This window comes from Parasteatoda tepidariorum, chromosome 7 (assembly GCF_982258835.1).
Source record: "Parasteatoda tepidariorum strain Cologne lab strain chromosome 7, Ptep-v5.0, whole genome shotgun sequence".
Taxonomy (NCBI): domain Eukaryota; kingdom Metazoa; phylum Arthropoda; class Arachnida; order Araneae; family Theridiidae; genus Parasteatoda; species Parasteatoda tepidariorum.
In genome coordinates, this window is record NC_141761.1 from 15,371,089 (window position 1) to 15,515,267 (window position 144,179).

General features: G+C 31.9%; 5 protein-coding genes, 1 long non-coding RNA gene and 1 pseudogene across 7 annotated transcripts; 4 read left to right on the forward strand and 3 right to left on the reverse strand.

Moving 5' to 3' along the window:
- Positions 1–11,579: 11,579 nt before the first annotated feature.
- Positions 11,580–12,215, reverse strand: LOC147806900 (uncharacterized). Its single transcript, XM_087168627.1, has one exon. It carries the CDS (start codon positions 12,213–12,215, stop codon positions 11,580–11,582), a length of 636 nt encoding a protein of 211 aa, XP_087024753.1.
- A 1,294-nt stretch (positions 12,216–13,509) lies between these two features.
- On the forward strand, positions 13,510–17,171 carry LOC147806901 (uncharacterized). Its single transcript, XR_015435364.1, has 2 exons — positions 13,510–13,648; positions 15,588–17,171. It is a non-coding gene; the product is annotated as an uncharacterized LOC147806901 (long non-coding RNA).
- A 1,884-nt stretch (positions 17,172–19,055) lies between these two features.
- Positions 19,056–47,938, forward strand: eIF1A (eukaryotic translation initiation factor 1A). The gene is made up of 6 exons (XM_016049852.4): positions 19,056–19,198; positions 26,287–26,370; positions 33,473–33,576; positions 38,368–38,500; positions 40,257–40,351; positions 46,626–47,938. Exons 1-6 carry the CDS (start codon positions 19,183–19,185, stop codon positions 46,629–46,631), a joined length of 438 nt encoding a protein of 145 aa, XP_015905338.1. The 5' UTR covers positions 19,056–19,182; the 3' UTR covers positions 46,632–47,938.
- On the forward strand, positions 40,869–42,945 carry LOC147806902 (uncharacterized; annotated as a pseudogene).
- A 17,792-nt stretch (positions 47,939–65,730) lies between the features above and the next one.
- On the reverse strand, positions 65,731–68,970 carry Gp93 (heat shock protein 90 Gp93). The gene has a single exon (XM_016049853.5). It carries the CDS (start codon positions 68,476–68,478, stop codon positions 66,136–66,138), a length of 2,343 nt encoding a protein of 780 aa, XP_015905339.1. The 5' UTR covers positions 68,479–68,970; the 3' UTR covers positions 65,731–66,135.
- A 3,132-nt stretch (positions 68,971–72,102) lies between these two features.
- Positions 72,103–72,984, forward strand: LOC147806903 (histone-lysine N-methyltransferase SETMAR-like). The gene has a single exon (XM_087168628.1). The coding sequence runs from the start codon at positions 72,103–72,105 to the stop codon at positions 72,982–72,984; it is 882 nt and encodes a 293-aa protein (XP_087024754.1).
- Positions 72,985–75,503: 2,519 nt separating this feature from the next.
- Positions 75,504–121,206, reverse strand: LOC122272057 (uncharacterized). 2 transcript variants are annotated; one of them, XR_015435365.1, is made up of 2 exons: positions 119,345–121,206; positions 75,504–75,885 (listed from the first exon to the last, which is right to left on the reverse strand). XR_015435365.1 is itself a non-coding variant. In XM_087167390.1 (2 exons), exons 1-2 carry the CDS (start codon positions 121,042–121,044, stop codon positions 75,783–75,785), a joined length of 1,194 nt encoding a protein of 397 aa, XP_087023516.1. In that variant the 5' UTR covers positions 121,045–121,202; the 3' UTR covers positions 75,504–75,782. The 2 variants fall into 2 exon arrangements, 1 of the variants encoding a protein (XP_087023516.1); XM_087167390.1 differs by having other exon boundaries at positions 119,954–121,202.
- Positions 121,207–144,179: the final 22,973 nt, after the last annotated feature.

Consider the following 144,179-nt stretch of genomic DNA (forward strand, 5'->3'; position numbering starts at 1 on the left):
CAATTTCTCTAGCAAATCGTCAATTTGTCTCTTCAACTCTTCTTTCTTAGAAGGAGGTAATCTGTACGGGGGAACAGATACAGGAGGATGATCACCAGTATTGATGTAATGTTTTGCGTATGGAGTAGCACTCCCCCTGGTTCGAAGATTCTTTCATACTGCTTCAACAGGGTGTTGAGCTTGTTTTTTTCTTCACTTGACAGTTGTTGACCTTCCTCCTCTCTCAGTTGACAAGTATTGGATTCAGCACATGGCGTATTCTTGATATCCCACTTATTGGCTTCCTCAGCAAAATTAAATTTTCATCGGGGAAAATCGCTAAAGAACCATCTGCGACTTTTCAAATCAAGGACGATACCAGCATCTTGAAGGAAATCTGTACAAAGGAGAGTACGATTTTCTTTAGCATGGGGTAAAGCAATTAAGTTTGCTTTAAAGACTCTTCCTTCAAGTCCTACATCTACCGAAGTAGTGAAGGCTTCCACTTGTCGTTTTTCTCCTTCAGCAAGTGTTATAGTGAGTTGGGTCTCTTGAAAGTCTGTACCTTCTTGTTTAAGAATTTGATACAACCGTCCTCCAGCAATACAATGGCTTGCTCCACTGTCAGCACATGCAGTACCTAAGAGTCCATATTCAAAATAGCTAATTGTGATGATTCGTCTACACATGACTGGAAAAGGACGTCCCCAACACGGGAAGAAGTGTTTGTGCTAGATGTAGGACATCGAGATTTAATTATGCCAGGTTCTCCACATCCATAGCACCTTCTACCAGTTCTGCTCTCTTAAAATCTCTTGTTGTTTACCTGTTGATATTGATCATCATGCATAAAATCATTTCTTCGCGGAGTTTTTTCATAATTAGAAAAGTCCTGCTTGTTATGACTTTGAAATCCAGTATCACGCTTATTTTCTTGTCTGAAAGGATGCATGTTATATTTCTGGTCATATTGTACCCTGGGACTACGCGAATACTTGTTTTGATTATAAAGTCTTTGTGATTCAGTTTGTTTCAAATTAAGCTTCTTTTCTGTATTTGTTTTCTGCAAATCTTTTTTGCTTAATCGAATATTTTAATACACATCCATTTTCTCAATTAAATTCTCGGGCGTTTTCCATTCACACCAGACATCTAAGAAGTGCTCTTTAGCTTCTGGAGGAATTCTTTTCTTCATTTGATCGACGATCATCAAGTTTTTCAATTCACCAAAAGTTTTAATGTCTAATTCTATTAGGCAATTTTCGAAAAAAGTTTTTAGTTCAAAGTGAAAATCTTTCCAAGTTTTCTCAGCTGTTTTTCTGAGAGTGGCATGCAACTGTCGAAGATTTTCTGCACTTAACTTAAATCTTTTCAGAAGCATTTCTTTAATATAATCAAAATCTTGAGCTTTATCGTCTGCTTCTCTTGCAATGAGTTGCGCAATATCATTTGGCAGGACACCAAGCAAATAAGCTACCCAATTATCCTTGTCTACTTTTAAAAATTTCAATTGGCGTTGAAATAAGTTGAGATATAAAACCATATCGTCCTCTTTCGGATTAAATTCAGGTAGTAATTTCTTTAATTGTAAGTTGACTGGACAAGTACTAGCTAAACCAGAAGATGATTTTATGAATTTTTGGGCTTCAATTTCCAAACGTAATTTTTCCAGCTCAAAATTCTGTTGTTGTTCCCTTTCCTTCAATATTCGATTTTGTTCTTCGGCCTTTTCTCTAGAAATTTGTTCTTGCTCTTCTTCTTTTTCTCTATTTAATTTTTCACTTCTTTCTTTTTCGACTCTGTCATCAATAATATTTTGCAACACATTGAGGCAAAATTCTTCATTTTCTGTGATTAATTTCTTAATTTGTATGACTTTAGCATCGGGAGGAGACCCATTTCTTCAGCTAATATACATTCCCCTTTCCTAAAAATGCCATTGTAGCAGATTGTGTAAAGCTCCACTTAATAGACATTATTTAATACTTATTGCAGATTTGATAATCCCAATAGTCTTAAAATGTCACTGATAATTCCATATGAAATGTTTCTAATAATAGTTACACTATCATACAATATTACTTGAGGTAATTTGAACCAGTTAATATAATCTATTTAAACAACCAATGGGAAATGAAAATATACGATGTATTAATTATAAAGCAAGTAGTGGTAATGTAAATTATAACTATCAGTACATCCACAAAATTCCCACATAAAACACCAATATTGCAAATAAATCAATATTTTGAACAATGAACATTATACTGTATAAACACTATACAGACATTTTACTTTTATTTTTCTGGATAAAAACTTTATTTTTTTAAATAAACAACTATTATTTACCAAAATTATCCACCTTTGTTATAAAAGTGTATTCAATATAGAAACATATATATATATATAAAACACAAAGCAAAAGAAAAAAAATTCTTCCCTTTTTTTTTCTTTTTTTTTAAAGTAGTAACAAATAGAAATTTTAATAATAAAACTATACTATAAGTTACATGGATGAATTAAAAAGAAGCAACATATTCTTAAATTTCTATTCCTCTTTCTTAGTTTCAATTTTTTTTTTAAAAATAACAAGTTTTATTATGGATGGGTGATCGTGTAAAGCTAAGGGTGGTGGTGCTAGTGGTAAAATTGCTCTTTCAAGACTTCCGGGTTACTGCTTCCGATATATTTTTACGCCCCAGATTGAAAAAACGCGCCATCATATTATTGCATCATATCTTTTGCAGTATTTCACATGTACCGAGTTCTTTCTTTCAGCATTATCATATTAATATTATAATCATTAGAATATTTTCTAATTAGGCTATCTTAAAAAGATATTTTTAAAGATATTTTTGGCGACATTTTATTCAAATGTAGCCAAATAAGGGATAAAATACAAAACATGGCAAACCTTAAGAATTATTCACAATGAGATATTAACTTTCCAAAAATTTTTTTTGGCCTTACGACTTCTGAGAATCAATACATTTCTGAAAGCTCTTATGAATGGTACAATTATGTTCAGATTTGAACCCAAATTACAATAACAAAACTGCATGGAATATTAGGCTTGTTCACACATCGCCTCGTAGTCATAACATAAGCGGAGGGATACACCGGAAATTTTCTAAATTTCTTCCGGTTTAAGGACGCTTGATATTGTTTACATTAGACCACCCATCCATAATCTTAGCTAAATTCAAGTTATCTCTGTAATTGAGATCAATGAAAATAAAACAAAATACAATATAACAACAGCTAAGACATAAGTTCTTGATAATCATTAGCATAAGTTTCAGTTTCGATTTACAAACACTCTCATTTTACCATGAAAAGAGATTCGTCTGTGGTTTTGGAGCCACAAAAAGCAATAAAGAAAGAATCTTGTTTGATTCCCAGACGCGCAAGTATTAATTGAAAGTGATATTCATAAAATAATATTCAAATGGATGAATAATTTTAAACACTCTTTTTAAATGAGAAAAAAAATAAATGCTTAAATATTTCAGAATGCTGTTTTTTCAACTTTTGCACAATATACATTCATTTTGAAGCATAAAAAGATAGCTAACTCTCATGATATATTTCTCACCAGCTTCTAAGGTTATAAAAATTATTTTAGAATGAATAATTCAAAATACTTATTATACATTTAAACTTAACACACAGAATTACTAACATAATACTTTTCCCTAAGTTTCAAATCTATGGATAGAAAATATTAATATTTTACTCGATTAAACCTTACTACTATAAAAATTATACTTATCAATGTTGAGCTGGAAAGGGGTTTTCCTCGTCTAGCTGGGGTAAGCTGGAAAAACGGAAATACTAATTCAAGCAATCGAGCAACGATCCAGGCAATCGAAGTGCGGGATGACCTCATTAAATTCCACAAATTGAACTTCATTTACTTTCTGAGAAAAAAAAATTGAGCCAGCAAGGAACCGTTAGTTCGGCGTCATTTTTGTAGGGGAGGTCTGGGTTTATTTGTATTTTTACCAATTCACATAAATAAGGAAAGGCCAGAAATTAACTCTAACTATTTATTGAAAAGACAAAACACACATAAAATAAAACAAGAATAAAAAGGAAATACAAGAATTTGGTAGAGGGGGTTTTGGGCTCGAATTAAACGTCCGTACTTTACGGCGGTTCCTAGCAGACTGTCCTAGTTCACCGCCAGAGGAGCTGTAGTGGGGGAAAGAGGAGAGTTTGTCACACTACCCAATTTTTTCCTATAACTTTTTACACTTGCAAAACTATCTATAGGAAGAATCCGAGTGTTTTAAATGGTGACTGGTGTACATTAAATATGTCGGGTCCCAAAGTCCTCCAAGTTCCCAAAACATATCAATACCTCTGGGGGTACTGATCAAGGAGTTCCCTTGTCTTTAGGATTGGGTTCAAAATTACAAGGCTACGGAATTGAACACTGGTAGCCGTAAACTGAAATTTGCGTCGACTGTTCAACGACCGTTATAAAATGAAAAGACAATTGAGCGATTGTTGCAAGTTGCTATATTTAGTTATTCTATGTAATTATTGGGCAAACAACTGTGATTTTAATAGAAAATTCACATTTTCGTGAATAGCACATACACATTTTATATGGTGTTTTACCTACGCATTAAATATGGATAGGTCGTAGTACAGCTAAACTTAGATTTGCCAATTTCTATGTTTGGATGCATCTGCTTTGATACTTGACATGCTTCCATCATGGTGCACATTTGGCTATGTGGACTTTCTGTCTATTTTCTTTGACAATCATGCACTCAGCTCTACCAGAAGTCTGGTAAGAAAGTTTATCAGATGAGAGGAAATTTATTATAATGTTTTTTTGTTTCATCAGAAACTTTGTTTCTAGGCTATTTCTTTTGTTTTGGTAGTAAGGTAACAGAGTATGCGCATAGAAAAGTACGACGTGGAGATACAGGTAATGCACGGTTTGCTTTTTTAATAGCTTTCCCCAATGCCTAAGGAATATTATAAGGAGAATATCCTTCCTGAATTTCTACTGCTTGTATCAGTGCTTTTTTTATTTTTCCTTTGTCTTCTTTTTTTTTTCAATTCATCTACTTCTCTGCTATTTTTTTTTTTTTTTCGAAATACTTCTCTTATCATAAATTTTTGTGTTATATTCTTTATCTTTCTTCTCACAAATATCTTTTCTTTTTTGGAACATTCTAGTTCTATAATCTCTCTCTCTCTCTCTCTCTCTATATATAATATATATATATATATATATATATATATATATATATATATATATATATATATATATATATATATATATATATATATATATATATATATATATATATATATATATATATATATATATATATATATATATATATATATATATATATATATTAAGGCAAAAAAAAAATTTTTTTTTAAATAATAACACTGATCCGACAATAATGCTACGAAAGTTGATGAAAATGATACCAAATTAATATTAAAATACGTAGAAATAAAGAAGATATGAGAGGACATGCAAAATAATTGATTTCTGTAGTGCAATATATGGCCAGCAAGTAAAAGTGTCCAAACTGAGAGACATTTTATATCAATTCAGCAAAGCGGTCGTGCAATACCACAAATCTCTTTGTATGAAAAAGAATATTGTAGATAATTTGGTAAATTTCTTTTTTAAAAAAATATGTATTTTCTAGCGTATTCCACCATTTTCGCTCACACTCAAAAATCCGGCATCCAAGCTTGTGGCGATAGAATTCGTTTGACCATTTCAGCTGGTCGCCAAAGTTTAGGGTTGGAGAGAGTTGTTATCGACCCTCATCTATGAAAAGGTACCCCCCCAACATAGAATCGAATTAACACATCTTATATATTAGTGAATTGGAGTTTGTGGTGGTAGACACACTACAGTACTCCCCCACCAGAATTAGATCTGTGATAGAATTCAATGAACGAATATCACTAGTTGATTCATTGTTGTTTTTGTGAGAAGACGGGAGAGCTCCATTAAGTTCACGGTCGTCGTGACTCCTGTGTTGCCATTAGCAGTCGAGTGCGTACAGGCCAACGTTGTGTGTGATCGAGACTGAGTATTGGGAATTAAATTAAGCAACACTGATATAAAGGAAGGAAGAAAAAAAAAATACTACAGAAAATGTGTAATCAAGCATAAATAATAGCAAAAAGTACGCTATTTTTAATTTATTTATAAATAAGTATCATTGGTTTCCTTTTTTATTCAATAAATTATATCTATTGGATAAAAGGTGCTAACAATGATGTAACTGTGAAAAATAGATGGGCGCAATGAAAAAAGATATTACCCTAACTTCATACTTAAAATGTTCCTCGTCTATTCGAATCACGTGAATTGGATGAATTTTTCTTCTTAAAACATCGTGATCTGGATACAATCAATCAAGCAGTCATACCTTTTTCATTTACACAAGAGCTCTTTCCCTGCACGCTTCACTCATCAATAGTCACGTGATCATTTCCTTACTACAAACAGATTCTTAATTAAAAATTACTGAATTGAAATTTACCAACATTTCTTATTGTAATAACACATATTTTGCACCAGATTATTTTGGAATAAAGTTTAAAGCTAAGCGATAGAGTAACAAATTTCAACTTTGTAGCTTTATCTACATTTGTTGGTTTGAATATTCCTTTTTAATTTGCATACATATAAATTAAAAAATAATGTACAAAACATACATTTATTATGCACTATAATATATATTGTTATACATAAAGCTAAGCAAAAATAACGTATTTGCAGTTTTACAGTTTAATAATTGTAAAAAGGTTAATAAGTTAGTAGATGCCGTTTTAAAGTTTCAACAAAGATGCAATCAATAAATCAAACGTGAATTTCTTGAATCACGGGTAATAACATAAATGAGGCATCATTCCCTACTCGCTTCTCTCACCAAACTCCATGATTGCTAAGCAACCATTTTCGTTTCTTCACAAATTTTTTCATATGATTAAAAATTTTTGAATTGAAAGATCCCAAATTCTATTGGAATAAAATTAAAACATCTCAGCTCCATCTGCGCTTAGCTTTAGTTTCTCTAAATTAAAAATAATAATAAATATTTTATCGATGTGTGAGTCACATAAAAAGAAAAAATTATTTATGACATTCTTTGAAAGAAAAACGAGATGTCCCATATATCTCACTAAATAGCAGCATTATTAAATGTAGTCCTTTTCATTTATATGCGTATTTAATTCGCGATCGCAACGAAGTATACATAAGCTTCATAATTTTATGTAATTTAATTTTGTTAAAAAAGTTTTTTGACAACAATTTTTATCAAAAAATTTTAAGTCTTAATAAAAATCATTATTTAGAAACTAAAAAACGTAAAATAAAGACTGCTTGCGATACAAAGCAGAAAAGAAAAAACCAATTCTGAAAATTCCTTACATTAAAATAAACAACTTTCATGTTCTTTCTTATTTGATTCATAATCGGAGGTAGAAATCCATTCTATAGAAAACTATCACCAAATAAGAAAAAAAATTTTTGAAAGTAAAATATTTTATTTTATAAAAATTAACATTTACCTGCTTTATAAATCAGAAGAATTCCAAAATGATTTGATCTTCGATTTTTGTTACCATTTTTTAGCGCTACGAAAATGCGTCTATGGGCTTTGCCAAAAATAGAACAAGATGCAATTTTATTTTTTCAGGAGCGAAATATTTTGTCCATTGTTCAACGAAATCCGATAAACTACTTTGATTTTAAATAAAGTGTTTTATTTTATGATTTGTCGCAAAAAGTTTAGGTGTAGATTGGTGGCACTTAGAAACCGCCAAATCTGTAGTTGCGGGGGCGTTAATACGTAAGTACCGAATTTTTATTCCATACTTTTTTTAATCATATTACTTCAAACATTAGACTATGCAAGAAGCACACATAAACACATAATGTTATACCATTTAATTTTTCAAAACAATTATTTTAGCAGCAATTTTTATCAGAAAATTATAAACTAAAAAGGAATAAAATAAGGAACGTAAAATAAGGAATTCTTAGGATAAAAAAACGATTTTAAAAATTCCTCATATTGAAATAAAAAACTTACATATTAGTTCCTAATCAGACGTAAAAAAACCATTCTGTAGAGAACTATCATCAAATGAGAAAAAAAAATTTACAAACAAATTTTTTTTGTAAAAATCATTACACTTACCTGATTTATAAATCCGGAGAATTCCAAAATGATATGTTCTTTATTTGAAAACTTTATTCTCAAATAATAGATACATAGTTTATCCCTTCATTACTTTTAGATAACATACTACAAAGCAAAATTTTATAATTGTAAGATATTGATATGAATTTGAATATGTAGCTAAAAACAGAATAGCTGAATTCTAGTAGAAATTATTCTTTCAAAACTAAAAAATACTTACGAAGAAAACGATAAAAAGTAATTAAGAATCAGCACAAATGGCACTATTTCAATTAATTTGAATAATTTTTTATTATTGTTTTCCGAATTATATACACTGCTGGACAATTGCTAAGGACGGATCACAAATTGCAATGTAACATAACATTAAGCGAGACATGAGGCCTAGTAGGATAAAATATAGTTGCCACACTGTTCAGACATTAGAATAAAGAATATTCATTGTTCTGGAAAGTACAAAAGCTATGAAACATCTGAAAAGAAAAAAATGTTCGTTTGATGCTGCTTACGGAAAAATGGAACAATGCATCTAAATGTCAGCAGGCAACTTGAAGAAAGGTTTCAGTACGGGATATGTCCACCGTGGAGTGTGATGCAACATTCTACACGTCGTATCATACTTTGCACAACATTATCCAGCAGCTATTGAGGCAATTTATCCCATTCCTCTGTCAGTGTACGGATGAGGGTATTCTTGTTTGTCGGAGGATAGTTTCGACCAGCAAGTTGCCTCCCCAAAGCATCCCAAACATTTTCAATGGGGTTTAGATCTGGAAAACGTGATGGCCATACGAGGCGTTGAATACCCTCGCTGTCTAGACAATTCCGAACAGCGAGTGTTCAATGACATGTTGCTTTATCGTCCATAAAAACAAATTGATCACCGACTGCACCACGGAAAAGACGAACATGAGGAAGTAGAACTTCATCAATGTATCGTTGGCCCGCCATAGTCCCATTCGCAACCACATGTAGGCGCTTGCGGCCATTGATCATGATGCCGGCCCACACCAAGACACTGTATGTTGGATATCGGTCCCTTTCCTGGACATTTTCTGGACGATAACCAGTACCACTCTCGCACCAGATCAGTTGGCGTCTACAATCCGATGACAGACTGAACCTACTCTCATCTGAGAATAGTACACATGCCCAGTCCTGTTCAGTCCAATTGTGATGCTCAGGGCCCGATTAACCTCTGAAAAGAGGGGAAGCATAATAGGATTTTGGGGCCCCCCTAACTTGAGCAAAAGAAATTTTTGATATTTTTCGCCCATAAACAATACATTTTAAAGAGACAAGAACCATGTGAAAACTATTAGAACCTTAGAAAGGAATACAGAGATCTTATGCAATCATGTTGGGCCCTTCTTTACGTCCTTTATAGTAACAAAAACATGTTAACAAAATTTAAATATTCCAATAAATTAAATTATAAAATTACTTGTTGTTATGCGAGAGGTTCTTTGCAAGATTATTCTCTTATTTTACGCCAATTCGTTTACTAGCGGCAGAACAACACAAAATTCTAATTCAGCATAAATTATTGTTACTGCACCAGAAAAATCATACCAAATAATTTTCAAACATGAAACAAAAATATTTTTCGTACTGATAGATATTTAAAAGTCTTGTGTGTTTAGTTCAACAATAAAAAGCAGAGTAAAATTAATTTGAGCGCACATGATAGAGAAAAAAGATTTTTAAAAAAAATAAGAAAATTCATAGGTTTATTACCATTACATATGTTTTTTTCTCGCTGTTAAATTCGCAAAATCTTCAATAATATCTGCAAATTATAACTTATTTGTAATATCGCTCTCTTTTGCCCAAAAGGGCTAAACTACTTAATTTATTATTTGAACGAGTTGATCTCCACCGATTTTTTATTCTTTTCAATACAGAAAATGAACGTTCACTAGTGCAGTTATAAGTCACTAGTGCATTTTCAAAAATAAGAAATTGGGCCCTTAATTTCTGTCGTTTGGGGCCCCCCTAGAATTTTACAGGGGAAGCACTTGCTTCCTATGCCTTTTCGGTAATCAGGCCCTGGTGATGCTCACAACACCATTGCAAACGGGCAGTACGGTTCTGTCTGGTCAATGGGACACACACAACAGGTCTGCGAGCGTATAGTCCTCCTCCCCTCAAGCGTCTGGCAACAGTTTTTCGGGAGATCTGCTTTCCTGTGGCAGCAAGAAACTGATTTGCCACCTGCTGAGCTGTGGTGCGCCTGTTCCTTTTAGCTGATAGGACTATGTATCTGTCTTCTGCAGGCGTCGTACTTCTAACACGACCTCCCCCGTGCCGCCTACTACACATTCCAGTAGTTTTAAATGATTTCCACAGCCGTGAAACAACGCTGTGAGCGATGTCGAACTCCCTAGAAACATCTGTTATTTTTCGCCCTTCTTCGATATTTCCAATAATTCGGCCACGCTCAAAATCATCTAAGTGATATCGGAAAGACATGCCGAAAATTTCAAATTCGTAAACTAAATCTTTCCTGTAAAGCTTTGACTTGAAACAACAACTCTCCACACGCGTCAAAACCTTTAAAGCTCTAATCAGCGTTATCACGTGATGAACAGACGTGGAAAAAAAATTTGCGTACGCATACCTCTTCCTACTATATCCCGTACTTATTCTATTTTTCCACATTTTGCTTCCTTTCATTTTGTGGTTGCTATGGATGATAGTGTTATCCGTCCTTAGCAATTGTCCAGCAGTGTATATACTATTCTATAATGAAGAAGACTATTCTATATAACAATTACAGTTTATTCTATATAACTATTACAGTAGTATTATGAAGATAAAATACATAGCGAAATTTAGTTAAATGATCTTTAAAAATTACAAAGTAACGATACTTTTTAAATGATTGATCAAATGGTCCAAAGACATCTGTTGAGATAAGCTCTCCGGGACACTTGGTCTTCTGTCTATTACCAAATTTTAATAGATGTGCTTTACCATAGATGCATGCTTCACAGAGCTGATTGTTTAATTCAACTCTCAGATCCATTTGCTTTTCAAGAACATTCTTTACATGGCGTTTGTCTTGGTGTCCCCAGCGCTCATGATATAATTGCAGAATAGAATCACTTGTGGTAACTAAGTTCACTTCCACTGGATTGTTTGGAATAAGAACTTGCATATGTGCTTTATACAAACCACCTCTTACATTTCTTGTACCATAGAGTACAGTTTTGTTACCAATTTTAAACCAACATTCTTCTGTTGTTGATATGAATTTACTGTTTTTGCTTCTATCCTGTGCTGCTAGTACTGAAAATAGATTTTTCTTAATATCTGGGACTAACCAAACTTCTTTAAGTTCCTTAAATTGTCTCTCACCATTAACTTTTGTCATAATCTTTAAAGTGCCTCTGCCTATACTATAGCCGGTAGTACCTTACCACTTTCAGCAGTAATCCCATGCGGGGATTCAAAAACTTCAAAATCGGTGAAGAATTTACTATTATTGGTGACATGTTTTGAAGCACCATTATCTATAAACCAATCGTAGCTGCTTTCTTCAAATGAAAAAACTTCTTCGTAAAGAGCTAGTAATGAATTATTTGCTATAACATTATCGCTATCTTGAAATTTTTCATTTTGCTTCGGCTTAGCTGGCCTACCATCGGCAATCCACTTTCGACAATTTTTCACCCAGTGACCATTTTGATGACAGTAGTTGCACTTTCCAATTTGACTTTTACTTTTAAAAATAGGCTTGGCTCTAGTTACTTTTGCTTCTAATGCTTCTTGATTTAATGATTCACTTAAACTTGAATCTTTCTTTATCTCTCTTTTATAAGTACACAACTGTGTTGTTAGCTCATCTAGAGTTCTTTTTTCATCACACAAAAGTAGCCAACTTGATTTAAAAGTACGATAATTGAGAGGAAGAGTGTCCAAAATGTTGCAAATTAGCAACATTTCTGGTAGCCGGTTTTCATTTTTACTCTCAAGACCACTATTCAAATCATTCCATAAATTTTTGAGCTTTGATAAATGAGCTGACATATCATCATCAGACCAACTTATTTTAATGAATTGAAGACAAATGTTACAGAGCTGGTTGTCAGAAGAATCTTCAAAAATTTTCTGAAGTTCCAGCCAAACTTCTCTTGCGGGGAAAAATATACTTGAGGGTGCCCCTTGGCGAAATTGGCGACTTATATTTGGCGCCATACTTGTTTGCCCGTAACGCCGTGGTAACCCACAAACAGGACATTTATATCTTTTACTAAGTAAACCTTCATTCATACACCAGTCAATCACTGTTTTTTTTTTCATTGTTATTAAAATCGTACAGAAACTTACTTGGCGATCAATCGCGATCACAACTTGGCTGGGGCACCCTCAAGTATAGTCTACCCCTCTTGCGCTATCAAACCTCATTACCTTTTGTAATGTGTCCTCTGTCATGGAGTTGGTTAACACCATCATAGCACAGTTATTTGCCTTATTAAATTCTCTGAGATCATCCTTATATTTCTTTTTGATAGTTTCAGAAGCTGTTGGCTCAGGCAGTTCTGGCTCGTACATCTTTCCTTCAGCAACTTCCAGAGCATCTGCATGATAATTCAAAACAAACTTAATACTGTATTTCCAAATTGCCCAATCACTTTTACCACTTAATGGCTTCACTTGGATTTTTTCCTTGATCCATTACTTAAACTAACTGCAATTGCTGACTTTCGGAATATGAATTAACTTAGCACTAACACTGCCGCTTAACTATCACCAAACTCAATTTTTTCATTATTTTAACTTCGCATAAATAGCTTGCTGCAGTCCATAACCTGTAGAAATTATTGAGTTATGCAAGTATTGACAGAACATGACATCTTTAAGTTAAACTAACTATTTATTCAGTATACTACGAAAAAGAAACAAAATGGAACGATGATCGTAATATATATAAAAATAATAAAGAGCAAGGGCTTCATAGGAAGTTAAATTAGCAGTGCTGATCTGTTGCCAGATTTCCTATTGATGTAAATGCCAATCTTTTTTTCTTATTAACATATACATCAATATGAAAGATATCCCAATATTCTAGAGATTTTTTTCAAGTTCTTCGGCTTTTCTTAAGGAAATTTTGATTTTTATTTTCTGCTAAGAAAATGGCGTCTGATTCTGCCAATGATTTTAACTGAACTAAATGAAAACGTGATAAATTAATGCCTGATATTTTCAGGCACCCGCTAGAGTGCGTACTCGAGCGTTGCGATCGCGAATAGCAAAGTGCCTGTCTCTTAAGGTGGGTTGACACGATCAAAGTACTTTGATCAAAGTAAGCGCGCGCATTCACCAGTAGGGAAATATTTTTGGGGAAATGTGACGATTTAGAAGAAGTTGTTTTTGTTTACAGGGAATATGTTTATTTTGAATGTTTCTTTCAAGAAATTTGGACGTACTAATAGGATTTGAAAACTTCTCTATATTATCGGGTAAGTGAGAATTTCTTCATTTATAATCAACTATATGTGCTTTTATAATGAATATTACGTTTTCTATTTTAAATACTACTAATTATATCACATACTAATATACGTTATACTCATGTATATATGATATCTTTGTGTAGTTAATAGATTATTCGAAGTTTTTCTGAACTGAATAATCAGAATAAACACAAAATATGTATTCCCTGCCTAATAGTTCATTTATTCCCGATCTGTTTGTGCATTAATAATTTTTATTAAAGTTTATAAAATATTTAGTTGAACATTTTTTCAGCTCTATCATTTTATAGTATAATTGATTGTTTAACTTTTATTACTGTGTAGATATTAATACTGATTATTTTCTGTCAAAATTTATATAAGTAATTGTTGTTTTTTGGTTACTTTCTGTCTATATTTAATTAAAGAAAAAATTGCTTATAGAGAAAATTTTGTGTCATGACAAGTGTGGAATTTAAAAAACATGGAGATCCATATGTCTCATTTAGGAATTAGATTAGTTGTTAATTCTATATTGAAATTCAGTTATTTTAAATTTTTGTGCATGTCTAGCTTAATATTAAGATCTTTTTACATTGGTTTGATCTTTATACAAATTTGCTTGAGAGTTTTAAAATGTCTGTTTGTTTGACTTTATCTTTTTTGCCAAATGTCTTATGTTTTATTTGACCACATACACTCTAACTTACTTGACACTAAAATTGTTTCAGACAGAGAATATCTTATTTCCATGTATAATAATTAAAAGTTATTTTCATGAGTTATCTTGATGAACTATAGAAAGTTTTGTTGTTGAATAAAAATGTTTAATATTTCTTTAGTCAACTTCATTTTGGACTGTTCATGATGCTTTATGCTATGCTATAGTTATTAAATTGAAATCCTATGGACTTGCTTTTAAAATTGTTTTTTTTTTTTAAGACTTGCTAGTATAAAAGTATGGGGAAACCATATGCACTATTGAAATCTGACTATTTACATTTAAAAAATGTAGATGGTATTAACATCAAAACAGGTTCAATTGGGTGTTGAAACTTGAAGATGTGTTTTTTATACAGTCAAATGTGTCTCGTTGTATATTTCTTTTTTCTTCCAGAAAAGTGATTTGTCATTTTTCTGTGTTTATTTTTCCTTCCTTAAATACTAATTTGCTAATACTAATTTTTTGATAAGGTATTTGAAAAGACATATTAAGAGCAATCCTCATGAAATACCACATATATAGCCTATGTCTCATTGTGCTCATCAAATTCAAGTTTTGTCAAAGTAAATTGAAACTTTTAATTTATGCATTTTATAAATATTGTTTTAATATTAATGAAGAGTTGATACTAATTTTGTTACTTGATTGTTCAAAATATACAAATACTTCATTCTCCTCAAAAATATACAAATTGGAAGTAACAGTCAGCACAATTCAAGTGCTCATTAATAGGCAGTTTATTTTTTAGTAGTAGGAAGTTATTTCTTTTCAAATTTAGTAAAGTAGTAACTTTGTGTATTGTGAGTACAGTTTAAATTTATTTATTATTTTTTCTAAATGAATATTCAATAAAGACAGTTTAATTTTATGTGGTGTAGACCATTTTGAAACACTACTACTATAACTTTTAAACAATTTTACTGAAATATATTAAAAAATTCAGAATTTTTTTATGTTTGAAGTTTTGTTAGAATTTTGTGAAAATTTTAAGGGGGAGTAGTCAAAATTGTATTCGGAAAAAATTTGATATTATTAGTTGATTGTATTAGGAGAAGTTGATGGCGTAGCAAATGTTAATCACTAATTCCGTAGAAGACACAAAAAAATCGAATGATAATGTAATGTAGCAGTATAAAAAAATTAAATCAATTGTAAAGAAAAGATTTATGAACCTTTTATTTATTTATTTATTTTGAATAATGTATTTTTTATCTCTTGCAGGTTGACAGAATTTATTCTTCATCTCCTCTTCTGCATTTAAAATAGCCTGTATTATATCACAGCCGGAAATAATTACAAGCTTACATTTTCTAAAACCATAAACAGAAGTAGAAAGAGCAGTAGTGAAAGTGTTCAGAGAAAAATGTTTTGACCTTAGGGAGCTTTCATAATCATTTATAACTTTTTATCTTAATTTACTTAATTACCTTAATTAATCTTAATCTTATCAGGACTTTTATAATCTTAATTATGTATTGCTTATTTTTGTTCTAAAAACTTTTGGGGGTTATTGTGGTAACAATTTAAAAAAAAAAAAAAATTCTTGTACTGGATCTTTTATTGGGTTAATAACATTTTACTATGGCCTATTCAAAACTGTTATACAAAAGTTTTTAAATATATTTTCTAAACATTAAATCTGAGGAAAGTTGCTATTATATATTCTTTGTAGATTAAAATTCAAATTATATTTTTATTATTAAACAGTTCAAGACTCTTTCTTTAAATTTAAACTTCTTCTAATTGTTTTATATTGTAAAATTTTAATGTTGATACTGCATAATGTATATGCATATTACATAAAATATTTATAAATCTTTGTGACAGTTTTCTTCAATCTTTTTGTTCTTATTCTCTTCTTTTTAAGTACAAGAAATTAGTCAAAATAGTTTATGGGTGAGAGCTTATAAATTTCTTCATTCATAGTTTCAGTGTATTCCATTAAAATTATTTCCTTGAACTAATATGTTTAATTTACTATAAAAATTATTTCATTCAATATATTGTTCTTTCCCATTTCAAATGATTTGTAATCCAATGATGTTTTTGCCAATAAAATTTTTTAAACTAAGAACTATTACTTGTATGTTGCAAAAAAATAAAATTGGATTTCAGTGGAGTTGTATAATAAATTTTATAAATAGTATATTTTTCTGTATTAGATGTAAGAGGCTTCAGCATGCAAAATTTATAGAAATCAATACTTTTCTTGATGTAAAAGTTACTCTATAAATAACAATAATAAACGATGTAGGAATCAAATAGCAAATGCCTAAAGTTATTGAATATCAAATAATGTTTCTAGAACTTTCTGGAAGCTTTTTCTCAACTTGCTAAAGTTTCTCATCAAATATCACTGAAATCCAAATTTATTTACATTTATTGAAACAGTCTTTTCGTTTTAACTATTTCAATTCATAATTTAAAATCAACAAGTCCAATGGATTACCAGTAGGACCAGATTTTACTTTTGATATATGACGAGGGATGTCAGAGAAGAATAATGAAAAGTTAAGGTTTATTTATGTATAGTTTATTTTTCTAAAAAAAAAATTTTTTTTTTACCCCTATATCTATTTACAATATCAGTTGTTAAAAAATTTGGCTTTAAAAGAGCATGATATAGCATAAGCTTTTTTATAAGGAGTTTGATAATAATTATTACAAAATAATAGCTTGCATAAGGAATACAAATTGAAAAATTTGTTTGAGTAAATTAACATTCTTTGATGATGGTAACAAGTGGTATATATATATATATAACACAATAAAAAACAAAAAAGATAACGAGAATAATAAAGAAAATTTAGAAAAATAATAGCTTTATTTGCTACACAAAAGTTGCTAGTACAGAGAATTAATAAATTGCATCAAAAATACAGAGAGAAAAATATAATAAAAATTCATGAAAAAAGAAACTTAAATGAGAAAAAAAAATTTAATACGTAAAAAAAAAAAAAAAAAAACATTTTTATTAAAAAGAATAAATTAAAAATCCGGAAAACAAAAACAACGAAAAAATGTGATATATATTTTTGTTTTCCGACTTTTTAAAATTTGTATTAATTAAAAACGATTTTTTAAATATTTAAAACTATTTTAACCCAATTAATTTGAATAATTAATCCAGTAAAGGTATAAGAAGATTAATGGAAACTCCTTTAGTGCTTCAAAAGCAATCAAGCTGGTTTTGACATTCAAATTTTTTCATGCATAGTGATTTAAAAATGTGTATTTGTCATTTTATTTAAGACATATTTCAAAGTAAGGCGAAAGAAGTATAATAGCCACCTAGGTAGACCATTTATTGGAGAAAAAAAGGACATACAGATGGAAAAATACGCATGCTAATACCGACAAAAGATAATTCGACTCCTGTGCCCTTTGCATTCAAAGTGTGAAACCCGCATCAGAAACTAAATAAGAAAGAAATATGGAAAGCTACCATCATTTGGGTGCTTTATTTACATCGCACAACAGCTGCACAATGGGCTACTGGCGACGGTCTGGGAAACATTCCTGAGAATGATCCGTAGACATACCATCGAAATTTTGATCCTCTTCAGAGGGGATGGCTCCTGCAGAGGATCAAAATTTGCCAAAGGATGGCACTTTACAGTGGAACAGTTTAGCGAGGACCAATACCGCTCGCCCTGGGTCCCTACGCAGGTTGCTCAAAGTGGTCACTCCACTCGTTTGATGACCGCAGCCAGTGATGCAGTTCAAAGCGGGACTACTAGCACAAGTATTGTACAGAATGTAATGGAAATGGTTCCTCAGAGATCGCTAGCACAATATTCAAAATTTCGCTTTATGTGACCCTCCAAATTCACCTGCTATTTTTCATACAGTGAGAATGGGCTTGAGAAATAATTATTTTGAATTTTTTCTGTGATTAACTTGATTGTAACCGCGAACGCAAAGTTAGGATCGAGCTTCCTCACCCCACGAAACTGGAAAAATTGCATTTAACGCATCTTTTAAATTGACCCTTATCATTTTTAGAATCCTCTTAAGCAAATACGTCATGGATAACAATCAATTACCGATACCCACAATTGGCACAATTATCGCTGTTTGAATCAAAGTAGAAATTAAAGTTGAACACCCTTCAAAGTAAATTACGTCACATCAAAGTGAGAGACAATTACAAATACAGGGAGCTTTTTATATATTGATTTAATTTCAAAAACAATAATTTTCCTCTTTTCATTAATATAATCACAGGGTTGGTTAAACTACTTATATCAATGTCTAATAAAATATGATTTAATTTTTTAAACCTCATTAAATAATTTTAAATTTCGAATGAATTTTAAAAACACAGAGGCCGAGATTATTCATTTGATATATCATACTCTCAACAACAGTGCGTGACTTTTTTTCCCCTTCGCATTTTCCCTTTTCCCTAAAATTTCGCGGTTCCCATTTTTGTTTTATTTACTTTTATGACTTACTTTGATTGCGCGCGCCTACTTTGATCAAAGTACTTTGATCGTGTCAACCCGCCTTTAATGTATTCTCCTTCCTCTTGGCGATAGAATTTGCTTGGCGATCATTCATTTCCGATGATCACCAAAATTTAGGGTTATTAAAAGTCCGGCATTCGAGACAGTGCGTGAAGTTTATTTGTCACGGCTAAAATTTATTATTTTTGTTTGTTGATTTATAAAACCGTAACTGTGTGCCATATTCGTTCTTTTTGTGTCTGTGGTGCAAAATTCATTAGTTTCATAAGTTTCGTGTCTAATTCTCATGCACTATTAATTGTAGTTTTTTGATCTCATTATTGAAAAAGCAACTTGTTTAATAAGTTATGCCGAAGAATAAAGGTGATTTTTATCTTTATTGCTTAACTACTTTCTTGACTTCAGTATGATGCGTATACATAATGTTTTGTGTGCGCACACTACATATTATCTATTTTATAATAATTAAATAGTTTATTTACTCATTAAATTTAGTTTTTTTGTAGGTCTGACTGGTGTTTAGTATAATGGTGTCGAAATAATTGCTTGATTCAAACATATTGTCTTTGATTGACATGTTTACTATCTCTCTCAAATTATCTCCTTTACTCTACTAATATCTAAATGAAATATGTATCTGACTAACTGAAGGTTTTTGTTCTTTTAATGTTACGAAACTGAAGTTTTGGCCACGTTAGTAAATTGTGAAAAAATGCCTAAAACTACCTAAACCGAAAATACCCAACAAACTAAAATACGGAACACTATAATTGAAAAACGTGTAACTTACAATAAAATTTGTAATTTTTACTTTTCAATTTGAATCTTTTTTTTTTCAACATTGTAATTATTTTGGTCTTGACGATGCCTTATAAGAATTTACAAATTTCTTATTACTGTCACTCAGAAAAAGATATTAATTGGAACTGCAATATGTTTATGGTGACTGTTATCATTGGTCCTTGAATGAATGAACTGCAACCAGGAGAAGGTGGAAATTCCATTTTGCTGAATGGAATTCCTTATTTGATAATTATAATTAATAAGTGATTTGATAAGCCTTATCTTCCATGAACCCTCAATGGGCTGTAGCAAGCAGTGTCCTAATGAATAAATAAATATATAATGAATCATCATTTGATTGAAATAAATTTAAAAAATAATTCAAATTTTATTGAATATTCAGGGAATAGAGCTTTAAAATGAAAAAATGGTTGTATCAATAGTTTTAAAAAAAAAAAAATTAAATGTAACCTTTTCTAAACTATTTTCATTTATTTATAAAATGTAAAGTGAATATGTAAGTGGATGTAATAAACTTTGTTCCCAGTGCACAATGGGCAAGGATCCATGCTTTTGTGGCCAAAATTAGTATTTTGATAAAATTTGGGGTTATTTATGTGCAGGTAAATTTAATTCATAGTTGAAATTTTGAAATTCACTAAAAATACCAAAAACAAAATGGCGGCTGAAATATGGTGAGCAAAAATAAAATATATATATATATATATGTATATTCTGTTTAAATAATTAAATATAGCAATGAAAATATAATAAATTTTGTAATTTTATATTGAAAATGAAAAGCAAATTATATTTCCGAAGTAATATTACAAAATAAGGTGAAAACCTGAAGAAAAAAACAATTTTCAGGGGTCTGTCCAGGCCGAATTTACTACCGTTTAGCGGTTTTGCCGATTGCGTGTTTTGAGGAAAGATGGAGTTAAAATCCGTGTACATGAGAATTAATTTTCATATAATGAATATGATATTTGTTTAGCGTTTTTTTATAAGACTATTTTTGATTTTCAATAATCAAACAATTCAATGGATTTGATAAATTGTAATTTTACAAATTTTTATTTATAATTAATATTTTCTATGCTAGAAAAGAAACTAGTTTAATGTTAAAATCTAGAATATGATTGATTGATCACTAGTAATTTTATATGTATGTTTACTTATAAATACTTCAAAATTATAATAGCTGATCAACACCATGGTGTTGGACATAAAAAATGATCAAAAATTACCTCTCTCATAAAATAAGTTAAGTTTAAAATTATCAAAACAATTTGTTTTGAAAAATTAACTAATGGTAATAGTGTTAGATGTAAATCACACAATAGAAAAAAAATTAGTATTCTTTTGCAAATTGTCTAAACTTTACTGAATTTGGAGGTTGAAATTTTTATGAAACATTCTAGGCAGTTCTTGATGATTAAGATAGGAAGTCTAATTTGTCTGGCTGGCCTTACCATGGAGTTGCCCAGCTTATAATTATACTTGATAAAAATTTTAACAATTGTCAAGAAACTATGAACAAAATGGAATGCTTGACGTGAACTATCAATTGTCAAAAGTTTGCCAACCTTGATCTAATAAAGCAAACAACTGAGTTTTCTAGATTTTAAAAAGTAGTTTCTTTCCATTACATTTTATAGATATTTTAAATCTTGTTTTAAAGTGGGAATAAAGTTTTCAATCAAATTAAAAATGTTTTTATAAGCACTTCAAAAATGTTGACGTTCAGAAATATAAAAACATCATTTTGATATAAGAAAAAATTCAATCTGAAGTTAAACTTCAGTATTATTTACTTTGTTTAAAAGCTGTCTAAAGTTGGGGGGCTTTGGTATTCTTAGGGACAGGTGATTTAATTAGCGAAATAAGGAAAATGGTCCCTAATCTCAGCAACCTTGATCTAATAGAGCAAACAAGAGATCCTATTTTCATATAAGATATACATTATAAAAAAAATTATCTATTTGTGGTGTTTACCACAAAAAGAGAGAAAAAAACAAACCATATCTTTTTGTCACAAAAAAAAAACCATATCTTGCTGTCCTCAGGGATGAGATTCTTTCGCGGATTTCCGCTTTTTCTCAGATTTTTCCATTTTTTCCGCTGAAATTGTTATTTGCACAAGTTAAAATATTTTATGAGGAATTTAATTTTCCGCGGAGCGAAATTATTGAAGTCCTCATTCCTTCATCTGAAGTTTCTCAAAAAATCATTTCCTTGGGATAAAACTGGTTGACCTTTATACAGGGATGAGATTTTTTTCGCTTTTGTCTCTCGAATTTCAGCCTTTTTATCAAAAACTCAGATTATTTAAAAGTTTCTTTTTTTTTTATTTATTTATAAATATCCACTTTTTTCTAAAAAAAATTCAGTCGTTGAAGTCAAATAATTATATTTATTTACGATTTTCAACGAAAAACAGAAAATTCAAACTACGTCCTAGCTGCTAACCCTTCCGCAATGTTTACTTATATTAGCTATTTTCTCCGATTTCACGCACAGAAAATAAGATTTTCCGTATTTTTTATCCGTCAGCGGGATAGCTCGTATTTTCGTAATTTAGACGTCGCTGCTTCTTGTATTCTGGAGTGAAAGCAAACAAAAAAAGTGAAAAAAAAAAATAGAGGTGAAATTGCGGTGAAAATATTTATTTGCTCATTCAATTAATCTTCTAAATTTTTATTTATTGTGTAGACAAAAAATAATTCAAACAAGCTTTTTAGAAATTCCAAGTCCAGACTCTGCAAATATCTCGATTTTTATTCACGCGATTTTAATGTCAATCATCGATTTTCGTATTTGCCTGATTTAAAAGTTTCGCATTGCAATTCTGACTTACGCTTTTTAAATATCGTACATTATGACTCGTATTTACGAGATTTAAAAATCTAATATCGTGTTTTGTATTTTTGAATTTTTAAAATCGCGATTTTATTATCAATCATCGATTTTCATATTTACCTGACTTAAAAGTTGAACGTTGCGATTCTTATTCAGGCCATTTAAATATTGTACATTGCGATTCTTATTTACGAGATTTAAAAAACCAATATCGCGATTTGTATTTACGAGCTTTTAAAACCCTATGTAGCTACGCGAGCTTAAAATCCAATATCGTGATTCGTTTTTGCCGTTGTAATATCTCTCGATTTTAAAATTATGCATCTTGATCTAAAAATTACGCATCATGATTTGTATGTTCGCATTTTTTAAATTCGATGTAGAGTTTCCTATTCACGTGATTTAAAAGCCTCATATTGGGATTTATAATCACATAGTTTACAAGTTTAAAAATCACACTTTTTTTGTCAAATTTTTGTTATATATATATTATATATTCTTGGATTTCCTCTTTTTTACTTTCTGACTACTCTCATCCCTGTGTCCTAAACTGACTAAAAGTGTCCATATCCTTCAATATTGGAAAAGGGCAAAAATTCTATTTGTGTAATCATTTCTATTTGTGTGTGCACATAATTACATAGATTAATTAATATTTGATGCAATTTATAACTTTTGAAGCTCTACAATTCACGGAACAACAAAAGTGAATGCCTTAAATATGAATAAATATGCTTTTAATGCTGATAAATTATGTTTTTGCATAAGGATAAATAATGCAATATTAAAAATAAATTTTAATGAAACAAGAACTTGTCTTCATTTCGTTTCTTGTTCAAAAATTAACCTTTTATTTTCAGCAGTTTTTTTTTTTTTTTTAAATGTGACATAATTTTAAAAAAATTTTGGACAGGACGGTTTAAACCATAGATTATTCTATTTTGTCCTAAACCTTGCAAACTCTGGTTTTGACAGATCATTATTTTAAGTTTTTTTTTTTCTATAAATTTTTTTTCACTCACATTCAGGGTTTGAAAAAACCCAACCCACCTGCGTTTTATTGAAAAAAACCGGGGGAAATTGGGTTTTATTTGAAAAAACCCGGGGAAAATTGGGTTTTTTCATTTAGTGCTCATAAATTTTACTGTGAAAATATTTTCATTTATTAAAAAGAGTTGTATAAGTAAACACTAAAATTTCATCTGACTTTTACCTGTAATAAAATTAAACTGGAATAAATATTTAATGGTCTTCCATGTTTTTATAATACGATTAACAGAAAGTGAAATTAAAATTACGTATAATTATAAAAAGTATCAGTTATTTGCCCCTTTTTTCAAATATTTAGATAAATATATGCATTTTTAGATACATTTTAACTTTATAGTTTCAAAAGACAAATTAATCTTAAAATTATAAAAAAAGCATATATAAAAAGTTATAGCTTATTTTTTTAAAATCAGAAAATAAAACTTTAAATTTGTTTATTGTTGTTTAATGTATCACTTAATAGAAATTTTTTTTTGTTTGCTTTCATTATTTTAAACATGATTAAAAGAAACAAAATAAATTGTATTCAAATGAAATCTTAAAAATAATATTTAAAAGATCTTAAAAGTAATATTTTAATTTTTAACTGTTTTTTAATTGTGATAAACTTTCTCCAAATGGTTAAAAATTGTCAGCAGATGTTAAGAGTTAACTTAAAAAGAAAGGTCCAATTTTTTCCTTTATTATTATTATCATACAACAGATTCAAAGGGTCTACATTTCTCTCTTAGATGGTGATACACTTTTACGAGTTTTGTTGCTTTATCTATTCCTAATCTATTTCGAAGTTTACTCTGTACCAAACCGAAACTTGAAAAGTGTCTTTCAATAGAGACAGAGGATGCTGGTGCTGAGTTCAAATAAAAAAGAATTGACAGAAATTTTGTGCAAGCTATCAATTTTATCTATTTATTTACTTATTTTTTTTTTTTTTTTGCCATAATTTTCCACTATTTTTTGCACTCAAGCATCATTGATTTTGGAAAGTATTCAGGATTGGAAATTTTGAATGCCATAACACGTTGCAGAAATTTTGGATGATGCTTAGAAAGACAGTTTTCTGCTAATTGGTCTTGTTCATCATTTAAAAATTGTCCCCTTGTTTCGGGATCCAGGACGCATATGCTAATAAATGATGTGGCTGAACAGCCTGATTGAATCTTTTTACAAAATGTTTATGGGGTTCTAATTCATCACACGATAGTAAGTTATATTTCAACAGCTTCTGAAATTGAAATGTTTTCTGATTGAAGCTTTTTTAAAGCTTAAGAAACAATTGATATCTGTTTTTCCCAATTGATAGTTTATTGGTAAAGCCCAACATTATTTAATATTTTTGACATATTATTATTAGATTCATTTTGATGTTAAAGAACAATCTCTTCATATTTATGGTAATTATTGGCAAAAGTTTTTACGTGCTCATAATATGAATTCCACCTAGTGTCATTGGGTCATCAAGCAGTTTTTTTTTCATTTGCCCATCCATGTGCTTGATGCACATTTCTAAAATATTTGTTAACTTCAACGATGTGTCCAATGATAGTATTAGGAGCTACTTCTTTTTGAATCAAATTTTAAAAAAAAAACAATTTGTAAAAAAACACCAAGTGGGTTTTTTCAAAGTGGGCCCACTTGGGGAACCCTGGTTATATGTATTTTATATTAAGTTTAAATAACGCATTATCACTACCTATTTGAATCTTCTTTATTGTTAAGTGCATTATGTTTCATAATTTTTTAAATTAGGAATTATAAAATATAAATTTATATTATTACTGCATTTATGCAGTAATATAAAAGGAACAAGTTTATTAATCTTTTTGTTTTCACACACATTTATTTACTATATTTATTAAACATATGGATATTTCCTATTATAAAATTATAATCTGTAAATATTTATAATCAGTAAAAACTAAAATTTCATCTGACTTGAGTTAAATAAAAAACTGAAGTAAATATTTAATGGTCTTACATGTTTTTATAATAAGGTTAATAGAAAGTGAAATTAAAACTATGAATAATTATAAAGAGTATCAGTTACTTGTCCCATTTGTTTTCAAATAATTAACCCTAGGAAAATAATTTCATTTTTAGATAAATAATTTTAAAAAGTTCTCTTATAAAAAGTTTTAGCTTTTTTTTTTCTAAAGCCAGAAAATAAAACTGTTTAAATTTGTTAATGTATCACTTGGTAAAAAAAGAAAAAAAAATTTTCTTTTCAATTTTTTTAAACATATGAATTAATAATAATAACCTGTTTATTAATATATAAAGCATGCAACTATATTTGAAAAATTGATCTTTTCAGAGTATATTATTTAAATTTTTATTTGATTTAATATCATTAAAATATTACTTTTTGAAAAAACCCACTTGAAGTTTTCAAAAGTAGATACCTACTATAAAATTACATGAAGATTCCACTTTCTTTTACTTGACTAATATTAAAAACTTAATCATATAAATCATGACAAATTTATGCTGCACTATAAATTATATAAAAGTAAATGCAAAACAATAAGTTTTAGTAAAAAAAAAAACTTTTTTTTTTTGTTGAAAAAACCCACTTATCGTTCCAAGTGGGTTTTTTCAAGGTGGGCCCGCCCAATAAAACCCGGGCGGGTTTTTTCAAAGTGGGCCCACTTGGCGAACCCTGCCCACATTTCTCTTTAAAGAAATCCTAGGTATATTTATGCTGTGTTTAGTGATAGAAATGGTAGCAAAGAAAGATTAATGTATTTTGTTTATAGGAAAGGGAGGTAAGAACAGGAGACGTGGTAAGAATGAGAATGAAGCAGAAAAGAGAGAACTGGTATTTAAAGAAGATGGTCAAGGTCAGTATTATCTTTCTTTTTTTGAAATATTTGTATGTACAAGTCTGGAAGAAACCTTTTTTCTTCTGAGACACTTGAAGAAACTAAAAATAACCAACTGAATTCTTAGAAGCAAAAGGTATAGTAAAAACATCCTAAATTTGTTATTGTATCAAAGTTTTTTAGGTTTAAAAAAACTGTTATTACTACTAGGGCCCTATAAATTATGCAAAGATACGGAAACCCTCATAATTCACAATTATCCCCATAATTTACAATTTTCCGCGTAATCGCAGCATATCTGTATAATTTTTATTTTTCAGCAAAATGTATTCGTTTACCAGATAAAATTCTTCTTGGGAGACCATTTTTCAGAGGTGGACAAATTCACAGGTCGCCGCTATTTAAAGTTTTTAACAAATGACACTAAGAAAGCTAAACTTTGTCCAGTACCAATAAAGACAGGGTGGAATTCCTGGTTTAAATCAGTGCAATATCATGCTGAATATTGTAATGTTTACATAAAAAATTTTAGCAATGAAATAAACCTTACTCCTGACACTGCTTGTCTCAATCAGTGCAAAGTTTTGGTGGAAAGCAAGTACGTTTGCAAAGACTTTCAGTTCATTGCAGAACACGCTCATATATTAATGGATACTCTTCTCTTTTTCGAAGCATGTGGTGTATCTATTCACAAAGCTTACAATAAGATTTTTGATCTGTGGTCTAAACTTCGATGTAATTCTCAGGCATCATATCACGAAAAGATTCACGCAACGTATTTCTTCAAGAAGTGTTTCACAAAACAATTGCAAAGTTTAATACTTACTGCTCTCCAGAACTAGACGTATTCAAAAAATGCGGGCCCAAGCTTAGTCAACCTGCATTAAACTTCGTGAAAGCTGCTCGAGTTTTCTATCCAGATTAAATAGTCAACCTCAATATTGAAGACGACTATGTATTCAAGAATATTCCAGGAATGAGTGGTCAAGATATAAAACTCGAGTATGTTGCTTACAAAGAATAACTAAAAGAATTTTCAAACCAGGACTTAATAAGATTCTGGAATTCAGAGGTAGTCTCAGAGAGATTTCCAGGACTTACAAAAAAAGTAAGGGAAGTGCTCTCACAAGGGAAACTAGGGAAGTGTGACTCGCCAATTTTAAAATAAACTAGTGGAATGTATGCCTTATGAGGAATAATTTTAGGGGGAAACATTCGTTTCGGCCCATAGAAGGTTCTGTGTGAGATAAAAAATAATTCAATATATAGAAAAATCGGTATTTTATTACTTTAATGCAGACTATTAGTTATTGTAATTGTCTCATACTCCAATTAATTTTGTGGTACTTTCACGTACTATATAATGCATATTTATTGTCAAAATTGATTTCGAAAATTTTATATATCTGTAGTTTTTCAGAAAAACCTGTTAGGTTAATTTAAAAAAAAAAATTTACATCAAATTTTTTAAATTTTTTTTCCAAAAAACTTTCCAAATTAATTGGAGTATGTAATTGCAAGTCAATTAATTAGCAATTAATTAATAATTAATTAACAATTTATTAATAATTAATTAATTTTCTGATTAATTTATCAATTAGCAAATTAATTGGATTATGAGTAGAGCCCTATAAATTATGCGGAAATTTTTTAAAAATTATGCGGCTAGGATGCGGCGATTTTTAATAATTATGCGGCAAGGATGCGGTGTCTTTTAAAAATTATGCATGCAGAAGTTAGTCCAGAAGCTGCGTTTTCTTTCAAACTCTGTCTCTGTTTTGTAAAAATTTGACCGTAGCAGGATACAGCTCTTTCACAATCTACTGAATTAGGAAGCACTGAGAGCACTTGTCTTGCTTTTTTTATAAGTTCTGGAAATCTCTCTGAATTCCAGAATCTAATTAAGTCCTGGTTTGAACATTCTTTTACGGGCCCGCGTTTTTTGAACGCGTCTAGTTCTGGAGAGTAGTAAGTATTCAACTTTGCAATTGTTTTGTGAAACACTTCTTGAAGAAATGCGTTGCGTGAATCTTTTCGTGAGTATGATGCCTGAGAATTACATCGAAGTTTAGACCGCAGATCAAAAATCTTATTGTAAGCTTTGTGAATAGATACACCACATGTTTCGAAAAGAGAAGGGTATCCATTAATATCTGAGCGTGTTCTGCAATGAACTGAAAGTCTTTGCAAACGTACTTGCTTTCCACCAAAACTTTGCACTGATTGAGACAAGCAGTGTCAGGAGTAAGGTTTATTTCACTGCTAAAAAATTCTATGTAAACATTACAATATTCAGTATGATATTGCACTGATTTAAACCAGGAATTCCACCGTGTCTTTATTGGTGCTGGACAAAGTTTAGCCTTCTTATTGTCATCTGTTAAAAACTTTAAATAGCGGCGCTTTCTTGCAGGACAATGCTTGAAAAATTTCTTAAAGTTTCCTGGGAATTTGTCCACCTCTGTCAAATTCTTGGAAAGATCTGACTATCTGACCAAAAAGATTCTTGGAATTGAAAAAGAAGATATATTTCAATTGAAAAAAAAACCCTTAAGGAGAAATTTATCTGGTAAACGAATACATTTTGCTGAAAAATGAAAATTCTACAGATATGCTGCGATTACTCGGAAAATTTTAAATTATGCGGATAATTGTGAATTATGCGGGTTTCCGCATCTTCGCATAATCTATAGGGCCCTAATTATGAGACAATTACAATAACTAATAGTCTGCATTGAAGTGATAAAATACCGATTTTTCTATATATTCAATTATTTTTTATCTCTCACAGGACCTTCTATGGGCCGAAACGAATGTTAATTAATTTATTAATTAGCAAATTAATTAATTATCCAATTAATTGGAATATGAGACAATTACAATAACTAATAGTCTGCATTGAAGTAATAAAATACCGATTTTTCTATATATTGAATTATTTTTTATCTCTCACAGGAGCTTCTATGGGCCGAAACGAATGTTGCACCCTAAAATTATTCCTCATAAGGCATACATCCCACTAATTTATTTAAAAATTGGCGAGTCACACTTCCCTAGGTTCCCTTGTCAGTGATTCCTAATTCAGTAGATTGTGAAAGAGCTGTATCCTGCTACGGCCAAATTTTTACAAAACAAAGACAGTTTGAAAGAAAACGCAGCTTCTGGACTAACTTCTCTCCATTTTAATAAACTTTAATAATTGTTCTGATGTAGAAAATGGATGTACAATACATAAGATAATTTAGTTGAAATCTTTACTGTATTCATTGAAAAAAAAAATTTTTATTAAAACAGGAAAGAAGAGATTTTTTTTTTCAGTTGCAATTGTTTTCTGGGTCATTTGCAGCCTGCATGCATAATTTTTAAAAGGCACCGCATCCTTGTCGCATAATTTTTTAAAATCGCCGCATAATTTTTAAAAAATTTCTGCTTTATTTATAGGGCCCTAATTATTACTATTTTATAGTAATAATAAAAATAGTAGTAAACTATATTTACAGCTATTTTTTATTTTAGTTTTATACAGAATTTTGAAATATATATGTTATTATTTGAGCCATTTTTAATTATGAATTGAATATCTGCTCTTTCAGGGGTAGAAATTTTTTAAAAAAATTACTGGTCCTTAGGACCAGTAACTAAAACATTTTACTAGTCCGCACAAAACTTTACTGGTCCGTCTACGCGTTCCTATTAGCTGCAAATGAAAAAAAAAATTTTTAAATTTTTGATTGAAAAAATCATGATTTTTTTTTTAAAAAATCATAAATTTTTGATTGTGAATAAGCTCTAAAATAGTTTTAAGTAACTCAAAAACGCAAGTTGCATAAATATACTTAGAATTTAAGGACATAAGATTAATTATACTACTTACTAAGATTAATTAGAAAAGAATATTTTAACAGCGCCGATGTAACGCATGTGCAAAACAAGATTTAACTTCGCCTTCCTCACACGCGCTTGCCTCCTTTTTTTACAGAAATCGGCTGCGGCGGACGGTGCACGTCATGAACCCACCCCGCTACCTCCCCTATTTCTCTCCTTCAGCGACTCTCCATGTGACGCATGCGTGAAACAAGATTTAACTTCGCCTTCCTCAGGATTGTGCGCTAGCTTTATTTATTTTTTTAATTTTTATTTTTATTTTTTTTACAGAGATCTCGCACGCTAGCTTTTTTTTAAAAAAAATTTTTTTAACGGAGATCGGCTGCGATGGACCACTGTTTATTATTTTATGCTGGTCCGACTCCGTTTTTAGTGGTCACGGACCACCGTTAATTTCGAGCCCTGTCTTTAATAGTGTGTATGTTTAATGTCAGGGGTCTGTCCATGTCAAATTTACTACCGTTTAGCATAGGGGTGCACAACCTTTTTGAGTGAAGGGCCACTTGCACAGCAGGTTGGCTAACGAAGGGCCGCACATGTTTAGACATGTTAATGACAAATGTAGTAATGTTTATTTAAACACTAGCGTTCTACGAGTATTTGGCCCTTCTGTGAAAAATTCAGTTGGTTGAATGATCAGTCAAATATTCCGCAGAATATTTTCTGGAAATGTATTTTTCTAAGTTTTTATAGATATTACTATAAAAAATATATATATTTAATCAGACACGTCAATTTTGTCATTTTTTCGATATTTTGAGAATTGAAAAGGGATTTTTTTTCCATTTTTTGCTGTTTTTATGACAACCTAGCATTTTAACAGAACGTCTCATACTATTAATTTATTATCACTCTTTCCCTGTACTCTAATATAAATAACAAGTAACATAGAAAAGTGTGGTTTTCAGTGTTAAAGTTTTGTTTCAGAAACTAGAAAAAAAAAAATTTCTGTTTTTCCTTTATTGGACATTTTTATTATGACTCAGCATTTTTTTAGAAAATAAGGTTACTAATAAAATTTATTTTATAGCAATTTTTTTTTCTTCTAAAATTATGGCAATGAGAAAAATTTAAATTGAGATTTTCAGCATAAGATTTTCATTTAAAAAAAATTAAGAACGTTTTTTCTAACTTTTTATTTTCTTTAAATAAAAAAAAACTTTCTTTAGACCTTTTTATTATAATGCAGTAATTTTTAATAGCATTTCTGTTGACTTAATTCTTTTTTCTTGGCTTTTTCTGGTAATTGGAAAACTGAAATGTTCAGCTTTAAAATTTTCATTCAAAAATTAAGATTGATTTTTATGTTTTCTGTTTCGTTTTTCGACCTTTTAAAAAACGTTCCTGATTGCCCTTATTTTTTAGAGTTAATTTACGTATACGTTTCTCCAGGAAATATTATTCTGAGCATTGAAATTTTCGTTTTAGTGTTGCTATGCTGCTAAAAGATTTTGCTATTTGGCAAATTGTGATCCTTTTTTTTTATCCTTTTTTTTTGGCGAATATTTGGTTTTTGATCAAATCACAATTCATTACCACATTCGACCAAATCATATCCGTTGCGGAAAAAAACGAAGAAAAAATAACTAGGATTGACAATAAAACTGTATCGAAATACTGTGTCAAAAAGTGATTATTTATGTTTGCGATTAACAATCACATGTCGTAATAACATCATAGTTAAATAACGGGATCGTTAAAATCATGTGGAAAAGTATAGAAATAATTTGGGGAAAAATTACTTATATTTATGCTGAACTCAGCACGAATAAAGCGTGTCAAATGTACGATTTAAAATGTGCATGTCGTAATAGAATAATTGGAATTTTTTATAATACGTGGTAACGCATAGCAATAGCTGCTGAAAAAAATTGTTGAAATAAAGAATTGCAAAACAAAAAGATAAAAAATCACTTAGATTTAAGATGAAATCATCACAAATAAAGTGCACCAAAAAGTGATTATTTAAATGGGCAATCTGAAACTCGCGTCGTAATAAAAGTTTGGGATTGTCGAAATCATGCAGAAAAGTTGAAACAACTGTTTTTTTTTTTTTTTAATTTTATATTTACGATAAAATTGGTTTAAAGAAAGCTCGTTAAACGTACATTTACTGAAGAATCTGTTAGAATTGATTGTGTAAAACGTCCGATTAAAAATTGCCATTTGAAAAAAAATATATTATTGTGTTTAGAAGCTCTCGCGGGCCGCACTTCAGTAGTCGAGGGGCCGCAGGTTGTGCAGCCCTAGTTTAGCGGTACCTTCACAAATTCAACTTTAGGAAAAACTGTAGTTTGACAAAATAATTTTTCTTAAAATTTTATTTTTTTATCCTGGAAGAGACGATAATCCATATTTTTACCACATTTTTGTGCTGATTTTTTTAAATTTTTAATTTTCACAAATTATGTCTTAAATTTTCACAAAATAGGTACCTCACAGAAAAACCTAGACAGACCCCTGAACGTACGTTTTGTTTTATTTAGTAGAGTAAACGTTTATTTATCGCCCCTTTTACTGTGGAGCAGAGACTGTTGCTGACTGTATTTCTAATTTAGGATAAACTTTCATAAATTTTGGTTACTCTTTGTTTCAAAGAACAATGAGGGATCTGTCGAGGCCGAATTTACTAATGTTTAGCAGTACATTCCCGAATTCAACTTTAGGAAAAACGGTAGTTTCACAAAATACTTTTTCTTAAAATTTTATTTTTGTATCCCTTAAGAAACTATAAATCCATATTTTTGTGTTGATTTTTTAATATAATTTTTAATTTTTCACAAATTATGTCTAAATTTTCACAAAATAGGTATTTCTCAGAAAAACCTAGACAGACCCCTGACAATTAAATTTACCCTTTTTATCACAGTAGTGCGTATTATTTTTTTTAGTATTAGCTGATACTTGCTGCTATTATGGATAATGTTTTAACTAAGCAATCAAAATTACTATATGAATTGGTATTTGAAAATAGGCATTGAAATACATAAATTTTTAGTAAATCTTGACCAGTTGCAAAAAAAAAATTCTTCCAGGTTAAGTTTTTTTTTGTACTTATAGCTAAAAAGTGATATAATAATGATAAAAAATAATTTTTCAATTTTATTTGAAGAAAAATTTTTACCTACCCTGTTTTACTTTTCTTTTTATGGAATTGCCCTGCTGATATATCATTGAAGACTATGACTTACTTTTATGCAGTTAAAAGAATTCTAATCCATGTATTTTTGTTTAGAATATGCCCAAGTTCTAAAAATGCTGGGTAATGGACGTTTGGAAGCAATGTGCTTCGATGGTGTTAAGAGACTCTGTCACATTCGTGGAAAGTTGCGAAAGAAGGTAATTTTTATTGAATGTTGTATTATATTTGTTCGTGCTGCTCCATAAAAGTTAGGGAAAATCTTGCAAAGAAAGTCTGTTAAATGTCTCGTTTTAGGGAATAAGGGAAATCTTAGTAATTGTAATTAGTTAATTAAAATGGTCGCACGATTCCTACAAAGAGCAAAGGGGAAAATGTCTTACTTTTAATGAATGCGTACTTGAACCAAAAATAGATTAAAGGACAGGATGTGAATTTAAAAGTGTGAGAAAATGTTTCGTATTGAATAATAAACTAAATAAGGGATTTACAGAAAAGGAATGACATTAAAAGATTAATTGAAGCTTTTTATGTTATGTATATATGTGTGTGATCAACAGATGGCTACTCGGGATCGTTAGTTCCTGTTTTTGATCGAAGGCTCCTGTATTTTACTCAGGGTTTGAAAAAACCCGGGGGGAAAAGGATTTTTTCATTTAGTGCTCATAAACTTTAAAATTTTACTGAATAAATATTTTTATTTATTAAATAGTGTTGTATAAGCTTAAAAATATAAATAAATCCAAAAAGTTTATTTAAAAAATATATACAATAGGGAACCGATTATGCGGAGCGATCGGGGCCATCGCTATTCCGGATAACTGATTTTTCCAGTTTTCTGAATCGCTGCAAAAAGCAGTTTTTTATTGTTAAACTCAACTAAAAAAATAAAAAAACGATTACGTAATACAGTAATGATTATTTCTAAAATGATGGTATGGTTAATTCTTTCAAAAAAGAAAGAAAGATCCTAAAATCTTATGAGGAAAACAAATTTTTTTTTTTTAAATTGCGGGAGAATTTATTGAATTTCGTTCCCGTTTTCTGATTTCCGGTTAACTGGTTCTGTACTGTATAATAAAATTAAAATAAGTTTAAATAATGCACTATCACTAATATGTGTTTGAATCTTTATTGTTAAATACATGGCGTTTCACAATTTTTATCTGAAGCCCTATAAAATATAAATGCAACAGTAATATTAAAGGAACAAGTTTATTAATCTTTTTGTTTTCCCACACCTCTATTTACTATATTTAAGCATATATATATTACTTATTACAAATTTATAATCAATAAATATTTATAATCAGTAAAAACTAAAATTTCATCTGACTTTTACCTTAAATAAAATTAAACTGCAATAAATATTTAATGGTCTTCCATGTTTTTATAATATGATTAATAGAAAGTGAAATTAAAATTATGTATAATTATAAAGAATATCAGTTACTTGTCCCATTTTTCAAATATTTATCCTTAGAAAAATGACTGCACTTTTAAATAAATATTAACTTTATAATTTCAAAAAACAAATTAATCTTAAAACAATAAAAAACATTTATAAAAAGTTTCAACTTATTTTTTTTAAAACCAGAAAATAAAACTTTAAATTTGTTAATTGTTTAATGTATCACTTAATAGAAAAGAAAATTTGTTTGTTTTCTTTTTTAAACATGATTAAAAGAAACAAAATAAATTATATTCGAAAGAAATCTTAAAAATAATATTTTAGAAATCTTAAGTAATATTTTAATTTAACTTTTTTAATGGTGATAAACTTTCTCCAAATAGTTACAAATTGTCAGCAGATGTTAAGACTTAACTTAAAAAAGGGTCTATTTTTTTTATGTATTATTATCATACAGCAGATTTAGAGTGTGTACATTTCTCTCTTAGATGGTGATACACTTTTACGAGTTTTGTAGCTTTATCTATTCCTAATCTATTTCGTAGTTTACTCCACACCAAACCGAAAGTTGCTGGTGCCGAGTGAAAAGAAAAAAGAAGTGGCAGAAATTTTGTGGAAGCTTGATTTTTTTTTTTTTTTTTTTTGCCATAATTTTCTGCTATTTTTTAATGAAAACTATTGAATAACAGTATCAAGTATCATTGATTTTGGAAAGTATTCAGGATCAGAAATTTTGAATGCCATAACACCTGGCAGAAATTCTGGATGGTGCTTAGAGACAGTTTTCTGCTAATTGCTTTTGTTCATCATTTTTTGTTCTTAAAGCTTCAGAAACAATTGATATCTGTTTTTCCAAATTGATAGTTTATTGGTAAAACCCAACATTATTTATTATTTTTGACATATTGTTATTAGATTCATTTTGCAATATCATTTGGTAATTGGAGCATCAAGCAGTTTTTTTCATTTACCCATTCATGTGCTTGATGCACATTTCTAAAATGTTTGTTAACTTCCACGATGTGTCCAATGATAGTATTAGGATATACTTCTTTTTCAGCCAATTTGTGAAAAAACCCACCAAGTGGGTTTTTTCAAGGGCCCACTTGGCGAACTCTGATTTTACGGCTATCTCCTGTTTACCTGTTTATTCTCAAATTTCACCATATTTGTTGAAGAAATATTTTTTTTTAAAAAATTGGCAATAAAATATTGGCTGGCATAAATATTTCTCTTATTCCTCTACAGATGGGGCTATTGCCAGTACTGCAGTATGATGCATGTTAATAGTTTTAAGTAATTATAAATAATGGTTTAAAAAGATTTCAAACCTGACGTTTTTATGCATCATGAATTTTATTCTGGACTTGATGCCAATCACCCTTGTTTTTTTTTTTTTTTTTTTTTTTTTTTCATACTTAGATCACTTTCCGAAATCGAGAGAGCAATGGAAGTCTTATTTTTCAGTACTGCTATTATCGTCAAAACATTTTAGTTTAAAATGTCAGATTTTAGTCTATCTTTAACTCAAATTTAAGTCCTTGAGAATTTTATAATAAGTCTTAAAAAGTACTTGAATTTTATTTTTATAGTAGAGCATGAACCCTGTACATATTTTTTACTTCGTTAAATGTAAGTGCCAATTTTAAATTTCACTTTTTGGCATAACATGATTATGCATGATGTATCAAAGCTTTACTCATAGCTGTGGCTTGTAAAATCTTAATTTTGTTTCTCCAATGTTGGCAGGTATGCCTATGAAAAGTCAACCACTCGTCTACTATTCAATGAAAAATAGAATCTTAATGTTGAATAAATCATGCTCTTATAATCAAATTTCAAATTTGACTCTAATTACTGGCCATACCTTCAAGAACATAAACTTGCTGATCTTACATTTTGTATTGCAAGCTTAATCTAAATTTTACTACTAGTTACGGACATATATGCTGAAGTATTTCTAGAAAAAAGGGTACACCATAAATTCTCATTTAGGTTGGCCAGTGGTCTCGTTTTTTCCTATGCTGAAAGCATGTTGTGAACTGCCACCTAGTTGGTGAGTACATGCTGGTACAAAGTATAAAATTAAATTAAACAAAAAAGGTTAAATAAAATAAGGACTCAATGTTGAAGAACTTTTCATCAAAAGTATCTGCTATTGACTTACAAATTGCGGAATTAAAATAAAGAAATTTGTGTTGGTTAAGTAAGGCAGTGTTATTTTTAAAAATACAGTCAGACCTTGATATAAGGTCATCCGTATGTAAGGTCACTTTTCCAAAGTCCCGGTTCGCTGAAAAGGAATGCTTTGTTACAGACTATCGGATATATGGTCAAATTATAAAAATTGTTATCGTTTATAAGATCATTTTTATCTGAGGCGAGGGGAGCTCTTTTCTAACAAAAGCCTATTTGACTTCCTTACAAGGCAATTACCCCTCTTGAGTTCTAGGAAAATGTTGCAGCCAACAAACAAGCTACAATTTCTGAAATTGTTTCACAAGTTGTGGACAGTAAGGACAATGACAGTGATCTTGAGACTGTAGCTGTAACCCAAGCGGAAGCTTTCAATGCAAGAAATGTTATAGGAAATTTTTTTACAAGCCATGAGGGAGCTGAGGAACATTTTAAGAAGTTACAAAATCTAGAAAATATTGTTCGTAAAGTGAAACCAAAAACGAGACAGACCTGCATAAATGATTATTTTAAATAAGTTAAGATGTGATGTATATATGTACATTTTGAGGAAATTTGCAAACAGCTTTATTTTAAATTTAAAAAAAAATTTAAAAAACTAACTTTCTTCAATTCTCTACTAATTCTGTCAAACTTTATTGACTTAAATATTTAATTTGTGGCTGATTGTTTCCGTTTGTGTTACCAATTTTAAAAAATCATAATGTGTACTATTTAAGTGCTTGTTGCGAACTGCTAATGAATCGGTTAAAAGGTCACCCCACTTATAAAGTCACTTTTGCAATGTCCCTTAGGGTGACCTTACCTCGAGGTCTGACTGTATTTGTTTTCTCTTTTATATGAAATCTTTCTTTAGTCTTTACTACCATTTTTTTCTCTGTAATGTGTGTGTGTTTATATATATTTATAGTTCAAAATGTTGTGAAAACATGGAAAAAGATACAAAATAATTATAAGAGAAAAAAGTAATTTTTAAAAAAAATTCAATTAAAAACCGGGAGATCAGATATAACCTCTTCATCAGCTTACACGATTATATCTGCAAAAAGGAGTGCTTTCTAATATTGTATCAATTTAGCTAAAACAAAATTTCGTTACTATAGTGTGATTAGCACTAAAAAATCTGTCTTAAGCTCAGTTATTCAAATGGACGATTAAACAACCAAAAATTATTCCCAAAGGAGCTTCCAATCTTTAGTAGTCCATGCTTGTTTGTGCTCCATTGCAAAAAGTGGATAAATTTTTTATTTGAAACAATTTTATTTGTGCTAAGAGCATTGATATTGGCTTTCATTCTTTATTGTTTTAATTTTTTTTTTTTTTGACTTGTATACTTTTTAATTGTCTCAACTTGTCATTTATGTTTGATTAATAAATTTTGCAGGTTTGGATTAATCAAGGTGACATTATTTTGGTTGGTCTGAGAGACTATCAAGATGCTAAAGCAGATGTCATTCTCAAATACAATCCAGATGAAGCCAGAAATCTTAAAACTTACGGGGAATTACCCGAATATGGTAAGAGCCTTTTAATATTCAGAGAGTGGCAAATTTCCCTCAAGAATGAAAGATTTGCCACAAAACACTGTTTCTCATTTATTTGTTTTACTCCCTGTAGCAGAATTTTTTCAAGCTATCTGCGACAAAACTCTCTAGCACTAATATCTTTCTATGAGATACTTTTAATGATAACAAAATCGCTGTGTTTACAAAAGGGAAAAAAAAAGCTATGTATAATTTTTTAATATCGGATTTAAAAACTATTGAGAGATCAATAGCAATCAATAACTCATAAAAATTTGATAGAATTATTGCCTTAAAAAGTAAATACTCAAATGCACGATTCAAATTTTCCATATTATTTGAAATATATATAGAGATATTTAAAAATGTCGTGGAAATCGACATTTTTACAAACATTGCCAAAAATACAATCAAAGCATTACAGTGGCTTACGATATTATCGACATAAATTGAGCATGTCAAAAATTATCTAAATGTTCAAATATTGCGTGTAAATTTCTATAGAAATGAAAAGTAAAACCTTCAAAAGGTCAGTTCTCTGATAATGTCGCCATGTCGCTGCAATTCTGCCACTGGAATTTTGCATAAAAAGAACTAAATGTATTGCTCACAGAGATGGCAAATGTCATATTTTCTGAAGTCAAATAAATCCCCCTTTTTTTTCAAGTTTATTTTTTGTTTTAAAATATTTATATATATATTTTTTATCAATCAATGTTCTGATATAATACATTAATATTGCTGAATATGATTTAAAAACCCTTTTGTAACTAAAATATAATATTTCTAATTTAAATATACTATATAAAAAATATTTCTTATTAAAATTGTTAAAATAATTATGTAATTATTACAAATTAATGGCTGAAATTATAATATTAGTTACTTTTGTACAATCGAAATATCCTCTTATGTATTTATATCAAGGCAAAGATCCAATTTGTCAGTTAGACATAAAATAATATTTTTAAAAAATCAATTATTCTTAACAAATCAATTATTCAAGAATCAAAATGTGTTTATGAAACCGAAAATTATATCACTTACAGCTAATAGGAAATTATAATTTAAAAGTTTTTTTTATTTTTTTTTTTACATATTTAGTTCCGTTAAAAAAAAAAACTTTGAACATCAAATATAAGTTTGTATATGTTCTTTCATTGTTACTATAGATAAAAACTTTTAATATCAATAAAATAAGACTTTTAAGAAAATCACTGTGAGAGGTACTACTAGTACTTACTTAGACATACTTAACTTGTAAAAGGGCATTCTAAAAAGTAAATCTGAGAACTCATCTATTTATTACTTAATCCAAAGAAGTTTTTAAAGTAAACTCTTTATATTGCATTCTATAAAGTTTAGAAAATAGATTCTGACTGTTTTTTACTGTAATTTTATTTTTTAGTTTGTGTTATAATTCACATTCAATTTAATGTTAAAATGTTTTTAAGGAAAAAAATATTTTACACACAGATTTCTGTAAGTTTTCCATCTGCAATTAACCTGCATTAACAAATTTAATTTACTTGCATCATATAATAATTGAAGCCTTTACCTACTTAAGCCCAGAACCATTAATTGCAGAGTGCTTTCAATTATTTTACATTGTGAATTTACTGCTTTTGGAAATGATTTTAAACTTTTATTTAAAAAAAATTACCAACAAAAAAATAGGATTGAAAAATGAGTACTATTGCTATATTTACCTTTATTTTATTTAATGAAATGTATAATAATTCTTGTGCAGCTAAAATCAATGACACAGTTAACTTTGGAGAAGAGGAGGAAGATGACAACATTATCGAATTCGATGAAGTCAGTGGGGATGAAGATATTGAAAATGTAAGCATGTCTTGTTTTTTAATGCAATCATGTTAACATGTTGAAGCTTTTATTGTTCAGTTAGTTGGTTTTCAAATGTCATTTTTCTAATTTATGTTTCAAAAATACTTCTTGAAAAAAAAATCATTGCTATTTATATATGTGTGTAATATGCACACACGCAAAGTGTAACCTCCTGTTATGAACACTCCTATGAAGCTTTTATTACAGATATATTTTTAATTCCCCCTGAATCTCCTATGAATAAACCATTATGTACCTTCTCCACAAAATACACTCCCATAACTGGATGCAAACACAAATAGGAGAAACATACATTCTCTGTAGCTCTCATCTAGAATTGTCAGGGTTCATACTCCTCCTGAAATTCCTGAAAAACTCCTGAAATTAGCTTTTTTTTTCTAAGGGCCCTTATAACTCCTGAAATTGGTGTTTTAACTCCTGAAAATTAAGTTTTATCTCCTGAAAAATTTTTTACAAAAATAAAAAACGATTCTTATACGGAGAAAATAATTAATCATCCCTTCCGTCTTCCCATCTCTTTTGTCCCTGGCTAGCAAATGAACTGTATAAAGATTGCCTGCTAAGTGTTGTTACTGTGCCGGTTTATAATTTGAATCGAGCAATTCATTTGAATAGCCTCACTACAAAGGCTGAAATTTTATGGACTTTTAAGGTGTTAAGCTCACATTATTCCTACAAATCTTGTGAAAATGCAAATTTTCTTTTTAAAGCTATGTTTTCTGATAGCGAGATAGCAAGCAATTTCAGTTGTGGTGAGAAAAAAACTGCCTACCTCTCAGTTTTTAGTATAGCGCCATATTTTTTGTCTCTACTTAAGTCAAGAGTGAAAGAGGAAACCAATTATGTACTGCTTTTTGATGAAAGTCTAAATGATGTTAATCAATTCAAAAACTGTATTGTCATGTAAGATTTTGGAATGGTAACCACATAAATATGCGCTACTATTCTTCAGACTTACTAGGCCATGCCACATCTGAACTTTTATTTGAAAAAATAACTGAGAAATGCTTTGCATAAATACTAAAAGTTTACTGCAATTATCTATGGATGGCCCGAATGTCAACCTAAAAGTGTTAGACATAATGATGGAAAAAATGAAGAATGGACAAAATGTGAGTTTCTTGAATGTAAGTTCATGTGGACTGCACATAGTGCATAATACCTTTAAGGGTGGTTGCTCTATTGCTTTTCCAAAAGTAGAGCATCATCTGTTTACCAATTTTTTAAAGACTCTCCTGCTCGAAGAGAAGATTTTGAATCTGTAAATCCTGAATTTGTAAAGTTCCCTTCAAAATTTTGCAAGCACAGGTGGGTGGAGAATAAAAAAGTTTTAGTTCGACTTTTAGAAATTTTGCCTGATGTTAAAACTTATTTGAAGGAGATAGAAAACAAAAAGTTTTCTCGGCCAAACATTAAATCGTATACAATCTTACAGAACGTGGTTAAAGATGAACTATTTATTGCCAAATGTAATTTCATTTTACCTGTTGTGAAAGATGTTGAATCTTTCTTAAAATTGTATCAAACTGATAAGCCCGCGTTACCATTTTTAAATGGTGATCTCTACTTGCTATTTAAAGATGTGCTGAACAGATTTATAAAAGAAGAAAAGCTTCCAGCATCATAATAGATTTATACTTAATACAATGTGTTAAGTATAAATCTCGAAGATAAAGAAATTTGTAAAGAGGCAACCAAAATTGATGTTGGCTTTGTTGCCAGAAAAGAGTTGATAAAGACGAAAATTTTGAAGGATGAAGAGAAAACAATGGAATTTTATTTGAATTGCAGGCAATTTTTATTGAAGTTGTCAAAAAAGCTCATTGAAAAGTGACCACTGAATTTCTCTTTAGTGCGAAATGTATCGAGCATTGATCCTTGTACAATGCATGTTAATAAAGAAGCAAATTTAAACAAGCTTTGAAAAATATTATTTCATTTGACCAGTGAAGGTAGAGTAAAAGAAGAAGATTGTGATAGCATTCTGAAGGAATATGTTCAATTTGTTGAAGATTTTAACAGCATGGATACTAGGACAAAATTTAGGCACTGCATTGGCGATAATTTTGATCCTAGCGTAGATCGACTAGATGTGTTATACTGTGAGTTCTTGTCAAGTTCACAATATCCCAATTTGTGGAACGTAATTAAACCTCTACTTCTGCTTTCTCATGGCCAGGCAACTGGTGAGAGAGGGTTTTCGGTCAATCGGTTGAAAATCTGGCAAACCAAACAATTGTGGCTAAAAGAATAATTGATGACCATCTACGATTTGTTGGTGGACTTGAAAAAGTCATTATTTCAAAAGAACTCATTGTTTCAGCTACAGTTGCATTTCAAAGATATCTTGCACATTTGGAAAAAGAGAAAGTATTTACAAATAATAAAACTAAGGGTGAAAAAAGAAACATTTGGAGGATGATATACAAGAACTTAATAAAACTTCTGATGATTATTCTGATCAGGCAGAAAAAAATGTGATCTCTCATTAATTTCAAAAGCTAATGCCTTAAGGCGTCATGCTAAAGAAAAAATATCTAAGCTTAAAATATGTGAAGAACTGAATAAGACATATATGTCTTTAAAAAGTGTTTAAAATAAATAATATTTTAAGATCCTTTTTTAATTAATTTACTATTTTGTGGTTTTTTTTGTAATGTTGTAAATTTAATTTTATAAATAGCTATATTAAAATTATACAAAGTATATAATTTTCCCTCGCACCTCCTGAATTTATTGTATTGTACTCCTGAAAAACTCCTTAGAAACTCCTGAAATTTACTTTCTTAGAAAGAGTATGAACCCTGAATTGTGTGTACTTATCAGATGTTGTCAAAAAATATATATGTGTGTGTGTGTGTATATCTGTGTGTGTGCGCGTGCAATTGTGTGCACCTGCTAAATGTTGTAGTTACCTGTGTTTAGTCACTTAGTGTAACTGATAAATGAGCAGCTTTCACTAGTTTGCTTTTTGGAAGATTTGAAAGGGTGTAGCTATACGTAATTGTCACCATGTGTATCAAAGCAAAATTTGTTTCTCAATTCCAACTCAGAGGTCTGTCCAGGGCAAATTTACTACCGTTTAGCGATACCTTCACAAATTCAACTTTAGAAAAGACGGTAGTTTCACAAAATACTTTTTAAAAAGCACGTTCTAAGATTCTCTGCCTCGTAAAATTTTATTTTTGTATCCCTATAAAAATTTATAAATCCCAGAGTTTTTTTAAAATGAAACGAGGTTCTCTCTCTACAAACTATGCAGGAAGTCAAAATTCAAACATTCGAACATTAATTTTAGCATTATTATAAATTTATTCTAACAGGCCTTTATTTTTTTATGCAAATTTTGTGAAACTTTTTTTTCTATATGACCTAGTCTAAAATGTTCTCATAATGAAAAAAACTTTTAGTTCTAGTACTGTTATAATGCAGTAAGTTGAAATTTAATAATGGAAAATGGATTTTTAAATTTTGATATAATTTTTTGCCGTATTTTGGTGTTGATATTTTAATGTAACTTTTAATTTTTACAAATTGTGTCTAAATTTTCACAAAATAAGTACCTCTCGAAAAAAGCCTAGACTGCTACTATTAGTGCACGCTCTCCCTATATCTTCATGAAATACTTTTTATTCATCTATTCAAATACATTTTTCTTCTACTGGATGACACTCGATGTTAATACAGTTTTTTCAGTTATGAATTCATTCATTTAATTAATTTTAGTTTTGCATGAGATAAAAATTGTAATTATTTAATATTTTTGTTTCTTGACCTTAGTAGGAATTGACTTTAAAAAAATTTTTTTTAATATATTGTTTCAATACAAGATCATTATTGTGTAAAATAATGATGTAAGTGCCAGTAAACTTTCTTTCACCATTTTCCTAATCAAATATAATTACTTTTTATGTCTTCTGAAAAATATTTCTTGATTAGAAATCTTGGCAAAATTTGGAATGTGTGTAAATAAAAACTATGCAATTTTAAGGCTTTTCTAAGTATGATGTTCTCTTTATAAATACCATCATTAGTAACAGATAAGAAAGCACCAAAAAATTTTTTTTTAATTACTGAATGATAAAAGTTGCTTAATTTTGTTCATGGATTGTGAAAGCTATTATTTTTAGTAACTTTGGGTGTATTTTCGTATTACAAACAAAATTGTTTTATAATTTGAATACATTATACCTTGAATTAAAGCCTTTTATTCTGGAAAAAAAAATAATTTGAAGCTTTTTTTTCCTACGAAATTTACTTAGCAATGCCAATCATCAATTGGTCTTTATTTACAGCGTGTTCAATCAAAACCATCTGCCCACTGTTTTGAAGAAAGGAGGGACATTGGCTTATTTTAATTTTTAAAATAGGTAAAAATATAAGTACTGGTATTTCTTCCCCCCCCCCCCATTATTTAGAGGTGCGGGTGTGGGCATAAAATTGAACACCCAGTAGTTTAGAATGTTGATAATTTACTTACTTATCCTCTACGTGCCTTTGGGCGCTTAAGACCTCTAGCATATCGCTCCAACGCCTCCTGTCTCTAGCAATTCCTCCTGGCCAGATATTCTACATTCTATTAATTCGCCCAAAAACATGCACTGAATGTTAAGTCTTGGTCTTCCTCTTGTTCTTTTACCATCAGGGGCCCATGTAAGCGCAGCACATGTAATTTTTCCCTTGGGCATTCTAAGGATATGTCCGAGCCAGCTCCATCTTCGTTTTTTAGTTTTATCTTCTATTGTTTTTATTTTAGCTTTCTTTAATAGATTTTGACTTGATACTTTGTAAGGCCAGAAAATTTTAAAAATAAATCTTAAACATTTGTTTTGAAAGGTTTCTAATTTTTGTATTTCGATCCTAGTCTGTTTCTAGGTTTCTGTGCCATATAATAGTACTGCTCTAACAATAGCTTTGTAAAAAACTATTTTTGCCTTTATTTCAATATTTGACTCTCTCCAAAATTTATGTAATCCCTTGAAACATGTTCTTGCTTTAATTATTCTCTGTCTAATATCTTCACTACTTCCACCTTTTTTTATCTACAATAGAACCTAAATAGCTAAATGACTCTGTCATCTATTTCGTGATTTTCGATTTAAATTTTGTCATTTTTCTTTCGATTTATTCTCATTACTTTAGTTTTCTTCTTGTTTATGAATAAACCTAAACTATTTGAATATTTGTTGAATTTGTATGTTTTAAGCTGAAGGTCTGTACATTTGGATGAAATAAGTACGATGTCATCTGCAAAATCAAGGTCTTCTAAAGTAGTTGTGAAATTCCACCTTATTCCTCTTTTTTCATCTTTCAAAATGTTTTGCATAATCCAGTCTATCACCAGTATAAATAAAAATCCTGATAAAACACATCCCTGTCTCACACCAGTTTTTACCAAAAAGAATTCAGTTAATTCTCCATTTGCTTCTAAACATGCTTTGCTGTTATCATACATATCTTTGATTATGTTAATATATTTCTCTGGTATATTATAAAGTGATAAAATTTCCCATAATTTCTCTCTCTTAACTGAATCAAAGGCTTTACTGAAATCAATAAAGTTTAAATTCTAAGCTTTGCTCAATGATATTTCTAAGTGTGAATATTTGCTGCATTGTTCCATTTCCACTGCGGAAACCTGCTTGTTCTTCTCTTAAAATTCCATAAATTTCATGTTTTAGTCTATTCAAAATTATCCTTCCAAATATTTTTCCCTGTATGGAAAGTAGGCTAATGCCCCTCCAATTTTCACATTTTGTTAGATCGTCTTTCTTGGGAATTTTCACTATTACTGCTTCTTTCCATTGTTCTGGTATTCTTTCATTTCTCCAGACATCATTGAAGAGCTTTTGCAACTGTCTTGTAGCGGCTTCAAAATCTGCCTTAAGCATCTCTGCCATGATTCCATCTCTCCCTGCTGACTTCTTTGGTTTTGTGGCCCTCAGGGCATTCTGTACCTCATCCAGCGAGATATCTTCCAAGGAATGTTGATAATTTAATGTATGCAAATAAGTCAACCTAAGGGTCAAGATATTTTGTGTTTATGTAAAATTCAGTGTAGAAATTATAGTTTGTTTTCCTATTTATAAAATATTAAATTTATTGGGTAAGCTTTCAAAATTAAAATTCTACATACTGAACTTAAGTTTTTGTAATGGTGTATCTTCCTTTTTGTTTATTTAAGGTGGTTTTACTTATGTTTTGTTATTTATTTATTTATTATTATTAATTTTTTCTATTTTTTTTCCAGATCTAGAAGTGGTTGGGAACAAAGATTTTAATGTCTTCTTCTGCAATGCTATTTTAAAATTCACCAGACTGTTTATTTAATTTACTGAAAAAGATGATACAAAAGATCATTATAAAATATTTCCTATCTTTTATTGTATGTACACTGTTATTGTAAGAAATTGCATTTTACTGAAATATAAGGAATTTCTTTGTATTTTGCTGAAAAAGGTCAGATGTATAGTTTAACAACAAATGAATTTTATTGTGTGTCAATAGCATTATTTATTAAAATTAGATCCAACTCAATTCGTGTCTCAAAACTTTTACTTACTCAAATGATATTTTAATGTTTGAAATAAATATGTAAATCTGTGGTGAAAAGTTTAGATTCTTAACATAGGCATGTAAGGTGAGTTTAGAGAAAATATAGATGTAAAATAAATTTCACTTTCATCAAAGTTTAAAAATGTTAAAATTTTTTTTTATTTCATTCAAACATATTTTATTTTAAATCTAGTAGAGCAAGATCCTTCACTTTTAACTATAATTTTTTTATAGCTATTGGTCCTGTGGCAGAATTTTTTTGATCTTTCTGCAACATTTCTCTCTAGTACTAATACCTTTCTGAAAATAATTAATAGTATAACGAATCTAATAAACTGTGTATATATATATATAATGCATATTACTTATTTCAAGTAACAGAAGTGTTTCCGGTTTACAAAATTAATAAAAGCCTTCATGTCCAGAGTAGAACAGTATATAATTTTTAATTATAAATGTAAAAATACATATTCTGATATTAGCAATATTCTCCAGTTCTAAATAAATTGCGTAGTTAACTTTTCAAAATTGTATCGATTTGGAAATTACTTTTTATAATATCAGTCATTGTGGAATTTTTTTTTTATTCTCAAAGCAAAGTTAAAAAAGAAATCACTAGCGTTTTTTCCATCTCTGAAATGCGAGAAAGGAATTTTTTGAAAATAATTCTGCTCAAAAGGAAAAATAAAGCACTGCGGAAAAAAGATTTTCAAAATTCTGCAGGTAAAAAATAGCATTTTTGCTTATTCCTGTTGCCACGATTCTACCATGGAGGCTATTGGTTGCTTGTTATTATGAATTTTTAATTTTTCATAATTGTCATCTGAAGATTCAAATTGTCATCATTCTAATTAAACTTTAATTTTAATGTTACATTTTTTGAAATTTCAACATTTGATGAATTTTAATTGCTTAAGCTTTGCAATTGTAAATCTTTTTTTTATTTTTCTGTGTGATTTTTCTTGGTTTGTGTTCGTTTTCAAAATAAAGTGTATCCATGCGTTGTCACTTTATTTATTATTTTTTTTCTTATGTTGAACACTTTTTAAACTGTAGTTTAAAATTGCCTTAATTCATTGCTGCCAACTCTACTGGATTTTGCCAGTTTCTGCTGGTTTAATTAAAACTCTCCTGGTTTTTGTACATTTTAGAAAATTCCCTAAATTTTAGTAAGTTTCCTAAAAAATCCTTATTGAAATAGAATTTGTTTAGATTATTGCTTGAATAATTAAATAAGTATTACTTATACATAATCAATTTAACCTCATTTATAGAAATCAGTTTAAAACTTTTCTAAAATCTCATTTTAAATTTAAGAAAAATTTAACTATCTTTGATGAATTAAATGCTTTTTAACATTCGAAATTATGAGTAAGTATAATACATAATGTTTCGATGTTTATTTTTGCATATTTCGCTATATCTCAAACTTTTTATGCAAATTGAAAAATCTTTGTTCGTAATTATAAAGTTAGTTTATCCAGAGATGATTCCTTGCAAAAAATAACATAGTAATTATTATTTTTAAAAAAAAAAAATTATTTAATGGTGGCCAAAAATAATTTCTATTCTACGGTGTACAATTTTTCGTATCATTTTAAAGAACATAATATTTCAATAAATACCAAATTTGAGCAAACTCGGTTGAATAGTTTCTGAAAAATCTTGATCTAAGAAAGTTAGATATTTAAAATTCAATTTCTCAGTAACTGTTCGACCCATTTTGCTATGTACAAATTATATTTTTTTAAATGATGCCTAAAATTGTATACAGTTCAAAATTTTTTCAACTATTTTTAAATACAGTACAGAACCCGTTATCCGGAAATCAGAAAACCGGAACGAAATTCGAAAATTTTCCCGCAATTTTTAAAAAAAAAATTTTTTTTCCTCATAAGATTTCAGGATTTTTCTTTCTTTTTTGAAAGATGTTTACCTTACCATCATTTCAGAAATAATCATTAGTGTATTACCTCATCGTTTTTTCTTATTTTTAAGATTATTTCCAAATATTTTTTTTTTTTTTAGTTGGGTTTAACACTAAAAAGAGGGCTTTTTGTAGCGATTCAGAAAACCGGAAAAATCAGTTATCCGGAATAGCGATAGTCCCGATCGTTCCGGATAATCGGTTCTCTACTGTAAAATAATTTTAAAAAGATATTTAATAGAGGTTATTTTATGCTTTTAATTATTTTTGGACAAATAAATTTTAAACTGTGCAAAATTACTTAGTGCAAAGTGTCTGACTAATTGTAGTAAATAAGTGCACCCTTTTCTCCAAACTTGAGCAAATTATTTATTTGCGTTATTGTTTGGTTTATGAGCACATTAGTACAACTAAAAAAAAACATAACTGTTTGCTTTTTATTAGGTGAACAAATTTAAACTGCAATTTTATTTTAACATTTAAACTTATGTATTACACCCTTAATTTTAAGAAGGCTGTCTTTTTAAAAAAAAATTTTGAAAGTTTTAATTTTAAGTATTTTATAGCTTCATCACAATTCCCAAGTATCATAATTAGTTATTTTTTAAACAGCAAATATTGGAATTTGAAAAAAGATCCCAAAACCAATTTTAGAATCATTATCTGATTTGAAATGTAGTATATAATAAAAAAAATATGCGTTTTTCGAGTGAGATGTTTAGCATACTTTTTACAAAACCTGTATTTTGTCATAAGAATATTCATCCAAGGAACCTAATCAATAATTTCGTTATTTACAGAATTGAAATCTGTTCGGACAAAACATATTCCTTGAAAGCTAAAACTAGAGTATAGTCTAAAGTATACCCTAAAATATATGTAGAATAAACTTTGGAATCGCTAAATATAAAATACATTTTCAAACAACTTCGCTTAGGAAGGAAACGCTAACTTGTTCGAAGTAGCTGTCCTTTTAACTATTTAATTTTGATTCCTGGTGCTAGGAGACAGTCCATTTTCACATTCGACTTTATAAAATTTAAATTGTAAACGGAATTTTTATGTGGCCTTAAAAAATTTTATTAACCCCTACAGTAAAAAAAAAATTTGCTGCATTGATTTTTTTTTTTTTTTAGAAAGTAGTAGTAACTAATTATTATTTTTTCAATCTTATGTCAAACTTATTTTAATATCGTTGAAGTAATTTGATATACTGCGTTACTAAATTAATAATACCAAGAAACTTAAGCGAAAGGGAACTTAATTGTTTAAAAAAAATAATAGATGATAATACAAGTAGACATGTTTAGAGTGTCCAATAATTAACGTTAAGTCTTTCACGCCTGACGAGTCTGGAGAACGGGCGCTTATATTTGAACTCTCGAAATGTGTCTACTTTTATTTCCCTCGTATTTTTTAAAGCCAGTGAAGGTTTTATCATCAATTATACTGTTTTACAATTGGGGTCTTGATCGTTATTTTGATGAGGATTTTACGCTCTTATAAGTAAACATATGCATTTTAATATTTTATCAGGATTCATGTGGTCTTTAAAAAAAGTAAGAAAACCGTAGCATCAATATAACTATAAAGTTATCTTTAAAATTTTGACTTAATGAAACTGAATATTTTATCTTGTAAGTTTTTAGGCCACCATTTCAGTATATTAAGGGAGTAACGAAACTCTGTTTAAAAGGAGATCATCGTATCAGTTATAAGTAAGAAATCATAGTAGCAGTATTTGGTGATAAATGTAGCTTCTCGTAATTGATGAACGTGTTGTGCGACATTTCATGGTGATTTGTGAAAATAAGTTTCATAATGTATCGAAACATCATTATGCTATTTACAAATCATCTTTATACAAAGAAACCCAATTATCTGGCAGAATGAAATGATTTTTTAAACAATGGATCATACAACATTTCTTTCAATATATTCTTAAACAAATCTTATTCTTGCTTCAATATATTATTCTTAAACATAACCAGGGTGCGTAGCGTTTGCAAAAAGTACTTAAAGGTGCTTTTTTGGGGATTTCGTTTTTAAAAGCTTTTAAAGGTGCTTTTTTCAGCTGGTGTTTTTAAAAAGTGCTTTTTTTCCACAAAAATTTTTTTTTTCTTCAGTGATATCTGGCGGATCCCCTGCATTTCACGAAAAATGGGGTGTTTGCTACATAATCATTCACGCGGACTTCATGTCGTACCCGCGTTATGACTTGCGCATGCGCGCACACTCGAAACTGAAACCCGAGTGCCCTAATTCGGATAGAGTCAGATCCTTATTAAATGTTTTTTTAATTTTATTCTTGTTTATTTTTTTTTACTTCAAACACTTTTTTGACGTAGGGTGTAAGGGTACTTTTTCAAGGTCAAGTTGAATTCACTCGAAGATGTGGGAAAGTACTGATTGTTTTGATTTACGTCCGTTTCTTTTTGGGTTTTTTTTAATGCTAAAACTCTTTATAAGAAGTTTTTGTTTTTCAATAATATCATTGATTGAATATGAATTTTTTGAGTGCTTGAAAATTTTTGTAAAGTGCTTGAAAAGTTTTTAAAAAGTGCTTATTTTTGATTCAAAGATTTGGCTACGCACCCTGATAACATATTTCAATGTTTTTAAAATGCCACTTAACATTCATCAATTACTTGAGTTAGAGATAAAAGAAATATCACAAATTATATAAAATCTTGTAATTGTGCATTAGAATTTACTATACAATCTACATTTTATTTTTCAGACACTTTTTTTTTTTTTTTGTTTCTTCAAACTTTCTTGCCTAGAAGACCCGATTAAAACAGTAATAATCCCTTCAGTTATAATAAATTATGTAAATTTGATTTTAGTGTTAATTCCCAGTGTTAATAAAGTAAACACAACATAAAAAACCCAAATAATGTCAGATTAAAAGTTTATGTATTCAAATTCTAAAAGCTTAGAAAATCATAAATAATTTATACATCTATTCAAATTTTCTTTTCAAAGGTGATAAGAAAGAAAGTAAATCATTGCTTTCTGGACAGTGATCAGCTTAAAAATTTTCTATTGCCTAGAAACCTAGAGATATATTTTTTAGCTATTATTAATTAAACCTCTCAGAGCAATAACAGACGGGGCTAAAGACAATAGAAGGGCTGGTTCACTGCTTTGAAGTAGCTCTCGCCGCGCCAATCCTCCGATTTTATCTAGTGACGTCACTTTGGCGCAAAGCTCGCACTTTTACTTCAAGAACGGTCGTCAAGAACTAGTAAGCTTTCGGTCTTACTAGCTCTAACTAATGTTGGAGCATTTCTTTTTGCGACGTATTCTAAGACATTTGTTATTTTCTATAATGACTTTCCTCAGTTTTTGCAACAATTTACAAGAATTTAAAACTAGTAACTATTATCGAAATGCCAGTTTGCGCGATTGCAACTTGAAAAAATTTTGATAGGAAAACAAAAGGAAAAAATATAATTTTCCGCGTGTTCCCTAAAGTAAATGAACAACTATGAAAAGAATGGATTCCGAAATGACACAGTTAATATAAAACAGCAATACGTTTATTCTGTCGTTAAGAACTTTTATAAAAATTCATTATCTAAATAGAAACCGCCTCGTTACTTAAAAAAGAAAGGCAGGTGAAAAAAATGGATAAAGTCAAAGAAAATTAAAATGTAAATAAAATATATAGTATATAGTTGGAATTCTCCTAATTTCATAACATATTTTTTAATGTAGTTATTTTTAATATTTATGATTTCTTTTTAAAAAAATTATATTCTCTTCAATTTAACTATCTATAAATTATATCATCGTAAATTTAAATGTCTATAAACAATTGTAAAATTTCTAATGTCATTATGAACCTAAATTATTATTTTGTTTCAGTAATTATCGTTTAAGGTTGATGTTTCCTAATGATAAGGTATGAACAAATTGCTATTAACGGCATATTTTAAAATCGGGGATTCTAAATTTAACTCAACTTATTGTTATAAAAGAATATGTAGATAAAAAAGTGTCGATATATACTTTCATTTTTCTTAATAATTAAAGTTAAAACTGAACTTTTTAAAATAAAGTATTTATAGTGTCATTTTCGCCAACAAGTAAAATATTTTTATAAGTTTAAAATGGTATTTTTTTAATATACTGGCCAAGAAAGTTTTCTTAAACTATGTTTATGAATGGAAATAATGTGTTAATTACGAAAAGTTTGAAAGCTAATAACCAGAAAAAGTCTAACTTATTTTTACAAAGTTGTTGTTGTTGTTAATTTACGTCGCACTAGAGCTGCACAATGGGCTATTGGCGACGGTCTGGGAAACATCCCGGAGGATGATCCGAAGACATGCCATCACAATTTTGATCCTCTGCGGAGGGGATGGCACCCCCGCTTCGGTAGCCCGACGACCTGCGCGCGAAGTCGAGCACTTTACGGTAGCACAGTTTAACGAGGACCAATACCGCACACCCTCGGTCCCTACGCAGACTGATCCAAGTGGGTCACCCACCCGCACACTGACCGCAGCCAGTGATGCTTGACTTCGGTGATCTGATGAGAACCGTGTCTTAACGATCAGTCCACTGCGGGACTATTTTTACAAAGAGAAAGATGCAAAGTTATCATAATATCTTTGCGTGCGATCTTCCGAGATCTGTGGACACAGTGACGTCATGAGGAGGGAAATTGTAGCTTCAGTTCTAAGAGCAGAGTGAACTAGCCCTTCTATTCTCTTTAGCCCTGAATAACAGAACATTATTTCATCACAAAACATTAAAATTGGTTGCTTAGCAACCGAGTAACATTAAGTATTCCACTCTTCAATCAGTCTATGGGTTATCTTAAAATATTCATTTGCGGTGGCGACTTCACTTGGCTATTTTCAGGGACTATCGCCAAATACATAAATCTTTATTGCAACCCAAATTTTTCGAAATTATGTCTATTTCAAGAGTCAAAATTACAAATATGTAATATATATATGTTTATTCAGAGAAAGTAAAATTTTGTGTCTGATTTTGTAATTTAATTCATATTTAGCACTAATTAATTAGCATATTTGAGGTCACCCCCGGAACCATTAAGATTGACACTTAGTTCGTGAAACTCCGATCATTAGAACGAAAGTTATTCAGGGTAATTCCTTTTTTTTTTAAAGACTGTAAATATGAATCATTTTGAAGCTTGCAGACACTCATTAGTTGGAAACAACTTCTGTTTTAAAATGTCACCGCTCTAAGAATATTTGTGTTTTCAAGGTTGGAATATAACTTATAAACTCATGTTTGTGAAAATTGCAACACCATGAAGGACTTATGCGAGTGAGCTGAAATTTTCAGGAAATGCAAAGTAGAGCATAATATGCAAATGATTAGAATTTCAGACCCGTAGCGCATGCGTATGCTGAGCAGCGCTTACTGAACGGCGGATGGATCCGAATAAATAGACGGCTGTAGCGAGGCGTGTATGGTTATCTGCTAGTGGTAAACGTTAGCTCAGACGTTACTTATGCCTCTTCGACGAAGGAGAGCGAGATTACAACAACTTACGGAGTTTGAAAGGGGGAGAATCATCAGCCTTCGTGAAGCTGGATTGTCTCATCGTGCAGTAGCCGCTCGTGTGCAGCGTAACAGCAGCACAGTGATGCGTGTTTGAAAGTAGTGGACGGACGAGTGTCAGACGACTCGGAAATCCGGGAGTGGACCCCGAAATGTCACGTCAGCTCGCGATGATAAACACCTGGTCCGCATGGCGCTTACAGGCCGTACGGCTCCCTTTAGACAACTGGCAGCACAGTGGTCAATAGCTACAGGTGTTTCATTGTGTGCTTCATTAGTTCGTAGACGTCAACTGCAGCGTGGACTGCGCGCAAGGACTCCTTTATACAGGATCACCATCACGCTAAGCCATAGCCGCCTGCGGCTACAATGGGCCAATCAGCATAAGGACTGGCGTGCTGATTGGCAGCATGTCGTGTTTTCTGACGAATCCCGGTTTAATTTGTGGTACCATGATAGCCGCATTCGTGACAGACACTATGCCTGTGAACGCCACCTTCCGGAGTGCATTATCGAACGCCACAGTGGACGAATACCCGGAGTTATGGTCTGGGGTGCCATAGCATATCATGTACGATCTCAATTGCTACGAATTGTGGGTAATTTGAACAACAACCGGTACATCAGTGAAGTTTTACAGCCCCAAGCTATTCCCTTCCTTCAAGTCAAGCCTTGCCAGGCGCTGTATTTCAACAAGACAATGCCCGCCCTCATATTGCTAGGACTGTTCAATCCTTCCTTGCATTGCGGCAGGTACAGTTTCTTCCTTGGCCTGCGTATTCCCCAGATACGTCACTGATTGAACATGTGTGTCATTTCGTCGGTCGGTGCCTCGCTCGTGATCCTCGTCCTGTTGCTTCTACAGACGAACTATGGGTACGCATACAAACTATATGGAATGCTCTTCCTCAGACAGACATTCAAAATTTGCTTGACTCCATGCCACGTCGTGTAGCAGCGCTTATTGCGGTGCGTGGTGGCTACACAAAATACTAATTTCGATCTCTTGTTATTGTTTGTTTGCTTTGAAAGTTTAATCATTTATTTGTACCACTACCACTCAACTGTGTAGTAAATTTCATTCAATTATGTCGATTCCTTCATGGTGTTGCAAATTTTCACAAACAGGAGTTTACAAAAGATAAAAAACTTTTAATAAAATATAAATAAATACAGTATATTTTATTTTATATCCTTCGTTGAGCAGCCCACCCAAATTTGAGTTTGCAACTACTGATGTTCAACTCTGTCATTTTTAATCAATCCAGAAAACAAGGGAACTCTTGTATCATGAATCGGGAAAAATTTGCCTTCGTGGAGGACTTTTTGGTGGAACCAACCTGCATTTGCGTTACATGGAGAGGAAGATCAAGAGAACCTTAAACGGTTAGCCTGGGAACTCCAGCATATTATCCGTCTACCACTGAGGATACGTCGTCACTGTGGTCGGTTGCAAGTCAAATGCGGATTCGTGTCTACGGTCAATCGCTGGGATTTGAACCCGGTTCACCTCATTGAAAGGCGAAAGCTCTATCCCCTGAGCCATCGTGGCTCATGATAGAAAATTACAGGCTGTCTGGTGCATTGATTGATTCCACTGCAGAATCTGCTCCATTCGAGCCTGGTTAATCGATTGTAACTCATCTTATCGATCGGCTGAACAACAGATTTAATTTATTGATCGTTTCCTCAATAAAATATTCGATATTAATTTTACGATTATTTTCTGTACAAGGTTGTATATAGAGTAAAGAAGCATTTCCTTTGAATAAATAGTCTTGTCAATTTTAATCGTTACGGCAATTGAATTTTATTTAGAAACATGACTAAATACGGGAATGAGAAATTGGAAGAACAGTCTTTTGTGATACACTTTCTTAATTAAATTATGTTCTTAAATTTTAAGAATTCCAATAATAGTTTGTCTACCTTTACTGGTTTTAAAATTTTAAATATATTGGGAATTGAGTAAGAAATTTAAGGTGGCTTAAATCATACTCAGATGAAGAGAAAGAAGAAAAAAGAATGGTTTCCAAAGTTAGCAAACATTATCATTTAAATAAAAAAATATTTAAATTTGACTTTTTATTTTACGTTGACAAAACACAACTTTGATTATTATCTGAAAACAACATTAAAACTACGTAATGTTTCAAAATAAAACTATTTTAAACTGATTACAAGAAAATCATCGTTAATCTTATCCAAGCTCAACACTCGTAAATTTTTAATTAAAAGATAGGACTTGTCACTCAGATTTCAAATAAAGAATAAATTTAGATCAGAAAACAAAATAAAAACAGGATTAATAATAATACAAAATTAATTTTAACAGAACTTCATTACTTATAAAAACTACATATTGCTCATGGACGACTGCAATAGTGGCACAACTCACAAAAATTAAGTTTTGAGATAAGTGGGTTTAAAGTTTTCATTGCTAAGAAAAATGCATAAGAAATGCTTTAGTTTGCTTAAACGAAGATTACCTTCGAGTTGAATTATGAGTTGAGCTGAAAGAATGTGTATTTTCATATTAACACATGTTCTTAGTCCAAAACGCGTGTTTTTTGAGTTGTGCCACTATTGCAGCCCAAGAGCAATATTTAATAAGTCTTAAAAATATTTGTATTTAATGTTAAACTAATCTTAAAATATTCATATTAATTAGACAACAAATTATTTTGTATAGTTCCAAAATATTTTCATTTTGCTGATCATCTTTGGAATACTTAACCATTGGTTAAAAGAGGTACCTGCTGCTAATAATAACCAATTCATTGAAAATAATTAAGGTAGTCAGTGCAGGTATTTTCTCGCCCCCGGCGATACTCAATTTCCCTGTGGCAGAATTTTTTTCGGCTTTCTGCAACAAAAATATCTAGCACTAATATCTTTCTGCGAGATACTTTTAATAATAACAAACATCTAGGTTACTCATTTAAAATAACAAAAGCGATGTGCTTACAAATAAAAAAAAAATAAAAAAACTACATAAATTTTTTTATAATTGAACATGCAATAATTTTTTATTTTAATTATATGGCTGAAATTTTCCCATTTTGATGGGGGGGGGGGGGAGAAAGGCGCAAATAATTTTTTTCCTCACATTTTGTAAATATAATCATCACGGTGAAAAAAGTTATGAATCATGAAATCAGTCACTGAAAAAAGATGAACGAAGAAATCCCGTGAATCTGACTCCTCAAATGTGTTGGATTATGAACCGATATTATGAACTAAATCTTTAGTTGTTTTCATTTTTATAAATAAAATTATAACAAAACTTATTTTTCCTCTTTTGGATTTGGACATAAGTCAATCCACTTTGTTCATTCAAAAAAATTAGTAATATTTGCGATTGCGACTTCTTTTTTTAAAATCATTTAGCACTTCGTTTTATTAAAGAGTATAATCGTGTTTTTTAATTTTCTTTCAATATTGTCTGTTGAATATATTATCGAATATCATAATTCTTTTGTTTTTATTTTTAAGAAATTAAACCTTACTTTGTTTTTTCGTTCAGAATTCGGTAATTATTCAATTTAACTTTATTATTCATGTGAAATAATAACGATAAAAAATAGTGTTGTTTTAAAAGTGTGTTTTTTTCTTTTGTTTAATTTATTAAGCACTTTGTTTTAAGCATACAAATAATTTTTAACGAATTTATTTTTTAAATTTTCTTTCTATATTGTTAGGTAAATATCTTGATAAATTTCAATTTTATTTATTTTTTTATTATTTATTTTTAAACTAAGAAATCTTTCGTTATTTGCGCGATCATTTTTAGAAAATATAACATTAATATCTTTCTTAAGCAAAACATATACATCAAATTCATAAATTGATTTAAATCAATCTGAGTATGAAGTTTTGATAGAAATCCGACTTTCTGCGCCTTACAAGTAAATGAATTTCAAAAATACTACATCGCGATGCAAAACTGACGTTGCATCACGATATAAAATTTCTTATATCGCTCAGTCCCGTTGATGATATAAGAAACTTTTTTCAGACTTCTGCACCATTTATATTAATTACACTTTAATCACCTATATGTTAAGTCAATTCATAAAATTAAACTTAATTATTAATATTAAAATAAGCTTTTTTAAAATAAGGTACTTATCCTTACCCTCTCTTTTGAAAAAAAAACCCAATAAAATATGGAAAATCCAGAAAAGTCCTATAAAACCCGCCAGGTTTTTCTGTAAAAACCTGAGTTTTTTGCAACTCTCGGTCAAATGACCGTTTAAGAACTTTTGCATCGAAAATGCATGTTTGACTTCACGACTTTTTCTAACAATTTATTATACAGTTAATATTCTTTTCATATATATTTGTTTTTTCTCCAAATAATAGATACTTGTCGTATTTCTACCAGAGTTGGCCGTCGATTACAGTAATCGATTACAACTGTAATTGATTACAGATAATTACAGCTATGTAATCAATTACTTGTTTACAGCTGTAATCATGATTACAAAGTTTGATTACAGCTGTAATCATGATTACATACTCGATTACAGTAATCAATTACTTGTAATCGTGATTACAGCTTTCAAAAAATTTTGATTACAGCTGTAATCATGATTACAATTTTGATTACAGTAATCAATTACTTGTAATCATGATTCCAAGTAATTGCGATTACAAGTAATCACAACGAAAACGATTACGGGTAATTATGATTACAAGTCATCAAAATATATGATTACATGTAATTGTGATTACTTGTAATCAAACTATACGATTACAAGTTACTAGGATTGTATACTATATGCAAATTCATTATGTAAGTATGCATGAGTTTACATAATTTTATGTACATAGAATGTACACACGCATGAACGTACAATTTGCGATTCCTATATATACAATGTATGCACAAACGTTGTTTGTAAGTACAATATTCATAATTATATTGTAATATACTTAATGCAATACGCATATGCTTAGTTCATATAACTATGCATTTATGAAACATGTACGCATGTATGTTAGTTTGTACAAAAAGGCAATGTTTTGTATCTTTGTAAACATAGACAATATATGTATGAACGTATATGAAAATAATGTTTATGCGTTTGCATGCTTTTATGTACTTAAGTACATACATTGTATAAATTTACGATAATAGCACGTATATACAATGTATGTATGTATATAAAATTGTACGTATTTGCGTACAATATGCAAGAATGTTATTTAAAGGTGCAATATATGCACATAGTTGCGTAAATAAAATGCGTACATGTATACATGCACATTTACATGTACATCGATATATGTACACGCAAAGTATGTATTTACGTACAACGTACGTATGTACTTGTATAACTTCATACTTTGTTAATACTTATGCGCATGTAATGTATGGATGTACAAAAAATAGTTATATGCACAATGTACGCATGTACATACAACGTATACATGTACATAATTACAAGTAATGTATAAATACATGCGTACCCTTAAATATATGTAATTACAATACACACATACATTGTGCATACATTAAAAAAATTTATATAAGTAAAGTTATTAAAGTTTGTTTTAAAATTTATTCTAAGGCATATAAAACTCGACCTCATATTTTTTAGAAAGCAAACGATAATTTTATTTTAAATTTCTAAATATTATTTCCACACATAAAATTTACCGTTTTTTTAACATTTAAAAAATTTCTATTAATCATGCATTATGTTATATAAAAAAAATAAATCTGTATTGTCAAACATTTCATGAAAATACCTGAAAATAATTTTTGATTCAAAGAATTTCAAAATGATATAGAACAATTAAAGCTGAAAACTAAATTTAAATATCGTTTGATTTCGTCATTTAACTTGCTTGAGTCATTAAAAGTTAACTTACATGCATTTTATTTATTGCATTGTACACATATTTAGACATAAATGCAATGTACATATGTATACGTGTAATGTTTGTACGCATGTACAATGTATGTATATACATTCATGTATTGTACATGCATATATAGTACATATGGATAATCTCAAGCACTAATATCTTTCCGCAAGATACTTGTAATAATAACAAACATATAGGTTACTAATTTAAGATAACAGAAGTGCTGTGCTTACAACAACAAAAAACTATATAATTTTTTTTTAATTGAATAATTTTTCATTCCAATATTATGGGTGAAATTCTCCCATTTTGTTTGGGGGGGGGGGAAGAATGCACAAATAATTTTTTTTCCTTGCATTTCGTAAAGAATCATGAAATTCAAAGAAAATTGCCGAAAAAAAATAGACATCGACTTGAATCTGATTCCTCGAATGCTTGTTTCGAGATTAGGTCGATGTAATATCATATAAAAAAATATTGGATTCAAAAACTACGGAGAAATCAATAACTGCCATATTGTTTGACACGTCGGGATATTTAAAAGACACCCCGAAAAGCAATATCAATGACTGCAGATCGAAACATTACATCGATTTACGATACTGTGGGCGTAAATTCATCAAAAAGTGATTATCTAAATGCATGTTTCAAATATTACACATGTAAATTGGAAAAGTAATTTTTTGTTTTTCAAAAGAAAAATCTTTCTGCAAGAGCTCTGTTATGTTCTGCGACAACGGGGCTTTAGGCGCATCTAATAAAGTTGAATATGAATAAAATAAGCCGAATTGTAGTTCTCTTAGGGCAGTGTTTCCCAACGTGGGGCCCACGCCCCACTGGGGGGCAATTCGAAAATGGACTCGACAATAGCTTAACCCTTTTGCTCCGGGCCATTTAAATGCAATGCTAGATTTCGGTGCCAAAATTGAAAGAAAAAAGTAAATTCTTAAATAATTGGGGCCAATAAATATTATGTGACTTAGCGATTTTTTAAGCGACAAACCTGAAATGAAATATCTGTTAACAGTCAATGGTAAAATATTTGTGAGTTATTTAGTCGATATCTTTGAAAAACTAAATATATTAAATAAGTAACTTCAAGGAGTAAATGAAACTCTTGTTGATGCAAAAGCGAAGATATTTGGTTTCATTACCCTTATTGAGTTATGTCAGAAGTATATTAACAACAAAAACTTTGAACTGTTTCATTGGCTCCAAAAATGTGAAGTAAAAGACACAGCTTTACTTGATATTGTCGATCATCTGAAAATTCTATCGGTTGATTTACAAGAAAGATTTTCTGATTTAAAACAAATTGATTTTCCAACACGGATGATGCAGTCAATGTTAGTGGATTTGTCTGATATATCAAATATGCAGTATCAAGAAGAACTCGCAGAAATGCAAAATGATAAGTCGGTTAAAACTTTATTTAATATAAAAGGAGTGATGGCATGGCTTTGTGAGGAAAAAGAAATCAAATACCCAAATGTGTATGAAAACTATTGTTACAGTTTCCATCTTCATATCTTATCTAGCTGAATGTGGATTTAGTGCTGTAAATGATTTACTGGTAAAAAAAAAAAAAAGTCTGGATGTGGAGGACTTGACTGGGGAGACTTGAGACTGAATCTAACCAAATTGGAACCTAACATAAAATCTCTGTACATCAAGCGCAAGGATCTCAATTAAAATATTAAATTATTGTTGAAAAATCTTTATTGGTTGAATTTTAGTTTTTCATTATACGTTTTGAAAATTTACTTACTGTGTTTTGTTAACAATTTCCTAGTGATTTATTCCTAAAACCTATTATTTAAGTTTCTTAAGTGAACAATTCAATTTTTTAATATTAAAAATTATGTATATGTTACAGGGGGGGGGGGCATAAGAATCTTAGAAAGGCTTAGGTGGGGCATGGCACAAAAAAGGTTGGGAAACACTGTCTTAGGGGGTTGTTCCTTTGAATGGGTCCCCCTTCTCAGATTTTTCTTTTTAGTTTCTTGCTGGCTCAGAAGTTGACAAGACATGGAGATTATTTTGCTGCAGAACAGGATTAAGAAATCTTTTTTACCTTTCTAAGTTATCAAGGGTTTGTGTCTAGGTTTTTTTAAAAAAAGGACCTAATTTGTGGAAATTAAAAAATCAACCCAACATGTACATAATATTATTTTAATTAGTATTTTATCAAGTACTCAGCACACTTAGCATAGCATATTGAGATAAAAGAACAGATTTTTAATATTAACATACTCAGACAAGTTTTGACGTTGTACTCTGTTAATATTGAGTAGTTGTAAAAATTAAGTATTTATAAGCATAAATAAAGACGAAGATTTTTTAGCAATGAAAAAAAGAATCAAACATAAATTTATAGCATGCAATCATTTACTACTGCTTAACTCATTAAAAAAAGACAATTGTACGACAAAGCTTTAAAGGGCATAGAGGAAAATCTTAAAATTTGATTTAAAAAAAAAAAAAAAGTATTTTGTGAAGCTACTGTTTTTCTTCAAGTTCAATTTGTGTCAGTACCGTTTGATCAAAGGGTGAATTTGTGAAGGTACCACTAAACTGTAGTAAATTTGGCCTGGACAGACCCCTGGTTATAGTTGCATTTTTTTTTGCTTAAATAAAGTCATCAAACCCTGTGCAGATTAACTTGCTACAGAGTTATGATTTGTTTTAAAAAAATATAGATACATATGGAACTAATTTACTTAAATTCCAGAATCGATACATCGGAAAACGACAAGAAATCCCACATAAAGAATATGTTTTGAGTTAAGAGCATAACTTTAATACTGAGTAAACTAAATTTTGTAGGTAGAGTTACAAGCATTTTAAGTCAAATATGAAATAAAAATGGAATTAATAATCTATTATGGTTAATAAACTCACTTAAACCTGGGTTTGTAGGTAGGATAAAAACCCTGTTATATAGACAAACTTGATTGAAGCTTTACTCAGTTTCGCCTAAAGTTGGCGCTGGAGAAATAGGCAGCAGTTGTCATGGAAACGGGGTGACTCTTTAAGTTGGTTGGGGGCATGAGTTAGTAAAAAAGAGAATGCGGCCAATATTGGTGTTAATGAAAACAAAGCACAGTTTTTTTTTTGTAAACCTAGAATTTTACTAAAATTTTGAACAAAATTCAGAAAAGAACTTGATTTTTTTAGAGCATTTCTAATAAAAATTGAATTGCGATACTAATTGTAAAATTTCTTAATTGTTACTTACTACTTAATTAAATTTTAAAAAAAATTTCTTATTAATATTTTTTGTCCAAACTAAACTAATTTTAAACAAAGCAAAATTAAGAAGATAATTTTTTTAATTAAATCTAAGTATATACTTAGTATTTATCTAAGTTTAAATATTATACTAAGCATATAAATAGATGCTCATAAATACTTTTAGATACTTATTTTTGTCGATTTATGCACAAGAAAAGCTATCGCAAAAAAGCTATAGATTAATAAGTAACAAAATACAAAGTAACAACCAGGGTTCGTGATTTAAAAAAAAAAAAAAAATCAGATTTATTTGATTTTTTATTTAAATACACTGTGAGAACTTTAATTCATGGTTAAAAAAACTTTATAAATGTTTAATCAAAATTAAATTAATGTTAAAACCATATAATAACAATATTTTAAAAGCTGTAACTTACTAAAATAATTTTTCATTGTAATACATAGCTTTGAATGCATAGCAACCATTTTGAAACAAATGCATGATTGAAATTTAAAAGACAAGAAATATTGAATTTAAAGAATACTTCAGGAATCTGTCTGGGTGTTCCTGTGAGGTACCTATTTTGTTAAAATTTAGACATAATTTGTGAAAATTATAACTTATATTAAAAATTCAACACGAATATGGTAAAAACATGGATTTATTGTTTCTTACAAAACACCAAAATAAAATTTTAAGAAAAAAGTATTGTGTGAAATTATTTTACAGCTTTTCCTAAAGTTGAATTTGTGAAGGTACCGCTAAACAGTAGTAAATTTGGCTTGGACAGACCCCTGTACTTTAACTACTAAAACAAAGTTTCAATTAGCAAACCATATTTTAATTTAAAATTGCGATTTCTTTTTTTTTCCTCTTGATTTTCTAAATGACAAAATAAATGTTACAGATTGTGTTTATAATGTAGTCATTCATCAAAAAATAAATAAATAATTAATCTATATATTTCTTATATTAAAATATAAATTTTTAATTCTATATTAAAATAGATAAGTTAGCTGAAAAAAAATTCTTAAAAATCTATGTAGTCATTGGAATTTTTTCCCCACAAAATTTCTTTACAGAAAATCAGATAATGTCGAAGATACTGTAAACACATTATGAGAAAAAAATACCACTTAATAATCCTACTGCTTCAAATAAACTTTGAAAGCTAAGAATGACACTATATCAGGAAAAAAATATCTGAATTCATCAGTTTTTTTTGTCATATTAGGGTAATTTTTTTAATATAACCTCAAGCTTCAAAAATATACTTTTTCCACCAATAAAATATAATGTAGATTTTAATTTCCCGCTTTTTCATTCAAAAGGTAGAATTTTAAACAACATTATTAGCATTATTTTTTGAAAAAAAAATCAGGTTGATGAATTATTTTCTACAGCTATCAAGTCTATATTACAAGAGCATTAAATGTTTACTTTAATCTGTACTTTCAATCTCAAGAATCAAAAGATTTCTAAAAATGTAATTTCAAATGTGTTGGAATTTAACACACACCAAGAAAGCAATTTCATTAACTGAAATTAATGCAGCAATTTATTTAAAATAAATTTTAAAACTAAGAAAAGAAGTATCAATAATTTAAAGTGTTTTTTAACTTTTAAAATCAATATATACATACAAAAAAATTAGTTGATTTAAATCAAGCCGATTTAAATCAACAATGGAACTAAGGAAAAAAAGCTGACAATTAAAACTAGCTACACAGTTAATAGCTACAAAAACAAAGGATAACTGGAAAATAAAACAAGCTAACATTTAGTAATTAGCCAAACAAGAAAAAAACATAATTTAAAAAAAAAAAAAAAAATAATGTAAAAAATAACTAAAAAAATAAGCTACTACTAAATAACTAGGGGAAGAAAAAAAAACAACTCGAAAGAACTGGCTGACAAGTGTAAAAAACGTAGCCAACGAACAACTCCTTAGCCACAGAAACTAATTTGTAGCCAAACTAAAACACCTCTGTACATTCGCTTCATTATATAACTTCTAATGCATGTTTCAATATAATCTTTTCTTATTACACAACATTTATTTATATTTCTAAGCACATTTAAACTGTAATTAATTCCAAAATAATGAACTACTTTTCAAAGGCGTAGTATTACATTTCCTTGTAGTGCCAACATGAGGGGAAATGAAGTATTATCCTAAAAATTATTAAAAGAAATTTAAAATGAAATGACATTAAGTCAGATGTCAATATTTTATTATAAATAATACAAGACTTCCTAATGCATAACCTATCTTTACATTTTATTACGGAAGCCTAAAAAACAGACAATTCAAACTTGCAGCACAGATGGTAAATATGAACAGACTGGCCCTTACAGATTAAACAGTTCTTTCAAACATACAGCTTCATTTTTTCACAATTATACAGGAAAAAAAAAATTTCATAGAAAATTAAAAAAGTCAAACAGAAACATTAAGATAAATTGCCTTTTGTTTACATAATTTTCATAGAAAAATCACCCATGTATTCAAGTTTTTAATAACCTTGAATTAAGTAATGCAATGATGGAAATCTATATAAATTAAGTTATGGAGTGAGGTGATAAATGAATAAGTGTGTCCGTTACTTACTAAAATACAGTTCAAAGTTCATCATGGTCCGAATCCGTAAATTCTTCCTCTTCGGCTTTAGTCTCTTCTTCTAAGTCTTCCACTATTTCCGGCTCCTCGTCGATCTGTGCGTCGTCGGACACGCCCAGCGACTTGCGAAGCAGGCTCTCAACACGCTGCGCAAAACTGCTTGTGTCCTTCAACATGAATCCAGACCTGAGTGTCGCGGTCTCGAACATGATGTTGGCCATCTGTTTGGCGGCCTCGTCCGTTTTATCGGACTGCACCCGTCTCAAAAGCTCTTTCATCAGTGGATGGCGAGGATTGATTTCTAGAGTTTTTTTCTGGCTCAAGTAATATTCTCGTGTCGTGTCCTGAATTTTACTGTGGGCATTACTGGAAGCCAATCTTTCCATGTTACCCGTCCAGCCGAACTGGCTGGCCACCAGAGCGCAGGGTGAGGAATGTAAACGTTGAGAAACAACGGCTTTGCTGACCTTGTCTTTTAAAACATCCTCCTCCAACCATTTTATTAAGGGTTCGTATTCTTTCATTAAAGAATCTTGTACTTCTTTAGCTTTTTCGCCTTCGTCTAACCTCAAACCGTCTTTCGCTACATTTTGGAATTTCTTACCCTCGAATTCGGGCAATGCAGAAATGGCATACTCGTCGACCGGTTCCGTGAGATACAGAACTTCGTAGCCTTTCTTCAATAGCCGCTCTACAAACGGCGATTTTTCAACTTCGTCTAAAGAAGCACCTGCCATATAGTAAATATGCTCTTGTTTTTCTTTCATCCGCTCCACGTACTCGGAAAGAGACGTATAATTTTTAGAATCATTCGAAGAAAGGAAGCGAACGAGTTTGGCCAGTCTGGTCCTGTTGCTCGGATCTTCGATGACTCCGAGTTTTACGTTCGTGCTGTATTCCTTCCAGAACTTTTCATATTCTTCTTTGGGGATTTTTTTAATCATGTCCAATGTTTTTCTAACTAGCTTTTTCTTGATCACTTTCAACAGCTTGTGTTGCTGCAGGGTCTCTCGAGAGACGTTGAGGGGCAAGTCGTCGGAATCCACGACTCCCTTCACGAAGCTGAGGTAGTTGGGCATCATGTCTTGGAAATCGTCCGTTATGAACACTCTGCGAACGTACAGTTTGATGTGGTCGACTTTTGTACCGTACCTGTTGAAAGATTCGGACGGTTGCACGCTGGGAACAAATAACAGAGATTTGAAAGTAACTTCACCCTCCGCGATAAAATGAGTCTTAGCCAAAGGATCGGATGAATCTTTAGTGATGGATTTGTAGAACTCGTCATATTCTTCGCTCTCAATCTCCGAGGGTTTCCGCGTCCAGATGGGCTTAGAAACATTTACCAGCTCCCAATCGCTGACAGTTTTTTCTACTTTCTTCGTTTTGGGTTTCTCTTCTTCACTTTCTTCTTCTACCTTAGCATCTTCGTCCTCCGCAGGAGAATCTGTAGTGGCATCGGTCTTTTCTTCCTCCTCGATGGGCTCTTCGACGGTTTCAGTTTTTGTGGACCACAGGTATATGGGGAAATTGATGAACTGGCTGTACTTTTTGATTAAATTACGCAAGGTGTCTTCTTCTAAGAAATCTCTCGCCTCTTCCTTCAAATATAAACTGACAGTAGTGCCACGAAGAAGAGTGGGCCCTCGTGGATCGTCCACGATGTTGAAAGCGCTGGCATCAGACTCCCATATATGTTGAACATCATCATTGTGTTTACTGGTAACAACAACTTTATCTGCTACTAAAAACGAGGAATAAAAACCGACGCCAAACTGACCAATCATATCGGTTAGTTCAGTCGCACTCTGCGTTTCTCCCACTTTTTGCAAGAAATCTGAAGTTCCAGACTTAGCTATTGTACCCAAATTTGCTATGAGTTCGGCTTTGGTCATACCTATACCGGTGTCGGTAATATGAAGAGCGTTATTTTCTTTATCACTTTTTATACGTATGTGAAGTTTTTCAGTAGCAGAAAGTGCAGCTTTATCGGTAAGAGAGAGCACTCGAATTTTGTCCAGAGCATCAGAGGCATTGGATATCAATTCTCTAAGGAAAATCTCTTTGTTTCGGTAGAGAGAGTTTATAATTAATTTCATCATACGATTTACCTCGGCTTGGAAAATGAATTTTTCTGCTTTTTCCCGCATTTCTTTAACTTGGGCGACATTGAGACCATCAATTTTGATGGCTTCTTCTTCCCTCTGCACGACTTCATCATCAGTTCTGGAACCATCTCGACTGCTTCCAATATCTTTTTCTACCGAAGGTTCATCAATTTCATCAGCATTTACAATGGTACATAGGAAAAATATACCCAAAATTACAAAGACTAGCCACCGCATCTTGCTACTTTTTAAAGAGTAATTACAACAATGCGACTAAATTTTTTCGCCGGTCTATAAGCTCCCATTCGAATAAACAAAAACCTGACGTGGATCTACGAGATTTGTCGTGTAAATTTATTATTGGCTAATTGTTTGGCACTTGGAGTTGAGTTGGCATCGAAATAAACCAACATGATTTTCATTAATCCATAGTTTCAATCACAAAATGGCAACAAAAATATTGTTACATTCGGATAGATATTAGCCTCAAATAAAAGGAAATACGATACCTATGTTTTAAGTGGCAACAGAATTCCTGTTTCAGGATTATTTCATTTAGTTTGAAGTTAAAGAGGATAGAATTTATTGCATATTCTCTGGAACTAACTTTTGTAACTCACAAATGATTTAAGACAAGAAAATCTCCTTTGTGAAATACAAACGTCTTTAACAAGACAATTTCAACTGAGAGAAATGGAAGGTGTTTTCTATACTAGGAAGCGCTGCTGGCTTTTAACCGCCCATATTTCCGGTTTATGGTATCCGGTGTATTTTAAGGCAATTTGTTCAAAATACAAATTTTGTTCTATATATGTAGGGTATATTCTTTATTCTAAATGATAATTTGCAAAATAAATTTAATCTCGCTACTCTAAATACTAACACTAGCGCCCGCATGGTGCTATGTTTTAAGGCTGTTGCTTGGCTGACTAATTTTTTAATAAATAGAGACGTTTGATTGGTCGATTGCCTCATCGTTTTCATCTTTATCGCTTAATCGTTTAGTCAGGCTTACTAGAATGGCATTTTTGTTTGGCGCAATTTTACTAATGCGCATGCTTGGTTTGATAAATTATTCAAACCAATCGAACTTCGTAGACAATAAATATAGAAACTTGTATACCCTCCTTTGCTTGTGTAAACACTGACAAGGACATAAAGATAGGAAGATCAATCACGTGAACTTTGACATCACTAGTCTTAATTGAATTTTTTGATTGTTTATTTGATTTTTATAGATTGTTATGATAAATAATAACATTCTGTCTCTGTGCTAGAAAATTCTGAGCACATTTTTTAAAAATTTTTTGAAGATTTATAATTTTTAAATTTAAAATGAAAAAAAATTATATATTCTTAAAAATTGATTTTTATATTGTTCTGAAATTCAAATACTTAAAATAAAAAAAATAAATAAAAAAAAAAAAAAAAAAAACAATTTAAGGGCTTATTAAAAAATATGAAAATAACTAGAAAAAATAAAATAATTAAAATAAAATAAAGAACAGTTTTATAAGCAATCTAAGCTGCCCAAAACATTTAATTTCATGAAGAACAAAAAATTGGAAAATTTTAATAATTGCTGACAGAGCCTCATAATTGTCTGCTAGAGCTCAATTAGTTTGTTATTAAATCTTTTTCGTGGTTTTCATTTGTGCGTAATGTAAATTCTAATTATTTTCGTCAAAAAGTCTTTCAAAATATAATTTCATTCCTGTATTTAAATTACAAGCAACTTTGATATCTGGATTGCGGACAAAAATACAGAAAAGTACAAAAAAAATTAGAGCATTTCACAACACTCACTTAGATAGGCTATACATCAAAGATGATAAAAAAAAGTGATTGATTATTAAAAATAATTTCATTGTTATAATGAACATTTCGATGTAATCCTATTACCATCAAGAAATCTGACAAACGTTTTCGTGGTTTTCCGTAGCTTGTATCGCAGAATTACTACTACAATAGCTTTTGTAAGTATGCTTTTATTCTGATACTTGAATATTAAGTTGCTTTGATTCCTGGGTTGTGTAAAAAAATATTAATATAAGAAGAGTGTTTCACAATATTCAGTAAGATGACAGATTGTTTTTCAAGGACGATGAAAAAAATTTTGGATTATAAAAAATAATTTCATTGCGATAATTAACATTCAGCTGGAAACCTATAACCATTCAACAATTTAAAAGACTTTTTCGTGGTTTTCCTTCGCATGTAACGCAAATTTGATTATTTTAATTTAATCTTCTTTAAAATAAACTATTCTTATAACTTTCATGAACATGCTTGCATTCCGATACTTAAATTGTTAATTACTTAAATTTCTGAATTGAATTAAAGATAATAATGACGTTTCGTTACATTCACAAAGATGATAAGCTTCACAAGGATGGAAAAAAAAAAGATTGGTTATTAAAAAATAATTTCTTTTAGATTATAAACATTTAGTTAGAATCCTATTCCCGATAAAAACGATTAAAAAAAATTTTTTTCGTGGTTTTCCTTAGCGTGTAAAGCAAAATTTGATAATTTTAATTAAAATTGGTAATTTTTATAGCAATTATACTTCGATACTTAAAATCCGACTTACTTTGATTTCCGGGTTTAGTTAATAAGAAGAGCTTTTCGTTCTGTTCAGGAAGATGGTACCCTATCTATTAAGGATAATAATAATAAAAAAATGGCTGTTTAAAAAAAATATTTTCATTGAGATGATGATGAACATTTAACTTGAATCCTATTATCACCAAGCAATTTAAAAAAAAAAAAACATTTTCGTGGTTTTCCTTTGCGTATAACGCAAAATGTGATTATTTTGATTTAATCTTAATTAAAATAAGCTAATCTTTTAACTTTTATAAATATAATTTTACTCTGATGCTTGAATTGCATGTTATTTTATTTTACATACCAAATAAAAGCAATCTGAAAAACATTTTCGTTTGTTTTTCTTAGCGTGTAACGCAAAGTTTGATAATTTTAATTTCAATTTAATCTTGATTACAATTAATTATTTTTATAACTTTCATAAATATTGTTCTATTCCGATACGTAAATTGCGAGTTACTTTGATTTTCGGGTTGAGTTAGAAACTACAAAAATATGAAGAACATCTCGTTATATGAGGGTTACTCTGAAATTTTTGAGATACGCGCAGACAAGAATTTACAAAATAAAAATAACGGTTTAATTTCAAAATACAAAGTGTATTTTAACACGGCAGACGATTTTTTACCGACTTACTTCAACTTGTTTAGCGTAGAATAAATTTTAAACAGAAGAGAAAATGGAGTTGACGCGTAAACATTTTCGCTCTATGATTTTCTACGATTTTAAAGCAGGATTAAATCAAGAAGAATGCGTTCAGCTTTTGCAATTAGCATTTGGTGATCTCCAGCTCGTGTTACTGTATTCAGATGGTTTAAAGAATTTAGCAGGGTTCGCAATTCTCTTCAGGATGAAGAACACACAGGAAGGCCAGTAATCCCGGATAATGTGTCTGCTATACTTGTTGTTGTTAATTTACGTCGCACTAGAGCTGCACAATGGGCTATTGGCGACGGTCTGGGAAACATCCCGGAGGATGATCCGAAGACATGCCATCACAATTTTGATCCTCTGCGGAGGGGATGGCACCCCCGCTTCGGTAGCCCGACGACCTGCGCGCGAAGTCGGGCACTCTACGGTAGCACAGTTTAACGAGGACCAATACCGCACACCCTCGGTTCCTACACAGACTGATCCAAGTGGTCACCCACCTGCACACTGACCGTTGCCAGTGATGCTTGACTTTGGTGATCTGCTGGGAACCGTGTCTTAACGATCAGTCCATTGCGGGACGTGTGTGCTATACGAAAAATGTTAAAGGATGATAATCGCTGTACCTATCAAATTATACAGAAGGAACTTAACATTAGATCCGCAGCCATACACAAAATTAAACATGAAGAATTACATATGAAAAAAGTAGTTTGCCGTTGGGTTCTCCATAATCTAATTCAACGACAAAAAGAGGAGCATGTCAGAATCAGTAAAGAAACTCTTAAATTGCTAAATGATGGTGACCACAGCATCATTTCTGAAATTGTAATTGGTGATGAAACGTACATACCGTTTTTTGACGTTTCAACGCGTCAAGAAAGCAAAGTATGGGTCTTTGAAGATGATCCCACGAAGATGAAAAGACAACGCGCACTGAAAAAAGTGATGTATGCCGCTTTCTTCAGAAGTACGGGATTGGTCAAAGCCATCAAGTTGGAAGGACAGACAGTAACAGCAAACTGGTATACCACTAAATGTCTTCCAGAAATTCTGCAAGAAGTGAATGTTAGGGGACTAATGCTTCACCATGACAATGCATCTTCACATACAGCCGGATTAACAGTTGAGTTTCTTAAACAAAAGCAAATTAAAGTGATAGAACATCCGCCGTATTCACCTGATTTAGCCATGTGTGACTTTTGGCTATTCTTTAATCTAAAAATGAACTTATGTGGACGTCGTTTTCCTTTAGAAGAAGAGATTGATGTGGCTATAAATACATTTTTTTCATCTATTCCAAGAAATGAATGGCTTGAGGCATTTAATCTGAGGAAAATTCGATTCCAAAAGTGCATTGATGCTGGAGGAGACTACTTTGAACACCTAAAATTTTGTAAGTGCAACTTTAAAAACCTAGTTGTATCTCAAAAATTTCAGAGTGACCCTCGTATTCACAAAAAAGTCTCTCAAAGATGCTAAAAAAATTATTCATCAAAAAAAAAAATTAATTACGATTACTGAGCTTTTGATTGGAATCAAGCAATCTGAAAGATATTTCCGTGGTTCCTCTTTACTTGCAATGCAAAATATGATTGTTTTCTTAAACTCTTATTCAAGCAAGGAAAAAAAAAAGAAACATTTATACAACTACTAACCACTCCAAAAACCAGAGTAAATGCTTTATAATAAAACTGATACGTCAAGAATTTGGAATTATGAAGAACTTGCCTGTATATTTTGATTCAATAAACTGATCTATTTTCTGCTTCCCTTCTTACAATTTTTTCCTAAAAGTGAAAAATGACTTGTTACTTCTTCTGACTCTTCTACATTACTGTTTGAAAATTTGACGGGTCATCAGGATGTCTTTCGTCAACATCTTAATAAAATTCGAGCTAATAGTATTGTAATTGTAACGGAGAAAATATCAAAATGATGAAATGAACATGAACTTTTTATACAGTGTTAAAATTCAAAAACTTAAGTACTAGGGTTCCTATGATTTTACTAATAACTTATTCTAGTATGTCATATTGAAATATCTGATATATGTATACTGAAATATCTGATATATGTATATTGAAATATCTGATATATGTATATTGAAATATTTGATATATCTGGAGAAAAAATTTTTCTAACCAAATATTCTTTGAATCAGGAAAAGACAAAAAAAAAAACTGTTGATTTTTTTAAAATATACTTGGCATTTGATCACAAACGCCTTCAAACTTTGTTCTCGATAAAAATAATTTCAAATTATTTTAATCCTTCATCTCTTATTAACCTCGTTATATCATGTTTTTGATCAAAGTTCGGCAGCGTGCTTGTTTTTTCTCTCCTAAATATTAATTTGATTTTGATCCCTACACACGTTTTTTATTCCATTTCTTATAATGATTCGTAAAATATATATTAACGGCCCGGATTAGAGAACTACAGAATTATCTTCTTCAAAAATGGCAACTATTTAATTTAAATTTGATCCTTTTGTGTGTGTGATCTCACTCAGTGTCAACCATATCCATAGAGTAATAAACTTATACTTAACTTATATAAAACTTATTTATAACTCTATGAGCATATCGGTGTCACGTATCAATGACATCCGATAAAAATCTAACTCTCAATGCACTTGAGGTGAAGGGATTAATTGAATGCTTAATAAAATAAGAGCCTTCTTTGATGATATTTTTTTTAAATTAGTGGTGAAATCCTCTAATAATTATGTTTAAAAAATCGTTGCAAGAAAGGTTTGCAAGGATATATTTTTTTCCAGACGCATGCGAGTTAATTCAAATCAAATAAATGTACTATATGTACTCTCTTTTTCTTTCTACAGGATTACAACAAATTAAAGAGTAGATAGATATATTTATCAAGGCATTCTGCAACAAAGTAATAACATAGTACAAAGGTACATATGTTTGTATTGATTTCTGTGTATATATATATTTTTTTTTCTGTATTTGCTTTCAGAATTTTAGCTGTATAATATTTTATAACCGAATTCTGCTGCGATAGTAATTTTTCTTAAATTATTTTGTAAATGATTGATTATTCATGAAGTACATTAAGAAGAGATTTGAAAAAAATAAATATCATGCGTAAATGCTTTGGGGTTTTTTCCTTCCTTCTTTTTTCAAGAATGTGTTACGTTTATATATATATATATATATATATATATATATATATATATATATATATATATATATATATATATATATATATATATATATATCACTCATCGCAACTCATTTAATTTAATTACATATAATTTAAAAATATATCTCAGTTTTTACAAAAGCACGTGAAAATTTAATATTTCATGCAGTTTTTCATGAACACCAGTTATTTGTTCTTCTAAGAATATAGTGTTTGTTTTGCTTGCTAATTACAGATCCCCATTTGTAGAGCACCCTGTTGACATGAATGAAATATTGTAAAACTTATATAGAATATAACTGTATTCTATATAGTGATTAACTCTTCTTAACCTGAATTATTTTCTAGTTAGCTAACTCTAGCAGAGATGACAATGTGTCATTTTTTTTAGAATTAAACCTTTTTCAATTATAATGATTTTTTATATGGGCATTAAATGAAATAAATATGGATGTGGAGATATTCTAACTAGTATTTATAAATAAATTCATTGCAATGAAACTCTACATAAAAGGCATTGTATGCTATTTTGAGATATTATTAAAATCTTTACCTGTTTTTTTTACCTTAAAATCATCACGAAAGCTGGCATTTTTTTCAACCTTAAGACACATTGGGGAATAAAATGAAACAAAACATTCGAAAATACTATTCGATGGCTCTGTTATATTGTAATAACAGAGTTAATCGTAAGGGTAGCAACAGAACAGGGGAAAACAGAATCATTTCTCTAGATCTCCATGATTCCATACAAAGATCAGGGTCAATCAGAAAGATTTTAAATCAGAGTTGTTCAATAATTATCAAAGCAAACTCGGAAAAAAAATACCAAGTAGGTTTTTTTGTAGCATTTTATTAAAACATATATAGTATATATATACACTTAATAGAACACAAATCAAACATAATTAAATATAAAATTAAATGTAAATTATATGTAAAATAATTTGTGGTAAATTGTCAGTAAGCATTTGTATATCATATAAAAATATTGATACTATATCAGTTAATTGGTAATGTTCATGAAAAATCATGGTATTGTTAAGTTTTTAACACTTTAATTACAGCCTGGCATAAATTTGATGAATAATAAAGCAAGCAGATTCCTCTAATTAGAAGATAACGATGACAGTACAAGGAACAGTACAGCTTACAAAAAAGCCACTTAAATTCGAAAATTCCACTCGTGAAAAGATTCCAGAAAGTTGTAATAATCTGTAACAAAAAATTTAAAGTATTATTTCTATAAAGATAACTCTGTATCAATTTTCTTAACTAAATCAAATTAATATAGGGTTAATATAAAAAATACTACTATATAATATATTAACTCTGTAAATAACCCAAGTATTATTAAATATATCTTTAAAACAAATTAAACTGTATACTAATTCAATATTACAGTCACACAAAATGAGTAATACACAGTCATACAAAATGAGTAATACACAGTCAGACAAAATGAGTTAGAATACCCGATCCACCACACACATACACACAACACAAAATGAGTTTAAAAAAATGCACATAATATTACAGTCACACAAAATGAGTAATACACAGTCATACGAAATGAGCAATACACAGTCATACGAAATGAGATAGAATACCCGACCCTCCACACCCATACACACAACATAAAATGAGTTTAAAAAAATGCACATAATATTACAGTCACACAAAATGAGTAATACACAGTCATACGAAATGAGCAATACACAGTCATACGAAATGAGCAATACACAGTCATACGAAATGAGATAGAATACCCGACCCACCACACCCATACACACAACATAAAATGAGTTCACACAAAATGAGTAATACACAGTCATACGAAATGAGCAATACACAGTCATACGAAATGAGCAATAGACAGTCATGCGAAATGAGATAGAATACCCGACCCTCCACACCCATACACACAACATAAAATGAGTTTAAAAAAATGCACATAATATTACAGTCACACAAAATGAGTAATACACAGTCGTACGAAATGAGCAATACACAGTCATACGAAATGAGATAGAATACCCGACCCTCCACACCCATACACACAACATAAAATGAGTTTAAAAAAATGCACATAATATTACAGTCACACAAAATGAGTAATACACAGTCATACGAAATGAGCAATACACAGTCATACGAAATGAGATAGAATACCCGACCCACCACACCCATACACACAACATAAAATGAGTTTAAAAAAATGCACATAATATTACAGTCACACAAAATGAGTAATACACAGTCATTCGAAATGAGCAATACACAGTCATACGAAATGAGAAAGAATACCCGACCCACCACACCCATACACACAACATAAAATGAGTTTAAAAAAATACACATAATATTACAGTCACACAAAATGAGTAATACACAGTCATACGAAATGAGCAATCCACAGTCATACGAAATGAGAGAGAATACCCGACCCTCCACACCCATACACACAACATAAAATGAGTTTAAAAAAATGCACATAATATTACAGTCACACAAAATGAGTAATACACAGTCATACGAAATGAGCAATACACAGTCATACGAAATGAGATAGAAAAACCGACCCACCACACCCATACACACAACATAAAATGAGTTTAAAAAAATGCACATAATATTACAGTCACACAAAATGAGTAATACACAGTCATACGAAATGAGCAATACACAGTCATACGAAATGAGATAGAATACCCGACCCTACACACCCATACACACAACATAAAATGAGTTTAAAAAAATGCACATAATATTACAGTCACACAAAATGAGTAATACACAGTCATACGAAATGAGCAATAGACAGTCATACGAAATGAGATAGAATACCCGACACTCCACACCCATACACACAACATAAAATGAGTTTAAAAAAATGCACATAATATTACAGTCACACAAAATGAGTAATACACAGTCATACGAAATGAGCAATAGACAGTCATACGAAATGAGACAGAATACCCGACCCTCCACACCCATACACACAACATAAAATGAGTTTAAAAAAATGCACATAATATTACAGTCACACAAAATGAGTAATACACAGTCATACGAAATGAGCAATACACAGTCATACGAAATGAGACAGAATACCCGACCCTCCACACCCATACACACAACATAAAATGAGTTTAAAAAAATGCACATAATATTACAGTCACACAAAATGAGTAATACACAGTCATACGAAATGAGCAATACACAGTCATACGAAATGAGATAGAATACCCGACCCTCCACACCCATACACACAACATAAAATGAGTTTAAAAAAATGCACATAATATTACAGTCACACAAAATGAGTAATACACAGTCATACGAAATGAGCAATACACAGTCATACGAAATGAGATAGAATACCCGACCCTCCACACCCATACACACAACATAAAATGAGTTTAAAAAATGCACATAATATTACAGTCACACAAAATGAGTAATACACAGTCATTCGAAATGAGCAATACACAGTCATACGAAATGAGATAGAATACCCGAACCACCACACCCATACACACAACATAAAATGAGTTTAAAAAAATGCACATAATATTACAGTCACACAAAATGAGTAATACACAGTCATACGAAATGAGCAATACACAGTCATACGAAATGAGATAGAATACCCGACCCTCCACACCCATACACACAACATAAAATGAGTTTAAAAAAATGCACATAATATTACAGTCACACAAAATGAGTAATACACAGTCATACGAAATGAGCAATACACAGTCATACGAAATGAGATAGAATACCCGACCCACCACACCCATACACACAACATAAAATGAGTTTAAAAAAATGCACATAATATTACAGTCACACAAAATGAGTAATACACAGTCATACGAAATGAGCAATACACAGTCATACGAAATGAGAAAGAATACCCGACCCACCACACCCATACACACAACATAAAATGAGTTTAAAAAAATACACATAATATTACAGTCACACAAAATGAGTAATACACAGTCATACGAAATGAGCAATCCACAGTCATACGAAATGAGAGAGAATACCCGACCCTCCACACCCATACACACAACATAAAATGAGTTTAAAAAAATGCACATAATATTACAGTCACACAAAATGAGTAATACACAGTCATACGAAATGAGCAATACACAGTCATACGAAATGAGATAGAAAAACCGACCCACCACACCCATACACACAACATAAAATGAGTTTAAAAAAATTCACATAATATTACAGTCACACAAAATGAGTAATACACAGTCATACGAAATGAGCAATACACAGTCATACGAAATGAGATAGAATACCCGACCCTCCACACCCATACACACAACATAAAATGAGTTTAAACAAATGCACATAATATTACAGTCACACAAAATGAGTAATACACAGTCATACGAAATGAGCAATGCACAGTCATACGAAATGAGATAGAATACCCGACCCTCCACACCCATACACACAACATAAAATGAGTTTAAAAAAATGCACATAATATTACAGTCACACAAAATGAGTAATACACAGTCATACGAAATGAGCAATGCACAGTCATACGAAATGAGATAGAATACCCGACCCTCCACACCCATACACACAACATAAAATGAGTTTAAAAAAATGCACATATTACAGTCACACAAAATGAGTAATACACAGTCATACGAAATGAGTAATGCACAGTCATACGAAATGAGATAGAATACCCGACCCTCCACACCCATACACACAACATAAAATGAGTTTAAAAAAATGCACATAATATTACAGTCATACGAAATGAGTAATGCACAGTCATACGAAATGAGATAGAATACCCGACCCTCCACACCCATACACACAACATAAAATGAGTTTAAAAAAATGCACATAATATTACAGTCACACAAAATGAGTAATACACAGTCATACGAAATGAGCAATGCACAGTCATACGAAATGAGATAGAAAAACCGACCCACCACACCCATACACACAACATAAAATGAGTTTAAAAAAATGCACATAATATTACAGTGACACAAAATGAGTAATACACAGTCATACGAAATGAGCAATACACAGTCATATGAAATGAGATAGAATACCCGACCCACCACACCCATACACACAACATAAAATGAGTTTAAAAAAATGCACATAATATTACAGTCACACAAAATGAGTAATACACAGTCATACGAAATGAGCAATGCACAGTCATACGAAATGAGATAGAATACCCGACCCTCCACACCCATACACACAACATAAAATGAGTTTAAAAAAATTCACATAATATTACAGTCACACAAAATGAGTAATACACAGTCATACGAAATGAGTAATGCACAGTCATACGAAATGAGATAGAATACCCGACCCTCCACACCCATACACACAACATAAAATGAGTTTAAAAAAATGCACATAATATTACAGTCACACAAAATGAGTAATACACAGTCATACGAAATGAGTAATGCACAGTCATACGAAATGAGATAGAATACCCGACCCTCCACACCCATACACACAACATAAAATGAGTTTAAAAAAATGCACATAATATTACAGTCACACAAAATGAGTAATACACAGTCATACGAAATGAGTAATGCACAGTCATACGAAATGAGATAGAATACCCGACCCACCACACCCATACACACAACATAAAATGAGTTTAAAAAAATGCACATAATATTACAGTCACACAAAATGAGTAATACACAGTCATACGAAATGAGCAATACACAGTCATACGAAATGAGATAGAATACCCGACCCACCACACCCATACACACAACATAAAAAGAGTTTAAAAAAATGCACTTAATATTACAGTCACACAAAATGAGTAATACACAGTCATACGAAATGAGCAATACACAGTCATACGAAATGAGATAGAATACCCGACCCTCCACACCCATACACACAACATAAAATGAGTTTAAAAAAATGCACATAATATTACAGTCACACAAAATGAGTAATACACAGTCATACGAAATGAGCAATACACAGTCATACGAAATGAGATAGAATACCCGACCCTCCACACCCATACACACAACATAAAATGAGTTTAAAAAAATGCACATAATATTACAGTCACACAAAATGAGTAATACACAGTCATACGAAATGAGCAATACACAGTCATACGAAATGAGATAGAATACCCGACCCTCCACACCCATACACACAACATAAAATGAGTTTAAAAAAATGCACATAATATTACAGTCACACAAAATGAGTAATACACAGTCATACGAAATGAGCAATACACAGTCATACGAAATGAGATAGAATACCCGACCCACCACACCCATACACACAACATAAAATGAGTTTAAAAAAATGCACATAATATTACAGTCACACAAAATGAGTAATACACAGTCATACGAAATGAGCAATGCACAGTCATACGAAATGAGATAGAATACCCGACCCTCCACACCCATACACACAACATAAAATGAGTTTAAAAAAATGCACATAATATTACAGTCACACAAAATGAGTAATACACAGTCATACGAAATGAGTAATGCACAGTCATACGAAATGAGATAGAATACCCGACCCTCCACACCCATACACACAACATAAAATGAGTTTAAAAAAATGCACATAATATTACAGTCACACAAAATGAGTAATACACAGTCATACGAAATGAGTAATGCACAGTCATACGAAATGAGATAGAATACCCGACCCTCCACACCCATACACACAACATAAAATGAGTTTAAAAAAATGCACATAATATTACAGTCACACAAAATGAGTAATACACAGTCATACGAAATGAGTAATGCACAGTCATACGAAATGAGATAGAATACCCGACCCTCCACACCCATACACACAACATAAAATGAGTTTAAAAAAATGCACATAATATTACAGTCACACAAAATGAGTAATACACAGTCATACGAAATGAGGAATGCACAGTCATACGAAATGAGATAGAATACCCGACCCTCCACACCCATACACACAACATAAAATGAGTTTTAAAAAATGCACATAATATTACAGTCACACAAAATGAGTAATACACAGTCATACGAAATGAGCAATACACAGTCATACGAAATGAGATAGAATACCCGACCCACCACACCCATACACACAACATAAAAAGAGTTTTAAAAAATGCACTTAATATTACAGTCACACAAAATGAGTAATACACAGTCATACGAAATGAGCAATACACAGTCATACGAAATGAGATAGAATACCCGACCCTCCACACCCATACACACAACATAAAATGAGTTTAAAAAAATGCACATAATATTACAGTCACACAAAATGAGTAATACACAGTCATACGAAATGAGCAATACACAGTCATACGAAATGAGATAGAATACCCGACCCTCCACACCCATACACACAACATAAAATGAGTTTAAAAAAATGCACATAATATTACAGTCACACAAAATGAGTAATACACAGTCATACGAAATGAGCAATACACAGTCATACGAAATGAGATAGAATACCCGACCCTCCACACCCATACACACAACATAAAATGAGTTTAAAAAAATGCACATAATATTACAGTCACACAAAATGAGTAATACACAGTCATACGAAATGAGCAATACACAGTCATACGAAATGAGATAGAATACCCGACCCACCACACCCATACACACAACATAAAATGAGTTTAAAAAAATGCACATAATATTACAGTCACACAAAATGAGTAATACACAGTCATACGAAATGAGCAATGCACAGTCATACGAAATGAGATAGAATACCCGACCCTCCACACCCATACACACAACATAAAATGAGTTTAAAAAATGCACATAATATTACAGTCACACAAAATGAGTAATACACAGTCATACGAAATGAGTAATGCACAGTCATACGAAATGAGATAGAATACCCGACCCTCCACACCCATACACACAACATAAAATGAGTTTAAAAAAATGCACATAATATTACAGTCACACAAAATGAGTAATACACAGTCATACGAAATGAGTAATGCACAGTCATACGAAATGAGATAGAATACCCGACCCTCCACACCCATACACACAACATAAAATGAGTTTAAAAAAATGCACATAATATTACAGTCACACAAAATGAGTAATACACAGTCATACGAAATGAGTAATGCACAGTCATACGAAATGAGATAGAATACCCGACCCTCCACACCCATACACACAACATAAAATGAGTTTAAAAAAATGCACATAATATTACAGTCACACAAAATGAGTAATACACAGTCATACGAAATGAGGAATGCACAGTCATACGAAATGAGATAGAATACCCGACCCTCCACACCCATACACACAACATAAAATGAGTTTTAAAAAATGCACATAATATTACAGTCACACAAAATGAGTAATACACAGTCATACGAAATGAGCAATACACAGTCATACGAAATGAGATAGAATACCCGACCCACCACACCCATACACACAACATAAAAAGAGTTTTAAAAAATGCACTTAATATTACAGTCACACAAAATGAGTAATACACAGTCATACGAAATGAGCAATACACAGTCATACGAAATGAGATAGAATACCCGACCCTCCACACCCATACACACAACATAAAATGAGTTTAAAAAAATGCACATAATATTACAGTCACACAAAATGAGTAATACACAGTCATACGAAATGAGCAATACACAGTCATACGAAATGAGATAGAATACCCGACCCTCCACACCCATACACACAACATAAAATGAGTTTAAAAAAATGCACATAATATTACAGTCACACAAAATGAGTAATACACAGTCATACGAAATGAGCAATACACAGTCATACGAAATGAGATAGAATACCCGACCCTCCACACCCATACACACAACATAAAATGAGTTTAAAAAAATGCACATAATATTACAGTCACACAAAATGAGTAATACACAGTCATACGAAATGAGCAATACACAGTCATACGAAATGAGATAGAATACCCGACCCACCACACCCATACACACAACATAAAATGAGTTTAAAAAAATGCACATAATATTACAGTCACACAAAATGAGTAATACACAGTCATACGAAATGAGCAATGCACAGTCATACGAAATGAGATAGAATACCCGACCCTCCACACCCATACACACAACATAAAATGAGTTTAAAAAAATGCACATAATATTACAGTCACACAAAATGAGTAATACACAGTCATACGAAATGAGTAATGCACAGTCATACGAAATGAGATAGAATACCCGACCCTCCACACCCATACACACAACATAAAATGAGTTTAAAAAAATGCACATAATATTACAGTCACACAAAATGAGTAATACACAGTCATACGAAATGAGTAATGCACAGTCATACGAAATGAGATAGAATACCCGACCCTCCACACCCATACACACAACATAAAATGAGTTTTAAAAAATGCACATAATATTACAGTCACACAAAATGAGTAATACACAGTCATACGAAATGAGCAATACACAGTCATACGAAATGAGATAGAATACCCGACCCACCACACCCATACACACAACATAAAAAGAGTTTTAAAAATGCACTTAATATTACAGTCACACAAAATGAGTAATACACAGTCATACGAAATGAGCAATACACAGTCATACGAAATGAGATAGAATACCCGACCCTCCACACCCATACACACAACATAAAATGAGTTTAAAAAAATGCACATAATATTACAGTCACACAAAATGAGTAATACACAGTCATACGAAATGAGCAATAGACAGTCATACGAAATGAGATAGAATACCCGACTCTCCACACCCATACACACAACATAAAATGAGTTTAAAAAAATGCACATAATATTACAGTCACACAAAATGAGTAATACACAGTCATACGAAATGAGCAATACACAGTCATACGAAATGAGATAGAATACCCGACCCTCCACACCCATACACACAACATAAAATGAGTTTAAAAAAATGCACATAATATTACAGTCACACAAAATGAGTAATACACAGTCATACGAAATGAGCAATACACAGTCATACGAAATGAGATAGAATACCCGACCCACCACACCCATACACACAACATAAAATGAGTTTAAAAAAATGCACATAATATTACAGTCACACAAAATGAGTAATACACAGTCATACGAAATGAGCAATGCACAGTCATACGAAATGAGATAGAATACCCGACCCTCCACACCCATACACACAACATAAAATGAGTTTAAAAAAATGCACATAATATTACAGTCACACAAAATGAGTAATACACAGTCATACGAAATGAGTAATGCACAGTCATACGAAATGAGATAGAATACCCGACCCTCCACACCCATACACACAACATAAAATGAGTTTAAAAAAATGCACATAATATTACAGTCACACAAAATGAGTAATACACAGTCATACGAAATGAGTAATGCACAGTCATACGAAATGAGATAGAATACCCGACCCTCCACACCCATACACACAACATAAAATGAGTTTTAAAAAATGCACATAATATTACAGTCACACAAAATGAGTAATACACAGTCATACGAAATGAGCAATACACAGTCATACGAAAAGAGATAGAAAAACCGACCCACCACACCCATACACACAACATAAAATGAGTTTAAAAAAATGCACATAATATTACAGTCACACAAAATGAGTAATACACAGTCATACGAAATGAGCAATACACAGTCATACGAAATGAGATAGAATACCCGACCCACCACACCCATACACACAACATAAAATGAGTTTAAAAAAATGTACATAATATTGCAGTCACACAAAATGAGTAATACACAGTCATACGAAATGAGCAATACACAGTCATACGAAATGAGATAGAATACCCGACCCTCCACACCCATACACACAACATAAAATGAGTTTAAAAAAATGCACATAATATTACAGTCACACAAAATGAGTAATACACAGTCATACGAAATGAGTAATGCACAGTCATACGAAATGAGATAGAATACCCGACCCTCCACACCCATACACACAACATAAAATGAGTTTAAAAAAATGCACATAATATTACAGTCACACAAAATGAGTAATACACAGTCATACGAAATGAGCAATACACAGTCATACGAAATGAGATAGAATACCCGACCCTCCACACCCATACACACAACATAAAATGAGTTTAAAAAAATGCACATAATATTACAGTCACACAAAATGAGTAATACACAGTCATACGAAATGAGCAATAGACAGTCATACGAAATGAGATAGAATACCCGACCCTCCACACCCATACACACAACATAAAATGAGTTTAAAAAAATGCACATAATATTACAGTCACACAAAATGAGTAATACACAGTCATACGAAATGAGCAATACACAGTCATACGAAATGAGATAGAATACCCGACCCTCCACACCCATACACACAACATAAAATGAGTTTAAAAAAATGCACATAATATTACAGTCACACAAAATGAGTAATACACAGTCATACGAAATGAGCAATACACAGTCATACGAAATGAGATAGAATACCCGACCCACCACACCCATACACACAACATAAAATGTGTTTAAAAAAATGGACATAATATTACAGTCACACAAAATGAGTAATACACAGTCATACGAAATGAGCAATCCACAGTCATACGAAATGAGAGAGAATACCCGACCCACCACACCCATACACACAACATAAAATGAGTTTAAAAAAATACACATAATATTACAGTCACACAAAATGAGTAATACACAGTCATACGAAATGAGCAATCCACAGTCATACGAAATCAGATAGAATACCCGACCCTCCACACCCATACACACAACATAAAATGAGTTTAAAAAAATGCACATAATATTACAGTCACACAAAATGAGTAATACACAGTCATACGAAATGAGCAATACACAGTCATACGAAATGAGATAGAATACCCGACCCACCACACCCATACACACAACATAAAATGAGTTTAAAAAAATGCACATAATTTTACAGTCACACAAAATGAGTAATACACAGTCATACGAAATGAGCAATACACAGTCATACGAAAAGAGATAGAAAAACCGACCCACCACACCCATACACACAACATAAAATGAGTTTAAAAAAATGCACATAATATTACAGTCACACAAAATGAGTAATACACAGTCATACGAAATGAGCAATACACAGTCATACGAAATGAGATAGAATACCCGACCCACCACACCCATACACACAACATAAAATGAGTTTTAAAAAATGCACTTAATATTACAGTCACACAAAATGAGTAATACACAGTCATACGAAATGAGCAATACACAGTCATACGAAATGAGATAGAATACCCGACCCTCCACACCCATACACACAACATAAAATGAGTTTAAAAAAATGCACATAATATTACAGTCACACAAAATGAGTAATACACAGTCATACGAAATGAGCAATAGACAGTCATACGAAATGAGAGAGAATACCCGACTCTCCACACCCATACACACAACATAAAATGAGTTTAAAAAAATGCACATAATATTACAGTCACACAAAATGAGTAATACACAGTCATACGAAATGAGCAATACACAGTCATACGAAATGAGATAGAATACCCGACCCTCCACACCCATACACACAACATAAAATGAGTTTAAAAAAATGCACATAATATTACAGTCACACAAAATGAGTAATACACAGTCATACGAAATGAGCAATACACAGTCATACGAAATGAGATAGAATACCCGACCCACCACACCCATACACACAACATAAAATGAGTTTAAAAAAATGCACATAATATTACAGTCACACAAAATGAGTAATACACAGTCATACGAAATGAGCAATGCACAGTCATACGAAATGAGATAGAATACCCGACCCTCCACACCCATACACACAACATAAAATGAGTTTAAAAAAATGCACATAATATTACAGTCACACAAAATGAGTAATACACAGTCATACGAAATGAGTAATGCACAGTCATACGAAATGAGATAGAATACCCGACCCTCCACACCCATACACACAACATAAAATGAGTTTAAAAAAATGCACATAATATTACAGTCACACAAAATGAGTAATACACAGTCATACGAAATGAGTAATGCACAGTCATACGAAATGAGATAGAATACCCGACCCTCCACACCCATACACACAACATAAAATGAGTTTAAAAAAATGCACATAATATTACAGTCACACAAAATGAGTAATACACAGTCATACGAAATGAGCAATACACAGTCATACGAAAAGAGATAGAAAAACCGACCCACCACACCCATACACACAACATAAAATGAGTTTAAAAAAATGCACATAATATTACAGTCACACAAAATGAGTAATACACAGTCATACGAAATGAGCAATACACAGTCATACGAAATGAGATAGAATACCCGACCCACCACACCCATACACACAACATAAAATGAGTTTAAAAAATGTACATAATATTGCAGTCACACAAAATGAGTAATACACAGTCATACGAAATGAGCAATACACAGTCATACGAAATGAGATAGAATACCCGACCCTCCACACCCATACACACAACATAAAATGAGTTTAAAAAAATGCACATAATATTACAGTCACACAAAATGAGTAATACACAGTCATACGAAATGAGCAATAGACAGTCATACGAAATGAGATAGAATACCCGACCCTCCACACCCATACACACAACATAAAATGAGTTTAAAAAAATGCACATAATATTACAGTCACACAAAATGAGTAATACACAGTCATACGAAATGAGCAATACACAGTCATACGAAATGAGATAGAATACCCGACCCTCCACACCCATACACACAACATAAAATGAGTTTAAAAAAATGCACATAATATTACAGTCACACAAAATGAGTAATACACAGTCATACGAAATGAGCAATAGACAGTCATACGAAATGAGATAGAATACCCGACCCTCCACACCCATACACACAACATAAAATGAGTTTAAAAAAATGCACATAATATTACAGTCACACAAAATGAGTAATACACAGTCATACGAAATGAGCAATACACAGTCATACGAAATGAGATAGAATACCCGACCCTCCACACCCATACACACAACATAAAATGAGTTTAAAAAAATGCACATAATATTACAGTCACACAAAATGAGTAATACACAGTCATACGAAATGAGCAATACACAGTCATACGAAATGAGATAGAATACCCGACCCACCACACCCATACACACAACATAAAATGAGTTTAAAAAAATGCACATAATATTACAGTCACACAAAATGAGTAATACACAGTCATACGAAATGAGCAATACACAGTCATACGAAATGAGATAGAATACCCGACCCACCACACCCATACACACAACATAAAATGAGTTTAAAAAATGCACATAATATTACAGTCACACAAAATGAGTAATACACAGTCATACGAAATGAGCAATACACAGTCATACGAAATGAGATAGAATACCCGACCCTCCACACCCATACACACAACATAAAATGAGTTTAAAAAAATGCACATAATATTACAGTCACACAAAATGAGTAATACACAGTCATACGAAATGAGCAATAGACAGTCATACGAAATGAGATAGAATACCCGACTCTCCACACCCATACACACAACATAAAATGAGTTTAAAAAAATGCACATAATATTACAGTCACACAAAATGAGTAATACACAGTCATACGAAATGAGCAATACACAGTCATACGAAATGAGATAGAATACCCGACCCTCCACACCCATACACACAACATAAAAGAGTTTAAAAAAATGCACATAATATTACAGTCACACAAAATGAGTAATACACAGTCATACGAAATGAGCAATACACAGTCATACGAAATGAGATAGAATACCCGACCCACCACACCCATACACACAACATAAAATGAGTTAAAAAATGCACATAATATTACAGTCACACAAAATGAGTAATACACAGTCATACGAAATGAGCAATGCACAGTCATACGAAATGAGATAGAATACCCGACCCTCCACACCCATACACACAACATAAAATGAGTCACAACATAAAATGAGTTTAAAAAAATGCACATAATATTACAGTCACACAAAATGAGTAATACACAGTCATACGAAATGAGCAATACACAGTCATACGAAATGAGATAGAATACCCGACCCACCACACCCATACACACAACATAAAATGAGTTTAAAAAAATGTACATAATATTGCAGTCACACAAAATGAGTAATACACAGTCATACGAAATGAGCAATACACAGTCATACGAAATGAGATAGAATACCCGACCCTCCACACCCATACACACAACATAAAATGAGTTTAAAAAAATGCACATAATATTACAGTCACACAAAATGAGTAATACACAGTCATACGAAATGAGTAATGCACAGTCATACGAAATGAGATAGAATACCCGACCCTCCACACCCATACACACAACATAAAATGAGTTTAAAAAAATGCACATAATATTACAGTCACACAAAATGAGTAATACACAGTCATACGAAATGAGCAATACACAGTCAAACGAAATGAGATAGAATACCCGACCCTCCACACCCATACACACAACATAAAATGAGTTTAAAAAAATGCACATAATATTACAGTCACACAAAATGAGTAATGCACAGTCATACGAAATGAGCAATAGACAGTCATACGAAATGAGATAGAATACCCGACCCTCCACACCCATACACACAACATAAAATGAGTTTAAAAAAATGCACATAATATTACAGTCACACAAAATGAGTAATACACAGTCATACGAAATGAGCAATACACAGTCATACGAAATGAGATAGAATACCCGACCCTCCACACCCATACACACAACATAAAATGAGTTTAAAAAAATGCACATAATATTACAGTCACACAAAATGAGTAATACACAGTCATACGAAATGAGCAATACACAGTCATACGAAATGAGATAGAATACCCGACCCACCACACCCATACACACAACATAAAATGAGTTTAAAAAAATGTACATAATATTGCAGTCACACAAAATGAGTAATACACAGTCATACGAAATGAGCAATACACAGTCATACGAAATGAGATAGAATACCCGACCCTCCACACCCATACACACAACATAAAATGAGTTTAAAAAAATGCACATAATATTACAGTCACACAAAATGAGTAATACACAGTCATACGAAATGAGTAATGCACAGTCATACGAAATGAGATAGAATACCCGACCCTCCACACCCATACACACAACATAAAATGAGTTTAAAAAAATGCACATAATATTACAGTCACACAAAATGAGTAATACACAGTCATACGAAATGAGCAATACACAGTCAAACGAAATGAGATAGAATACCCGACCCTCCACACCCATACACACAACATAAAATGAGTTTAAAAAAATGCACATAATATTACAGTCACACAAAATGAGTAATACACAGTCATACGAAATGAGCAATAGACAGTCATACGAAATGAGATAGAATACCCGACCCTCCACACCCATACACACAACATAAAATGAGTTTAAAAAAATGCACATAATATTACAGTCACACAAAATGAGTAATACACAGTCATACGAAATGAGCAATACACAGTCATACGAAATGAGATAGAATACCCGACCCTCCACACCCATACACACAACATAAAATGAGTTTAAAAAAATGCACATAATATTACAGTCACACAAAATGAGTAATACACAGTCATACGAAATGAGCAATACACAGTCATACGAAATGAGATAGAATACCCGACCCACCACACCCATACACACAACATAAAATGAGTTTAAAAAAATGGACATAATATTACAGTCACACAAAATGAGTAATACACAGTCATACGAAATGAGCAATCCACAGTCATACGAAATGAGAGAGAATACCCGACCCACCACACCCATACACACAACATAAAATGAGTTTAAAAAAATACACATAATATTACAGTCACACAAAATGAGTAATACACAGTCATACGAAATGAGCAATCCACAGTCATACGAAATGAGATAGAATACCCGACCCTCCACACCCATACACACAACATAAAATGAGTTTAAAAAAATGCACATAATATTACAGTCACACAAAATGAGTAATACACAGTCATACGAAATGAGCAATACACAGTCATACGAAATGAGATAGAATACCCGACCCACCACACCCATACACACAACATAAAATGAGTTTAAAAAAATGCACATAATTTTACAGTCACACAAAATGAGTAATACACAGTCATACGAAATGAGCAATACACAGTCATACGAAATGAGATAGAATACCCGACCCTCCACACCCATACACACAACATAAAATGAGTTTTAAAAAATGCACATAATATTACAGTCACACAAAATGAGTAATACACAGTCATTCGAAATGAGCAATACACAGTCATACGAAATGAGATAGAATACCCGACCCACCACACCCATACACACAACATAAAATGAGTTTAAAAAAATGCACATAATATTACAGTCACACAAAATGAGTAATACACAGTCATTCGAAATGAGCAATACACAGTCATACGAAATGAGATAGAATACCCGACCCTCCACACCCATACACACAACATAAAATGAGTTTAAAAAAATGCACATAATATTACAGTCACACAAAATGAGTAATACACAGTCATACGAAATGAGCAATACACAGTCATACGAAATGAGATAGAATACCCGACCCTCCACACCCATACACACAACATAAAATGAGTTTAAAAAAATGCACATAATATTACAGTCACACAAAATGAGTAATACAAAGTCATACGAAATGAGCAATACACAGTCATACGAAATGAGATAGAATACCCGACCCTCCACACAACATAAAATGAGTTTAAAAAAATGCACATAATATTACAGTCACACAAAATGAGTAATACACAGTCATACGAAATGAGCAATACACAGTCATACGAAATGAGATAGAATACCCGACCCTCCACACAACATAAAATGAGTTTAAAAAATGCACATAATATTACAGTCACACAAAATGAGTAATACACAGTCATACGAAATGAGTAATGCACAGTCATACGAAATGAGATAGAATACCCGACCCTCCACACCCATACACACAACATAAAATGAGTTTTAAAAAATGCACATAATATTACAGTCACACAAAATGAGTAATACACAGTCATACGAAATGAGTAATGCACAGTCATACGAAATGAGATAGAATACCCGACCCACCACACCCATACACACAACATAAAATGAGTTTTAAAAAATGCACATAATATTACAGTCACACAAAATGAGTAATACACAGTCATACGAAATGAGCAATACACAGTCATACGAAATGAGATAGAATACCCGACCCACCACACCCATACACACAACATAAAATGAGTTTTAAAAAATGCACATAATATTACAGTCACACAAAATGAGTAATACACAGTCATACGAAATGAGCAATACACAGTCATACGAAATGAGATAGAATACCCGACCCTCCACACCCATACACACAACATAAAATGAGTTTAAAAAAATGCACATAATATTACAGTCACACAAAATGAGTAATACACAGTCATACGAAATGAGCAATACACAGTCATACGAAATGAGATAGAATACCCGACCCACCACACCCATACACACAACATAAAATGAGTTTAAAAAAATGCACATAATATTACAGTCACACAAAATGAGTAATACACAGTTATACGAAATGAGCAATACATAGTCATACGAAATGAGATAGAATACCCGACCTCCACACCCATACACACAACATAAAATGAGTTTAAAAAAATGCACATAATATTACAGTCACACAAATTGAGTAATACACAGTCATACGAAATGAGCAATGCACAGTCATACGAAATGAGATAGAATACCCGACCCTCCACACCCATACACACAACATAAAATGAGTTTAAAAAAATGCACATAATATTACAGTCACACAAAATGAGTAATACACAGTCATACGAAATGAGCAATGCACAGTCATACGAAATGAGATAGAATACCCGAAACACCACACCCATACACACAACATAAAATGAGTTTAAAAAAATGCACATAATATTACAGTCACACAAAATGAGTAATACACAGTCATACGAAATGAGCAATGCACAGTCATACGAAATGAGATAGAATACCCGACCCACCACACCCATACACACAACACAAAATGAGTTTAAAAAATGCACATAATATTACAGTCACACAAAATGAGTAATACACAGTCATACGAAATGAGCAATACACAGTCATACGAAATGAGATAGAATACCCGACCCACCACACCCATACACACAACATAAAATGAGTTTAAAAAAATGCACATAATATTACAGTCACACAAAATGAGTAATACACAGTCATACGAAATGAGCAATACACAGTCATACGAAATGAGATAGAATACCCGACCCACCACACCCATACACACCACACAACATAAAATGAGTTTAAAAAAATGCACATAATATTACAGTCACACAAAATGAGTAATACGCAGTCATACGAAATGAGCAATTCACAGTCATACGAAATGAGATAGAATACCCGACCCACCACACCCATACACACCACACAACATAAAATGAGTTTAAAAAAATGCACATAATATTACAGTCACACAAAATGAGTAATACACAGTCATACGAAATGAGCAATACACAGTCATACGAAATGAGATAGAATACCCGACCCTCCACACCCATACACACAACATAAAATGAGTTTTAAAAAATGCACATAATATTACAGTCACACAAAATGAGTAATACACAGTCATACGAAATGAGCAATACACAGTCATACGAAATGAGATAGAATACCCGACCCTCCACACCCATACACACAACATAAAATGAGTTTAAAAAAATGCACATAATATTACAGTCACACAAAATGAGTAATACACAGTCATACGAAATGAGCAATACACAGTCATACGAAATGAGATAGAATACCCGACCCACCACACCCATACACACAACATAAAATGAGTTTAAAAAAATGCACATAATATTACAGTCACACAAAATGAGTAATACACAGTTATACAAAATGAGCAATACACAGTCATACGAAATGAGATAGAATACCCGACCCTCCACACCCATACACACAACATAAAATGAGTTTAAAAAAATGCACATAATATTACAGTCACACAAAATGAGTAATACACAGTCATACGAAATGAGCAATACACAGTCATACGAAATGAGATAGAATACCCGACCCACCACACCCATACACACCACACAACATAAAATGAGTTTAAAAAAATGCACATAATATTACAGTCACACAAAATGAGTAATACACAGTCATACGAAATGAGCAATTCATAGTCATACGAAATGAGATAGAATACCCGACCCACCACACCCATACACACCACACAACATAAAATGAGTTTAAAAAAATGCACATAATATTACAGTCACACAAAATGAGTAATACACAGTCATACGAAATGAGCAATACACAGTCATACGAAATGAGATAGAATACCCGACCCTCCACACCCATACACACAACATAAAATGAGTTTTAAAAAATGCACATAATATTACAGTCACACAAAATGAGTAATACACAGTCATACGAAATGAGCAATACACAGTCATACGAAAAGAGATAGAAAAACCGACCCACCACACCCATACACACAACATAAAATGAGTTTAAAAAAATGGACATAATATTACAGTCACACAAAATGAGTAATACACAGTCATACGAAATGAGCAATACACAGTCATACGAAATGAGATAGAATACCCGACCCTCCACACCCATACACACAACATAAAATGAGTTTAAAAAAATGCACATAATATTACAGTCACACAAAATGAGTAATACACAGTCATACGAAATGAGTAATGCACAGTCATACGAAATGAGATAGAATACCCGACCCTCCACACCCATACACACAACATAAAATGAGTTTAAAAAAATGCACATAATATTACAGTCACACAAAATGAGTAATACACAGTCATACGAAATGAGTAATGCACAGTCATACGAAATGAGATAGAATACCCGACCCTCCACACCCATACACACAACATAAAATGAGTTTTAAAAAATGCACATAATATTACAGTCACACAAAATGAGTAATACACAGTCATACGAAATGAGTAATGCACAGTCATACGAAATGAGATAGAATACCCGACCCACCACACCCATACACACAACATAAAATGAGTTTTAAAAAATGCACATAATATTACAGTCACACAAAATGAGTAATACACAGTCATACGAAATGAGCAATACACAGTCATACGAAATGAGATAGAATACCCGACCCACCACACCCATACACACAACATAAAATGAGTTTTAAAAAATGCACATAATATTACAGTCACACAAAATGAGTAATACACAGTCATACGAAATGAGCAATACACAGTCATACGAAATGAGATAGAATACCCGACCCTCCACACCCATACACACAACATAAAATGAGTTTAAAAAAATGCACATAATATTACAGTCACACAAATTGAGTAATACACAGTCATACGAAATGAGCAATGCACAGTCATACAAAATGAGATAGAATACCCGACCCTCCACACCCATACACACAACATAAAATGAGTTTAAAAAAATGCACATAATATTACAGTCACACAAAATGAGTAATACACAGTCATACGAAATGAGCAATGCACAGTCATACGAAATGAGATAGAATACCCGAAACACCACACCCATACACACAACATAAAATGAGTTTAAAAAAATGCACATAATATTACAGTCACACAAAATGAGTAATACACAGTCATACGAAATGAGCAATGCACAGTCATACGAAATGAGATAGAATACCCGACCCACCACACCCATACACACAACACAAAATGAGTTTAAAAAAATGCACATAATATTACAGTCACACAAAATGAGTAATACACAGTCATACGAAATGAGCAATACACAGTCATACGAAATGAGATAGAATACCCGACCCACCACACCCATACACACAACATAAAATGAGTTTAAAAAAATGCACATAATATTACAGTCACACAAAATGAGTAATACACAGTTATACAAAATGAGCAATACACAGTCATACGAAATGAGATAGAATACCCGACCCTCCACACCCATACACACAACATAAAATGAGTTTAAAAAAATGCACATAATATTACAGTCACACAAAATGAGTAATACACAGTCATACGAAATGAGCAATACACAGTCATACGAAATGAGATAGAATACCCGACCCACCACACCCATACACACCACACAACATAAAATGAGTTTAAAAAAATGCACATAATATTACAGTCACACAAAATGAGTAATACACAGTCATACGAAATGAGCAATTCATAGTCATACGAAATGAGATAGAATACCCGACCCACCACACCCATACACACCACACAACATAAAATGAGTTTAAAAAAATGCACATAATATTACAGTCACACAAAATGAGTAATACACAGTCATACGAAATGAGCAATACACAGTCATACGAAATGAGATAGAATACCCGACCCTCCACACCCATACACACAACATAAAATGAGTTTTAAAAAATGCACATAATATTACAGTCACACAAAATGAGTAATACACAGTCATACGAAATGAGCAATACACAGTCATACGAAAAGAGATAGAAAAACCGACCCACCACACCCATACACACAACATAAAATGAGTTTAAAAAAATGGACATAATATTACAGTCACACAAAATGAGTAATACACAGTCATACGAAATGAGCAATACACAGTCATACGAAATGAGATAGAATACCCGACCCTCCACACCCATACACACAACATAAAATGAGTTTAAAAAAATGCACATAATATTACAGTCACACAAAATGAGTAATACACAGTCATACGAAATGAGTAATGCACAGTCATACGAAATGAGATAGAATACCCGACCCTCCACACCCATACACACAACATAAAATGAGTTTAAAAAAATGCACATAATATTACAGTCACACAAAATGAGTAATACACAGTCATACGAAATGAGTAATGCACAGTCATACGAAATGAGATAGAATACCCGACCCTCCACACCCATACACACAACATAAAATGAGTTTTAAAAAATGCACATAATATTACAGTCACACAAAATGAGTAATACACAGTCATACGAAATGAGTAATGCACAGTCATACGAAATGAGATAGAATACCCGACCCACCACACCCATACACACAACATAAAATGAGTTTTAAAAAATGCACATAATATTACAGTCACACAAAATGAGTAATACACAGTCATACGAAATGAGCAATACACAGTCATACGAAATGAGATAGAATACCCGACCCACCACACCCATACACACAACATAAAATGAGTTTTAAAAAATGCACATAATATTACAGTCACACAAAATGAGTAATACACAGTCATACGAAATGAGCAATACACAGTCATACGAAATGAGATAGAATACCCGACCCTCCACACCCATACACACAACATAAAATGAGTTTAAAAAAATGCACATAATATTACAGTCACACAAAATGAGTAATACACAGTCATACGAAATGAGCAATACACAGTCATACGAAATGAGATAGAATACCCGACCCACCACACCCATACACACAACATAAAATGAGTTTAAAAGAATGCACATAATATTACAGTCACACAAAATGAGTAATACACAGTTATACAAAATGAGCAATACATAGTCATACGAAATGAGATAGAATACCCGACCCTCCACACCCATACACACAACATAAAATGAGTTTAAAAAAATGCACATAATATTACAGTCACACAAATTGAGTAATACACAGTCATACGAAATGAGCAATGCACAGTCATACAAAATGAGATAGAATACCCGACCCTCCACACCCATACACACAACATAAAATGAGTTTAAAAAAATGCACATAATATTACAGTCACACAAAATGAGTAATACACAGTCATACGAAATGAGCAATGCACAGTCATACGAAATGAGATAGAATACCCGAAACACCACACCCATACACACAACATAAAATGAGTTTAAAAAAATGCACATAATATTACAGTCACACAAAATGAGTAATACACAGTCATACGAAATGAGCAATGCACAGTCATACGAAATGAGATAGAATACCCGACCCACCACACCCATACACACAACACAAAATGAGTTTAAAAAAATGCACATAATATTACAGTCACACAAAATGAGTAATACACAGTCATACGAAATGAGCAATACACAGTCATACGAAATGAGATAGAATACCCGACCCACCACACCCATACACACAACATAAAATGAGTTTAAAAAAATGCACATAATATTACAGTCACACAAAATGAGTAATACACAGTCATACGATATGAGCAATACACAGTCATACGAAATGAGAAAGAATACCCGACCCACCCCACCCATACACACAACATAAAATGAGATTAACAAAATGCACAGTTAACAAATACACATAATATTACAGTCACACAAAATGAGTAATACACAGTCATACGAAATGAGCAATCCACAGTCATACGAAATGAGAGAGAATACCCGACCCTCCACACCCATACACACAACATAAAATGAGTTTAAAAAAATGCACATAATATTACAGTCACACAAAATGAGTAATACACAGTCATACGAAATGAGCAATACACAGTCATACGAAATGAGATAGAATACCCGACCCACCACACCCATACACACAACATAAAATGAGTTTAAAAAAATGCACATAATATTACAGTCACACAAAATGAGTAATACACAGTCATACGAAATGAGCAATACACAGTCATACGAAATAAGATAGAATACCCGACCCACCACACCCATACACACCACACAACATAAAATGAGTTTAAAAAAATGCACATAATATTACAGTCACACAAAATGAGTAATACACAGTCATACGAAATGAGCAATTCACAGTCATACGAAATGAGATAGAATACCCGACCCACCACACCCATACACACCACACAACATAAAATGAGTTTAAAAAAATGCACATAATATTACAGTCACACAAAATGAGTAATACACAGTCATACGAAATGAGCAATACACAGTCATACGAAATGAGATAGAATACCCGACCCTCCACACCCATACACACAACATAAAATGAGTTTTAAAAAATGCACATAATATTACAGTCACACAAAATGAGTAATACACAGTCATACGAAATGAGCAATACACAGTCATACGAAAAGAGATACAAAAACCGACCCACCACACCCATACACACAACATAAAATGAGTTTAAAAAAATGCACATAATATTACAGTCACACAAAATGAGTAATACACAGTCATACGAAATGAGCAATACACAGTCATACGAAATGAGATAGAATACCCGACCCTCCACACCCATACACACAACATAAAATGAGTTTAAAAAAATGCACATAATATTACAATCACACAAAATGAGTAATACACAGTCATACGAAATGAGTAATGCACAGTCATACGAAATGAGATAGAATACCCGACCCTCCACACCCATACACACAACATAAAATGAGTTTAAAAAAATGCACATAATATTACAGTCACACAAAATGAGTAATACACAGTCATACGAAATGAGTAATGCACAGTCATACGAAATGAGATAGAATACCCGACCCTCCACACCCATACACACAACATAAAATGAGTTTAAAAAAATGCACATAATATTACAGTCACACAAAATGAGTAATACACAGTCATACGAAATGAGCAATACACAGTCATACGAAATGAGATAGAATACCCGACCCACCACACCCATACACACAACATAAAATGAGTTTAAAAAAATGCACATAATATTACAGTCACACAAAATGAGTAATACACAGTCATACGAAATGAGCAATCCACAGTCATACGAAATGAGAGAGAATACCCGACCCTCCACACCCATACACACAACATAAAATGAGTTTAAAAAAATGCACATAATATTACAGTCACACAAAATGAGTAATACACAGTCATACGAAATGAGCAATCCACAGTCATACGAAATGAGATAGAAAAACCGACCCACCACACCCATACACACAACATAAAATGAGTTTAAAAAAATGCACATAATATTACAGTCACACAAAATGAGTAATACACAGTCATACGAAATGAGCAATACACAGTCATACGAAATGAGATAGAATACCCGACCCACCACACCCATACACACAACATAAAATGAGTTTAAAAAAATGCACATAATATTACAGACACACAAAATAAGTAATACACAGTCATACGAAATGAGCAATACACAGTCATACGAAATGAGATAGAATACCCGACCCTCCACACCCATACACACAACATAAAATGAGTTTAAAAAATGCACATAATATTACAGTCACACAAAATGAGTAATACACAGTCATACGAAATGAGCAATACACAGTCATACGAAATTAGATAGAATACCCGACCCTCCACACCCATACACACAACATAAAATGAGTTTAAAAAAATGCACATAATATTACAGTCACACAAAATGAGTAATACACAGTCATACGAAATGAGCAATACACAGTCATACGAAATAAGATAGAATACCCGACCCACCACACCCATACACACCACACAACATAAAATGAGTTTAAAAAAATGCACATAATATTACAGTCACACAAAATGAGTAATACACAGTCATACGAAATGAGCAATTCACAGTCATACGAAATGAGATAGAATACCCGACCCACCACACCCATACACACCACACAACATAAAATGAGTTTAAAAAAATGCACATAATATTACAGTCACACAAAATGAGTAATACACAGTCATACGAAATGAGCAATACACAGTCATACGAAATGAGATAGAATACCCGACCCTCCACACCCATACACACAACATAAAATGAGTTTTAAAAAATGCACATAATATTACAGTCACACAAAATGAGTAATACACAGTCATACGAAATGAGCAATACACAGTCATACGAAAAGAGATACAAAACCCGACCCACCACACCCATACACACAACATAAAATGAGTTTAAAAAAATGCACATAATATTACAGTCACACAAAATGAGTAATACACAGTCATACGAAATGAGCAATACACAGTCATACGAAATGAGATAGAATACCCGACCCTCCACACCCATACACACAACATAAAATGAGTTTAAAAAAATGCACATAATATTACAATCACACAAAATGAGTAATACACAGTCATACGAAATGAGTAATGCACAGTCATACGAAATGAGATAGAATACCCGACCCTCCACACCCATACACACAACATAAAATGAGTTTAAAAAAATGCACATAATATTACAGTCACACAAAATGAGTAATACACAGTCATACGAAATGAGCAATCCACAGTCATACGAAATGAGAGAGAATACCCGACCCTCCACACCCATACACACAACATAAAATGAGTTTAAAAAAATGCACATAATATTACAGTCACACAAAATGAGTAATACACAGTCATACGAAATGAGCAATCCACAGTCATACGAAATGAGATAGAAAAACCGACCCACCACACCCATACACACAACATAAAATGAGTTTAAAAAAATGCACATAATATTACAGTCACACAAAATGAGTAATACACAGTCATACGAAATGAGCAATACACAGTCATACGAAATGAGATAGAATACCCGACCCACCACACCCATACACACAACATAAAATGAGTTTAAAAAAATGCACATAATATTACAGACACACAAAATAAGTAATACACAGTCATACGAAATGAGCAATACACAGTCATACGAAATGAGATAGAATACCCGACCCTCCACACCCATACACACAACATAAAATGAGTTTAAAAAATGCACATAATATTACAGTCACACAAAATGAGTAATACACAGTCATACGAAATGAGCAATACACAGTCATACGAAATTAGATAGAATACCCGACCCTCCACACCCATACACACAACATAAAATGAGTTTAAAAAAATGCACATAATATTACAGTCACACAAAATGAGTAATACACAGTCATACGAAATGAGCAATCCACAGTCATACGAAATGAGATAGAAAAACCGACCCACCACACCCATACACACAACATAAAATGAGTTTAAAAAAATGCACATAATATTACAGTCACACAAAATGAGTAATACACAGTCATACGAAATGAGCAATACACAGTCATACGAAATGAGATAGAATACCCGACCCACCACACCCATACACACAACATAAAAAGAGTTTAAAAAATGCACATAATATTACAGTCACACAAAATAAGTAATACACAGTCATACGAAATGAGCAATACACAGTCATACGAAATGAGATAGAATACCCGACCCACCACACCCATACACACAACATAAAATGAGTTTAAAAAAATGCACATAATATTACAGTCACACAAAATAAGTAATACACAGTCATACGAAATGAGCAATACACAGTCATACGAAATGAGATAGTATACCCGACCCTCCACACCCATACACACAACATAAAATGAGTTTAAAAAAATGCACATAATATTACAGTCACACAAAATGAGTAATACACAGTCATACGAAATGAGCAATACACAGTCATACGAAATGAGATAGAATACCCGACCCACCACACCCATACACACAACATAAAATGAGTTTAAAAAAATGCACATAATATTACAGTCACACAAAATGAGTAATACACAGTCATACGAAATGAGTAATGCACAGTCATACGAAATGAGATAGAATACCTGACCCACCACACCCATACACACCACACAACATAAAATGAGTTTAAAAAAATGCACATAATATTACAGTCACACAAAATGAGTAATACACAGTCATACGAAATGAGCAATACACAGTCATACGAAATGAGATAGAATACCCGACCCACCACACCCATTCACACAACATAAAATGAGTTTAAAAAAATGCACATAATATTACAGTCACACAAAATGAGTAATACACAGTCATACGAAATGAGCAATACACAGTCATACGAAATGAGATAGAATACCCGACCCACCACACCCATTCACACAACATAAAATGAGTTTAAAAAAATGCACATAATATTACAGTCACACAAAATGAGTAATACACAGTCATACGAAATGAGCAATACACAGTCATACGAAATGAGATAGAATACCCGACCCTCCACACCCATACACACAACATAAAATGAGTTTAAAAAAATGCACATATTACAGTCACACAAAATGAGTAATACACAGTCATACGAAATGAGTAATGCACAGTCATACGAAATGAGATAGAATACCCGACCCTCCACACCCATACACACAACATAAAATGAGTTTAAAAAAATGCACATAATATTACAGTCACACAAAATGAGTAATACACAGTCATACGAAATGAGTAATGCACAGTCATACGAAATGAGATAGAATACCTGACCCTCCACACCCATACACACAACATAAAATGAGTTTTAAAAAATGCACATAATATTACAGTCACACAAAATGAGTAATACACAGTCATACGAAATGAGCAATACACAGTCATACGAAATGAGATAGAATACCCCACCCACCACACCCATACACACAACATAAAATGAGTTTAAAAAAATGCACATAATATTACAGTCACACAAAATGAGTAATACACAGTCATACGAAATGAGCAATACACAGTCATACGAAATGAGATAGAATACCCGACCCACCACACCCATACACACCACACAACATAAAATGAGTTTAAAAAAATGCACATAATATTACAGTCACACAAAATGAGTAATACACAGTCATACGAAATGAGCAATACACAGTCATACGAAATGAGATAGAATACCCGACCCACCACACCCATTCACACAACATAAAATGAGTTTAAAAAAATGCACATAATATTACAGTCACACAAAATGAGTAATACACAGTCATACGAAATGAGCAATACACAGTCATACGAAATGAGATAGAATACCCGACCCACCACACCCATTCACACAACATAAAATGAGTTTAAAAAAATGCACATAATATTACAGTCACACAAAATGAGTAATACACAGTCATACGAAATGAGCAATACACAGTCATACGAAATGAGATAGAATACCCGACCCTCCACACCCATACACACAACATAAAATGAGTTTAAAAAAATGCACATATTACAGTCACACAAAATGAGTAATACACAGTCATACGAAATGAGCAATCCACAGTCATACGAAATGAGAGAGAATACCCGACCCTCCACACCCATACACACAACATAAAATGAGTTTAAAAAAATGCACATAATATTACAGTCACACAAAATGAGTAATACACAGTCATACGAAATGAGCAATCCACAGTCATACGAAATGAGATAGAAAAACCGACCCACCACACCCATACACACAACATAAAATGAGTTTAAAAAAATGCACATAATATTACAGTCACACAAAATGAGTAATACACAGTCATACGAAATGAGCAATACACAGTCATACGAAATGAGATAGAATACCCGACCCACCACACCCATACACACAACATAAAATGAGTTTAAAAAAATGCACATAATATTACAGACACACAAAATAAGTAATACACAGTCATACGAAATGAGCAATACACAGTCATACGAAATGAGATAGAATACCCGACCCTCCACACCCATACACACAACATAAAATGAGTTTAAAAAATGCACATAATATTACAGTCACACAAAATGAGTAATACACAGTCATACGAAATGAGCAATACACAGTCATACGAAATTAGATAGAATACCCGACCCTCCACACCCATACACACAACATAAAATGAGTTTAAAAAAATGCACATAATATTACAGTCACACAAAATGAGTAATACACAGTCATACGAAATGAGCAATCCACAGTCATACGAAATGAGATAGAAAAACCGACCCACCACACCCATACACACAACATAAAATGAGTTTAAAAAAATGCACATAATATTACAGTCACACAAAATGAGTAATACACAGTCATACGAAATGAGCAATACACAGTCATACGAAATGAGATAGAATACCCGACCCACCACACCCATACACACAACATAAAAAGAGTTTAAAAAATGCACATAATATTACAGTCACACAAAATAAGTAATACACAGTCATACGAAATGAGCAATACACAGTCATACGAAATGAGATAGAATACCCGACCCTCCACACCCATACACACAACATAAAATGAGTTTAAAAAAATGCGCATAATATTACAGTCACACAAAATGAGTAATACACAGTCATACGAAATGAGCAATACACAGTCATACGAAATGAGATAGAATACCCGACCCTCCACACCCATACACACAACATAAAATGAGTTTAAAAAAATGCACATAATATTACAGTCACACAAAATGAGTAATACACAGTCATACGAAATGAGCAATACACAGTCATACGAAATGAGATAGAATACCCGACCCTCCACACCCATACACACAACATAAAATGAGTTTAAAAAAATGCACATAATATTACAGTCACACAAAATGAGTAATACACAGTCATACGAAATGAGCAATACACAGTCATACGAAATGAGATAGAATACCCGACCCTCCACACCCATACACACAACATAAAATGAGTTTAAAAAAATGCACATAATATTACAGTCACACAAAATGAGTAATACACAGTCATACGAAATGAGCAATACACAGTCATACGAAATGAGATAGAATACCCGACCCTCCACACCCATACACACAACATAAAATGAGTTTAAAAAAATGCACATAATATTACAGTCACACAAAATGAGTAATACACAGTCATACGAAATGAGCAATACACAGTCATACGAAATGAGATAGAATACCCGACCCACCACACCCATACACACAACATAAAATGAGTTTAAAAAAATGCACATAATATTACAGTCACACAAAATGAGTAATACACAGTCATACGAAATGAGTAATGCACAGTCATACGAAATGAGATAGAATACCCGACCCACCACACCCATACACACCACACAACATAAAATGAGTTTAAAAAAATGCACATATTACAGTCACACAAAATGAGTAATACACAGTCATACGAAATGAGCAATACACAGTCATACGAAATGAGATAGAATACCCGACCCACCACACCCATTCACACAACATAAAATGAGTTTAAAAAAATGCACATAATATTACAGTCACACAAAATGAGTAATACACAGTCATACGAAATGAGCAATACACAGTCATACGAAATGAGATAGAATACCCGACCCACCACACCCATTCACACAACATAAAATGAGTTTAAAAAAATGCACATAATATTACAGTCACACAAAATGAGTAATACACAGTCATACGAAATGAGCAATACACAGTCATACGAAATGAGATAGAATACCCGACCCTCCACACCCATACACACAACATAAAATGAGTTTAAAAAAATGCACATATTACAGTCACACAAAATGAGTAATACACAGTCATACGAAATGAGTAATGCACAGTCATACGAAATGAGATAGAATACCTGACCCTCCACACCCATACACACAACATAAAATGAGTTTAAAAAAATGCACATAATATTACAGTCACACAAAATGAGTAATACACAGTCATACGAAATGAGTAATGCACAGTCATACGAAATGAGATAGAATACCTGACCCTCCACACCCATACACACAACATAAAATGAGTTTTAAAAAATGCACATAATATTACAGTCACACAAAATGAGTAATACACAGTCATACGAAATGAGAAATACACAGTCATACGAAATGAGATAGAATACCCCACCCACCACACAACATAAAATGAGTTTAAAAAAATGCACATAATATTACAGTCACACAAAATGAGTAATACACAGTCATACGAAATGAGCAATACACAGTCATACGAAATGAGATAGAATACCCGACCCACCACACCCATACACACCACACAACATAAAATGAGTTTAAAAAAATGCACATAATATTACAGTCACACAAAATGAGTAATACACAGTCATACGAAATGAGCAATACACAGTCATACGAAATGAGATAGAATACCCGACCCTCCACACCCATACACACAACATAAAATGAGTTTAAAAAAATGCACATAATATTACAGTCACACAAAATGAGTAATACACAGTCATACGAAATGAGCAATCCACAGTCATACGAAATGAGATAGAAAAACCGACCCACCACACCCATACACACAACATAAAATGAGTTTAAAAAAATGCACATAATATTACAGTCACACAAAATGAGTAATACACAGTCATACGAAATGAGCAATACACAGTCATACGAAATGAGATAGAATACCCGACCCACCACACCCATACACACAACATAAAATGAGTTTAAAAAAATGCACATAATATTACAGACACACAAAATAAGTAATACACAGCCATACGAAATGAGCAATACACAGTCATAACAAATGAGATAGAATACCCGACCCTCTACACCCATACACACAACATAAAATGAGTTTAAAAAATGCACATAATATTACAGTCACACAAAATGAGTAATACACAGTCATACGAAATGAGCAATACACAGTCATACGAAATTAGATAGAATACCCGACCCTCCACACCCATACACACAACATAAAATGAGTTTAAAAAAATGCACATAATATTACAGTCACACAAAATGAGTAATACACAGTCATACGAAATGAGCAATCCACAGTCATACGAAATGAGATAGAAAAACCGACCCACCACACCCATACACACAACATAAAATGAGTTTAAAAAAATGCACATAATATTACAGTCACACAAAATGAGTAATACACAGTCATACGAAATGAGCAATACACAGTCATACGAAATGAGCAATACACAGTCATACGAAATGAGATAGAATACCCGACCCACCACACCCATACACACAACATAAAAAGAGTTTAAAAAATGCACATAATATTACAGTCACACAAAATGAGTAATACACAGTCATACGAAATGAGCAATACACAGTCATACGAAATGAGATAGAATACCCGACCCACCACACCCATACACACAACATAAAAAGAGTTTAAAAAAATGCACATAATATTACAGTCACACAAAATAAGTAATACACAGTCATACGAAATGAGCAATACACAGTCATACGAAATGAGATAGAATACCCGACCCTCCACACCCATACACACAACATAAAATGAGTTTTAAAAAATGCACATAATATTACAGTCACACAAAATGAGTAATACACAGTCATACGAAATGAGCAATACATAGTCATACGAAATGAGATTGAATACCCGACCCACCACACCCATACACACAACATAAAAAGAGTTTAAAAAAATGCACATAATATTACAGTCACACAAAATAAGTAATACACAGTCATACGAAATGAGTAATGCACAGTCATACGAAATGAGATAGAATACCCGACCCTCCACACCCATACACACAACATAAAATGAGTTTAAAAAAATGCACATAATATTACAGTCACACAAAATGAGTAATACACAGTCATACGAAATGAGCAATTCACAGTCATACGAAATGAGATAGAATACCCGACCCTCCACACCCATACACACAACATAAAATGAGTTTAAAAAAATGCACATAATATTACAGTCACACAAAATGAGTAATACACAGTCATACGAAATGAGCAATACACAGTCATACGAAATGAGATAGAATACCCGACCCTCCACACCCATACACACAACATAAAATGAGTTTAAAAAAATGCACATAATATTACAGTCACACAAAATGAGTAATACACAGTCATACGAAATGAGCAATACACAGTCATACGAAATGAGATAGAATACCCGACCCACCACACCCATACACACAACATAAAATGATTTTAAAAAAATGCACATAATATTACAGTCACACAAAATAAGTAATACACAGTCATACGAAATGAGCAATACACAGTCATACGAAATGAGATAGTATACCCGACCCTCCACACCCATACACACAACATAAAATGAGTTTAAAAAAATGCACATAATATTACAGTCACACAAAATGAGTAATACACAGTCATACGAAATGAGCAATACACAGTCATACGAAATGAGATAGAATACCCGACCCTCCACACCCATACACACAACATAAAATGAGTTTAAAAAAATGCACATAATATTACAGTCACACAAAATGAGTAATACACAGTCATACGAAATGAACAATACACAGTCATACGAAATGAGATAGAATACCCGACCCACCACACCCATAAACACCACACAACATAAAATGAGTTTAAAAAAATGCACATAATATTACAGTCACACAAAATGAGTAATACACAGTCATACGAAATGAGCAATACACAGTCATACGAAATGAGATAGAATACCCGACCCTCCACACCCATACACACAACATAAAATGAGTTTTAAAAAATGCACATAATATTACAGTCACACAAAATGAGTAATACACAGTCATACGAAATGAGCAATACACAGTCATACGAAAAGAGATAGAAAAACCGACCCACCACACCCATACACACAACATAAAATGAGTTTAAAAAAATGCACATAATATTACAGTCACACAAAATGAGTAATACACAGTCATACGAAATGAGCAATACACAGTCATACGAAAAGAGATAGAATACCCGACCCACCACAGCCATACACACAACATAAAATGAGTTTAAAAAAATGCACATAATATTACAGTCACACAAAATGAGTAATACACAGTCATACGAAATGAGCAATACACAGTCATACGAAATGAGATAGAATACCCGACCCACCACACCCATACACACAACATAAAAAGAGTTTAAAAAATGCACATAATATTACAGTCACACAAAATAAGTAATACACAGTCATACGAAATGAGCAATACACAGTCATACGAAATGAGATAGAATACCCGACCCTCCACACCCATACACACAACATAAAATGAGTTTAAAAAAATGCACATAATATTACAGTCACACAAAATGAGTAATACACAGTCATACGAAATGAGCAATACACAGTCATACGAAATGAGATAGAATACCCGACCCTCCACACCCATACACACAACATAAAATGAGTTTAAAAAAATGTACATAATATTACAGTCACACAAAATGAGTAATACACAGTCATACGAAATGAGCAATACACAGTCATACGAAATGAGATAGAATACCCGACCCACCACACCCATACACACAACATAAAATGAGTTTAAAAAATGCACATAATATTACAGTCACACAAAATAAGTAATACACAGTCATACGAAATGAGCAATACACAGTCATACGAAATGAGATAGTATACCCGACCCTCCACACCCATACACACAACATAAAATGAGTTTAAAAAAATGCACATAATATTACAGTCACACAAAATGAGTAATACACAGTCATACGAAATGAGCAATACACAGTCATACGAAATGAGATAGAATACCCGACCCTCCACACCCATACACACAACATAAAATGAGTTTAAAAAAATGCACATAATATTACAGTCACACAAAATGAGTAATACACAGTCATACGAAATGAGCAATACACAGTCATACGAAATGAGATAGAATACCCAACCCTCCACACCCATACACACAACATAAAATGAGTTTAAAAAAATGCACATAATATTACAGTCACACAAAATGAGTAATACACAGTCATACGAAATGAGCAATACACAGTCATACGAAATGAGATAGAATACCCGACCCACCACACCCATACACACAACATAAAATGAGTTTAAAAAAATGCACATAATATTACAGTCACACAAAATGAGTAATACACAGTCATACGAAATGAGTAATGCACAGTCATACGAAATGAGATAGAATACCCGACCCACCACACCCATACACACCACACAACATAAAATGAGTTTAAAAAAATGCACATAATATTACAGTCACACAAAATGAGTAATACACAGTCATACGAAATGAGCAATACACAGTCATACGAAATGAGATAGAATACCCGACCCACCACACCCATTCACACAACATAAAATGAGTTTAAAAAAATGCACATAATATTACAGTCACACAAAATGAGTAATACACAGTCATACGAAATGAGCAATACACAGTCATACGAAATGAGATAGAATACCCGACCCTCCACACCTATACACACAACATAAAATGAGTTTTAAAAAATGCACATAATATTACAGTCACACAAAATGAGTAATACACAGTCATACGAAATGAGCAATACACAGTCATACGAAAAGAGATACAAAAACCGACCCACCACACCCATACACACAACATAAAATGAGTTTAAAAAAATGCACATAATATTACAGTCACACAAAATGAGTAATACACAGTCATACGAAATGAGTAATGCACAGTCATACGAAATGAGATAGAATACCCGACCCACCACACCCATACACACCACACAACATAAAATGAGTTTAAAAAAATGCACATAATATTACAGTCACACAAAATGAGTAATACACAGTCATACGAAATGAGCAATACACAGTCATACGAAATGAGATAGAATACCCGACCCACCACACCCATTCACACAACATAAAATGAGTTTAAAAAAATGCACATAATATTACAGTCACACAAAATGAGTAATACACAGTCATACGAAATGAGCAATACACAGTCGTACGAAATGAGATAGAATACCCGACCCTCCACACCTATACACACAACATAAAATGAGTTTTAAAAAATGCACATAATATTACAGTCACACAAAATGAGTAATACACAGTCATACGAAATGAGCAATACACAGTCATACGAAAAGAGATACAAAAACTGACCCACCACACCCATACACACAACATAAAATGAGTTTAAAAAAATGCACATAATATTACAGTCACACAAAATGAGTAATACACAGTCATACGAAATGAGCAATACACAGTCATACGAAATGAGATAGAATACCCGACCCTCCACACCCATACACACAACATAAAATGAGTTTAAAAAAATGCACATAATATTACAGTCACACAAAATGAGTAATACACAGTCATACGAAATGAGTAATGCACAGTCATACGAAATGAGATAGAATACCCGACCCTCCACACCCATACACACAACATAAAATGAGTTTAAAAAAATGCACATAATATTACAGTCACACAAAATGAGTAATACACAGTCATACGAAATGAGCAATACACAGTCATACGAAATGAGATAGAATACCCGACCCTCCACACCCATACACACAACATAAAATGAGTTTAAAAAAATGCACATAATATTACAGTCACACAAAATGAGTAATACACAGTCATACGAAATGAGCAATACACAGTCATACGAAATGAGATAGAATACCCGACCCTCCACACCCATACACACAACATAAAATGAGTTTAAAAAAATGCACATAATATTACAGTCACACAAAATGAGTAATACACAGTCATACGAAATGAGCAATACACAGTCATACGAAATGAGATAGAATACCCGACCCACCACACCCATACACACAACATAAAAAGAGTTTAAAAAAATGCACATAATATTACAGTTACACAAAATCAGTAATACACAGTCATACGAAATGAGCAATACACAGTCATACGAAATGAGATAGTATACCCGACCCTCCACACCCATACACACAACATAAAATGAGTTTAAAAAAATGCACATAATATTACAGTCACACAAAATGAGTAATACACAGTCATACGAAATGAGCAATACACAGTCATACGAAATGAGATAGAATACCCGACCCACCACACCCATACACACCACACAACATAAAATGAGTTTAAAAAAATGCACATAATATTACAGTCGCACAAAATGAGTAATACACAGTCATACGAAATGAGCAATACACAGTCATACGAAATGAGATAGAATACCCGACCCTCCACACCCATACACACAACATAAAATGAGTTTAAAAAAATGCACATAATATTACAGTCACACAAAATGAGTAATACACAGTCATACGAAATGAGCAATACACAGTCATACGAAATGAGATAGAATACCCGACCCACCACACCCATACACACAACATAAAATGAGTTTAAAAAAATGCACATAATATTACAGTCACACAAAATGAGTAATACACAGTCATACGAAATGAGCAATACACAGTCATACGAAATGAGATAGAATACCCGACCCACCACACCCATACACACAACATAAAATGAGTTTAAAAAAATGCACATAATATTACAGTCACACAAAATGAGTAATACACAGTCATACGAAATGAGCAATGCACAGTCATACGAAATGAGATAGAATACCCGACCCTCCACACCCATACACACAACATAAAATGAGTTTAAAAAAATGCACATAATATTACAGTCACACAAAATGAGTAATACACAGTCATACGAAATGAGCAATGCACAGTCATACGAAATGAGATAGAATACCCGACCCTCCACACCCATACACACAACATAAAATGAGTTTAAAAAAATGCACATAATATTACAGTCACACAAAATGAGTAATACACAGTCATACGAAATGAGCAATACACAGTCATACGAAAAGAGATAGAATACCCGACCCTCCACACCCATACACACACTATAAAATGAGTTTTAAAAAATGCACATAATATTACAGTCACACAAAATGAGTAATACACAGTCATACGAAATGAGCAATACACAGTCATACGAAAAGAGATAGAAAAACCGACCCACCACACCCATACACACAACATAAAATGAGTTTAAAAAAATGCACATAATATTACAGTCACACAAAATGAGTAATACACAGTCATACGAAATGAGCAATACACAGTCATACGAAAAGAGATAGAATACCCGACCCACCACAGCCATACACACAACATAAAATGAGTTTAAAAAAATGCACATAATATTACAGTCACACAAAATGAGTAATACACAGTCATACGAAATGAGCAATACACAGTCATACGAAATGAGATAGAATACCCGACCCACCACACCCATACACACAACATAAAAAGAGTTTAAAAAATGCACATAATATTACAGTCACACAAAATAAGTAATACACAGTCATACGAAATGAGCAATACACAGTCATACGAAATGAGATAGAATACCCGACCCTCCACACCCATACACACAACATAAAATGAGTTTAAAAAAATGCACATAATATTACAGTCACACAAAATGAGTAATACACAGTCATACGAAATGAGCAATACACAGTCATACGAAATGAGATAGAATACCCGACCCACCACACCCATACACACAACATAAAATGAGTTTAAAAAAATGCACATAATATTACAGTCACACAAAATGAGTAATACACAGTCATACGAAATGAGCAATCCACAGTCATACGAAATGAGATAGAAAAACCGACCCACCACACCCATACACACAACATAAAATGAGTTTAAAAAAATGCACATAATATTACAGTCACACAAAATGAGTAATACACAGTCATACGAAATGAGCAATACACAGTCATACGAAATGAGATAGAATACCCGACCCTCCACACCCATACACACAACATAAAATGAGATTAAAAAAATGCGCATAATATTACAGTCACACAAAATGAGTAATACACAGTCATACGAAATGAGCAATACACAGTCATACGAAATGAGATAGAATACCCGACCCTCCACACCCATACACACAACATAAAATGAGTTTAAAAAAATGCACATAATATTACAGTCACACAAAATGAGTAATACACAGTCATACGAAATGAGCAATACACAGTCATACGAAATGAGATAGAATACCCGACCCACCACACCCATACACACAACATAAAATGAGTTTAAAAAAATGCACATAATATTACAGTCACACAAAATAAGTAATACACAGTCATACGAAATGAGCAATACACAGTCATACGAAATGAGATAGAATACCCGACCCTCCACACCCATACACACAACATAAAATGAGTTTTAAAAAATGCACATAATATTACAGTCACACAAAATGAGTAATACACAGTCATACGAAATGAGCAATACACAGTCATACGAAAAGAGATAGAAAAACCGACCCACCACACCCATACACACAACATAAAATGAGTTTAAAAAAATGCACATAATATTACAGTCACACAAAATGAGTAATACACAGTCATACGAAATGAGCAATACACAGTCATACGAAATGAGATAGAATACCCGACCCTCCACACCCATACACACAACATAAAATGAGTTTAAAAAAATGCACATAATATTACAGTCACACAAAATGAGTAATACACAGTCATACGAAATGAGCAATACACAGTCATACGAAATGAGATAGAATACCCGACCCACCACACCCATACACACAACATAAAAAGAGTTTAAAAAAATGCACATAATATTACAGTTACACAAAATCAGTAATACACAGTCATACGAAATGAGCAATACACAGTCATACGAAATGAGATAGTATACCCGACCCTCCACACCCATACACACAACATAAAATGAGTTTAAAAAAATGCACATAATATTACAGTCACACAAAATGAGTAATACACAGTCATACGAAATGAGCAATACACAGTCATACGAAATGAGATAGAATACCCGACCCACCACACCCATACACACCACACAACATAAAATGAGTTTAAAAAAATGCACATAATATTACAGTCGCACAAAATGAGTAATACACAGTCATACGAAATGAGCAATACACAGTCATACGAAATGAGATAGAATACCCGACCCTCCACACCCATACACACAACATAAAATGAGTTTAAAAAAATGCACATAATATTACAGTCACACAAAATGAGTAATACACAGTCATACGAAATGAGCAATACACAGTCATACGAAAAGAGATAGAATACCCGACCCTCCACACCCATACACACACTATAAAATGAGTTTTAAAAAATGCACATAATATTACAGTCACACAAAATGAGTAATACACAGTCATACGAAATGAGCAATACACAGTCATACGAAAAGAGATAGAAAAACCGACCCACCACACCCATACACACAACATAAAATGAGTTTAAAAAAATGCACATAATATTACAGTCACACAAAATGAGTAATACACAGTCATACGAAATGAGCAATACACAGTCATACGAAAAGAGATAGAATACCCGACCCACCACAGCCATACACACAACATAAAATGAGTTTAAAAAATGCACATAATATTACAGTCACACAAAATGAGTAATACACAGTCATACGAAATGAGCAATACACAGTCATACGAAATGAGATAGAATACCCGACCCACCACACCCATACACACAACATAAAAGAGTTTAAAAAAATGCACATAATATTACAGTATAATATTACAGTCACACAAAATAAGTAATACACAGTCATACGAAATGAGCAATACACAGTCATACGAAATGAGATAGAATACCCGACCCTCCACACCCATACACACAACATAAAATGAGTTTAAAAAAATTCACATAATATTACAGTCACACAAAATGAGTAATACACAGTCATACGAAATGAGCAATCCACAGTCATACGAAATGAGATAGAAAAACCGACCCACCACACCCATACACACAACATAAAATGAGTTTAAAAAAATGCACATAATATTACAGTCACACAAAATGAGTAATACACAGTCATACGAAATGAGCAATACACAGTCATACGAAATGAGATAGAATACCCGACCCACCACACCCATACACACAACATAAAAAGAGTTTAAAAAAATGCACATAATATTACAGTCACACAAAATAAGTAATACACAGTCATACGAAATGAGCAATACACAGTCATACGAAATGAGATAGAATACCCGACCCTCCACACCCATACACACAACATAAAATGAGTTTAAAAAAATGCACATAATATTACAGTCACACAAAATGAGTAATACACAGTCATACGAAATGAGCAATACACAGTCATACGAAATGAGATAGAATACCCGACCCTCCACACCCATACACACAACATAAAATGAGTTTAAAAAAATGCACATAATATTACAGTCACACAAAATGAGTAATACACAGTCATACGAAATGAGCAATACACAGTCATACGAAATGAGATAGAATACCCGACCCTCCACACAACATAAAATGAGTTTAAAAAAATGCACATAATATTACAGTCACACAAAATGAGTAATACACAGTCATACGAAATGAGCAATACACAGTCATACGAAATGAGATAGAATACCCGACCCACCACACCCATACACACAACATAAAATGAGTTTAAAAAAATGCACATAATATTACAGTCACACAAAATGAGTAATACACAGTCATACGAAATGAGCAATACACAGTCATACGAAATGAGATAGAATACCCGACCCTCCACACCCATACACACAACATAAAATGAGTTTAAAAAAATGCACATAATATTACAGTCACACAAAATGAGTAATACACAGTCATACGAAATGAGCAATACACAGTCATACGAAATGAGCAATACACAGTCATACGAAATGAGATAGAATACCCGACCCACCACACCCATACACACAACATAAAATGAGTTTAAAAAAATGCACATAATATTACAGTCACACAAAATGAGTAATACACAGTCATACGAAATGAGCAATACACAGTCATACGAAATGAGATAGAATACCCGACCCACCACACCCATACACACAACATAAAATGAGTTTAAAAAAATGCACATAATATTACAGTCACACAAAATGAGTAATACTGAAAGAAAACACAAATAATTAAGATCAAAAGGATAAAACTTCTTTGAAAAAAACGCGCTAAGAAGCAGCAGAAATTTCAGAAAAAAGTATCAATACAAAACAAATGAAATAAAATTAAAATATGACCACCGAAGCCGACGTCTTCAGGGGGTACCGGCCCCGGTAGCCATTAAAAACAAAACCATTTCTATTTGAGGGAGAAGCAAAAGCTTAAAATATCTCCCTCAGTACCCCGATGGTTTTGTATAGAGGTCCAGGAAAAACAAGATACATTCAAAAGAATAAACAAATTACGAAAAGAAAATCAATAAAAATCATCAGAAAATTAAAAACTCACAGTCACAGGTCAAGAATCAACTTCAAAAGCGGAGGAAAAGAAAACACTAAAAACTGAAAAACAACGCCCCCTATAATGATGCGCAGTAAAAGTTTAAAAATGAAATGAAAAAGGTCAGGAGAAGGAGATACGTAGATAAATTAATAGAATGCTTAACTGGGGCTGCTCAGTTAAGACTAGAATTGCGACCTGTTAAAAGAAAAAATATATAAAAACTTAAAAACCATCAATCATTTTTTTAATTAAAAAATTAACATTACAAAAATTAAAAGGAAAATCATTTTTACTCAAATTATTTAAAAACAATTCACAATTAACTAATTGTGAAGCTTTAGAATCATATGTATCAAAATCATCTCTGATACATTGAATAAACTTTATAATTGAATCAAATAAAGGTATGATAATGCTTACATTTCCATCTGTTGCTTGCAACTGGATATTAACTTTATTTAGACGCTACAAAATAGTGTCCCACAAGACAGCCAAAACTGCTGTTTGTCGTTTATCCAATTTTTTCATACAATGATTTTGCATCACACTTTGTTGAACTGGTCTCACTCGAACTACTTGAAATTTCACACAAAGCTTGCATAATATCCTTCCTGCAATGACTTTGTAGCTTCTGCAGCAGCAGACCATCTTGTTATACTAAGGGACTTAACAGTGAGTTTATTTTTTAATTTTTTGGACAAAATAGCCCATCTATGGGTCGATGCTGAGAAGAAATTATAAATACTCTGGATCAGGCCAAAGAAAGAAATAACCTGTTCACAAGACTCGACAGCTGCTACTCCAACCAAATTTAAAGAGTGAGCAGAGCATGGAATATATTCTGCTGTAGGAGAAGTCTCTTTAATTCGAGCTTGAAGGCCTGAGTATTTTCCAGACATATTGCTGGAATTGTCGTATGACTGGCCTCTACAATTTTTAATATCAACCCCTAAATTTTCTAAGAAACTAGTTATAACTGTGCATAGAGTGAGGGAGTCATGACTATAAATGTTTAAAAACTTGACAAACCTTTCCAATGGTCTACCACTTTTATCCACGTAACATAGCACAATTGAAAGCTGATCGTTGTGTGTGATGTCTGGCGTTGAGTCTACAATTAATCCATAATATTTAGAAGTTTGTACTTCTGTTACAATTCTATTGAGTACCTTCTGACTCATAATGCTGATTAATTCAGTAACAACTGTAGAAGACAAGTAATTTACATTGCCAGTCCCCGTATTTCCATATTTAGCTAAATGTTCAGCTAAAAAAGGGTCAAACTTGCCCAATAATTCAAGAATGCAAAGAAAATTACTATTGTGAAATGAACCAATCGTCTCGTCTCTTCCAAAAAATACTAACCCACGTTGGCAAAGAAACTGAGTTGTTGCAACAATTCGAGCTAGCACTTTTCGCCAATACAACCGTTCATTTGCATATTCTTCCACTAGCTTGCTATCAATTCTCATAGAAGAGGTTAACCTTTGAGATAAAGCAAGCACAGAATTCCTGTGAACCATTGAGTTCTTATGCTCTTTTAACCTCTCTGAAGTATTTTTCCAATAAGAAAAGCCTCCTTTGCAAAGCGATTTGTCACTAGCACTGAATAGTTTACATATGTAGCAAAACACTGCATTTTTTGCTGGTGAGAAAACCAGCCATTCTCTTTTGAGTAATTCATTATTTTTCTTTTTTCTGAAAAAACTTGCCTCAGTCAAAACTCTTTCTTTGTTTCCAATCATACATCTAGAGTTGGCAATTAATTGAATGTTCTGTTCAGGTTTGTTCAATACAAAGTATTCCCGAAAATTATCTGAAAAACTTTCAGGCCATAAACCAACATAACTATAATATGAATTATTTGATTTACATGAATGCTCAGACAGGTTTGATGGATCATCTACGTGCTGATTAAATGTAGTTATTTCTTCTTCAACAAAACCAGTTCCTTTACAAACCGGGGATGATTTTTCACAAACCTCATCAAATTCTGATGTACCAGAAATGTGTTCAAAGGCATCTGCTTCAAGTTCTACTTTATCTGTTATGGAAACTTCCTTTGCATTCTGTACGTTTTCAGTCTCAGTAGGATTTTTATCTAGAAAATTGTCCATCATTTCGTTTTTTCTTCAATTTTCTTTTACCGTGACCACTTAGCTGTTTCGTAGACATTGTCAACACACGTTTACGAGAGGCAAAATGTGTTTATATTTACCAAGGCTAAACTCGATCTGCCGTCACAGGCTGGCGTATTTACAAATCAGAAATTCACTTTGCTGCCAACAATAAGAGCCCCAACTCAAAAATAGTTCGTATCCTCAGCTGCCGAGCTGCATCGCTTTCTTCTTTAGGGAGCGTTCTTATTGCATAGAATTCACACATGCATAAAGACGCCAATAAGATTCAAAACCTGAATTTTACTATGCATTTCTCCTACTAGTAACGTAACGTTCGTTACTGGTAGGGGAGTATATGTAGAGACATAAAATTTAAATAATTTATTTGAACGTGTTTTGTTGTTGTTCATTCACATCGCACTAGAGCTGCACAATGGGCTATTGACGATGGTCTGGGAAACAAACCTGAGGATGATCCGAAGACATGCCATCCCAATTTTGATCCTCTGCAGAGGGAATGGCACCCCAGCTTCGGTAGCCCGACGACCTGCGAGTGAAGTCGAGCACTTTACTATAGAACAGTTTAACGAGGACCAATACCGCACACCCTCGGACCCTACGCAGACTGACGTGTTTTGGAAAATTATGGAACAAAGTTTGGAACAAAGAACACGGGGCGCGCTCAAATGATCAGAAAGTCGGGTCCACAATCGTGGTTGCCGGGAGAAAAGTGTTGCACCAAGCAGACTCCTCAATTCTGCTTTTAACATGTAAAGTCTATGGCGGGCTTGTCATACTTTGAATCGATTTTTCTTGTTCAAGAATCGGAGTGATCAATTAAAAAAAATACTTATAATTTTTTCAATCTTTGCTATCCACGAAAATGTAGTTTAATTTTTTTTATCTTTATTACTTTTTGTAATATTGCCTTTGAAACACAAGTCACTTTCTACCTTTGAGTAAGGGAGGAAGGCAACTTCACCCCCCAGTTCACTAATCTTCTCGGTGGGAGGTCTTGCTCCTTTTTGAAAATCTTTTTCTCTCTCTGTCCTTCTGAAAAACTGATATGGGGAACGCTTTAAAAACCGATAGCTTTCTTTTTAGTTATAAGCTTGTAATTTATTATGAAAATTATATTTGCTGATAATTCGTTCATTCTATATACATTTTATTTATTTAGTAGTGATAATTTTCTTGTTTTTATTCATTTTGAGAATGGAATTTATTTTTTAAATACATTATTCCCCTTTTTTTTAAACTTTGTTTCTTGTTTTTTAAAGATGTTTCAGAATTAAAAAAATTAGCTGCTGAATAAAGTGAGAATAATTAAAATCGAATAAATGACGTAAAGATCTTCCAATATACTATAAAGAAAGCATCACAAAACTGCAGTTTCCCTTTTTTTTAAAAAAAAATATATCGTACACTCATTTGTAGGTTTAAAAAAACATTTACATTAAAAAAATTTAAAAGGTTCCAATTTTTTCATTCCGTAAATAGTTTTAATTACTCCAGTAGCTGGGATAGTATGTTTTTTCACGGTAAGGAAAAAAAATAGCTAGTACACAAGACCACGCATCATCCAAACATTAACAAGCACTTAACCCTGTTTTTAGGGCTTTAATGTAAATACACAAGAACACTAAAGTATTATGAAAGAAATTTTCATTTTAATCAGCAAATGAAGAAAAATATGAAAATACACGCATGTATTGTAAAATTCTTTTTTTTAAAAAAAGGAAGTAAAAGAACATTAGTGGTCATAATTAATATTCACGAGAGAAAAATACAAACGGTATCAAAATATAATGAATCGATGCTTAGGAACGAACGCAACACTGAAAATATTGAAACCAGTTTGATTGCCAGATGAAATAGAAAGAATGAGAAATGTGATTATTATAAACACCACGACATTTCATCACGATAAATTAAAAAATAAAAATAAGCTGTAATACTTAGAGTTAAGTTACTTTTTGTTACTTCAGACAGTCAAACTGGTTTTGATGTTTTCAGACCTGATTCCTTAGTTGATTCCCTAATCGGTAATTCCTAATTAATACACTTTTTAAAACTTTTTTTCGCAATATTCTAAAAATATATATTAAGAGTAGTAATTATGCAATATCTTATGTATTTAATAATGAGAAATTTTTCGAATTCATATTAAAAGTGTATAATGTAATTTTTATTCATAATTTTTTGCTAGAACAAAGTATGTAATCAATGTGTTATTTTAATTTATCTTCCCTGACCCTCTTTTGCCATTCATGGAGAAGAGTTTTAGTAGAAATTTCTATACTGCAAACTTTAATTAGTGTAATTATAGTTAATTAAAATATAAGAAAACTAACCGTCATTAGCATTACATAAAGAGGAAAAACACGAACACCTCCCAGGGTTAGCCAGCATGCCATCTATATGAATATATCTCCCAGATAACCATAATTTTCTGTATTTTTGTATTTGATAAAATTTTGTAAAGTAAACTTGTCTCAATCTGTTATTATGTTGTAAGTTTTAATGAAAACCAATAAATGCCTTTTCTTTTAAAAATTTCGTTATCGTACTTTTTTATAAATTAATTTCGATTATTTTGATAAATCTTTTTATTAATTACAGTGAGCAGTCTCACAAATCTATATACTAAAATGTAAAATAACATAGAATTGTTTTATTTTGTTGTTTTTAATGATCCATCGAAATGATCTATTAGAAAAATAAATTTAAACTGTCACTTCAGCTTATTAGTCGAAAATGTTATAATTTATTTTTACGACAGAAATGATGGTATTTTTTATGAATCCTCAAAACTGAAATGAAAGAGTTACATCAATTTTCTTATAATATTACTTTTACGTTTAGAAAATTATAAAGCTTATCAAAGATAGTTTTTAAGGAATTTCTTAGAAATAAGTTATACTTTTGTAAGTTATTTATTTGTCCTTTTATTTACGACATTTACAAATAAAATGCGTTCATTACCCACTTTTACCATTATTCTTTGTTATTAGGGTTATAATAATTTTAAGTTAAAGGCTTAAAATTAAAAATGAAGTTCCTTTATTATATAAAGTAATCACAAGATATTACTTGATAAAAATTATTTAATAAAATATAAATACCTTTTAACAAGCAAAAGCTGATAAATAAAATATTTTCGCTTTTTAATAAGTTATATTTTCCTTTATTCCTTTAAAATAAACTTCATATAAAACTGCGCTTTCAAAATATGCAGTTTAATAAATTTATATTAAATGACTGCTTTAGATCAATAAGGAATTTCTCTTGTATTATTGTTAAATAATATCTTTGGCGATAAGTTTTTAAAGTAACTATAACTGAGTAGAAATAATGTAAGTAAAAATGATGAATATGAATTTGTGGGTTAAGTTTGATATGTATCCGAGCTAAATTATCTGAATAAGTTAAGTGATATAATCGGAATTTAGATCTGTCTTAATATGATTTAAAATTTTGTGATATTTAAATCGAATAATTTTCAATTTTGATGTTTCAATTTGTTTGTGACAAATAACAAATAAGTGTTTATTTTTTAAGATCGAATCATAATTCCAGTTCGAAGTTATTTATACAATAATAATTGTAGTTAGCAAAAGTAATAATTAAAATGAAGTGAGTTTTTAATAAGTTTTTAGTGAGTTTATAGTAAGCAACCATATTTGCTTAAACAATGGATTAAATGTTAACATAGTTTTTTAAAGTGGTAGAATATAATTAGTTTCAAAACGGTGTAACAATCTTTAAAAAAAATTAATTGAAATTAAAAAAAGATTGTGAAAAATATTTGTATTTGAATTGTAATTGAAAGAAGAAAATTAAATACGTAATGAAAAAATAAAATCTTGATCTCAAGGTTTTACTTTAACATAAAAAGTTTTAAAAATTAGCAAATCAATTTTAAAAAAATTAACAAATTTTATTTGATCTATAGAGAAAATATAAATTTATTTTTAATGTAGTTACTTTATATGAATTACTTTCATATGACTACATAGTAAAAGTTTATAAATTTAAATATTCTGGTTATTATTAGTTCTCTAAATAATCAAACCAAAATAATAAACAATTCAAGATATAATTAGAAAAAGTGCATGTTAAATAAAATGATAAAACTATTTTGAAAATAAATAAAGTCGTTTTAGAGTTAAAAAAAATGTTTTTTAAGTTTTTCTTAGAAAGAGAAAAAGCATAATATAAGATGAAGAGTGAGTTTCTTCTGATATCTTTTGAAAGCTAGTTGACCCCCGCAGGTTGCACTCCCCCTTCTGTCACAGTGATTTGTTTCGGGTTACTTAACACACGCACCCCCACAAAAAATGTAGGGGAGACAGTGGAACGGGTTTTGGAGGTGCTATATTTTTCGTCCCTATTCGAACCTATCCTTACTGAAGGTTAGAATTGAAATGGAAAGGCCTCCTTAGGTATTCTTTGGCCAAGATTCAGCCTATAAGTTTTAGCTTTGAATTCGTTTTGGCAACGGAGTCAGATATATAAAAAAATGTTATTGTGTTCTAAAATGTTTAAGAAATAAAATATGTTATTTTTTTTTTTGATAAAATTATTTGTATTGTCATAAATTGGCGTTCATTTAATTTAGTTGGCACAAAGACCCAACAGAGCATTTTACGAGGACTGATGCCGTGCACCTCCGGTCCTTACGCAGGATGAGTGATGCTTGAACCGTGTCCTTACGATCAGTCCACCGAGGAACGATGGAAGTTCGAAAAACACTGTTGAATGAGTTGTTTTACCTTTGTGAGTTTTTCTTGGAGGTGAATTGGTATTCAAGCATTTTTCCGAGTGAGTGTACTTCTTTGTTCTCAGTTTGAATATTGGAGCGCGACTCGAAAGAAAGCATTTTAAATTTATTGCGGTTACAAAGATAAATCACGAAATTAACTATGCGGCTTTTATTTATTTTTTGATATTAAAAACTTCATAACCGTAACTTTCTTAAAATTTGATTTTGCGTGACTGCTTGGTTATGTACATTACACACATTCATTACATACACGTAAAAAAATATAAAAATTAATCGGTGACCAGGACCGAACTCCTGTCCACCGAGTCTACAAACTTCGTTACCCATAGCGCTAACAACCACAACACGACTCACACGTTGCTTCCACGAATATATAGCTTAAAGAACTTCCTTCCCGTTAATTAACAAAATCTATTTTGGCCCACTATGTGCCCCCTAATTAGTGTATAAAAATTTCCTTCGGTACGATTGCTTGGTATATAAATCTCTAATTTCTGGCAGAGTTTGAAATTTATAAGTTAATATTAAAAGGAGTTACGGAGTGAGTCGTTTGCGTAGCTCCGGAGTCGAAATTTATCCGTTTTTCAGCTATTATTTCCTCTTTCCCAAAGAAAAATAAATATTTTTATATATATAACACTTTATTCACGTTGAAATATCGAAAAATAAATTTTAAAAAATAAAATAAAGTAAATAGAAAAAAAATTAAAAATTTATCCGCGACCAGGACCGAACCCATGACCACCGAGACTACAAATTCCTTTACCCATGGCGCTAACAACCACACCACGTCTCACACGTTGCTTCCACGAATATATAGCTTAAAGAACTTCCTTCCCGTTAATTAACAAAATCTATTTTGGTGCACTATGTGCCCCCTAATTAGTGTATAAAAATTTCCTTCGGTACGATTGCTTGGTATATAAATCTCTAATTTCTGGCAGAGTTTGAAATTTATAAGTTAATATTAAAAGGAGTTACGGAGTGAGTCGTTTGCGTAGCTCCGGAGTCGAAATTTATCCGTTTTTCAGCTATTATTTCCTCTTTCCCAAAGAAAAATAAATATTTTTATATATATAACACTTTATTCACGTTGAAATATCGAAAAATAAATTTTAAAAAATAAAATAAAGTAAATAGAAAAAAAATTAAAAATTTATCCGCGACCAGGACCGAACCCATGACCACCGAGACTACAAATTTCTTTACCCATGGCGCTAACAACCACACCACGTCTCAAACGTTGCTTCCACGAATATATAGCTTAAAGAACTTCCTTCCCGTTAATTAACAAAATCTATTTTGGTCCACTATGTGCCCCCTAATTAGTGTATAAAAATTTCCTTCGGTACGAATGTTTGGTATATAAATCTCTAATTTCTGGAAGAGTTTGAAATTTATAAGTTAATATTAAAAGGAGTTACGGAGTGAGTCGTTTGCGTAGGTCCGGAGTCGAAATTTATCCGTTTTTCAGCTATTATTTCCTCTTTCCCAAAGAAAAATAAATATTTTTATATATATAACACTTTATTCACGTTGAAATATCGAAAAATAAATTTAAAAAAATAAAATAAAATAAATAGAAAATTAATTAAACATTAATCCGCGACCAGGAACGAACCCATGACCACCGAGTCTACAAACTTCTTTACCCATGGCGCTAACAACCACACCACGTCTCACACGTTGCTTCCACGAATATATAGCTTAAACAACTTCCTTCCCGTTAATTAACAAAATCTATTTTGGTCCACTATGTGCCCCCTAATTAGTGTATAAAAATTTCCTTCGCTACGATTGTTTGGTATATAAATCACTAATTTCTGGCAGAGTTTGAAATTTATAAGTTAATATTAAAAGGAGTTACGGAGTGAGTCGTTTGCGTAGCTCCGGAGTCGAAATTTATCCGTTTTTCAGCTATTATTTCCTCTTTCCCAAAGAAAAATAAATATTTTTATATATATAACACTTTATTCACGTTGAAATATCGAAAAATAAATTTAAAAAAATAAAATAAATTAAATAGAAAAAAAAATTAATCCGCGACCAGGAACGAACCCATCACCTCCGAGTCTACAAACTTCTTTACCCATGGCGCAAACAACCACACCACGTCTCACACGTTGCTTCCACGAATATATAGCTTAAAGAACTTCCTTCCCGTTAATTAACAAAATCTATTTTGGTCCACTATGTGCCCCCTAATTAGTGTATAAAAATTTCCTTCGGTACGAATGTTTGGTATATAAATCTCTAATTTCTGGAAGAGTTTGAAATTTATAAGTTAATATTAAAAGGAGTTACGGAGTGAGTCGTTTGCGTAGGTCCGGAGTCGAAATTTATCCGTTTTTCAGCTATTATTTCCTCTTTCCCAAAGAAAAATAAATATTTTTATATATATAACACTTTATTCACGTTGAAATATCGAAAAATAAATTTAAAAAAATAAAATAAAATAAATAGAAAATTAATTAAACATTAATCCGCGACCAGGAACGAACCCATGACCACCGAGTCTACAAACTTCTTTACCCATGGCGCTAACAACCACACCACGTCTCACACGTTGCTTCCACGAATATATAGCTTAAACAACTTCCTTCCCGTTAATTAACAAAATCTATTTTGGTCCACTATGTGCCCCCTAATTAGTGTATAAAAATTTCCTTCGCTACGATTGTTTGGTATATAAATCACTAATTTCTGGCAGAGTTTGAAATTTATAAGTTAATATTAAAAGGAGTTACGGAGTGAGTCGTTTGCGTAGCTCCGGAGTCGAAATTTATCCGTTTTTCAGCTATTATTTCCTCTTTCCCAAAGAAAAATAAATATTTTTATATATATAACACTTTATTCACGTTGAAATATCGAAAAATAAATTTTAAAAAATAAAATAAATTAAATAGAAAAAAAAATTAATCCGCGACCAGGAACGAACCCATGACCTCCGAGTCTACAAACTTCTTTACCCATGGCGCAAACAACCACACCAAGTCTCACACGTTGCTTCCACGAATATATAGCTTAAAGAACTTCCTTCCCGTTAATTAACAAAATCTATTTTGGTCCACTATGTGCCCCCTAATTAGTGTATAAAAATTTCCTTCGGTACGATTGTTTGGTATATAAATCTCTAATTTCTGGCAGAGTTTGAAAATTATAAGTTCATATTAAAGGGAGTTACGGAGTGAGTCGTTTGCGTAGCTCCGGAGTCGAAATTCATCCGTTTTTCAGCTATTATTTCCTCTTTCCCAAAGAAAAATAAATATTTTTATATATATAACACTTTATCCACGTTGAAATAACGAAAAATAAATTTTAAAAATTAAAATAAAGTAAATAGAAAAAAAATTAAAAATTAATCCGCGACCAGGACCGAACCCATGACCACCGAGTCTACGAACTTCCTTACCCATGCCGCTAATAACCACACCACGTCTCACACGTTGCATCCACGAATATATAGCTAAAAGAACTTCCTTCCCGTTAATTAACAAAATCTATTTTGGTCCACTATGTGGCCCCTAATTAGTGTATAAAAATTTCCTTCGGTACGATTGTTTGGTATATAAATCACTAATTTCAGGCAGAGTTTGAAATTTATAAGTTATTATTAAAAGGAGTTACGGAGTGAGTCGTTTGCGTAGGTCCGGAGTCGAAATTTATCCGTTTTTCAGCTATTATTTCCTCTTTCCCAAAGAAAAATAAATATTTTTATATATATAACACTTTATTCACGTTGAAATATCGAAAAATAAATTTAAAAAAATAAAATAAAATAAATAGAAAATTAATTAAACATTAATCCGCGACCAGGAACGAACCCATGACCACCGAGTCTACAAACTTCTTTACCCATGGCGCTAACAACCACACCACGTCTCACACGTTGCTTCCACGAATATATAGCTTAAACAACTTCCTTCCCGTTAATTAACAAAATCTATTTTGGTCCACTATGTGCCCCCTAATTAGTGTATAAAAATTTCCTTCGCTACGATTGTTTGGTATATAAATCACTAATTTCTGGCAGAGTTTGAAATTTATAAGTTAATATTAAAAGGAGTTACGGAGTGAGTCGTTTGCGTAGCTCCGGAGTCGAAATTTATCCGTTTTTCAGCTATTATTTCCTCTTTCCCAAAGAAAAATAAATATTTTTATATATATAACACTTTATTCACGTTGAAATATCGAAAAATAAATTTTAAAAAATAAAATAAATTAAATAGAAAAAAAAATTAATCCGCGACCAGGAACGAACCCATGACCTCCGAGTCTACAAACTTCTTTACCCATGGCGCTAACAACCACACCAAGTCTCACACGTTGCTTCCACGAATATATAGCTTAAAGAACTTCCTTCCCGTTAATTAACAAAATCTATTTTGGTCCACTATGTGCCCCCTAATTAGTGTATAAAAATTTCCTTCGGAACGAATGTTTGGTATATAAATCTCTAATTTCTGGCAGAGTTTGAAATTTATAAGTTAATATTAAAAGGAGTTACGGAGTGAGTCGTTTGCGTAGCTCCGGAGTCGAAATTTATCCGTTTTTCAGCTATTATTTCCTCTTTCCCAAAGAAAAATAAATATTTTTATATATATAACACTTTATTCACGTTGAAATATCGAAAAATAAATTTTAAAAAATAAAATAAAGTAAATAGAAAAAAAATTAAAAATTTATCCGCGACCAGGACCGAACCCATGACCACCGAGACTACAAATTTCTTTACCCATGGCGCTAACAACCACACCACGTCTCAAACGTTGCTTCCACGAATATATAGCTTAAAGAACTTCCTTCCCGTTAATTAACAAAATCTATTTTGGTCCACTATGTGCCCCCTAATTAGTGTATAAAAATTTCCTTCGGTACGAATGTTTGGTATATAAATCTCTAATTTCTGGAAGAGTTTGAAATTTATAAGTTAATATTAAAAGGAGTTACGGAGTGAGTCGTTTGCGTAGGTCCGGAGTCGAAATTTATCCGTTTTTCAGCTATTATTTCCTCTTTCCCAAAGAAAAATAAATATTTTTATATATATAACACTTTATTCACGTTGAAATATCGAAAAATAAATTTAAAAAAATAAAATAAAATAAATAGAAAATTAATTAAACATTAATCCGCGACCAGGAACGAACCCATGACCACCGAGTCTACAAACTTCTTTACCCATGGCGCTAACAACCACACCACGTCTCACACGTTGCTTCCACGAATATATAGCTTAAACAACTTCCTTCCCGTTAATTAACAAAATCTATTTTGGTCCACTATGTGCCCCCTAATTAGTGTATAAAAATTTCCTTCGCTACGATTGTTTGGTATATAAATCACTAATTTCTGGCAGAGTTTGAAATTTATAAGTTAATATTAAAAGGAGTTACGGAGTGAGTCGTTTGCGTAGCTCCGGAGTCGAAATTTATCCGTTTTTCAGCTATTATTTCCTCTTTCCCAAAGAAAAATAAATATTTTTATATATATAACACTTTATTCACGTTGAAATATCGAAAAATAAATTTAAAAAAATAAAATAAATTAAATAGAAAAAAAAATTAATCCGCGACCAGGAACGAACCCATGACCTCCGAGTCTACAAACTTCTTTACCCATGGCGCAAACAACCACACCACGTCTCACACGTTGCTTCCACGAATATATAGCTTAAAGAACTTCCTTCCCGTTAATTAACAAAATCTATTTTGGTCCACTATGTGCCCCCTAATTAGTGTATAAAAATTTCCTTCGGTACGAATGTTTGGTATATAAATCTCTAATTTCTGGAAGAGTTTGAAATTTATAAGTTAATATTAAAAGGAGTTACGGAGTGAGTCGTTTGCGTAGGTCCGGAGTCGAAATTTATCCGTTTTTCAGCTATTATTTCCTCTTTCCCAAAGAAAAATAAATATTTTTATATATATAACACTTTATTCACGTTGAAATATCGAAAAATAAATTTAAAAAAATAAAATAAAATAAATAGAAAATTAATTAAACATTAATCCGCGACCAGGAACGAACCCATGACCACCGAGTCTACAAACTTCTTTACCCATGGCGCTAACAACCACACCACGTCTCACACGTTGCTTCCACGAATATATAGCTTAAACAACTTCCTTCCCGTTAATTAACAAAATCTATTTTGGTCCACTATGTGCCCCCTAATTAGTGTATAAAAATTTCCTTCGCTACGATTGTTTGGTATATAAATCACTAATTTCTGGCAGAGTTTGAAATTTATAAGTTAATATTAAAAGGAGTTACGGAGTGAGTCGTTTGCGTAGCTCCGGAGTCGAAATTTATCCGTTTTTCAGCTATTATTTCCTCTTTCCCAAAGAAAAATAAATATTTTTATATATATAACACTTTATTCACGTTGAAATATCGAAAAATAAATTTTAAAAAATAAAATAAATTAAATAGAAAAAAAAATTAATCCGCGACCAGGAACGAACCCATGACCTCCGAGTCTACAAACTTCTTTACCCATGGCGCAAACAACCACACCAAGTCTCACACGTTGCTTCCACGAATATATAGCTTAAAGAACTTCCTTCCCGTTAATTAACAAAATCTATTTTGGTCCACTATGTGCCCCCTAATTAGTGTATAAAAATTTCCTTCGGTACGATTGTTTGGTATATAAATCTCTAATTTCTGGCAGAGTTTGAAAATTATAAGTTCATATTAAAGGGAGTTACGGAGTGAGTCGTTTGCGTAGCTCCGGAGTCGAAATTTATCCGTTTTTCAGCTATTATTTCCTCTTTCCCAAAGAAAAATAAATATTTTTATATATATAACACTTTATCCACGTTGAAATAACGAAAAATAAATTTTAAAAATTAAAATAAAGTAAATAGAAAAAAAATTAAAAATTAATCCGCGACCAGGACCGAACCCATGACCACCGAGTCTACGAACTTCCTTACCCATGCCGCTAATAACCACACCACGTCTCACACGTTGCATCCACGAATATATAGCTAAAAGAACTTCCTTCCCGTTAATTAACAAAATCTATTTTGGTCCACTATGTGGCCCCTAATTAGTGTATAAAAATTTCCTTCGGTACGATTGTTTGGTATATAAATCACTAATTTCAGGCAGAGTTTGAAATTTATAAGTTAATATTAAAAGGAGTTACGGAGTGAGTCGTTTGCGTAGGTCCGGAGTCGAAATTTATCCGTTTTTCAGCTATTATTTCCTCTTTCCCAAAGAAAAATAAATATTTTTATATATATAACACTTTATTCACGTTGAAATATCGAAAAATAAATTTAAAAAAATAAAATAAAATAAATAGAAAATTAATTAAACATTAATCCGCGACCAGGAACGAACCCATGACCACCGAGTCTACAAACTTCTTTACCCATGGCGCTAACAACCACACCACGTCTCACACGTTGCTTCCACGAATATATAGCTTAAACAACTTCCTTCCCGTTAATTAACAAAATCTATTTTGGTCCACTATGTGCCCCCTAATTAGTGTATAAAAATTTCCTTCGCTACGATTGTTTGGTATATAAATCACTAATTTCTGGCAGAGTTTGAAATTTATAAGTTAATATTAAAAGGAGTTACGGAGTGAGTCGTTTGCGTAGCTCCGGAGTCGAAATTTATCCGTTTTTCAGCTATTATTTCCTCTTTCCCAAAGAAAAATAAATATTTTTATATATATAACACTTTATTCACGTTGAAATATCGAAAAATAAATTTTAAAAAATAAAATAAATTAAATAGAAAAAAAAATTAATCCGCGACCAGGAACGAACCCATGACCTCCGAGTCTACAAACTTCTTTACCCATGGCGCTAACAACCACACCAAGTCTCACACGTTGCTTCCACGAATATATAGCTTAAAGAACTTCCTTCCCGTTAATTAACAAAATCTATTTTGGTCCACTATGTGCCCCCTAATTAGTGTATAAAAATTTCCTTCGGAACGAATGTTTGGTATATAAATCTCTAATTTCTGGCAGAGTTTGAAATTTATAAGTTAATATTAAAAGGAGTTACGGAGTGAGTCGTTTGCGTAGCTCCGGAGTCGAAATTTATCCGTTTTTCAGCGATTATTTCCTCTTTCCCAAAGAAAAATAAATATTTTTATATATAAAACACTTTACTCACGTTGCAATATCGAAAAATAAATTTTAAAAAATAAAATAAAGTAAATAGAAAAAAAAATTAAAAATTAATCCGCGACCAGGAACGAACCCATGACCACCGAGACTACAAATTTCTTTACCCATGCCGCTAACAACCACACCACGTCTCACACGCTGCTTCCACGAATATATAGCTTAAAGAACTTCCTTCCCGTTAATTAACAAAATCTATTTTGGTCCACTATGTGCCCCCTAATTAGTGTATAAAAATTTCCTTCGGTACGATTGTTTGGTATATAAATCTCTAATTTCTGGCAGAGTTTGAAAATTATAAGTTCATATTAAAGGGAGTCACGGAGTGAGTCGTTTGCGTAGCTCCGGAGTCGAAATTTATCCGTTTTTCAGCTATTATTTCCTCTTTCCCAAAGAAAAATAAATATTTTTATATATATAACACTTTATCCACGTTGAAATAACGAAAAATAAATTTTAAAAAATAAAATAAAGTAAATAGAAAAAAAATTAAAAATTAATCCGCGACCAGGACCGAACCCATGACCACCGAGTCTACGAACTTCCTTACCCATGCCGCTAATAACCACACCACGTCTCACACGTTGCATCCACGAATATATAGCTAAAAGAACTTCCTTCCCGTTAATTAACAAAATCTATTTTGGTCCACTATGTGCCCCCTAATTAGTGTATAAAAATTTCCTTCCGTACGATTGTTTGGTATATAAAACTCTAATTTCTGGCAGAGTTTGAAATTTATAAGTTAATATTAAAGGGAGTTACGGAGTGAGTCGTTTGCGTAGCTCCGGAGTCGAAATTTATCCGTTTTTCAGCTATTATTTCCTCTTTCAAAAAGAAAAATAAATATTTTTATATATATAACACTTTATTCACTTTGAAATATCGAAAAATAAATTTTAAAAAAATAAAATAAAGTAAATAGAAAAAAAATTAAAAATTAATCCGCGACCAGGACCGAACCCATGACCACCGAGTCTACGAACTTCCTTACCCATGCCGCTAATAACCACACCACGTCTCACACGTTGCTTCCACGAATATATAGCTAAAAGAACTTCCTTCCCGTTAATTAACAAAATCTATTTTGGTCCACTATGTGCCCCCTAATTAGTGTATAAACATTTCCTTCCGTACGATTGTTTGGTATATAAAACTCTAATTTCTGGCAGAGTTTGAAAATTATAAGTTAATATTAAAGGGAGTTACGGAGTGAGTCGTTTGCGTAGCTCCGGAGTCGAAATTTATCCGTTTTTCAGCTATTATTTCCTCGTTCCCAAAGAAAAAGAAATATTTTTATATATATAACACTTTATTCACGTTGAAATATCGAAAAATAAATTTTAAAAAATAAAATAAAGTAAATAGAAAAAAAATTAAAAATTAATCCGCGACCAGGAACGAACCCATGACCACCGAGTCTACAAACTTGTTTACCCATGGCGCTAACAACCACACCACGTCTCACACGTTGCTTCCACGAATATATAGCTTAAAGAACTTCCTTCCCGTTAATTAACAAAATCTATTTTGGTCCACTATGTGCCGCCTAATTAGTGTATAAAAATTTCCTTCGGTACGATTGTTTGGTATATAAATCACTAATTTCTGGCAGAGTTTGAAATTTATAAGTTAATATTAAAAGGAGTTACGGAGTGAGTCGTTTGCGTAGCTCCGGAGTCGAAATTTATCCGTTTTTCAGCTATTATTTCCTCTTTCCCAAAGAAAAATAAATATTTTTATATATATAACACTTTATTCACGTTGAAATATCGAAAAATAAATTTTAAAAAATAAAATAAAGTAAATAGAAAAAAAAATAAACAATAATCCGCAACCAGGAACGAACCCATGACCACCGAGTCTACAAACTTCTTTACCCATGGCGCTAACAACCACACCACATCTCACACGTTGCTTCCACGAATATATAGCTTAAAGAACTTCCTTCCCGTTAATTAACAAAATCTATTTTGGTCCACTATGTGCCCCCTAATTAGTGTATAAAAATTTCCTTCGGTACGATTGTTTGGTATATAAATCTCTAATTTCTGGCAGAGTTTGAAAATTATAAGTTCATATTAAAGGGAGTTACGGAGTGAGTCGTTTGCGTAGCTCCGGAGTCGAAATTTTTCCGTTTTTCAGCTATTATTTCCTCTTTCCCAAAGAAAAATAAATATTTTTATATATATAACACTTTATTCACGTTGAAATATCGAAAAATAAATTTTAAAAAATAAAATAAAGTAAATAGAAAAAAAATTAAAAATTAATCCGCGACCAGGACCGAACCCATGACCACCGCGTCCACAAACTTCTTTAACCATGCCGCTAATAACCACACCACGTCTCACACGTTGCTTCCTCGAATATATAGCTTAAAGAACTTCCTTCCCGTTAATTAACAAAATCTATTTTGGTCCACTATGTGCCCCCTAATTAGTGTATAAAAATTTCCTTCGGTACGATTGTTTGGTATTTAAATCTCTAATTTCTGGCAGAGTTTGAAATTTATAAGTTAATATTAAAAGGAGTTACGGAGTGAGTCGTTTGCGTAGCTCCGGAGTCGAAATTTATCCGTTTTTCAGCTATTATTTCCTCTTTCCCAAAGAAAAATAAATATTTTTATATATATAACACTTTATTCACGTTGAAATATCGAAAAATAAATTTTAAAAAATAAAATAAAGTAAATAGAAAAAAAATTAAAAATTTATCCGCGACCAGGACCGAACCCATGACCACCGAGACTACAAATTTCTTTACCCATGCCGCTAACAACCACACCACGTCTCACACGTTGCTTCCACGAATATATAGCTTAAAGAACTTCCTTCCCGTTAATTAACAAAATCTATTTTGGTCCACTATGTGGCCCCTAATTAGTGTATAAAAATTTCCTTCGGTACGATTGTTTGGTATATAAATCACTAATTTCTGGCAGAGTTTGAAATTTATAAGTTAATATTAAAAGGAGTTACGGAGTGAGTCGTTTGCGTAGCTCCGGAGTCGAAATTTATCCGTTTTTCAGCTATTATTTCCTCTTTCCCAAAGAAAAATAAATATTTTTATATATATAACACTTTATTCACGTTGAAATATCGAAAAATAAATTTAAAAAAATAAAATAAAGTAAATAGAAAAAAAATTAAACATTAATCCGCGACCAGGACCGAACCCATGACCACCGAGACTACAAATTTCTTTACCCATGGCGCTAACAACCACACCACGTCTCACACGTTGCTTCCACGAATATATAGCTTAAAGAACTTCCTTCCCGTTAATTAACAAAATCTATTTTGGTCCACTATGTGCCCCCTAATTAGTGTATAAAAATTTCCTTCGCTACGATTGTTTGGTATATAGATCTCTAATTTCTGGCAGAGTTTGAAATTTATAAGTTAATATTAAAAGGAGTTACGGAGTGAGTCGTTTGCGTAGCTCCGGAGTCGAAATTTATCCGTTTTTCAGCTATTATTTCCTCTTTCCCAAAGAAAAATAAATATTTTTATATATATAACACTTTATTCACGTTGAAATATCGAAAAATAAATTTTAAAAAATAAAATAAAGTAAATAGAAAAAAAATTAAAAATTTATCCGCGACCAGGACCGAACCCATGCCCACCGAGACTACAAATTTCTTTACCCATGGCGCTAACAACCACACCACGTCTCACACGTTGCTTCCACGAATATATAGCTTAAAGAACTTCCTTCCCGTTAATTAACAAAATCTATTTTGGTCCACTATGTGCCCCCTAATTAGTGTATAAAAATTTCCTTCGGTACGATTGCTTGGTATATAAATCTCTAATTTCTGGCAGAGTTTGAAATTTATAAGTTAATATTAAAAGGAGTTACGGAGTGAGTCGCTTGCGTAGCTCCGGAGTCGAAATTTATCCGTTTTTCAGCTATTATTTCCTCTTTCCCAAAGAAAAATAAATATTTTTATATATATAACACTTTATCCACGTTGAAATAACGAAAAATAAATTTTAAAAAATAAAATAAAGTAAATAGAAAAAAAATTAAAAATTAATCCGCGACCAGGACCGAACCCATGACCACCGAGTCTACGAACTTCCTTACCCATGCCGCTAATAACCACACCACGTCTCACACGTTGCATCCACGAATATATAGCTAAAAGAACTTCCTTCCCGTTAATTAACAAAATCTATTTTGGTCCACTATGTGGCCCCTAATTAGTGTATAAAAATTTCCTTCGGTACGATTGTTTGGTATATAAATCACTAATTTCAGGCAGAGTTTGAAATTTATAAGTTAATATTAAAAGGAGTTACGGAGTGAGTCGTTTGCGTAGGTCCGGAGTCGAAATTTATCCGTTTTTCAGCTATTATTTCCTCTTTCCCAAAGAAAAATAAATATTTTTATATATATAACACTTTATTCACGTTGAAATATCGAAAAATAAATTTAAAAAAATAAAATAAAATAAATAGAAAATTAATTAAACATTAATCCGCGACCAGGAACGAACCCATGACCACCGAGTCTACAAACTTCTTTACCCATGGCGCTAACAACCACACCACGTCTCACACGTTGCTTCCACGAATATATAGCTTAAACAACTTCCTTCCCGTTAATTAACAAAATCTATTTTGGTCCACTATGTGCCCCCTAATTAGTGTATAAAAATTTCCTTCGCTACGATTGTTTGGTATATAAATCACTAATTTCTGGCAGAGTTTGAAATTTATAAGTTAATATTAAAAGGAGTTACGGAGTGAGTCGTTTGCGTAGCTCCGGAGTCGAAATTTATCCGTTTTTCAGCTATTATTTCCTCTTTCCCAAAGAAAAATAAATATTTTTATATATATAACACTTTATTCACGTTGAAATATCGAAAAATAAATTTTAAAAAATAAAATAAATTAAATAGAAAAAAAAATTAATCCGCGACCAGGAACGAACCCATGACCTCCGAGTCTACAAACTTCTTTACCCATGGCGCTAACAACCACACCAAGTCTCACACGTTGCTTCCACGAATATATAGCTTAAAGAACTTCCTTCCCGTAAATTAACAAAATCTATTTTGGTCCACTATGTGCCCCCTAATTAGTGTATAAAAATTTCCTTCGGTACGAATGTTTGGTATATAAATCTCTAATTTCTGGCAGAGTTTGAAATTTATAAGTTAATATTAAAAGGAGTTACGGAGTGAGTCGTTTGCGTAGCTCCGGAGTCGAAATTTATCCGTTTTTCAGCTATTATTTCCTCTTTCCCAAAGAAAAATAAATATTTTTATATATATAACACTTTATCCACGTTGAAATAACGAAAAATAAATTTTAAAAAATAAAATAAAGTAAATAGAAAAAAAATTAAAAATTAATCCGCGACCAGGACCGAACCCATGACCACCGAGTCTACGAACTTCCTTACCCATGCCGCTAATAACCACACCACGTCTCACACGTTGCATCCACGAATATATAGCTAAAAGAACTTCCTTCCCGTTAATTAACAAAATCTATTTTGGTCCACTATGTGCCCCCTAATTAGTGTATAAAAATTTCCTTCCGTACGATTGTTTGGTATATAAAACTCTAATTTCTGGCAGAGTTTGAAATTTATAAGTTAATATTAAAGGGAGTTACGGAGTGAGTCGTTTGCGAAGCTCCGGAGTCGAAATTTATCCGTTTTTCAGCTATAAATTCCTCTTTCCCAAAGAAAAATAAATATTTTTATATATATAACACTTTATTCACTTTGAAATATCGAAAAATAAATTTTAAAAAAATAAAATAAAGTAAATAGAAAAAAAATTAAAAATTAATCCGCGACCAGGACCGAACCCATGACCACCGAGTCTACGAACTTCCTTACCCATGCCGCTAATAACCACACCACGTCTCACACGTTGCTTCCACGAATATATAGCTTAAAGAACTTCCTTCCCGTTAATTAACAAAATCTATTTTGGTCCACTATGTGCCCCCTAATTAGTGTATAAAAATTTCCTTCGGTACGATTGTTTGGTATATAAATCTCTAATTTCTGGCAGAGTTTGAAAATTATAAGTTCATATTAAAGGGAGTTACGGAGTGAGTCGTTTGCGTAGCTCCGGAGTCGAAATTTATCCGTTTTTCAGCTATTATTTCCTCTTTCCCAAAGAAAAATAAATATTTTTATATATATAACACTTTATCCACGTTGAAATAACGAAAAATAAATTTTAAAAAATAAAATAAAGTAAATAGAAAAAAAATTAAAAATTAATCCGCGACCAGGACCGAACCCATGACCACCGAGTCTACGAACTTCCTTACCCATGCCGCTAATAACCACACCACGTCTCACACGTTGCATCCACGAATATATAGCTAAAAGAACTTCCTTCCCGTTAATTAACAAAATCTATTTTGGTCCACTATGTGCCCCCTAATTAATGTATAAAAATTTCCTTCCGTACGATTGTTTGGTATATAAAACTCTAATTTCTGGCAGAGTTTGAAATTTATAAGTTAATATTAAAGGGAGTTACGGAGTGAGTCGTTTGCGAAGCTCCGGAGTCGAAATTTATCCGTTTTTCAGCTATAAATTCCTCTTTCCCAAAGAAAAATAAATATTTTTATATATATAACACTTTATTCACTTTGAAATATCGAAAAATAAATTTTAAAAAAATAAAATAAAGTAAATAGAAAAAAAATTAAAAATTAATCCGCGACCAGGACCGAACCCATGACCACCGAGTCTACGAACTTCCTTACCCATGCCGCTAATAACCACACCACGTCTCACACGTTGCTTCCACGAATATATAGCTAAAAGAACTTCCTTCCCGTTAATTAACAAAATCTATTTTGGTCCACTATGTGCCCCCTAATTAGTGTATAAACATTTCCTTCCGTACGATTGTTTGGTATATAAAACTCTAATTTCTGGCAGAGTTTGAAAATTATAAGTTAATATTAAAGGGAGTTACGGAGTGAGTCGTTTGCGTAGCTCCGGAGTCGAAATTTATCCGTTTTTCAGCTATTATTTCCTCGTTCCCAAAGAAAAAGAAATATTTTTATATATATAACACTTTATTCACGTTGAAATATCGAAAAATAAATTTTAAAAAATAAAATAAAGTAAATAGAAAAAAAATTAAAAATTAATCCGCGACCAGGAACGAACCCATGACCACCGAGTCTACAAACTTGTTTACCCATGGCGCTAACAACCACACCACGTCTCACACGTTGCTTCCACGAATATATAGCTTAAAGAACTTCCTTCCCGTTAATTAACAAAATCTATTTTGGTCCACTATGTGCCGCCTAATTAGTGTATAAAAATTTCCTTCGGTACGATTGTTTGGTATATAAATCACTAATTTCTGGCAGAGTTTGAAATTTATAAGTTAATATTAAAAGGAGTTACGGAGTGAGTCGTTTGCGTAGCTCCGGAGTCGAAATTTATCCGTTTTTCAGCTATTATTTCCTCTTTCCCAAAGAAAAATAAATATTTTTATATATATAACACTTTATTCACGTTGAAATATCGAAAAATAAATTTTAAAAAATAAAATAAAGTAAATAGAAAAAAAAATAAACAATAATCCGCAACCAGGAACGAACCCATGACCACCGAGTCTACAAACTTCTTTACCCATGGCGCTAACAACCACACCACGTCTCACACGTTGCTTCCACGAATATATAGCTTAAAGAACTTCCTTCCCGTTAATTAACAAAATCTATTTTGGTCCACTATGTGCCCCCTAATTAGTGTATAAAAATTTCCTTCGGTACGATTGTTTGGTATATAAATCTCTAATTTCTGGCAGAGTTTGAAAATTATAAGTTCATATTAAAGGGAGTTACGGATCGAGTCGTTTGCGTAGCTCCGGAGTCGAAATTTTTCCGTTTTTCAGCTATTATTTCCTCTTTCCCAAAGAAAAATAAATATTTTTATATATATAACACTTTATTCACGTTGAAATATCGAAAAATAAATTTTAAAAAATAAAATAAAGTAAATAGAAAAAAAATTAAAAATTAATCCGCGACCAGGACCGAACCCATGACCACCGCGTCCACAAACTTCTTTAACCATGCCGCTAATAACCACACCACGTCTCACACGTTGCTTCCTCGAATATATAGCTTAAAGAACTTCCTTCCCGTTAATTAACAAAATCTATTTTGGTCCACTATGTGCCCCCTAATTAGTGTATAAAAATTTCCTTCGGTACGATTGTTTGGTATTTAAATCTCTAATTTCTGGCAGAGTTTGAAATTTATAAATTAATATTAAAAGGAGTTACGGAGTGAGTCGTTTGCGTAGCTCCGGAGTCGAAATTTATCCGTTTTTCAGCTATTATTTCCTCTTTCCCAAAGAAAAATAAATATTTTTATATATATAACACTTTATTCACGTTGAAATATCGAAAAATAAATTTTAAAAAATAAAATAAAGTAAATAGAAAAAAAATTAAAAATTTATCCGCGACCAGGACCGAACCCATGACCACCGAGACTACAAATTCCTTTACCCATGGCGCTAACAACCACACCACGTCTCACACGTTGCTTCCACGAATATATAGCTTAAACAACTTCCTTCCCGTTAATTAACAAAATCTATTTTGGTCCACTATGTGCCCCCTAATTAGTGTATAAAAATTTCCTTCGCTACGATTGTTTGGTATATAAATCACTAATTTCTGGCAGAGTTTGAAATTTATAAGTTAATATTAAAAGGAGTTACGGAGTGAGTCGTTTGCGTAGCTCCGGAGTCGAAATTTATCCGTTTTTCAGCTATTATTTCCTCTTTCCCAAAGAAAAATAAATATTTTTATATATATAACACTTTATTCACGTTGAAATATCGAAAAATAAATTTTAAAAAATAAAATAAATTAAATAGAAAAAAAAATTAATCCGCGACCAGGAACGAACCCATGACCTCCGAGTCTACAAACTTCTTTACCCATGGCGCTAACAACCACACCAAGTCTCACACGTTGCTTCCACGAATATATAGCTTAAAGAACTTCCTTCCCGTAAATTAACAAAATCTATTTTGGTCCACTATGTGCCCCCTAATTAGTGTATAAAAATTTCCTTCGGTACGAATGTTTGGTATATAAATCTCTAATTTCTGGCAGAGTTTGAAATTTATAAGTTAATATTAAAAGGAGTTACGGAGTGAGTCGTTTGCGTAGCTCCGGAGTCGAAATTTATCCGTTTTTCAGCTATTATTTCCTCTTTCCCAAAGAAAAATAAATATTTTTATATATATAACACTTTATCCACGTTGAAATAACGAAAAATAAATTTTAAAAAATAAAATAAAGTAAATAGAAAAAAAATTAAAAATTAATCCGCGACCAGGACCGAACCCATGACCACCGAGTCTACGAACTTCCTTACCCATGCCGCTAATAACCACACCACGTCTCACACGTTGCATCCACGAATATATAGCTAAAAGAACTTCCTTCCCGTTAATTAACAAAATCTATTTTGGTCCACTATGTGCCCCCTAATTAGTGTATAAAAATTTCCTTCCGTACGATTGTTTGGTATATAAAACTCTAATTTCTGGCAGAGTTTGAAATTTATAAGTTAATATTAAAGGGAGTTACGGAGTGAGTCGTTTGCGAAGCTCCGGAGTCGAAATTTATCCGTTTTTCAGCTATAAATTCCTCTTTCCCAAAGAAAAATAAATATTTTTATATATATAACACTTTATTCACTTTGAAATATCGAAAAATAAATTTTAAAAAAATAAAATAAAGTAAATAGAAAAAAAATTAAAAATTAATCCGCGACCAGGACCGAACCCATGACCACCGAGTCTACGAACTTCCTTACCCATGCCGCTAATAACCACACCACGTCTCACACGTTGCTTCCACGAATATATAGCTTAAAGAACTTCCTTCCCGTTAATTAACAAAATCTATTTTGGTCCACTATGTGCCCCCTAATTAGTGTATAAAAATTTCCTTCGGTACGATTGTTTGGTATATAAATCTCTAATTTCTGGCAGAGTTTGAAAATTATAAGTTCATATTAAAGGGAGTTACGGAGTGAGTCGTTTGCGTAGCTCCGGAGTCGAAATTTATCCGTTTTTCAGCTATTATTTCCTCTTTCCCAAAGAAAAATAAATATTTTTATATATATAACACTTTATCCACGTTGAAATAACGAAAAATAAATT

Bases quoted from the DNA above. Each gene is read 5' to 3' on its own strand.
- LOC147806900 (XM_087168627.1), bottom strand. From the start codon at position 12,215: ATGTCAGCTCATTTATCAAAGCTCAAAAATTTATGGAATGATTTGAAT.
- eIF1A (XM_016049852.4), top strand. The intron at 26,371-33,472 runs GTCAGTATTATC...ATTTTTGTTTAG, and splicing joins ATTTAAAGAAGATGGTCAAG to AATATGCCCAAGTTCTAAAA. The intron at 38,501-40,256 runs GTAAGAGCCTTT...ATTCTTGTGCAG, and splicing joins CGGGGAATTACCCGAATATG to CTAAAATCAATGACACAGTT.
- Gp93 (XM_016049853.5), bottom strand. From the start codon at position 68,478: ATGCGGTGGCTAGTCTTTGTAATTTTGGGTATATTTTTCCTATGTACC.
- LOC147806903 (XM_087168628.1), top strand. From the start codon at position 72,103: ATGTTAAAGGATGATAATCGCTGTACCTATCAAATTATACAGAAGGAA.
- LOC122272057 (XM_087167390.1), bottom strand. From the start codon at position 121,044: ATGATGGACAATTTTCTAGATAAAAATCCTACTGAGACTGAAAACGTA. The intron at 75,886-119,953 runs GTTTGTCAAGTT...TTTTTGTTACAG, and splicing joins AGTGGTAGACCATTGGAAAG to ATTATTACAACTTTCTGGAA.